At 41.4% G+C, this 144,179-nt stretch overlaps 1 protein-coding gene across 6 annotated transcripts; it reads left to right on the top strand.

Moving 5' to 3' along the window:
• The first annotated feature begins 24,249 nt into the window (after nt 1-24,249).
• Nucleotides 24,250-91,730, top strand: SOX (sulfite oxidase). 6 transcript variants are annotated; one of them, XM_087665032.1, is made up of 15 exons: nt 24,259-24,404; nt 26,788-26,864; nt 42,693-42,822; nt 57,678-57,793; nt 57,916-57,978; nt 58,062-58,098; nt 58,159-58,240; nt 58,589-58,707; nt 75,048-75,143; nt 75,276-75,386; nt 75,518-75,619; nt 75,708-75,758; nt 75,846-76,082; nt 77,006-77,149; nt 91,472-91,727. In XM_087665032.1, exons 3-14 carry the CDS (start codon nt 42,748-42,750, stop codon nt 77,132-77,134), a joined length of 1,218 nt encoding a protein of 405 aa, XP_087521158.1. In that variant the 5' UTR covers nt 24,259-24,404; nt 26,788-26,864; nt 42,693-42,747; the 3' UTR covers nt 77,135-77,149; nt 91,472-91,727. The 6 variants fall into 6 exon arrangements, with proteins under 6 accessions (XP_087521160.1, XP_087521162.1, XP_087521158.1 ...); XM_087665033.1 differs by lacking the exon at nt 91,472-91,727 and adding an exon at nt 90,238-91,006; XM_087665035.1 differs by lacking the exon at nt 91,472-91,727 and adding an exon at nt 37,488-37,525 and having other exon boundaries at nt 77,006-77,481.
• Nucleotides 91,731-144,179: the final 52,449 nt, after the last annotated feature.

The raw sequence follows: 144,179 nt of genomic DNA, 5'->3' as shown, positions 1-144,179 counted from the left end.
TTGATTTAAGATCCAAAATAAGAGAAGATGTTGAGAATTAAGCTCGTGATCAGTATCACCGACATGACCGACCTTATCTAGGTAGCTATCCTGATCATCTGGCAAATTGGTTAATCACTTTGCATGAGTTTTATTATGAGATTAAGAGTAAGCCACCGAGGTTGCACGGGATTGTGGAATGCCTTGTGGATTTTGGGGAGCCGAAAGAGACTTTGGATGAAGGAAGTGATATTGAAGAAATGTTTAAAATTGATACAGCTTCTATCCCATCTCGGTATGCTGCTATCATGCATTATCTATCAACAGGAGAGACTGGAGTTGGTTTATCAAAATCTGAAAAGAGGAAAATCAAACAACAGGCCTTGAAGTTTTCATTGATCGCAAGAACACTATATCGGCAGGGTGTTGATGATATCTATCGCCGATGTGTGATACATGACGAGGTTCCTTTCATCTTGGAAGAGTGCCATGACTCTGCATGTGGAGGGCACTTCGTTGGACGGTTGATGGCACAGAAAGCTTTAAGAGCTGGATATTTGTGGCCGTCCATCTTCCAAGACTCCTTTGAGTACGTTAAGAGATGTGATACTTGTCAAAGACATGACAGCAGAGAGAATAGGAAACGCCCACTTACGCATAGCATGGCTATCCTTCCATTTGAGAAGTGACGCATTGACTTTGTGGGTCCTATCACCTCGTCGTCTACTACTCACAAGAGGTACATTATAGTAGCAACTGATTATTTTACAAAATGGTCAGAAGCGCGGGCAACGAGACAGGATAATGCAAAAGAGACTGCAAGTTTCCTTTTAGAGCAAAAGCCTGACTGAAGCTTGGAAAATCAAGCACAACAAAACGACCCCCTATAATCCGCAAGCCAACGGGCAAGTCGAAAGTACTAATAAGCAGCTTGTGGGTATCTTGTCTAAAATAGTCTCTGAGAAGAAACGAGACTGGGACAGGAAGTTGTATGTGGCAGTATGGGCGTACAATACAACGTTCAAGCGAGCTATCGGCCATACTCCATTTAAATTAGTTTATGGGGAAGAGTGTGTGTTACCCCTCAAAATCAAGTTGCCAACCGTACGATTTGCAATTAACCACTCTTTGGGAGACGAGGATGCACTTTTTGAACGTTTCACGACCATAGCCCACCTGGATGAGCTGAAATTGCAGAGCTTATTACACCAAGAGGTAGCTAAATGTCGGATGAAGCATTTGCACGACCTTAAAGTAAAGAAGTATACCTTTAAAAAAGGGCAATTAGTTCTGTACTACGATGTGCGTAGGGAGCTGTTTCCAGAGAAGCTGGAACCTAGATGGGATGGCCCCTACAAGATTGTCAGGATAGGGAAAAATAGGTCTACGGCTCTACTAGTTGATTTGTAGGGAGTAGAATTTAAAAATAAGGTTAATCTTAATAAGATTAAACCTTATTATTTCTAAGTATGCTAACACGGAGAAATGCATTGTAGGTCCATGCTGGGGCTGATTTGAGACCTGAAAAAGAGCTTAAAGCTGGTTGATGGGACGGTTAATCCCTTATTTGGAGCACCCATATCTGGAGTAGAGATACCATCAGGGGAAGGTATCTGGTGGAGCAAAGGATACAAAGTGATTGAGCAAGAAGACGGAACCTTTGTGTGGGAGATCAAAGTCTTCTGCCATCACTCCTTTATGTATATCTGTACTATTTCGGGGAGGAATGTGTAGGTGCTATTCTGTTTGATCTCGTTAGGCCAAGAGGGCCAGTTTTGCGAGGTTTTAAATGTTTTGTTTCATTAGGCCAAGAGGGCCGATCAGTTTTTTGTAGTGAAGTGCTTTATTTCATTATGCCAAGAGGGCCAGTCGTCTGTTTAGTACAGGTGTGGTTAATGGTTTCTTGTTTTAGTCCTGTGCTAGACAAGTTTAAAGAAGAGCTTGGAAGGAGCCTATGTCGTGCGGGGACTTCTCATGGCCCTATCTAGGTGATATCTCTCCTTTACGAGTACCATGTTTTTATGCTATATGTGTCTATGTACTTGTAAGGGATTTTCTTTTCTTGTTGGGGATCGGCGTCCAAGGCATGAAGTCTCAGGTTTAGGTTAGGTATGTCTGAGGGAGGTCTGAGTAGTCGTTGCCTCCTATAAAGACATTGCCAGGCATTGAAAGACCTGTTTTAGAAGGCAGTTCTAGTGACCCTATTCTGCTAGCCTGCTAGGCAGTCGTTCTAGGAGTTCTTGTTAGTTGTGAGGCAGTTAGAGAAGTCTGCCGAAGGGAAAAATGATGATGATAGAGAGGAAAAAAAAACCATGAATATCTCAAAGAAAATAAGTATATACAAAGGTGTGTAAAAAGGGGTTCTAACCCCTATAAAAATAGAAAAGAAAAGAAAGGAAATTTTATAAGCAGTTGCTCATCGCCTTGCGAAGGCTTGGTAGGTTCCTGGGGACGAGTCAGACCCGAGGCCGATGCCTTGTCTTCCTAGGGGTGGTGTCTTGCTGGAAAAGAAGGAAGTAAGGAAGATTGGAGCAAAAATAAAAGTGAGTGTCAGAAAAGGATTAAGTGTTGCCTCGCGAGGGCTTGAAAGGTTATTGGGTACCGAGACAGGACCTGAGGCCGATGCCCTGTTCTCCTTGGGTCACTACGCTCAGCTCCCTCCTTTTTACACTCCGGAGTATGGAAAACTAAAAATCTAAAAGAAAAAATGTGCTAAAAGGAAATATTTCTTGATCAGGCTATAGGAGTCCTCGCCTAGTAGGAGCTTTTGGGGGTGTGTTCTCCTTAGTTAGGTCGCTAGTTTGGACCACCATTTAGGGCAACTTCTTTGATAATTCTTTTTAGTTTGGCCATGTTGGAGCAGTCGGTTAGTGACTAGCTTGGGATCTTCGATCAGATTATGCTAGGCCTACTCCTTGTGGATTTCATGCCTTGGTTTTGTCAGGGGTAGGGTGAGCATTGTGCTATGTTTTAATATGTGTCTATTTTGTATCAGCTTGATGCTTCCTTTGGTTGTTTTGTGCAGATCTGGTGTGGGATTTGGCGGGCTGAGTTGCTCTATCCCGTGGTCGCCAATGAGAGCGGATTTTTGAGCTGGGATGTGCCTAAAATTTGCCAAAAAATCCAGAATTTAGGGGAAAAATCTTCAACATTGAAGGCGGCAGCTGCAGCTAGGACGATTTTAAGCACCAAGTGAAAGACGGCTTTTAAAAGGCACCCAAGTGACACTTGTGGATTTTTGATAATTTTTTCGACTATTGTGCGGGATGTCAGGAGCTGCCAGTCAGTGCGGGATGCTGAGACGGACGTGCTGGATTTTTCAGAGGTCGAAACGGAGACCGGACACGGAAGAGGCCAAAAATTGGCCAAGAATGAAAAGGTGGACAAAACTTAGGCCAAAGGGGGGGTGCCCTTTGGGACCTTAACCCCCCCTCCCTCATTTTTATCAAAATGTGGCGTGGAGTATGGCAGCATCTTCACACTGTTCATGGCGCCGAAAATTTCGCTCCCCCCCTCACAAATCATAAATGGAGGCTACAAAGAACCCATGCAACAGACATTGCCCGGCAACTTCTCCCTCTTCCTTGATTCTATCGCCGGTCTTCGCGCGAGATATGGCTGTTTGGATGAAGAGATCAGAATCTATTATTTCTCTCTCCTCTCTCTCTCTCCTCTCTATGGGTTGTTCATGCGCACTATCTTAAAGGAGGAATCGGGAAGGAGATTGAAGAGAACGGTGATGGAGATTGATGGAGATGCTGAAGATTGATGTGCAGCATTGGATTGAGAGCAATGGAGGCTCCATCCACTGGTCAGGCAGTCATTTAATGCGTCTCGGGTTTCATAAAAACACGGTATAACCATTTTTATGAAGGAAAATGAAGTTTTTTGATAGTTTATGATGGTAATGATGTTCTTATTGGATGAAAATTTGTTTAAGTGCTGGTTGCATCATGATTAATTGCTAATTATCAGAAAATTTTGATTTTGCAATGATTTACATGCGCTATTTAATTTTCAAAAACCCAAAATGCGGTTTTTAAGTGGTAAAATGATAGTTTTGTCGTTTCGGGTGGGTGAAATGTGTTCCTATGGGGGGGAAAATGGAAGATAAATTGAATGTTAGTATGTGAAGTGATTGGAACAAGAAAAATCATAAAATAGCATATTTTATTACCAAATAAATCAAGAAAATAGGAAAAATAAGGGGAAAAATAGAAATATGCCTTACAAAAATAAGAAAAAATATAATGATTGTTTATGGATGTATGGTAGTGGCAAAGCATGAGGTTTAGTCTCAGTTTGCCCTATCTCCTTGTCAAAGTTTGTGATTTATCACTTTTCATACATCAAAACATGACAAAATGAACCTCTACACTTATGCAACGAAAGCAATACCTAAATGTAGGGGGTTGGGATGTTTGAATGGTGAGATTTTTGTGTTGATTATTGTTGATTTGCTGATGCATATCATGACATATAGTTTGTTGCATTTTAATTAAGAGGATAGTAGCACGAGTGTTGTCTTGGTGCTATCCTTACATCGCTGCAACGAGTTAGTGAATGAGCATTGGAAAGCCTGGTTGTGCACCACACGTTTCTGATTGAAAATTATGTTTGAGCACTTTAGGATCATCCACTTTTGCATGTGCATGTCAACCATGGTATCAGAATACAAAGAACTGGACGCATAACACTTGTTTTTGATTATGATGACCCACGCTTGAGTGTGGAAAGGCAACCTAAGCCGTAGGATAGATGTTCGTTTCTTGGGGATTATTTGGTAAGGACACATGGTATCTCCTGGAATACGTTAAAAATGAAAGAGTGGAGTTTGTTCGTTTGTTCTATATGTTGAGCAGCGCATCAAGGGGCTAATGCCTGCGATGTAGAAGAGTTGCAGTGGGGCCGCGGTGATTCCACCGAGAGGTTGCCTCCCATATATGTGATTATCGTGGCATTTATTACCAATGTGTAAGGGTTCTCCCTCTATGGAGTTTATAGAAAGGGAAACGTTGGACTACAAAACTATAAACGCATAGATTAAGCTTTAGGACAGTTCATCCTTTTAGCAGCAGATAGATGCTCCTGGCCCATGAGGCCGTGTGGGTGTGTTTGTCTGTTATGAGCATGAGGTCGAGCTACTAGTGCCATAGCCAATGCCGGCCCATTTGAGGTCCCATCAAAGACCCTCATAAAATCAATGAGATAAGGTCCGAAAATCTCATGCATATGTCTCTAAAGAGGCCAAAGCATTCTTGAGACTAAACCACATCACTGTACAAACATATACTTCCCATGCACTAATGAAGGCTGTTTTAGCTCAGTCTTTTGGAGCAAGGTGCACTTGATTGTATCCCCCTAAAACCATCAAGAAAGGAGTACATCTCGTGGCCAACTACTTCATCTAGTATGGTATCCAAGTAAGGGATAGGAAAGGGATCCGAGATTGTGGCTGCATTAAGCTTTTTGTAATCCACACATATCCGCAACTGCTTATTCTTTTTTGGAACAATAACAATTGGGGAGATCCAATCCACTTGATCTATTGGAGTAATGAAACCTTCTCAATAGTCATTTGACATCAAGACATCAAATCTGAAGAACATGTCATCAAAATATCCTAAGCCATTGTATCATCAATAGGTCCTCTCTCTCTAACATTATGATCCTATAGAACAAGTGGATCTTGGGCCACCATATTCTAGGCTACAACAAGTTTTGTAACTAGGACTGGTTGTACTATGATAGGAGGTTCCTCTTAGAAGATCACCCTGCCATCCCAACTATCTACGCCAATATTATATCTATATTTTCCTCATGGAATACAATATCATTGTTGAATGTGGATAACCTTCCAAGCAAGTAGATCCTAAACATGATAGACCATCTCACCTACATCACCATATCCAAGAAAGATGCATTTGATGACCTTTGGATCTAGCTTATTGCGTTTGTCTTTGGGAATATGATAGAAAGTCTTATATTCAAAGACATGCAAGTGTGCATACGAGGGAGGTTTACTAGACCATACCTCCTCTTGTAACTCTATCACTAAGAGCAATACATGGGGATCTATTAATCAAATGAATATTAATTTAACTACCTCATTCCAAAAGTAATGTGGTAAGCTCGCTTGACTAAGCATATTGTAGACTCTTTCCTAAATAGTCCTATTGACGTGGTTTGCAATACCATTCTATGGAGTTGGGTGTATGAGGTGATCAATTGATGCTTAATACCCCTCTCATCACAAAACTGCTCAAATGTCTTAGAGACATATTTATCCCCATTGTCAAATCATAGGCATTTCAGCCTATGTCCAAATTGGTTCTCAACCATAGCAAAAAAGCATTGAAATATAGGCAACATGTTTTATTTTGCTTAATAGGATAGGTTCAAACTTTGTGCAAATAATATCACAAAGTAGTTAGCACCACCTTATGATTGATAATGGATGGGACCAAAAAAATCTGAATGAATAAGAGCCAAAGGCTCGCTCACACACATAGAGCTAGACTCTTTATGAGAGTTACGTATATAATCTAAGCGACAATACCCGGCACTCCCATGGAATGTTATAGGGTTTTCGCCTAGGGTCTCAGTCCGCCTCGCAACGGAACGTTTGTATCAACTTTATGCAAAGATACGCAAGCCGAAGCAAATCCATGCCGCACTTGGTTTAAATAGAACGGGAAATGAGAGGGATGCACCGCTCAACCTATCTGCCCGTAGGGCATAGTCCCATTCCAGTCCCCTAAAACGACATGAATTGGGTTCTAAACTAATAATACCTAAAGATCATACGACTCTAGAACCTTGTGAGAAGCCTCCCAATCCTCTGGGACCACCCTTCCGTAGGACGGACCCGTCGAGGGTTTCGCCCACTTGCTTCCCTCAATAGGTTAAATTGCTATTTTCGTTCCACAAAGCTCCTATCTAATTAGGTCCTACCACATTTATGTGACATTTAAAATCAATTTATTTTATTAGTCCTTTTAAAGAATAGGGTTCGTTCGTGTAACTTATGGCAACGTCATTGGATTAAAGTTCTGCATGAATATGACTTTGAGATCAGGTATCGGCCTAGCAAAGAGAATGTAGTCATTGATGCCTTAAGTCGCAAATCGTTCCTCAACACTCTTATTATGGAGGAACCCTCAATGGCAGAATCATTAGCAACTATGATGTCAATGCCTAGCAACCGTATCCTTGAATTTGCTAAGGACGAAGCTAGCCATGACCCAGAATATCTAAAGATGATGAAGGAGATTTTGAAAAAGGACCAAAACCCTAGACTTAAGGTCAAGTATCAAGAATTTTCTTCAAAGAGGGACTTACCTATTTCAGAACAAGATTATACATACCCTCAAGCAAGAAAATCAAATAGATAATGCTTTGGGAAGCACATGACTCCCCCTTTTCAACCAATACATGTGACTTGTAAGACTCTACTCATCATAGAGACCACAAATCTTTTTCCATAATTCATAAATACCACCCTCAATCTCAATGGCATTGAAGTATAATTGCTTTAAGAATGAGAAAATGATGTTACACTTTCATAGCTCATCAAGCTCTTTCCATTCCTTTGCATCACCAAGCCAATACATGTGACTTGTAAGACTCTACTCATCATAGAGACCACAAATCTTTTTCCATAACTCATAATTACCACTCTCAATCTCAATGACATTGAAGTATACTTGCTTTAAGAATGAGAAAATGATGTTAGACTTTCATAACTCATCAAACTCTTTCCATACCAAGCATTAACGTAACCATGTAACATACCTGAATAGCATGTAGATATTCAATATATAGGCATTAACTGTGAATGTTTGCTATCCAAGCTAGATTTATCCTATTCTATACAAAATAGAGAACTAAAAACTATACATGATTTGTGATTAGTACTCAACTTTTTAGCTCTCATGACACTCTTTGTTTTGAGCTACATAACACCTCAATTTGATATTGCATGCAAAAGTTATGGCCAAAATACGAAAATGTTGTCAAGCTACTATAACTGTATGTGACTTCTATGCCATGCTTTGTATCCACTCAAAATCGATGATGACTATTTCTCAACTAAGTAAGTATTGAGTAAGGCCCAACTAAGACCTATGAAGCTACTCAAACATATTTGAACAAGTATTGAAGATAGGGAAGCCAATGCATATCTCAAATGGACTAAAATGGAGCTACCATGAAAACCGTAAGTCAAGCTCTCTTCCCAGGCTGAATGCAATGTTGGTGAAGCTACTCAAATGCTTGCTCTAATACTAGTTGAAAGGTGGAGCAAGATTAAAAGCACAAGTAGAAGCAAGAGCTATGGAGATTCAAGTTGTAGAAATTACACAACACAATGGACATAATCTAAGCAAGGAGTAGAGAACACACAAAAAATATGGGAAGAGTAGAGATTGCTTTAATTTCAAATGAACTAGTACAATGATGGCTTTGTCCACCTGTGTGCTTCCACTCTGAAGCTTAGATGGTGATCTGGACAGATGATAGCGGTGAAGAGCTTAAGGGTAGCTAGAATAACTATGATTGGGTGAAAGATAAATTAACGATAGCTTTAGGGGGGTCTTTCTTTTATAGCCCAGGAAGGTAGTCTGGTCGGCATAGTTGACCATATTATGAATCTTCCCTAGTTAGCCAAGGAATATTCTAGGAAATATTTCCTTTACCATCAGTGGGCCGCGGAGCACTACCCCCGAACCCCCATTATAGGGGGGCCACTGGCCCCTTTGAGACCCCCCAATTAAGGGCCACTTCCATGGCTCTCAAACCCCAAAATAGGGGCCCCGATAACTCCCACACTCTACAATTAAATGCATTGTGCTTCAAGTTACTACCTTCATACCTACTCCATCTAACCCAACGGCTAGATCCACAAAGGTCACCTTTTTGCCATCCAGTCACATAGACCTCATCTAACATATAAGTTAGGACCCATCCAATGTCCATGCTCACACATGGCTTCTCCTCATAATGGGGGCCTTACAACTTAAAGCACCATGGATCATTGATGGCACCCTAAAAGGGTGGGGCATTGAGCATATCTAACATAAGCAAGAGAGAGCAAGATGGTATGTGAAAACCCCAATAGTCACAATGTGTGATCGGAATCTCCAATAGTCACAATGTGTGACCTACCTTCCCTTATTCTATTGTCATGTAAAGAATAAAGAATAAAGTGACAATGATGGACGGCCACCACTTGTAGTGTATAAGTGTGTGTGTGTGTGTGTAGTACGTACAAGTGAATGTAGGCGGCTAGGCACATGTGACCTTTAACTGCCAACATTACTAATCTAGTTAATCATTTCCTTTAACTTAATTATTACTAGTTAGGCTACATGACTAACCTTACTAGGTTACACTACTGACTAATATGCATGAATGAGGCATGAATCCAGGCATTGGAGTATATCAAGGTGGTTGTGTGCATAAGAAGGTCATGCATAGGCATATTACAAGTTTATATGCTTAGCGTGTGCTCAAAGATGTCAACCTTGAATGTTCTTCGCTCTTCAACTACTTTATGCACATGAAGCTTGTCTCCAATTTCAAATGGCCCATGAGAGTTTATAGAGCAAAGGACCTCACCTCTCTCTCTCTCTCTCTCTCTCTCTCTCTCTCTCTCTCTCTCTCTCTCTCTCTCTCTCTCTCTCTCTCTCTCTCTCTCTCTCTCTCTCTCTCTCTCTCTCTCTCTCTCTCTCTCTCTCTCTCTCTCTCTCTCTCTCTCTCTCTCTCTCTCTCTCTCTCTCTCTCTCTCTCTCTCTCTCATAGTAGAGAGAAACCAAATAAGCTAAACAAAGTAATCAAACTATGATTTTTCCTCTCTTTCTCTCTCCCTCCCTCTCTCTTGCATACAAATTTTCATAATTAAGAAACTAAAAGTTGACTAAAGAAAGCTCTAGGGGATATATGCATTACCTAATAGTTGATTAAATGATTTTCACATGTTATTCTAAGCAACGGTAATGTTACATCCATGCACAAGTATAGATCTTTGATAGACCCCATCAAAATGACATGATGATAGGTGAGATCAAGGAGATAAATTCATTACATGATAGTTGATCGAATGAGATGGTGCCATGTAATGTTCAACAATGATGGTGAATGAGTGCCCTCATTTTCTAGGCTACTCTATCAATGCTCCAAAGTCCCGATAACTCTCATATACTAAGTTAATTGAACGTGCCCTATAAGCTTTATTGCTTGGAATACATATCATGGCCCTTAAATTAACTTAACAACACTTATAAACACATATTTATATGTATATATAAGTGAAAATATATGTACATTCTCAATTAATTTTTATGCACACCAAAGAACAAATACGCAACGACCTACTAACAAAAAATGATTATCATGAGCACAATGGGCATTTGGAATTTGGGACGAATCAAGAGAAATTGTGGAAAATACAAGAACTTATTAAAAGGATTGATCTTATTATTAGATTTATTAAGAAGCAACACGGGTGTGATAAATATGCTATGGTCCCTAGTGAGGCAAGGAAGTGATGATATGAGACAACATGTTTGTTGCAAGTGCTAATGTCACAATGGAATACAAGGGGAGTGGCACTTTTAGAGATTTAGTTGGTCACAATGTAGAATGAGATCATGTCTCCCCTCTTGCTACAACACCAACTTCAATGGCAATGTAGAATGAGTCTATGGATTGTAGCAAAAGAATGAGTCTATGGATTGTAGCAAAAGAATGGCATATAGATGAAAATATTAAAACAACATACCCTTAGTGGAAAAATGGGAAATTTTAGTTTTTTTTTGCTAGAAAATTAAGGAAAATTATGTTTTATGTCCGTGAATGTATGACGTGGCTGTAGCATTAGAGATAAGTCTTCGTTCAGTTGTGTCTTCATGTTAAAGTTTGTTTTTACTGCTTTTTACAAGAAAAACACATGAAAACCCGCTCTTTACACCTAACAACGATGCACAACCTAAACGGTAGGGGGAAAGAGGGGTTTTGATGCTAATTAGTTGTTGAGGACATTTGAAATTCTGATCTATTTGTTTGTGCATACCATATAGGACGTTTATAAATTAACATAGGAGATGAGGAGACTTCCTCTTCTCATATATTATGGACACATAGAAGAAGCAATAAAGAAGCTAGAATGAACATTGGAATGTTTTCTTTTATTTTTCTTCCACCTCAAATATAGATGGGTTTTTTTAAACATGTGGACATGGCCACTTAGTCTTGGGCATCATGGTTAAACACTCTTTTGCATATAACCTTAAGGTAATTGACATGTCAAGCATATCTAGATTTTATTTCATTGACTCGCATATGGGTGGCACCTCTACATGTGTGCAAATTTGATTTACAACTTGCATGGGAATGTTACAATGAATGGTTATGGGTTTTAGATATTGAATTTTTTCTCATCAATTATCATGGAGCACTTGACATCTTTATACTATTTTTTTAATTTTGTGTTTCAAAGTGGATTTTCACTTCTGGCTATGGTTTTCATAGCATGTATGCAATCAATGCACTTTGTATTGTTGTGATGGTAAGCTCAATATGTGTGAACATTGATGATTGACTACCTACTTAGATGGATTTACATGTCTATTGTTAGCACATCAGTAGTCACTATGACTCTAACATGGCCATTAACTCATCATTTATTATATTTGATTAGTTTATCTTTTTGTAGATAGTATAGTTATAGAACTGGTCCATTAATATAGTCAATTTTGCACTCTTTGACTTAGTGGGTCACTTTTCTTTATTTTATATATTATCTATACTTTGTGTACATTTTATAATAAGTGAAACAAGAAAGAAAACAAGAAATGTTTTGGCCTTTATGTCTCTTCTTGCCAAGCTTCTTCTTGCATCATGTATTATGTATGTTCAATGAAGCAATAGTTTGAGCAAGCCTTTCCACCACATGTTTCATAACATGGGTATAAGAGCTACATCACTAATAGAGACTAGTTTTATAGGGCTGAAGTGAAGCAAAAGGAGCAGTTGTGTGAGTGACGGCCACAGTAAAGGCTGCCCCCCTCCTAATCATCATCATCATCATCATCATCAACTTCCTCGTCGTCATCATCAACATGATCACCCTCTTCATCGTTGACATCCTCGTTATCAACATCATCATCATATTTGTTTTAAAAAAGAAAAATCTCATTCATCACAAAACAAGCATCGACAGCCTCACGAATACCCCCCCCCCCCCCTTTTCTTAATTCAGAAAACTAAAGAAAGAAAAATTAAAAATAATAAAAGAAGAGAGAAACAAGCTCCCCACTTTGAGTGGAGCTGTGTTTGCCCAAAGAGGGTAGAAAAGAGAGGGGAAGGGAGAGCAGCTTGGACTCCCTTTTGCTTATAAAAAGGAATGCCCTCTACTTAGTTTAGAGGCCAAGGGAGACCTCAAGAGGCTGCAGAAGGAAGTTAGAGAGAGAGAGAGAGAGAGAGAGAGGGAGTTACCTCGAAAGGCTACAAAGGAGAGAGTTAGCTCAACCCCCCCTCTCGCAGTCTTCAACTAAGCCATCTTCTCTCATGCTCTCCCATCTCAAATTCATTTTGCTTTCTCTACCTCTCGAACCCACTCACGGATGAGCGACAAGGTGGAAAGACCATGAGAATCACTACAACCGGTTAAAGAACGGTGCAAGCAAAGACGAAATTCCCAATATCATCGTGCCAAACTAGGTTTTTCACGTTTTAAAAATAGGCTATTATTTTCATATCGCCACATAAAATAATAAGATTTATATTAAATTTTTTACATAAAATGTTAGCTTTTGCATCAAATGGTACAAGAGCTACTTGTTAGATTCCACAGACAACATGCATATAAGAATTAAGTACATAAAATATTGGCTTTCATATTTTATACTTACACAAATTGACAACTTCATCTAGAAAGCATACTAATATATGCATAAACCATTAACCGCTATGATTTGTAGTTAGATTAATTGAGATTATAAATCGTAGAATCAGGATGAAAATAGTTACAAGAGGTTATTGCACATATGACTTTATGCATACTCAAGATTAGTAAAATAACTCGATATAATTATTGTCAAATGCAACAAGGTTAAGTGTTGATTAACGCTTAAAAAGTGAAATTCCATTTAAAGGTCTTGTGAATCATCTCATTGAGTTATTTTCGCAATATATTTCTTTAAGGAATTTTGCTTATATTGGGTAAGATAGCCCTAAATGGGAAATTCATGCCTTGCTTAACAAGTTGAAAGAAATGTACTTAACACTTCTCGTTGGGGAGGAGAATCCTCATTAGATTGTAAGGTTACCTTAGGCTAAGGTCTACCTTAGCTATGCGAATCTGTGAGCTACACGATGGTGTGATTGTCATTGCATCATTTGATATATGTTTGAAAGAATTGTTTGTGTTTCTAGAATCTAGATCTCTTATTAAAATCATTAACAAACAAGATAAAAGGAAAGATCATGCTAGGCTATACTCCAAGGGAGTCATGGTTATCGCTTCGAGAGGGTTAGACTGGCTCTATAGTAGCGAAAGGTCTGTCTGTAAGGATAGTCTCCAGCAGTAGGAAATGTGGGTGCCAGGGGGGCTCTGGCCGTAAATTTTGCATTACTCCTAGAATCTGACGAGCCCCTTCGTGACCGAAGATGGGATCTTGAAACCCTAATACTAGTTACAAGGGTGGAATCTTGGTGGGTAGAATACCCTCGTGGAATTCTTTATATCTTCCGTAGAGATTGAAGATGGAATTTGTAATAAACTTCCAATATAATAAAGGAGTTTGTTTTATTCAAGGATTGTTTGAATTGTATGCATGTCCGTAAAAATAAATTACGTGAAGGAATGTGTGATTTAATGGACTAATTAAGAAAGTTGGTTGTGTATGTTCTAATAAATGTGATGTAGTTAATTAAAAAACTAAAGATGATTCCGTCATCAAAGGAAAGTTTGTGGGCGTAACTCCCAATAGGTCCGTCCAACAATAGGGTGGTCTCGGTTAGCTGGGAATTTTTCTAAATCAGTGATAAAAGTAGGAAGACAACCCAACTATCGCTATGTAGAACTAACTTGCATTGTTTTAGGGGGAATGATTGGGTTTTTGCCTTATGGGAAGGAGGGTTGATATACTACACTCCCCTCTATCTCTTATTCTCTTTGAACCAAGTGCAATGGCAAGTCTGCTTCAATTCGAGTAATCCTATAGGAAATGGGAACTTGAAATTACTGACACTAGCTGGCTATTAGAAGACCCGTTTGATTTTAGGAACCTAAAAATTTAGGTTGATCTTAGTGGGTTCGCCCATAACTGTTCCATTGTGATGTAGACTCAATAGTAGGACCTAAGTGACAAACCCCATAATACTCTAAGGGAGCGCTAGGCGGTATCATTTTGAAAAATCTACTGATGGACTACTAAAAGGTGTGCCCTTGGATTGAGACTAGCAGACACCTAAGAGTTGGTATCAAAGCCTCTCATTAGAATAAAATACGATGTAAGCTTAAGAAAATATTTTTTTAATGGATGGTAAACCTAACCTAGGACATGTTTTCTTCTCTTTGTTAATGTATGTTTTTGAAATATGACAAAATAATGAATCTTGGAAACGATTCTTGATCTTTCGAGTAATGTTCATGTCAAATATGCATTCATCCAGTTTTGCCTAGAGAAATCAGATGATGTGCCAATTGTACAACCCCTTGCCTCTATACTGTGAAAGAAGGTGGATGATTAGTGGAGGATACAACTATATCGATGCAAGTCGTCTAGCGTATCTTCAGAATAATCTGAAAAGGGTTGCAACTACAAAAAGGACGGATTTTTTGAACTCCCTCAAAAATACTAAAATTCCTAGATATCTACTCTCAGAATCCAAGTTACTTCATAAAGGATGTATCAGAGTGTCATGCTTAGATTGTAGTAGGGAATCCTTTTTTGAAAAAAATAAGATGAGCATGTGAGCTATCTGAATAATGTATTTATTTCCATTTGATTACCTTGTACATCCGTTGTAATAAAGATTGATTGATCCTTTATCAATCAGAGAAATAATGGAGCCTTATTTTCCCTTGGAACCTTTGAAATTGCAATTTAACTTTAGCAATGGGAAAAGAGTTTTAATTGAAATCGTTTCAATAAATTAAGTGAGAAATAATTTGAGTGTCAAACTCTAATATCAACGCTATATAAATTTCGTAAAATTTAACTTGAAAATTGTTAAAAATTTCCAGAATTTCACACCCACAATAATTCCCAACAACGAAGCCCAAGAGAAAAGGAATCTTTTGAAGAAAATCAAACCTCCGAAATTTGGCGAGAGAGGTGAGAATGTGGAAGTCGATTGCAGAAATTTGGATTAAATCCATGGAAAATTATTTTACTACTTTTGCTGGAACTATCCCAGCCAACCAAGCCATGATAGCTAAGCTAAAATTAATTGGTGAAGCTCAACTTTGGTGAAAGCAGTGATGCCGAGATCAAGGTATCCCTGAAAATACCATTACTTGGAATTTGTTGAAAGAAGCTGTAAGAGGAAGATATTTACCTCCAGCTTATCATACCCACAAGATGAATGAGTTCTTTAATTTGAAGCAAATGGGACTGACTGTGGAAGCATATTACTCCAAGTTTGTTTCACTTCTTAAATATGCACCCTCAATGGATATTGCTCAATAAGTGTCTAAGTTCTACAATAGGCTAAATTCTCCTCTGAACACTTGTTTGGAATCAATGCTCCCAATAGACCTCCAAGATACTTTGATTCGAGTTGCTCCTATTATGTGGGAAGTACAATCAAAGCCTAAAAATAATAAGTTCTGGAGCTATTGTAACCAAAGCAAAGGAGGATTCAAAAGGTCAAGCAAAAAGAACCCAAGGCCAATTTCACCAAGGTTAGAAAAAAAAAGCAAAATCCAATGCAGTTGGAAATTTTATTCCTACCCAAGGAAACATGGATAGCCTTAGGTGCTTTCATTGTAATGAGCCTGAACATTTCAGGAGAGATTGTCCAAAGCTTGGTGGAAACTATCGCCAAGGCCAATTTCGAGGTCAAGGCAAAGCTGCCCAAGGCTGTGGTCAAATAGCTATGGCAAGAGGAAGAACGTCAAATATTACCCCAAAAGAGACTAATAGGGAGAAAGACTCTACTATGGAAGAAGATATTGAAAAAGCAACAGTTCATGCTGCATTCCACAAGAAGGATCCAAATCGTCATATATTCGGTAATACAAACACCAGCTAGTCACCAAGGTAAATCATTTAAAGTTTTGATTGACTATGGAAGTATACACTCATTTATTTCTCCCAAGTGTGCTAAGAAGTTAGGAATAGATACAATAAATGCATCAAAACTGCTTGTAGAATTAGCAAATGGAAAGGAAGTAATTTCTACACACAGTAAACTGCCAAGGTAGAGTTTAACCTAGGAGAAAACCTTTCAAGTATGAGATTCAGAGTAATGAACTTAGGAGCTTATGAATGTTTACTAGGAATGGATTAGCTGATTCCTAATGATGCTCATATCCATTGCAGAAAAGGTCAAGTCACATTTTAGGAATTGAATGGTGAAATAATAACTACACAAGGTGAAACAGGGAAACCTAAAGTTCAATTAGCAAAAGCTTCTCAAATTGTGAAAGGCTTGAAGAAAGGATTTAAATGTTTACTTGATCAAGCTTAATAAGGTAAATCAAGATGGCTGGACACAAGAAGAACCATCCTGGTTAAAAGAATACGCCAACGTATTTCTTGAAGAGCTAACTGAGTTACCTTTGAAAAGAGAAGTCGATCATGAGATCAAACTTGTTCCAGGAGCCACTCCAGTTGCAAAAAGACCTTACAAAATGTCTATTCCTGAAGCCATTGAACTAAAAGAGCAACTCAAACAACTACTAAAACAAGGATATATTCAGCCAAGTAGTTCACCATGGGGAGCCCCAGTATTATTCCAAAATAAGAAAGATGGAACTCTCTATCTTTGTATCAACTACCAAGGGCTAAACTAGGTAACAATGAAGAATAAGTATCCAATACCGAGGATAGACGAGCTTCTTGATCGTCTACAAGGAGCAAGGATCTTTTTTAAGGTCAATCTTTGGTCAGGATATTATTAGATTAGAATCAAGGATGAAGATATTTCAAAAACTGCCTTCAACATAAGATACGGTCATTTTGAATTCATTGTGATGTCATTTGGGTTGACAAATGCACCAGCTACCTTCAACAGGTTAATGCAAGACATTTTCAAACCTCATCTCAATGATTTTGTTATTGTATTCTTCGATGATGTCTTAACTTATTCTGAGGAAGAAGATCATGAACCACATCTTTGCGTTGTCCTAGAGATAATGAGAACACACATGTTGTATGCCAAGAAGAAGAAGTGTGCCTTCTTCAAAAGGAAGATTGAATACTTGGGATTCATAGTGTCTATGAAAGGTATATCGGTAGACCTTGCCAAGGTAAAATATGTTCAAGATTGGCTACACCCAACCATTATCAAGGAGGTGAGAAGTTTTCTAGGTCTAACAAGATGCTATAGAATATTCATTTGAAACTATGCCCAAATTATAGTACCTCTTACAGACCTACTCAAAAAGCAAGTTGCCATTATTTGGATATCAATTGAACAATCTAGCTTTAAGCAACTAAAGCATAGTTTGGTAACTACACCTATCTTAAGGCTACCTAGCTTAAGCAAGGAATTTGAAGTTGTCATAGATGCCAGCTCTCTTGCATTGGGATGCGTACTAATGTAGGAAGGTCATCCTATAGCTTACTCTTCGAGAAAGTTGAAAGCCCACATGAAAAGAGATATGCTACTCACGACCTTGCGTTTTCAGCAATGATTCACTCCCTCAAATTATGGAGACATTACTTGCTTGGAAATAAGTTTCCTTAGTCACAGATCATAAAAGTCTTAAGTGGATTTTTACTTAGCTTGATCTTAATATGAGGCAACGATGGTGGAACAAAATTTTGTAGGAGTATGACTTTGAAATTAAGTTCAGACATGGTAAAGAAAATGTAGTAGCAGATGCCCTTAGTTGTAAAGCCTTCCTTAATGCTCTTATCATTGAAGAACCATCTAGGGTAGAAACTTTGGCTACTATGATATCAATGCCAACTAATCCTATCATTGAATTGACTAAGGATGAAGCAAATAAGAACCCAGACTATCAACAATTGTTTTGGGAAGTTCAGAATAAAGAACAAGATCCCAAACTCAAGACTAAGTATCAAGAATTCTCTACAGATGAAGATGAAGGACTTGTTTATTTCAGAATGAGACTATGCATTCCTTTAAGTCAAACTCTCAAGATGAGGATACTTTAGGAAGCACATGACTCTCCTTTTTTAGGACACCTGGGGTATGCAAAAATTCTTAATGCTGTCAAGAAAAGCTATTAGTGGCAAAGAATCAAGGGTGATGTACTTAAGTATGCCACTGAATGTCTAAAATGCCAAAGGATAAAATATGAACGTGTCAAGTTATCAGGAAAACTCCAGCCACTTGACATTCCCCACAAATGAAATGGGAGTTTATTAGCATGGACTTTGTAGTTGGGTTACCTTCTGTGCAAGGAGTATATAAATCAATAATGGTAATAGTAGACATGTTAACAGAGGTCACTCATCTTATTCCGACAAAAACCAATTACAATGCTTCAGTTATTGCAAGAATTTTTGTAAAAGAAATTTTTAGGTTACATGGGTACCTAAAAGGATCATCAGTGATCGTGATTCTCTTTTCACATCACATTTCTAGAAGAGTTTATTTGAAGGCATTGGAACACAATTTTGTTTCAAAACTGCTTACTATCCACAAACTAATGGGCAAACAGAACAAGTTAATCAAGTGACTGAGGATATTCTGTGCGCATATTATAGTAAGGAACCTAAAAGGTGGATTCAGTATCTATCCTTTTAGTGGAATTTGCTTATAACGCCTCCTATCATCAAAGTATTCAGATGACTCCATTTTAGGCACTATATGGTCAAGATTGTTGTATGCCACTTAATTTTTTCGATCCTACTCTAAGGGTAGAAGCTTTGAGAAAAATGTTAGAAGAAATGGATGATCGAATCAAGATTATTAGACAATATATTCAAGTTGCCAAGGACAAAAAAAAGGCATATGTTGATCTAAAAAGGCAAGAATGAATCTTCAAAGAAGGAGACATGGTCTTCATCCGTGTCCATCCAAAGAAGAGTTCTTTGTCTTTAGGAGAATCTAAGAAGCTAAGTCCAAGACATTGTGGACCCTACAAGGTTCTCAAGTGCTTAGGGCCAAGCTCTTACAAGATACAACTCCATGAGAATATAAAAATCAACAATGTATTTCATGTTAGCCTATTGAAAGCATACGTAGCTAACCCTAACCATATCCTTGATGATCAATAAGTTGTAATACCTAGCCATGAAGTCCTTGAGCTACAACCTGACAAAGTAATTGATGTAAGTGATAGAAAATTAAGGAGTAGAACCCTTAGAGAATACCTTGTCTAGTGGAAGAATTATCCTAAAGAAGATGCTATATATATAGATGAGAATGCTCTTTATCAACAATACCTACGATTTCTCTTGAGATGAGGGCATCTCGATTTCTCTAAGGGAGGAGGATGTAATATTTCCATAAAATTAAAAGTTAGTTGGTTAGTTCAAAAGATTAGTAAGGTTAGCTAGTCAGTATGGTTAGCTAATCAATTAGTAAGTAAGTTAGATAAGTTAGCTAGTAAGTTAGTAAGCAAGTTAGATAAGTTAGTAATAATTAGTAAGTTAGTTACTAACTAAATGATTAAAACTAACCAATGTAAATAAACTAACATTAACAAAAAACTAACTACCTAACACTAATTAATAAAAAGGGGTACGGCCAATGGCCACTGTAAAGGCCATCCCCCTCCCCCCTCCTAATCATTGTTGTCATCAACATCATCATCATCATCATCATCATCCACGTCGTCATCACCAACATCATCACCCTCTTCGTCGTCGGCATCCTCATCATCAACGTAATCATCATATTCATTTTAAAAAGGAAAAATCTCCTTTATCACAAAACAGGCGTCGACAGTCTCATGAATACCCCCCACCCCTTTTCTTGGTTTAGAAAAGTCATTAAATAAAAATTAAAATAATAAAAGAAGATAAAAAGAAGCTCCCCACTTTGAGTGGAGGAGTTGTCTTTGCCCAAAGAGGGCAGAAAAGAGAGGGGAAGGGAGAGGCATCGTGCACTCCCTTTTGCCTATAAAAAGGTATATCCTCTACTCAATTTAGAGGCCAAGGGAGACCTCAAGAGGCTGCGGAAGGAAGCTAGAGAGAGAGAGAGAGAGAGAGAGAGAGAGAGAGAGAGAGAGAGAGAGAGAGAGAGAGAGAGAGAGAGAGAGAGAGAGAGAGAGAGAGTTACCTCGAAAGGCTACGAGGGAGAGAGTTAGCTCAACCCCCCTCCTCTCGTGGTTTTCTACTAAGCTATCTTCTCTCACACTCTTGAGGAGTTGATGGAGTTGCCACTACCAACAGAACATCGGTTGTGGCAAACGCAAGTGTGAGCAAAGACAAAACTCCCAATGTCATCATGCCAAACCATGTTATTCACCTTTTAAAAATATGCTATTCTTTTCATATCACCACATAAAATAATAAGATTTATGTTGAATTTTTACATAAAATGTTAGCTTTTGCATCAAATGGTACAAGAGCTACTTGTTAGATTGCATGGACAACATCCATATAAGAATTAAGTATATAAAATATTAGCTTCCATATTTTACACTTACATGAATTGACAACTTCATCTAGAAAGCATACTAATACATGCATAAACGGTTAACTACTATGATTTGTAGTTAGATTAATCAAGATTATAAATCGTAGAATCATGATGGAAATAGTTGCAAGATGTTATTGCACATATGACTTTATGCGCACTCAAGATTAGTAAAATAACTAGATATAATTATTGTCAAACGCGACAAGGCTAAGTATTGATTAACACTTAAAAAGTGAAACTCCATTTAAAGGTCTTGTAAATCATCTCGTTGTGTTATTTTTGCAATATATTTCTTTAAGAAATTTCACTTATGTTGGGTAAGATAGCCCTAAATGGGAAATTCATGCCTTGCTTAACAAGTTGAAAGAAATGTACTTAACACTTCTCGTTGGGGAGGAGAATACTCATTAGATTGTAAGGTTAACTTAGACTAAGGTCTACTTTGGCTATGCAAAGCTGTGAGCTATACGATGGTGTGATTGTCATTGCATCATTTGATATATGTTTGAAAGGATTGTTTGTGTTTCTAGAATCTAGATCTTTTATTAAAATCATTGACAAACAAGATAAAAGGAAAGATCACACTAGGCTACCCCCAAGCTAGTTGTGAGACCCTACTCCAAGGGGGTCATGGTTATCATTTCGAGAGGCTTAGACCACCGGCTCCGTAGTAGCGAAAGGTCTGTCTGTAAGGATAGTCTCCAATAGTAGGAAATGTGGGTGCTAAGGGGGCTCTGGCCGTATATTCCACATTACTCCTAGAATCTGACGAGCCCCTTCATGACCCAAGATGGGATCTTGGAACTCTAATACTAGTTACAAGGGTGGAATCTTGGTAGGCAGAATACCCTTGTGGAATTCTGTATATCTTCCACAAAGATAGAAGATGGAATTTGTAATAAACTTCCAATATAATAAAGGAGTTTATTTTATTCAAGGATTTTTTGAATTGTATGTGTGTCCGTAAAAATAACTTACGTGAAGGAACCTATGACTTAATGGACCAACTAAGGAAGTTGGTTGTGTATGTTCCAATAAATGTGTTGTAGGCAATTAAAAAACTAAAGATGATTCCGCCATCAAAGGAAAGCGGGTGGACGTAACCCCTAACGGGGGTCCCCGTCCAATGGTAGGGTGGTCCCGGTTAGTTGGGAGCTTTTCTAAATCGGTGATAGAAATAGGAAGACGACATAAATTGACCAACTATTCATTAGGTAGAATCGACTTGTATTGTTTTAGGGGGTCGGAATGGGATTTTGCCTTATGGGTAGGAGGGTTGATGTACTGCACCTCCCTCCGTCTCCCATTCAGTTTAAACCAAGTGCAATGGCAAGTCTACTTCAGTACGAGTAATCCTGTAGGAAATGGGAACTTGAAATCACTAATGCTAGCTCGCTATTAAGAGACCCATTTGATTTTAGGAACCTGGAAATTCAGGTTGATTCTAGTGGGTTCGGTCGAAACTCTTCCATTGCGATGTAGACTCAATAGGACCTAAGTGACAAACCCCGTGATACTCCAAGAAAGTGCCAGACGGCATCATTTTGGAAAACCTATTGATGGACTACTAAAAGATGTGCCTTGGATTGAGATTGACGGACACCTGACAAGAGTAATATAGAGGAAATATAAAATTTAAAAGAGAGAGAGAGAAGAAAATTTTTAAAAAGAGAATGAAGAGAGAGAGAAGAAGAAAAAAAAAGAAAAAAAGAGGAGAGGGAGAGAGAAGGAAAAGAGAGGAGAGAGGGGGGAGAATAAAAGGGAGGAGAGAGAAAAAAATGAGGGAGAGAGAGAAAGAACCAGGAGAGGAGAAAAAATAAACTAAAATAGAAGGCAGAGAGAGAGAGAGAGGAATCAGGGGGGAGAGAGAGAGAGAGAGGGAATTGGGGTGAAAAAGAAAAAAAGAAACAGAGAGGGAAAAGAGGAAAGAGGAAGATGAGAAATGGATTGTTGAGCGAAGTTGCCATGCGATAGCACAACAACTTCTTTTGCCGCTTTGGGGTAGCGAAGCTATTGCGAAGCGGCCTAGCGTTCTGCGCACATGAAACACGCGCGGAACGCTAGTATAAACTATGGGGGAAATATTTTGTGTCAACTCTTTCAAGAATTGCATTGTTAATTATAACAAAGTTTGAATGGAGCTTTGGAAGTGCCGTAGTGGTGTGATGATGTATGATTGGTTTATCACTAACAAGGCAATCCTCTAATTAAGGATCCTCATATTTGTTTTTTATAAGGGAGGGATATGAGACCTTCTAGGGTAGCTTGATGTACTTATTAAAGAGATTTCTTTTGTGTGTTCAATGGTAAATCTCATTAATGTTTTGGCATGTCTTTGTGGTTCATAGCAATGGATATTCCTCTTTAAACACAAAAGACAAAAATTCAAAACATAAAAATATATTTGATCACTTTGTTCTTTTAAATTTGTTACATTGTCAAAATACCAATATTTACACTTGTTGATAAAATAGGACAACCTATATTAAGAAAAACATACATTCCCATTATCAAAGATATGAAATTAGAGCACAAGTAAAAGCACAAACTAGCTCTCATTAATTAATCTCATCCCTATTTTGCTTATTTCTTTTGAAAATTTGGAGTCAAGATTTGAACTTACAGCATATGGATTAACAAAATCTCTCTCTCTCTCTCTCTCTCTCTCTCTATATATATATATATATATATATATATATATATATATATATGGATTGTGTTAGTTTACTTTTACTTTACATTTTTTTAAATTTTTTACTTTTTGATATTAAAAAATGGCTTATAATATAAAGTTATTAGTAAGTTTCTTAAAACCACCACATTTTATTATAAGATACTATGTTATATGTATTTTTGATTAATTCAAATTGCTACACTTCCCCTCTCAGTAACTTTCAAGATAGGCTCTTGCGCCTTTTTATATTACATTGTTCTTTCATTAATACTTTTATCTTAAAATAAGATTTTGAGATGACCCTTCTTTACTTGACCACATCAATATTGTTTCCACATTTACTTGTACATCTCTAATAGTTGTTAGTGAATCTTGAACAACAACTCAAAAGAACAGATCCCTTTAGGTCTTACTTTTAAAGGCAATCCAATTAGACAATTCAATTTATATGAAAATGTATATGCAGGGATTTATAACTAAACCATCTAATTCTAAATGTAATTTATTCGCGGTTAAGCTTAAATCAAGAAATTGATATTGAGGGAGCACTATCCTAACCTTTTGTCTTGCTAATAAGTCTAACATTGGATGAACAAGTGATAAGTCTACATACATATCATAGGGCCTACATATGACAATAAATATTGTTAATAATTTCAAACTACTAAAAATATATGAATGTACAGGGACATTCTACAAGACAGGCTAGAGAGAGAGAGAGAGAGCCTTATATGTAATATCAATTATTTAGGGGCCCTGAACGAATCCGGAAGCACGGTGGAACTTGGGCATATGCTAATTCTTTAATCATAAAAGCAAGTGGACATCCCAATGCCATTTATTATTAAGAGATTAAGAGATGAGGATTTGGAAGAGAGAGGAAAGAGGGGTGGGGTCATCCTGATACATGATTTTGTAAGGCATTGCTGAGTTCATCTCTCCTACTTCCCCAAAATTTCAGGCATGGCTCTCTCTCTCTCTCTCTCTCTCTCTCTCTCTCTCTCTCTCTCATTCTCTGTGTCTGTCTGTCTGTCTCTCTCACAGCTGTTGTCTCACAGTTCAATTCTTAGATTCTCCGAGACCAGAGATAAAATAATGGGTTTAAGTAGTCGTGGTGGTTGTTGATTTGGATGTTAGAGTCTGCCCGAGTAATCGGGTTTCTGTAAACTTTAAGTAGAAGAAGTTGTTGATTTGGATGTAAGAGTAATTGGGTTTCTCTCAAACTTTAAGTAGAAGTTGTTGTTGATTTGGATGTTAAGAGTACCTGGGTTTCTGTCAAAGTTCAAAGCAGTAGTAGTTGTTGATTTGAATGTTAAGAGGCTGCACCAGTAGATGAGTTTCTGTCAAATTGGAATATACATTAAGCTATGAAGATTAGGCTGTTGGCCTCATAATCAATGATGATCATGGCAGAGGAAGACCAATTTGTTCGTCATTGAATCTTGATCTTGCAGGTACTTTATAAGCTAATGATACTAACTGTGTTTTCAATGGTTGTGAATCTTTGAGAGGATTCATTTGATGATACACCAGGGTTTGCAAAGAAAAACAGTGTACAAACAGACTAACAACTGAACTCAGAACAGACAAATGAAGAACGAGATATGATTGAATTAATTACAGGATGAACTCAATGAACAAAACAAGTATGCGAGGTATGTGGTAGAAGAAATTCCCACGGAGTAAAGGGCTGTTCAACAGCCATTGCCTTTCATGGAAGCAGGCTGAGGGATGAGGAAGGAGTGTGTTATTCTTTGATAGATCCCAAACATAGCAAACCAAAAGCACGATGTTGGATCTGATGAAGCCAGTCTAGATGGCAGTGATGACAGCAACTGCCAAAGACAGCAATCCTAGAATGTGTGCATGTTGCCGAGGCTGAGGAAACGGAAGTGGAGCAGTAAATTGCAACAGCACTTTGACAATCGAGCAAACCAGGGCGGAAATACAAACACCACGATGCAAATGACCAGCATATCAATGCACAAACAGCAAAAAAAGATCTGGCACATAGGCCAAGCTGATCTCTCATGCAGAGAGTCTCTCTTTGACATAATGACAGTGCACCTCAATGTGCTTAGTGCGAGCAGGGAACATTGGGTTTCAACTACCATTGTGCTCTGACTGTTGATGAAAATGGTGGTGGCAAATGGCCGTCCAATACCCAAAACAACCAAATAATATCTAAGTCAAATACACTTAGTACTTGTGGAAGCCATCTTTTACTTAGCTCACAACTTAAAGTGGCTACAGTAGTGGGCTATTTCTTGATTAACCATGATATGCATAAGGTACCAAGCATGAAGCAAAAGTCACTTGTGGATACAAGAGTGTTGTAACAACTAGCTTAGTTAGAATGTAAATTTGGTAGGAATGATCCCTCCAGGATAAAAGAGCCTAAGGTATTAGTATCACTCAAATAGCGAAAGACACGCTTCAGTGTTTGGTAATGCTTGGTGCATGGCCTATGTAAAATTTTGTTCACTTGTGAGATTTCAAACTGAATATTAAGTCTCAGCATGCATATACAAATACAACATCTAATAACCTATCGGCAGAGAAAGATATTAAAGCAGTCTATGACATGTGAAGCTTAACTTCAAACTTGTCTTTATAGGGATAGCAATAGGCTTGCAAACCCAAGATGCTTGCTTTAGACCATACAATACCTTTTTAATGTGCACACTTCTTTTTCTTGCCCTTTTTGAACAAAACCACATGGGATGAAATACATATACTTATGTGAAACACCATTCAAAAAGTGCAATTTTAATGTCCTAATGATGTACGTTCTAGCCATTATGAGCTGATAATGCACACAATGCTACAGGTATTATATGGCAAGTTGGAGCAAAGGTCTCATTAAAGTGAATGCCTTTTTGCTGAGCATAACCCTTGCCATGAGTCTAGCCTTATAGTGAGGATCCATACCACCTTCTAGCTTACATTTCAACTTTAAACCCACTTAGTATTGATGGCGTGTTTGCTAGGATGCAAGCCACATAAGAACCAAGTGCCATTCTTGACAATATTATCATACTCAGATTACACTAGAAGCCTTTTTAATTTTTTGAGTTTTGTGTCTCTTCAAAAGAAACATGCTTATCCTCATCACACATATTGGAAACAACCAATGCCTAACAATTTGATGTACAAGACACTATACGAGTCAAAATAAGTACGACTAGACAAAGGTGTATTTCATTTTATTGTCATGTAATGTTTGTATGGGCCGTATTAGTGTAATTGTGGACCCTTCAATTTGTGCTCTCATAAACAAGTGTATCATTTACATCTTACATCAGAAATAGTTTGATTTGTGGACTCATTAGAGACTTGCACAGGTTGAAAATCAACTTATTTGGTGCTACATTTGACTATCCATCATTAAAAAGAGCCACAAGGGTGTCATATATGCTTTGTAAGTATACATTTATTTCCTTAGTACATGAAAGTAAAGCTTATACAACATCTTCCACTAAGACAATATCATGGCTGACCAAAATATACTTAGTTTGTGGATGATAACTTGCAATGCTTGCTTTTAAAGCTATAATCAATAAAGTGTAAGAGACGGGGAATACGAGGATAAAATAGTGGAGGAAAATGCCTTCAAAATTGGCCAAAAATGACCCACGAGCTGCTAAATTCGGTCTTCCAACCTCCAAACTTAGTCCATGCCACCATTAATGCTCCTAACCTGCAGTCCGTGTGGTGCAGAGATCCTTGGTAACTCCATTGCTGCTCCATGTCATGTTTGTACCTGTGTACTTGTGGCTTTTAGTTCTGTATGATTGAAAAAGGATAACTAAATGGAATATTGGCCAATTGGATCAAAAACCTATGGCTCTAATACCAATTGTCAAAGAGAGGACTGGGCGGAGAGAAAAAGGAGAGAAGATTGCAGAAGAGAGAAGTAGAAGAGAGAGAAAGAGAGTGACAAGGATAGAGAAAAATTAGAAGAAGAGAGAGAAAGACAGAAAAGGAAGGAAGGAAGCTATGAAAGCTGGAGAGAGGGAGAGAAGATGAAGGAGACTTGTTATTATAATCTGATGAGAAAAGATGTCAAGTCCCTTACATCTTATATACCCGCCAGTGTAGTAGGTATTTTTCTCCATTATTTTATCCCTGTATTCCCTGTCTCTTACACAAAGATACATTTTAGAGCTTTGTCATCCAATGTTTTGCAATGTTGTAAAGGTACAAATGGATAAGCTAGGCAATGAAAAATACACAAGTGAGCAACAAATGGCTTTTTGCTATGCCAAGCCTCATATGGAGTGACAGATTGCAATGCTTTTATAGGATGCTTATTTAGTACGCAAGTTGCGTATATAAAAGTCTCAAGCTTGAAACTATGTTGCAAAGCTTGGCTTTTGATCATACATTTTGCCATCTCATTGAGAGATCCATTCATTCTCTTAGTTGCATCACTTTCTTGAGGTGTATAAGGTTCTCTATATTGGTGTTTATCCCATGTTCAAGCCAAAATGCATTGTAATTCTTTAGATATGTACTTCTCCCTCTTTGATTAGAATAGAGATTGCTCACTTTAGATCTTGGCAAATTTTTAGTCATATAAAATGCATTGTAATTCTTTAGATATGTACTTCTCCCTCTTTGATTAGAAAAGATTTTGTTCACTTTAGATCTTGACAAATCTTTAGTCATATATACCAAATGCTTGAAGTATAAGAACACTTTGGACTTAGCTTTTAAAGGATACATCCATGCATGCTTGAAGTAATCATCAATAAGAGTCATGAAGTATAGGTAATTGCCAAAAGATGATGTTTGCATCAGATCACAAATATCATTGTATACAAGTTGCAGTTTGTAAACAACTTCCACTAAACTCTCTCTTGGAAAGGAGTATGTTGCATTTTCAACAAGATGTACCTCTCACAAATATATTTTATAGATGTCTCAACAGTAGGCAATGATGACATCATGTCAGACTTCTGTAGACGTAGCAAACTAGCAAAATTCAGATGACTAGAGCATGCATATCAAATTCTTGCATTTGAAATAACCGGTGAATTTGCAATAGCATATACCATATCTTCCACACATCTCCCATAATTGTTGAGCTTGTTCAATCGATAATATAGTGAACTAGATGTAGCAATTATATCACCCCATTATAGATCATGAATAGTACATTTGTCATCCACAAATTTGACAATTAAATCAAACTTGATGTAGCAATTGTGCAAGGTGATTTCTGAAATTTTCAGCAAAGATGTCTCTATTGACAAGCACTTTGCATGTAATTGGTTGATACAACCGATAGCCTTTGCTCTCAGTACTGTACCCAATAAAAATGCATCTAATCGCTTTGTTCTGCAGCTTCTCTATCTTTTGAAACAGAACATGAGTGTAGGCAAGACATCCAAAAGTATGCATATGTACAACCATTGGCATTCTGTCATTCCATGCCTCCTAAGGTGTGTGTGTGTGTCTTTGATGCTTGAGTAGGTGAACAATTCAACACATGGCAAGTTGTATGAATCATATCCACCCAAAACTTATTTGGCAAAGACTTTCCATTGAGCATACGTTTGGCCATCTCCATAAGAGATCTATTCCTGTGCTCAACAGAACCATTCTATTGCGGTGCATAAGGCATAGCGCATTGATGAATAATGCCCCTAGAAGAAAGAACTGCTGTAAATTCCTTTGACATGTACACTCCTCCTCTATCAATGCAGAGAGTAACCAATTTGCAGCCACTAGAGTTTTCAGCCATGGCAATAAGATGTTGAAGCATGAGAATACCTTTAACTTCACCTTCAAGCCAACTACCCAAGTGTGATGTGCTCAAGCATAGATAAAGAAACACAAAGTGCACGACAAGCACTCAGTGTAATGAAGAACTCAAGAGATCTTAGAAGATCAATGAAGAATGAATGTTGATATGCTGAGTATGCTGCAAAGGGGTCTCAAATCTCCATGTCTCGAGGACTAGGGATGAGGTGAGCTGACAGTGCTGTCAAAGATTCTTAAGGACAGCTCCGAGAGTGTGTTGTACTTGGACAAATTCCGAAATGCAGCACCAACCGGCTCTAATGTTGATACTGGATGATGATGGCAGTAAACATGCAGGTGTACCAGTCAAAACGCACGTATGATATTGACATCAGCAGTTCGTATGACAGCTGGAAGATAGAAGAGTGCTGAGGAGCCCGGTATCATTGGTAAACACAGGCTGAAATCTGATAAGGATTGGCTAAGATGAGTTGATAGCTCAGTTGGAGCAAAATGCAGTTGTAGAGGGTCACCAATCAGGTTGCCAGCTGTAGGGAGATGTTGCCAGCTGAAACACAGGTGCGGAGGGCAGCAACTGGTTGTGGGCAGCAGGTGATTGATGGAGAGTAGTTGTGTGCAATCCTAAATTGATGGCAATGTCCTCTAGGCGGGCAATAGCAGGCAAAAGACGGCAATGAGCTGATGAATGCTCAGCAGCTCCTTTGGATGGGGTGTGGGCTGTCACGGACATGCCATAATCAAGAGTACGGATTAATTCTTGCTCATGCCATATGAATCCATGCCCCATGCACCCTTAATAGGACATCCTTGAGCCAACCATGCAAACCCAGCCTTGCCATGTCATCATAGAACCTTCTAGAAGACAGGCCATGTCATCGCCTACATCACCGATGATGTCATCATGGAACATTCTAGAAGATCTTTAGCCATCCTCCAACACCTATAAAAGGAGGGGCTCGCCATAAAACTCCTCAGTCTTGCCAATGCTAGTCTTGGGAGCTTAAGAAGTACAGACGTCCAAGTAAGTAACTTCGAGTTCTAGTTCTAGTTCTTGTCTGGTCATGGTATCTAGTCTTGTCTTATCTTCCATTATACTCTTGTTGTCTTGTCACCTTGTAATCTTGTAGTATGAGATCTTGTATAGTACTGTCTTCTATCTTGTTCATCCTCGCCGAGGGAGATCTTGTAATTTTAATATCTTGTATCCATACCTACAATCCTGAGTTGTGGGATCCTTCATATACTATCGAAACCTATCGTCTATACCTAAGGTCGCGGGTTGTGGGATTTTCCGTACCTTGTTAAGTTATCATTGTATCTTGTGCCGCTACTACGTGGGATTATCTTGTAATCAGAGTTTTTGTAACGTATCTTGTATCTAGTCTAGTCTCTCGAACAACAAATTCAAGACTTGAATGAATGACAAGTGCAACTTCAAATAGAACACCCTATGCATCTAGGCCTTGTGCTTCAAGAGATGCAAGACCAGATCCGAGACTTGCAAAACAATAGAGGAAGTGATAAGATGATTCCGTATATTTATCAACCCCCAACAAGAGAACCCAAGATCAGCATGTTAGAGAAGCTCAAGGGTGACCATTTGAAGTTCAGGGGATTTCTGCAGCAAGTAAAGCTCTATATCCGCATGCAACCGGATAGGTATCCAGATGATACTTCCAAGGTGGGATTCATTGGGACTTTGCTTTGTAATCAAGCTTTATCATGGTTTGCTCCAATCTTGGAAAAGAATATACCAGTATTTCATAACTATGAGGCATTTCTTTGCGAGCTCACTTTCACTTTTGGAGATGCAAACACTGGTCGAGTAGTAGAAACAAAACTTTGGAAGCTACGACAAGGTAACCACCATGCCTTTGCTTATGCATCTGAATTTAGGCAATTAATCTGTGACCTCACTTGGCACGAGGAGTATTGTATTAACCAATTCAAATGGGGTCTTCAAGATGACATCAAAGTCCTCATGTTCACTATGCTTGAGGCAAAAATGTAGAACGATTATAACATGCAAGACATCCAGTGTGATAATAGATTGTTCGAGAGGAAGCAAGAAAAGCGAGAAGGATTAAGGCCTCGCCAATGGAACCTAGCCGCAATCAGAGAAGAAACCAAGCCCGAACCAATGGAAATAGATAGTACCAAATTTCAGCCCTTGATCCTGCAAGAAAAGCAAAGACAAAGAGAGAATCATCTATGCCTATATTGTGGAAACCCTAGGCATATCGCCCTAAATTACCTAAATAAGAGGACAAGAACCCCAAGAGTATTTGCAACCATCCTTGAGTAGGAAAACGAGGATGTCTAATTGTAAATGAGACCATACAACCGGACCTTGATATAAAAAAGGGTCTCTTGATCCTAGCCACACCCATGGAAACTTTTCTTGTTACAGTCTACATGAACCTGCCGAGAAAGACCATTTTTCTCAAAGCCCTGGTTGATTCCGAGGCCTCCACATGTTTCATTGATGATGGCTTTATGAATAGATATCAGATTCTAGTACTCCAAAAGATCAATCCTGCAATAGCTGAAGTTGTGGATGGAAGACCTCTAGCATTTGGAGATATTACCAAGGAAACATGACTACTCATGGTAACTCTTGGTGACCACAAATCTCGTGTATGCTTTAATGTCATATCTAGTCCTACAAATCTAATCATCCTTGGGATACCTTAGCTAAAGAAGCACAACCCAAAATTTGATTGGGTTAAGCAAAAGATTACGTGTTGTGAAATTGAGGAAAGTCAGTATATCTAGGAGTCAAAGCCTTTATGCATATATCAAGGCAAGAACTGACCTATATGATATATCATATACCAGCTCAAGAGTCTATTAAGGATGAGTTAGTCAAGCTACCAAGCCAGTATTAAGAATTCCAAGTTGTCTTTGAAAAAAAGAATGCAGATCTCTTGCTTGAACATAGACCATATGATTGTGCTATAGAACTCCATGAGGGGGCTTAACCACCTTTTGGATCCATCTACAGGCTATCCCCTGATGAACTAGCTGAACTACTCAAAAACATTGATGAAAACATAGCCAAGGGGTTCATTACGCACTCGAAGTCTCTTGTTGCTAGAGCCCCAATTTTGTTCATAAAGAAGAAAGACAGGTCACTTTGAATGTGCGTGGATTATCAAGGACTTAACAAGATAACAATTAAGAATCGATACCCTCTGCTGTTGATACCAGAGCTCTTGAAATGCCTTGGAAAAGTCAAGATCTTCACAAAGATTGATCTACGAGAGACTTACAATCTTGTATGGATCAGAGAAGGAGATGAATGTAAGATAGCCTTCCGCACAAGGTATGGTCACTTCGAGTATGTTGTTATGCCATTTGGTCTCACCAATGCTCCTGCAGTGTTTCAACATATGATGAATGATATCTTCTGAGAGTATCTAGATGATTTTGTAGTTATATACTTGGATGATATTTTGATATTCTTAAAAGATCCAAAGGAGCATGAGCACCATGTAAAATTAGTTTTGGAAAAGCTAAGAGAAAAATGATTATATGCAAAACTTGAGAAGTGTTTTTTCCATCAGACAGAAGTGGAATTCGCAAAACTTGAGAAGTGTTTTTTCCATCAGACAGAAGTGGAATTCTTGGGGTACAATGTCTCCCAAAGAGGTATCTTCATGGACCCCAAGAAGATCAAGACTATTTTTGACTGGTAGATATCCACATGTGTCCACGATGTCCAATGTTTCCTTGGCTTTGTCAACTTCTATAGGATATTTATCAAGGATTACTCAAAGATAGTCGCACCACTCACTAGACTCACAGGAAACTCAAAGTTCTTATGGACCCAAGAAGTCGAGAAGGCCTTCCAAACCGTGAAAACCGCTTTCACAACTGCCCCAATCCACCCAAATCCTATCAAGCCCTTTTTCTTGGAGATTGATGCATTAGACCATGCCTTAGGAGCCATCTGGTCCCAACATGGAGATGATGGTCATATGCATCCACTGGCATTAGGAGTTCTCCCCTCCAGAGGTAAACTATTGCTTTATCAAGAAGATCCTACCTGGCACCTAAGAAGGGAGAATAAGCTTTTGATCAACAACGAGCAATACTACTTAAGCCAAAGCACCTCGAGCTAGCAACCATCTCCGGTTGTCACCAAGATGACCCTACCTTGATCCGGTTAATCCATGAAGCCTTGCTGCATGATTAAAAATCAGGTGGGAAAAGGAAATGAAGTTTGTGAGTTTCAAGAAACTGATATTGTTATACTAAAAGAATCTTCTTTACATCCCTTCAGGAAAGCCAAGATTCCAGGTACTCCAACAACGCCATGACACCCCAGCAACATGACACTTTGGAGTTAATAAGACCTTAGAGCATATTTCAAGAGATTTTTGGTGGTCCCAAATGTGGAAAGAAGTTAAGGAATATATAAAATCATGTGATATTTGCAAGAGGGCCAAAGTACCTCATCACAAACCACATGGCCTCCCTCAACCATTGCCCATTCCAGCACGACCCTGGTCTTCTCTGTCCATGGATTTCATAAGAGATCTTTCCAAATCAGACAAATATGACTCTACTCTTGGTGTGGTAGATAGGTTCACAAAAATGGCACATTTCATCCCTACCACCAAGACCATCACATGCGCAGCTACCACTAGACTTTTCCTTAGATACATTTTCTGATTACATGGAGTTCTAGACAACATCATCAGCGATTGGGATCCCCAATTCATATCTAGTTTTTGGAAGAGCCTTTGCAACCTTCTTGGAGTCTAAGTTAAGATATCCACAGCCAATCATCCACAGACTCATGGTCAAATAGAATGGGTAAATCAAGTCTTGGAATAATATCTCCATTGCACCATCAACTACCATTAGAATGATTGGTTTGAGCTCTTACCTTTTGCAGAGTTTGCTTATAATAATAATATCCATGCATCTACCAAGCAAACTTCTTTCTTTGCAAACTATGGCCAGTATCCAAGAATGGATGTACATCTCTACAATCAAGTAAAGAACCCTGTCGCCTGAGATAAAGCTCAACACCTAGCAAATATACATGAAGAACTCAAGCACAAATCCAAACGGCTCTGAATTAGTAGAAGCACTATGCAGACCAATATCGTCTACAACATCCAACATCTAGCATACAAAGTTGGTGATAAAGTATGGTTACTCAGGCATAACCTCTAGACAACAAGGCCCTCCACCAAGCTAGACCACTAGAGATTTGGGCCCTTCACTATCATAGCCCAGATCAACGTAGTTGCTTACTAACTCCAACTTCCTAGCACTTGTAAGATTCACCTAGTTTTCCATGTTTCCTTGCTTGATCCATACCATAGTTCACCGCTGAGGGGGGAGACATCTAATTCCCCACCACTTGTCTAGATTGAAGATCATGAAGAATTTGAGGTCGAGCATGTCTTAGACTCGAGGATCTCTCGGGGTCGATTGGAATACCTTGTTCACCAGAAAGGATATGACATCAATGATTGCACTCAAGAACCTGCAGAATATCTCCAAAGAGCACCTCTCAAAGTTAAAGAATTTCACAAGAGGAATCCAATGAAACTTGGACCAAACCACCAAGCTGCTACTCGTGGAACTCATCGCTAGAGGAGGGGGGGATGTTACAGACATGCTATGATTAAGTGTAAGGATTAATTCTTGCTCATGCCATATGAATCCACGCCCCATGCAAACTCACCCTTAATAGGACATCCTCGAGCTAACCATGTGAACCCACCTTTGCCATGTCATCCTAGTGTATTCTAGAAGATATGCCATGCCATTGCTTGCATCATCAATGATGCCATCATGGAACATTCTTGAAGATCTTTAGCCGCCGTCCAACACCTATAAAAGGAGGGGCTCGCCATAGAACTCCTTAGTCTGCCAATGTCAGTCTTGGGAGCTCAAGGAGTCCAAGCCTCCAAGTAAGTAACTTCGAGTTCTAATTCTAGTTCTTATCTAGTCATGGTATCTAGTCTTGTCTTGTCTTCCATTATACTCTTGATGCCTTGTCACCTTGTAATCTTGTAGTAGGAGATTTTGTCTAGTATTGTCTTGTATCTTATTCATCCCCGTCAAGGGAGATCTTGTATCCATACCTATGGTTACGGGTTGTGGGATCCTTCATATCCTATCAAGTCCTGTCATCTATACTTATGGTCTCGGGTTGTGGGATTTTCCGTACCTTGTTAAGTTATCATTGTACCTTGTGCCCCTACGTGGGATTATCTTGTAATTAGAAATCTTGTAACAAATCTTGCATTCAGTCTAGTCTTTGGAGCATAGTCTAGTGCTCCCATAACATGGGCAGTAATGTGAGGGTAGTAGGTTGATGGCTGAAGGCTTGATGTAAGAATGATCACTGATCAAAGATGAAGGGTGCACTAAACAATTGACTCTATTTATAGAGGATTTTGGTGCATTTGTCCTAAAGTCCAAAAATTCAACCATTTGTTTTTGGCAATTCAGCATTAAATACTTTTTGGGGCTGTTTTCAGGAGAACTACTTAGCGATTAATGCACTTTAAATAATGATGGAACAAATTTGGATCTCCATGTTGAATTAGAGTTTTAACTTGCATGATTGAGGAAGCAACATAGATAGAATTAGGATCACATAACAAGGGATTGTATGAACCTACTCTTGAGCCCAACTTAGATGAAGACTTTGAACTTTTGGTTGTGCATTGAGTGGATTGGTAGTTTTTGCAGCCAGAAAGTAATCATCTATGGCTTTGATCCAAGCTTCTACATCTCACTCCACCTTGGATCCTTCTCTAAAACTTTGGTGGCAGTGTTTGCTTTAGAGGGAATTTCTTTTGTTGGAGCTCCTTACAAGTGTCATCAATCTGTGTTACTTGGTGGTGATTTTAATTGACACACAAGCCAAAATAAGGATTTAGTTTCTCAAGGATTTAAAAGTTTCCTCTCTTACACAACTTGTAACAAAGAATTATTGCAATCTTTACTATCAAAAGGATGTTAAATATAGTGGATTCTTAATCATGAACTTCATTCAATGGCAGGGTTACAAAAATAAGGGGTTTCTTTGTTATTTCCAAGACTCTATAGGCTATAGGCAAAGAAGGGTATCCTTTGATAGGATATCCATTCTGGTCAAGTCTCCCATGTATCACTATACCATTAGAACGTATAACTTGAGTGACTTGATCATACACCCAAGGATGTAAGGTGAATTGTAGCAATATCATTAGTCCTTGGTCCTTCAAACAAGAAGCAATGAACTAGCTTAAGTTCTTCCATCCACTAGATTTTCAAGGTCCCTTCGGACGTTTTCGGTTTGATCGGAATTGTTTGTGAGGAAGTTACGAGAGATGATACAGTCTTGCTAGTTGAATGCTTCAATTGAGAAGCACCTTGTGAAGAAGGTATATGAAGAGAAGAAGAGTTGGGCTTTAGATGTAAAATAAGTGAAAGATAATGATGGATCATTGTCCTTCTTATGAGACCCTTATTCCTCATAAGGGTGTTCAATGGAGTGGCCAATAAAGACACTGTAGGATCCCAAGATGAAGAAATTTGAGCCATTATGAGTTGGATTCATGTTACTTGTGCAATCCTAGCTTTTCACGATAAGAGTGGGATACTCTTCAGAAGAGTAGTAGCTTTGATACCATGTGGGATATCCTAGGATTTGCATAGAGAAAACCCTCAAACTATATGACCACGATTGAAACACAATGAATTGAGGCAAGAACACAAAAGAGCAAAAAAAAATCAATCCTAAAGGAATGAATGAATGAAGGGAATAGATACAATTGAAGGATGCTCAAGGATGTTAGTAGGATTGTCAGCTCATGTGTGAGTCTGTTCATGCCAGTTGGGTTGGGCACACTAGTCATTATTTAGGCATTATTTTAGTGTGGCATTTGTGGCATTTTATGCTGGTCGGCTAGTCTTAAATGCTGGCCAACTAGCTGGCCGACTAGCTGCCATATTTGGCATATTTTGGGCCTACTTATTTAGGGGCTTGTCCTCGTCCTCGTCCTCATTCAGTCATCGCCATTATTCAGGTGGTTTTCCTGTTTAAACAGAGGAGCCGGTGCAAGTGTCCATGCAGCCAATGACTCATTGTTGTACGCGTCATTCTCGTGTTTGGTATACAGATTCCATTTCCCAAGCACATCTCAGAGCTCTCTTCTTTTGCAGTTTTCTTTTTCTTTTGTCTTGTGTTCACATCAGTTTATTTCAGCACTTGTCTATACTTCCATTCATGCACCACTTCTGACATGGTATCGAATTGCAGGACCGAGGTTCCTGCTGCAAATTTTCTGCTGATTATAGGTATTTCTCCCCCTACTGATCATGCTTGTTTTTTAGGCCAGCACCCTGTATTTTCAGGCTACTCTTGGATTCGAGCTTGTGATTGTTAGTTTGCTGCATTAAATGCTCCATCGGCTTGCATTTTCCATTTTTTACCCCTAACCGTGGGTTGGGCGACTGTTTGTGCAGTTGTTTTTGCTATTTTTGGCAGTTTTTGACCCGTTTTTATTAATTTTGTAGCAGTCGGCCTTCATTTCTAATTAGATTTTTGGTTATATTGCATATGAACTCTCATTTTGTGAAGTCTTTGCTATTGGTTTGGTTGTATTATCTTTGTATATACCTTCTATTCTCTATCTTCTCTTCTTCTCTCTAGATGGCTCCTTCGTGTACTTCTACTGATGATAAGTTACATGGACGTGACTATCTTACATGGAGTTCTGTGATGAGAGCCTAGTTTGTGTAGAAGCGGATTCGGTACATTATATGTGGAGCTATTTCTCGGCCTCAATGTTCTTTTCCTCTTCTCGAAGATTTTGATGAGGACAACCATAAGGAAGCTGTGCTTACATGGGATTCGGATGATGCATGTGTATCCTGCACTGCTTTGGTGTATTTCTAAAGAAGTTCTCCCAGTGGTTACCTCCTACAGAACATCACCAGAAATATGGTCGAAGCTTCAGATGTTGTTCGAGGCAGTCATTTTGGCTCCGTGTTACAGAGGTACAAGACTAGCTTTGCCACATGTAGTTTACCCTTTCCGAGGTACATCTAGTAGGAATGGTACTCTACAAGCTTCCCATGGAGTTTGATGGAGTGGCGAATGCTCTGAAGGTGCAGACATCATCTACACCTGTCAGCTTTACACATGTCCTCAATGTTGCTTGAGCATGAGGCATCTTTGCGTTTACAAGGGAGGCTTTCATCTCATTATGGAGGTTCTAGTAAGGCCTTTACAGCTTTAGAGAGGGGTGATAGGTAGAAGAAGTTGAAGGCTCAGTGTTATCATTGTGTTAAGAAGGGTCAGTTGTGGAAGGATTGCAAGGAGCTAGCAACCTCATGGAAGAAGAAAGAGAAGCGGAAGAAGCGGGATGCAGACTCCTGCACAATGAGTCATCCTCTTCCTCTAACTTTGACTCTGATCTTGGCCAAGGGGGGGAGTCCAAGGCATAGTAGGGATCTACTTCTTTAGATTGAGGCAAGGGCTTGAGTGCCCCTTCCTTTGTTGCTTTCTAGTCCAGGTGATGCAGTCATCCCTCACAACTCACCTGTGCTAGAGAGGGAGTGTGAGAGGGTGGTAAGATGGGGTAGCCGCGTCTCATCTACAGGTATATTGGTGCACATGTTCTAGAGAGGGACATTCCTTGACGCATCGATTGAAGTCTGGAAGGTTCGAATCTCAGAGCTGAGATTGACATCTAGGTTCATGATAGACTGTTCTTTGACAGAGAGCAAGATTGGCTCCTAGTTCGAACTCACATGAGGGGACACTTTGGCGGGCTTGGCCGAAGACAAGGAATCCATGGCCATGTATGTTTAGAGGCATTTTTGACAGGATGGTCTTGTATGCTATTGCGAGACATTGTTAACAGACATAGAAATCTATTATGACACTTCTCTATTTTTAGGAGCTGGTAAGATCGACATCAATCTCAGGTTCTCTCTGAGGCACCTTGGTGGTGGCTTGATCACCCACTGCTTGGGTATCCATGGTTTTCTTCCAGTGGTTCTTTGTTTGTATGGAATATGATTAGCTTTTATCATTGTATCATTGTATTGTATCAGATCCTTCATGATCGGAGAGAGGGTGTTAGTAGGATAGTTAGCTCATGTGTGAGTATGTGCATGCCAGCTGGGATGGACACAATAGTCATTATTAGGCATTATTTTAGTGTGGCATTTGTGGCATTTTATGCTATTAAGGCTGGCCGACCAGCTGCCAAATTTGGCATATTTTGGGCCTATTTATTCAAGGGCTCCCCCTCTTTCTCCTCATTCGGTCATCATCATTATTCAGGTGGTCTTCATGTTGGAGAGAGGAGCCGGTGCCAGTCATAGTTGTACTCGTACGTAGTACGAACTGGTTCATACCATACTGCACCGTACGAATTCGTACAAGAAAAAAGCTATTTTTTTTTGGTTTTGGTGCGTGGTTGTTGTTATTGGTGGTGGTTTGGGTTGTTGCTGTTGTTGTTGTGGTGGTGGTGGTGATTTTGTAGCCTTGATCGATCAACCAAGAAAGGGGGTGGAAGCTTGATTAGACTCCGCATACATGTTTTGTTATGATTTATCCTAGAGCCAAAGGCCATACATAAGGTATTCAAGTAGTTCCAAATGTTTCTAATTGATGTCCCATCATTTTTCACAATATGTTAGTGCCATCAATAAATAAATTCAGTACCATTTGAGAATCATCAAGTAGCTTAATCCTATTGATTTTACCTTTGTTCACAACTCATTTTGCACCACCCAACCCAAAGCATTAGTACACATTGCTAATAAAACTAGGCCAGAGGATAGCTTGGCCTAATGTATCTTCTGAGAGTACACGAATTAGTGAATGTACCATTGGTAGCTGCTTTAGCCTTAGCAATGCCAAATAAAACCATAACAAAATTCATAAATCTTTTACCAAAACCTTTGGTGGTTTGTTTGGTAATTGTTGGTCTCACAAGTCATTTTGGCCTCTTCTAGACGTTAATAAAGCATCTCATGTCATTTCATCTCTCTCTCTCTCTCTCTCTCTCTCTCTCAACCTTCTCTCTCAAGCATACATGCCTCTTATTTGTATGATCATTCATGTACGATGTATCCACTCCTATGTATGTACTTGTAAGTTGTAGCGCATGTTGTGCATGCGGCATATGCCATGGAGGTTTTGGCGTGTTACCCTCAAGTATTCATCTTGTATACTCCAATAGCATTGCTATTTAGACTCTTAATATTTGTTCTATCATCTATAGTTCAAAATAATGAAGTTAGTTTTTTTTTTTCGTACTAATATCATACTGTACCTTATAAAATCTTAAGGTACCATTTAGTACTGTATTTTATCGTACCGTACCGTACTGTACTTTTCGTACCTGACAACTATAGTGCCAGTGTACACACAGCCAGTGACTCACTGTTGTACGCGTCATTCTCGTGTTTGGTATATGGATTCCATTTCACGAGCACACCTCTGAGTTCTCTTCTTTTGCAGTGTTCTTTTGTTTTCTTTCTCTTCTGTCTTGTGTTCAGCAGTTTATTTCAGCATTTGTCTGTGCTTCCATTGCTGCACCACTTTTGACAAAGTAGTGGAGAGTGAATAGTGGTCTCTCATGGGAATGGACTGAGGGAGAGTGTTGGAGAGTATCATCCTCCAAAGATGGGTCTTGAATGCAGCAAACCATTGATGATGAAGTGAAAATCTATGTAGACAGCCAAAGACAGCAGGTCAGCAAGCTGAATGTTGAGACACAAGTGTCTGTCCGGCTGGAGGGACTAAACACAGCAGTGTACAGCGTAACGATAGTCTCTGGTGGATGTGAAGCAGATGGCAGCCAAAACACAATGACCTGGATAGAATCTAGGAGTAGATGACTTCTGCAGATGACGAAGAAGATGCTGGACAGCAGCGAAGACTTAAAAATGCAGCAGCTTGGCTTTTTCCAACACTCAATTCTCCACAACCTCCCCAACAAGAGAGCAAAGCCAGCATTAGGGCTTTAAATTTTTAGTGTTTGCCAGCAGATATTAGAAAGTGATTTCCACAAGAAGATGTTTTCTGAGAAGTAGAGTGATGTGCAAGAAAAGTATCAACCGAGGCAGTACAATAAGAATGGGGGCTCTGCTAATCGATTTTGGCTGCTCCACATCATCAAATTTGTTCTGAATGGAAAGCTTGAGATGAAGATGACCCTGTATCTCCCAAGAGAACACAATAAGTAGCACTAAAACTTGAGCTACCTTTTCACTGTTGACCACTTGCAAAAAAGTGCAAAAAGTAGGATGTGCTGATCCAAGGCTTGCTTCTTTAGTCAGCAGGCATCATCTGATCATTTGTGCACTATTTGTCCGTTGTACCTGCGTGTTTCAGTTTTTGTCCCCAGCTGATGTGGCCATTTTTCATGTCTCCATGCCTAGGGCTCTTGTCTAACAGGAAAAGTTGCAAAGAACTAAAGATAAAGCGTCGACTTTTAATGTGTTAAGATATGCATGTGTGATGAAATATGTTTTGATACAACTCCTTATATATAGATAAAAATGTCCTAATCATGTTGTGAGCTGCTGTTTGCACATTGTCTGAATGTGGAAAATCTAGCAAAAACGCTTTTCCAATTAAGAAAGACGGATACAACTTGTCTTACAGGCAAAAATTCTCTCTTATAGTGTGTACGTGTGTAAAAGTGCAAGAGATACAAGGGAAAATATTCCATTTTCCCATTAACTATTTCTAGCTTTGATGCAATATTTTGACTCTTTTTATCTTTCATTTGAAACATGAAGGTAGCTTAAATTTATGATTGTGAACACATGATTTCTAATCCTTAAATACTTTGGCTCTAATTACATTTTTCTGATGAAAATTTACGTGTTGTTTAAAGTGTCACAAATTTCCTACATGCACAGTTTGATGCCAGTTCTTTACCGTGTGAATTTTGGTTTCCAAACTAGAAGTTGGAAACACACTGTTTGCACTGAGTTTCACAGTAGTTGGTCATGAGATTAGTGGCTATAAAGGCATTTTTGCCACCATACACATACAGCATGTGAAGGTGGTCTAGGCTTTACGTTGGACTCATTTCATGTATCATGTTTAGTCAAGTGATCTTCATTTCAATATTCAAAATGTTGATTGACTAGAAGCTCTAAGGCAAAGATTTGAACCTTGTTGTTTTGTGACAATGCTTGATATTTGTAAAGAAAATTGACTGAATTAGTGAGGATTGGAGATACATTGAAAGTTAATATTACGATTCTCAAGCATGGGCTTGTGCATCATTTTGGAATGTGTTTATAGTTTATTTGTCTCAGAAAGCCAACGAGCTATTTTGTGATAATGCTTGATATTAATGAACTAAAATAATTGAATTAGTTCGGATTGCAGATACATTGTAAGTTGATATTACGATTCTCAAGCACCAACTGTATTTAGTTTTCATTTGGAGCTCTGAGTTTGTACATCATTTTTAAAATGTGTTTATAGGTTAGTTGTACCAGAAAGCCAAGGATTATCGCTTAGAGAATAGCAAGCAGTTCTTATGGATGTTCTTCATGGACCAACTACCTATGAGAAAGAACCTTCACGGCATCCAGCACTCAAGATCAATTCCAAGGTAATATTTTGGCCAATGTTATCACCAGCATCAAGGAGAAAATGCAGGACATTAACTCACACCTGCATTGTCTTTTTCAATTGGATTGTGCAATCAGATTGACTCCAAGATAAAATTTTTCAAAATGTTGCTTGGAAATTGATGACATCTCAGAATAGTTATTAGTCAAAGAAGCAAATCCTAGAATTTATATACATGAATGATGAAACATTTGGATAAAATTTAGACTGCTTTTAATCTGGCACCTTTTTCCACATATGTTCTGGCACTACAGCCCAGAAGATTGGTTGTTCACCCAACTCTTGTATTTTATATACTTAGCAGTCCCTTACGGGACTTTTTTGTACTTTATCTCACGGATTTTATTTCAGGTGCTTTGCTAGAATTCTCTTTTCATGGAAAAACGTGTTGCAGGTTGCAAAGGTTAATAAAGCCTCGTGGATAAAGAATGTTTAAACGAAATAATATAGACTTGAAGGCATATCATGCACTTGAGGGTTGCTAGAGTTGTTAATACTGGTTATTGGGAGCTGAAGTTTGGAGAATCTTATGGCTTCTAAAGCAGATAGGGTTCTCCCCCTCCCCCTTCTTCCCCCCACTCCTGAGCCACACACTTCTACTCATGGATTAGGACTCTCCAAGCATTATGTGCTCTAAACACTTGGTTGGTCTCCTTCTTACTAGGGCTGAGGGCTGACCTTTGATGAGAAAGCACTGGTCTCCGTGTTATTAGGGCTGAGGGCTGAACTTTTTTTGGCTCCTTTTCAGTAAAAGTATTGTTCCATCAGTTGAAGCAAAAGCTGAGTACAAATGATAAGGATAGTAGAGGAATTACCATGAGGGTTGATCTTCCTTACAAAAATTCTTTCTTATGTGCTTAGGAAGTAGTCTGGGAATGAAAACGAAGAAAATTACGTCTGTAAAAATTGTGCATTAATATTTAAAGAGATTGAGAATTGTGGGTACGTAAGAGGAGCCATACTCATCTTTTGGGTTGATTAAAGGGCACAGAAACGGCTTAAACTCAATGCCCTAGATATGGATTGGGCCAACAAATATGATGATCTATTTTGTAAGAGCACTTTCTGCTTTTATTCAGTAAGATTAACCTTCTTCACGTGGCCGTGCCCTCTCCTTCCCATTGATGGAGCAAAGTCCTACCATGAGAGAATCTTATCTGAAGAGATATATAAAAGGAAAAATGAGAATTATAACTTTTATGGCACTAAGTCTCTCATACAAGTGTTCTGGTATGCTATTAGGTTGGGGTGGAGGATTCAGGTGAGTTGGATCAGTAGGATCTTTGCAGCCAGTAAGCACTGTTTTAGACACATCATCTCTTACCTTTCCCTGACAAATTTTGGGGGGAGAGTTGAGGATAGCTTCAAGCTGACAAAAGATCTCACTCTTTAGAGAACCAATAGCTTGTTTGAGATGTGGATTGGCAGAAAAGACACTGCATTTCGGATTGCCCCAAGGACTTAGGAGGTTTGGATGATAGCCCTTAAGATAGAACTCCACCGTGTGCACACTGAGATGATAGTGACTTGGGAGCAACAACATGAGTCATGGGCAAAGGACCTGCTTGTGGACATGAGGACTTCCACTGTAGTATAACCTGTTAGATTTCATACCAGCAGCTGAGCATTGTCCCCACTCTTGCAGGCAGACTAGACTGTTGATGACTGTCCTAAGTGGGAGCTCATTGGCAGCATGATAGCTTCATATATTTCGAAAGCAATATGCAATGAGGCTATAAAGCACCAACATATCTTTACTTAGGAGACCTTCATCCATATTTAGATAGAGGTCATTCACACTCTTAAGAGGTAGATGAGAGAGATTAGATTGTGGCTACATTGTCTAGCATTATAGCCTGCTAGATCGGTCATTCCTTCAGCCTTGTACTTGACATCCTGTTTGAGTAGAGAACCAAAGAGATGATGCCCCTTGTTTTTTGCACAAGGATTTGGCACTTTGTAATCTTCACGAATTTCTGCGAAGGTGTATTATAATAGAACATTCTCTTATTGGAAAAAGAGTTTCTCTTGTAAGTTCAGGGTAGTAAAACCCAAGTAGGCACTCAATAATGTCACTTGTTTTGACAGGACCGGTTGTCACAAGACACAGTGTGTTTTTTTCCCCAACAAAAGAAAATACTTTTAAAATCTTATCTTGGCCGAAGAATTGAGGTAAAAATACAAGGCAAAACCTAGATCTTATGGATCCCCCACATAATGTACTAGCGTAATTGTATTAGTGTATTGATTGAATCATACTCTATGGATTTGTATGAATATGCAATGCCATGATAATGCTATCAAATGTGAAATAGATTCACATGTAGAGCGTTTTTCAAAACAATCAAGGACAACTCTACTACCGCATGCCTCTACCAAGCATTCTTGTAATACTAATGTGGACCCATCTAGTGTTTGTCTTTGGTAATATGCCTTGCAGACATTGTAATTTCAAGGAGAAACTACCAAATAGAGTCCCTTGAGAAACTTGTCAGATTTTTTAAAATTTCTAAAATACCCAACAAAATTTGTCAATTTTGGAGCATGTCCTCTCCATTTTGTTCAATATTCTCACAACCTTCAAATTTTGTACAAAATTCCAAATATATGCCTTGTGATTTTCACAAAATCTCTCAATACATCATATTGAGCAAGGATTTATGTTGACAGTTGTGTTCCATTAATGTAGGATGATAGAATGAAGATTCTTGATGGTATGGTACATTGATGAGACGAAATAGCTTATTATTCTTGGACCTAGTATCGCTATTTGTCATGGGGACGTGAAAATTTAAGATGCTCTAATCTTGCGGATAATATTTGATTAAGATATTAATCAAATGTGCAAGGTTGTTTAGCGCATGTGATGCACATGGCAGCTATTTCATGATAATAAGCCAAGGACCTTGATGATGCAGTGTGTATCAATGGCAATAGTTGTAATAAGCTATGTCTAACAGGCACTAGGTGGTATCCGATGTCAGATTTGGGCCTAGACCAATTTATTGGCCACTAATGTCATTGGTGATATCAAAGACTAGGCATCAATTAATTACTTAATGCTAGTCTAAGAGTCAATAACTGCTCAATGATACTTGTAAGACAAATTGACCCAGCCAATTTAATTATTGGTTGGTGAAATTACTTTTTTGAGCACTAGAATAATTATTAAATTAATTTTAAGAATTGTTATTTAAAAATCAATTTGATAAGGCTTTTACTTGGCAAAACTTGCCCATGTAAGTGGAAAAAACGTTTTTAGGGGCTGATGGAAGTCTATTCTAGCCATTGTGAGAGAGGAGGCTTGTTAGAGAGCAAGGAGATGCCGTTGATGTGATTTGTAGCCACCATGGACTAGTCCTATAGCAAGTGATATGGAGTCCCCTAGGAGGAGGTAACAGTAGCCCAAGATCCTTCTAGTGTAGATGACGACAACATATAAGAGGGGACAATAGTTATTGCGGTGGTCCTAAGCTATGGGTGACAGATTTCACGGCTGTTTGAGTAGGGCAGTGGTAGTTTTTCAGCATTTCTCACGATGAAACTCATAAATTTCTCTCTCTAGAGCATTCTCTCTTATCCCCTAGCCATCTCTCAAGCTATGCTATCTCAGTATTTTCCAATAGTTATGAGCCATCAGAGAAAGAGATTTTAGTCAATCTCCGCTATAAACCCTAATTTATTGTAGAAAGTAGGGTTTTGATAGCTGCCTTAGGATGTGTGCTCGAAATTGAGAACCTAGGACTTAAATTGTAGCAACTGAAATTGAGGAATTTTAGGGAGATTCAAGAGACCAGGCCAGCCGATGTCAGATTTGGGGCCGAATTTGTCTTTCAAGGAGTAGGGTGAAGGCCAATCCCTAAGCAAACCAAGGGGCGAATTGGTTTGGAGGCTTGCTAGTCAGTTTTGACCACAAGAGGCAGTTGGACTAGTAGAAGAGATTAGAGGATCTTAGTTGTACTCCTTCCATTTGCAATATAAGATAGAGAAATACCACAAGGGGCGCCAATTTTGGGGACCAACAAGGTGTTCAATGTCCAAGATTAAAGTGATAATGTGTGCATTTCAGTTTATGTTCAGTTATTAATTGCTGTAATTAAGTGCTTGATCAAGTTTTACCACTCTATCCGAGAAGGAAGGCTGGTTTCACTATTTTTTTTTTCCCAAAGAAAATGTGGCTAGTTATATTACTCAAAAAGCTGATTACAACAAAGTGCTTAAGCTCAACAGAATAAACTGGAGTTGATGCAAAGTCACCACTACATCATGTATACAAGCCTCTCAGGGCGGTCTAGGGGAGATTGGGGCAAGGAGCCATGGGGGAGGGGTATATCGCCAAACGGGACTGCCTGCTTGCAGCACAAAGAATAGACCCTAGCCACCCCAGGTACGCATGAAGTGACCACGGAGGTCCTGATGTGCTCTGGACTCACCCTGCACCTGCTCCCATCAGCCGCGGAGGAAGTGAATGATGGAGGTCCATAGCTCTGCCAAGGTCGCAAGTGCTGAAAGTCTCTCTCCGTTGAAGGCCACCTGGCATCGCGCCTTCCAAATATGCCATCTAGTACAACTCCCTATGATCTCCCATATCTCTGAGTGGTCTGCTGTGGGCTCTAGTACCTGGCGGATGGGTAAAGCCTCCAGACCAACCACTGCACATGACCCTGCCTCGATCATGAAAATCGTGTCCTGCATCCTGGCCTCATACAAAAGGTGATAGCCCTGGCTAACTGCCTGCCAACAGAAAGCTCCCCATGAAATACACCCAAGGCTGGGGGCTATACGTCGAAGGATACGGCATGCTCCTCTCCATACAAGCTGCGCCTCCTCACAAGACCAAAGGCAATGCTTTGGGGTTTCTAGAGGCTGCTGTGTGCAGCGCTTACAACCTCCTTCCTTCTGCATTTGGGCAAGCCAGCTTCCCACCGCCAAACCTCCATGTGTCACCAGCCATAAAAAATACGACACCCTCCTCGGCCTCCAGCTATCCCATAGGCGGCGCTAGAAGGTCTGTCGGAAGGGCTCCTTGATGCTATGCTCCGCCAAGTGTCTGCTGCGTGACGGCGCCCAACCCATATCCTCCTGCATCAGTACATGTCTGCCAATCCTGGCAGTGTATTCTAGGAGCCTAGGTGGCTTTTTTGCAACCACAGAGGCCGGCCATAGCCACTCTCTTGGGTCCCACTCCAGCTCATCAAGTGGTCTACCCTCCTAGATCCAAAGGCGCCACTTCTTGAGCTCCATCCAGAAGACATAGGGGTCCAGTTGCCAGGTCTTCCCCTGAAGGCCCACCACCCGAATCCTCCTCCATGAGAGGGTGGCAATCCCCTCATCCTATTGCCCTCTGTCAAGGGCCAGACGTCCCCCCTCCTGAACGGTAAAGGTCCCTTGGGGGGCGCCGCCCACTCTACCTGCCATCTGAAGAGGGATGCCTGCTGGAGAGAACTTGGCTGCCCATACCTCCCCGGCCTCTATTGGTTCTCGTATCGGGGGGTCAAGCCACTTCGGAGGTATTGCTGCGTCTATCTCTCTTCTCCTCAATTCCACTCCTCTCAAGCACCTTGATACTCGCTGTAGCACCTCCTTGTCTGCCATCCTGTACACCTCCCGCCATGTCCTGATGGAGCGAGCCGGGCCGGCCTCCCACCCAGCCCACTGGATGTGGGGGCGCTCACCTAACTGTGCCCCTTCCTTGTCTTTGACCTGGAGGTTCCAGATCACCGGTGACGGTCTATTTCCTCTTGGCAGCCCGAGGGGCTATGCGGAGTAGGCTCCGCAGGAAAGGTGATCTGGGCTGAAGTGAAGATCCATCTCAGGGATGGCCTCCATTCCCCGCCAAGCCTCGGTTTACAATCGTGAAGGCCCTCCTTCAGTAAGACCTTCAAGGTTTGCCCACCCGGTGTTAGACCACGGACAACTAACTTGCCCAAGAGGGCCCTACTCTGATATTCTGGGTCTATGATCCCAAGCCCTCCCTTTGATCGATGTCGTATGATGGTCGCCCACGCCACCTTGGCCCTGGAGTCTCTAGAGCCATCAGACCCTGACCATAGGAAATTCCACACCAGGCAACAAAGTTGCCTTGCGTATGATGAGGAGAAACACCAACACGAGGCGATGTACCAAGCCGTCGCTAGGAGGACCTGGTTAACCACCAGGGCTCGACCGGCTAGTGAGAGGCGAGCCGTGCTCCAATAGGTCAGTTTCCTCCTAATAGACTCTAGAACAAGAAGAAACTGCTGGGCAGGAGTGATATCAAGTCCCACCTGGAACCCTAGGTATCGAACGGTCTACCCTCTGCTCACCCATCTAAATCCCAAGTGGACTCCCCACTCCGTGCTGGATTCCGGGTCTGTGAGGAAGCCAACCAACTTTCGCCAGTTGATTTTCGCACCCGCTGCAACACAGAACATCTCAAGAGCCAACCTCATTCTTTCCAGCATCACCTCATCGTCCTCTATGTAGAGTCCTGTGTCATCTGCGTACTCTGAGTCTAGCAACTCAGTCTCCTCTCTCATTAAAAGTCGGAGGCCGCGTAGTCCACTCACACGTGACCTGAGGAAGTGGGACATCGCCTCTGCGACAAATAGGAACCGGTATGGGGCCAAGGGGCAACCTTGTCGGATCAATCTCTCCATTCGGACCTCCTCCCCTCGCCTTCCTCCTATGAGAACCCTGCTGGTGGCTGATCTGTACAGGCCGGAGACCCTGCGAATCCAAGCGTGGGGAAATTCTAACTTCACCATGGTACCCTCTAGGAAATCCCAGTCCACCCTGTCGTAGGCTTTCTCGAAGTCCAATAGTAGTACTGCCAGTCTTTGCCCACTGTGCTGAGCCCACTCTGTCGCCTCAAAGAATGTAAATACATTGTCTAGGATGCTCCTATCCTGTACAAAGCCTGTCTGTGTGTCATGAAGGATGTCTGGAAGCACATGGAGTAATCGTCTACCAATCATCTTTGCCAGAGCCTTATAGGCCACTGATAATAAGGTGATCTGTCTCCACTAGGATAGCTCCAACCGGTCTCCCCCTTTGGGGAGGAGACTGATAAGGCCTGCCGATAGCCTCCCTGGCATCTGTCCTGAGGAGAATATCTCCTAGAAAGTCCTGAGTAGGGGGTCCTTCACCACCTCCGAGTGTGTAGTGAAGAAGGCCTTAGAGAGGCCATCCTCCCCCGGGCATTTTTGCCCATCCTGTGTATGGAAAGCCTCCTCTAGTTCCTTGTCAGAGAGAGAACTAGGGAGAGAGAAAGAGGAGAGAGAAGACTGCAGAAGAGAGAGAAAGACTGCAGGAAGAGAGAGAAGAAGAGTGACGAGGAGAGAGAAAGACTAGATTTAGAGAGAGAAAGACAAGAAAGAAGGGGAAGCCATAGAAGCTGTGAGCAAGAAGGGAGAGAAAGACTGTAATTGTATTAATGTGTCAAGAAGATGTGTAAAATTACATATCCTCTTCTTTTATACCAATGCCAGTGTGACATGGCATAATATCAATATTATTTACACTAATTCCTTATTCTCAGCTTCTTATAATCCATCCCCACTCAAAATGAAGTTTTTGTCCTAAAAAACAAATATCGGACTTATTGGTATAGTCAAGTAGTGGGCTGCAGAGTACTACTTTGTACAGCATTACAAGTGGTAAAAGAAAAGATTACCTAATATTCAATAGCAGTACTAATCTATACAGAGGGTCAAAATCAGCCTGTAGCCACCCGGATCAAAAGGGAAAGTGGTATCGTTGCCATGCGTTGGATCAACTTTCATAAGATCAAAGTCAAGTACAGCTGGAAGCATGATCATCATGATGGTATTCACTAACTCTTCCATAAGTTTCTCAGGCATCACCATGCTCTGTATGACTGAAGCATATGAGGCTGAAGTCACCATTGCATGATGATCATCCAAATCCACATGCTGTCCATGATTTGCTTTCTTGAACTGAGCTTCTTGTTGTGGACTCATACCAAAATGGTCTTCAACAAGATCTTCTTCATCCTTTGCTCATAATATTCAAATATCAAGAATATTTTGGCAAACTTTGCTTTGCATGTGGCTTGGTGATTACAAGATAGTGGCTTAGCACATCGATAGCATAAGCCCGCAGCATGCAGTTCTTGTATCGTATCACTAGTAAGGTGTCTAACGCGTTTAGCCTTAGATAGCAATTTACACACCTGCTCATCACCATTGGTCAGCTCTATAATAGTTTTGACATGCTGCTCATAGACATCTTGCTGCTCATGTACAATAGATGGCTGTCCATGCTCATCATGTACAACAGATGGCTATCCATGCTCATGACCATAATGCTCATGCTGTCCATACTGCATATGGTGATAATAGCCCTGCTGCGCATCAGAGGGACAGTTTGGTTGAGCATATGCATTTGCTTCCACTGATGTTTGCTGCTCACATACATAAGCATGCTGCCTTTGATCATTGATCCCACAGCATTGGTCATGCTGTCCATAATCTCTATGAGAATACATGTCACAAAAATGTTTATGCTGCTGTCCAAATACATCTATTTGCTGATGCCTACTACCAAAACTTTGGTCATATTGTTGCCCATAAACATGCTGTCCAAGATTGCATGAAGACTGTCCAACATGATTACAATGATGTCCTTGCATCCTAGGCTGTCCATAAGCATGATGATTGGCAAGTCCATGAGCATAGGTATTGGCATAATGTTGGTCATAATCACTTGCTTGCTGTTGATCAAAGCTAGAAGGGTACTGATAAGCATAACCATTTCCGTCACATCCATAAGAACTGAGCTGGTCAACCAAGAGAGCTTCACAAGTATAATCATAACTATTTTGCTGAAGAGGTGGATGCTCATAAGCATAAGCATGTTGACCATAATAGCCATTCTGCTGCCAAGGCTCAATGGAATGATACTCATCAGCATATACATATTGGCCATAAGCATAAGCATTCGATTCAAGTGTACCATCAGCATATACATGTTGGCCATAAGCAGAAGCATTCGATTTAGGTCTTGCTGTTTTTTCCATAACCGCCTTCATAAGAGCAATACACTGATCAGTTAAAACTCCAAGTTTGTCAATTTTAGCCTGTGTTTGAAGCCAACCTTGTTCACTAGAGCTGGAGCTATTGATCTCAGCTGCCATTGCAGTCAAGTTGAAGAGATATGTTGTTCCTGTCCTTGCCTTAAAATTCTGGTTTCATTCATCTGACATGCATACTCCCAAAATACACAGTCCTCAAATCAGGACCAGCAGATATATTCAACTGTACCCTGCCCTGAGATTCAACACATGCAGACCAAAAGAAAAATCACCGAGTCCATACGATCCTTGCAATCCTGTTGGCTTGCCATCTTCAGCCCTACCTTGAAAAATATAAGTCCAAATAAGGTGTATGATAGCTTGACTCGAAAGTTAGGATGTCTAGTATCAAGTAGAAATCCTGGTTTGAATTTAGGAGTAGCAATACCCCTCTCTGTTTAAGAATTTCCAGAACTGTCCACAGTGAACTGCTAGTGAACTGCCGGTACTAAATAGGCTCTAGCTTGAGAAATATGTGTCCAAATGAGACGTTTGATGGCTCCACTCGAAGCTTATGATGTCTAGTATCAATTCCAGTTGTTCCTTTGTCGTTAGAATGATGCTACTAATTTCTGTAGCAACTTTCCCAAATCTGTCCCTGTTTGGACTGCACCCTGTTTAGCACTGTAATGACCCTATTTTGCCTCGTAATCATTACCTTTCATCTAGGGAAAGTTGTAAGGCACTTAAGATCAGTAAGAACACTGATTAGACATATCCTCTCCTTTTATACCAATGTCAGTGTGACATGGCATAATATCAATATTATTTACACTAATTCCTTATTCTCAGCTTCTTACATTCCTTCTCTGTGAAGGGGACTAGGAGGGCGTGTCCTATCTCCTCTGTGACGAGGGACGGGATGTGATCCCATACTTGTTGTTTGCATCTCTTTCCTCTAATTGAAGCTGTCTCCTGCTGGAAGAGGCGTGTGTAAGTCGGTGGCAATCTCCATCACCTCATCAGGGCTAGAACGGGTCCTCCCATACTGATCCCTAAGGTTGCGTATTTGCTCCTGCGGTGCGGGGCTGGTGCACCTGGAAGAACTCTTTACACATTGTGTCTCCCTTCCGTGCCCAAAAAGCTGCTGAATTGCGGAAAGAGAACTCCAAGCGCCTGTCCTCTAGGCCAGCAATGGCTGCACGGGCACGCACCTCCTGTGCGTGGAGGATGGGGTCCCCTGGTGTCTCCTGCAACAATCTCTGTGTAGTTGCTAGGTCCCGCCGGAGTGCTTTCTCCTTCTCCCAACACTGTTGCCTGGCCTGTAGGGCTGCCTCTTGGCAAATTCTACTTGACTCGGCTAGGACCTCTATGACCTCCTCTGCTATCCTGTCCCTCCTCTCCCACTCTCTGGTCCAGATCTGCTCTATCTGTCTCGACACCTCCTCCCTCCTATAGATCGAGTTAGGGATCCGACAAGATCGTGTATCTAGGGCGGATGCTGGGGGATCAAGTGCTAGGAGAACCGGGAAGTGATTGGATAGTGTGGTACCTGCCAACTTTCTAATCTGGCCTCCGCGAGAACCTCCCCACTCTCCCACATAAAACCTGTCCAACCGCTCCAGCAAGGCTCCGCCTAGTCGCTTGTATCCCCAAGAGAAGTCCAACGACCTTTCCCTCTTGTGGAAGGCAGGGTCTTTCCAGGCATCCCGTGCTTCGACTGCAAGCAAAAAGACCTCCCATGCCTCCTGCTCCTCCCCGGCCATGCCCTAGTAGTTTCTTCCCCTGCCCTGCTGGTCCTCCAAAGCCTCCAGATTGTTGAGATCTCCTCCAACAATCCAGGAGTCCACCTCAGGGATTCCATTTACAATTTCCCCCCAAAACCTGCTGTGTGCCCTAACCTCTGTAGGGGCATAGACATTGAGGACTCCAACACACGAGTCCCCTATATCCATTCTGATCCATAGAGCCCTTCCTGCCACTATCGTCCTGTGGTCTTGTACACGTGGTGAGACTCGGACCAATAGATGTGCGTACGCCTCCGCTCCTGCCGTGGGCACCTATGGCTTGCTCCCAATAAGTATGCGAGCTGCCTGGTAGTACCTTTGCAACCCGCTGAGCCTGGGCGAGGGTGAGCTTGTGCTCCTGCAGTAGCAAGATGTCTATCCGTCCGGCGAGGGCAAGCTGCAGCTCTTGTCGGACAATCAACTTTCTCGAGCCATGCGCCCCACTGTAGTGGAGACTGTTCACATTCCAGGATGCAAGGTGTAGGCTCATGGGAAAACTTGTGACTGACCGAACATGCATCTATTTGGCATGGAAGCTACAGATGAGGAGGAGAGACTGCGAAGCGTGCATGTACGTTTTGCCGCTAGCCTGGATGGTGAGCTCCAGTCCCCCATGGTGGCCCTCGGCCCGGACCATAGGGGTGATAGATGCTCCAGGTGGTACTATCAATGCATCTATTAGCCATGCTGAAAACCGCGATTGTGTACACTGGTAGAAGTGGACTACCTGTGTCGAGGGCCACGCAATCACATCCCTCGGCGCTTCCCACTGTGGGGGGGCTCGAAAGATAATGCTCAAATGCGGGACATCGGCGCCAGCCCACCAGTTAATGTCCATCATGTAGCCTGGCCACTGTTGTGCAAACAGTGCTAGTCCTTCATCTCCCATCCACTGGGAGATGTGATCTGTCACCTGACTCTTCAATTCCTCCTCAATCTGTGTAGTCATCCACTCCTCTAAGAAGGATGATTGGAAGAAGAAAGCGTAGTTTGGTCCATCCTGTGGTGCTAGTAGGTGGACCTTGCCCCTCCCTGACTTATGAACCACGAAGATCCCCACCTCTAGAGGTAGTGGGAACTCTCCGCGTTCCGTAACTCGCAGGTAAGACCATGGGCCACTGGGAAAAAACTCTTGTGGCAGTAGGTGTGCCTGTCTCGGGAAAGTAAGGCAAGTGACAGGGGCAGATGAGCTGGTGGTTGTGTGGACGGGGGGGGGGCTGCTGGTGTGTAGAGGAGGTAGGTGTGTATGGCTCATCTCCTCCTGTGGGAGGAGGGGGAGTGGGTTTGGGGGGGCTCACCTGACCTGGGTACGGACCAGGGGGAGTGCTCGGTAGGGGGGGGATGGGGGTGGATTGGATCGCGCTATGGTGGAGTGGCTAGAGATGCATGGTGGGTGTGGGGAGGGGGTGGTAACCCTGGCAAGGGGGGGCTGTGGGCCATGGTCAGTGGAGGGAGGGGGGGATGAGATGTGGGGGGGGTGGGTGGGTGAGGGGCATGTGGGGGCTCCGGCGAGGCAGTCTGTGGCTCATGTGGGTAAAATGGGGGGGATTGGTCCTGCCGGGTGGAGCGGGCTGTGGAGTGCTCTGCCGAGAGGGGGGCGCTTGTCCGCCATCACCCTACTGACGAGGCTGGGCTTGAGGGGTTGGCTGCGCCCCCCCTTGCCGTCTCCCTCTCTGTCGCCTGTGGACCCTTGTGAAACCGTTAGCATCCACCTGCGGACCTGTAGGAGGAGCCGCCTTGGCTCCAAACCGTGTGCAAATTGCTGCATGATGCCCAAAGTCGTGGCAGCGCAAGCACTGCCCTGGTTGCCCAGTCACAATAACCTGCTGCCTAAAGGAATGCCCGCCTGCCTCAATCTCTAAGAACTGTGGGATATTCTTGACCTCCTTCACTGCCACCCGTACCTTTGGGACCCCTACCGCTGTCACTATATCCGCGAAGGATAGTGCCGAAGAGCCTCCCGAAGTCTTCCACTAACTGGCGGTACTCAATCGCCAAGCCGGGGAAGAGGAGGGTGACCGGGTGCCGAAGAAACCTGTTGTAGAGTGCAAACGCCTCCACCGTGAAGCCACTGTACCAAGGGACCATGTATATGACCCCCTTCGTGGATGCATAAGGTGAACTAGTGAGTAGCTTGCGAGGTGCATCTGCCGGACCATGAAGATCCCTTGGTCCAACAGGACCGCCTCCATGATTTGCGCCGAGCCGATGCTCATCGTGGAGTGGAGTAGTCTTGAATCTGGGCCCTAGCTGGGGAATGTCCTACTACCTGACCATAGATTGCTGTTTCCATTAGTTCCAGCTCCTTAGCTCGGACGGCTAAGAGCTGCTCCTCAGAGAGGACTACGCGCAAGGTGTTCGATTGGGGGGCACTCGGTGAGTACGCCGACGTCTGACCAAAGGTTTCCATTGCCCTTCCCTACTGGGAGAACCTACCTATTGCGCTGTTGTGTCGCTGAATGGAGAGTTGCTGTAGGGGGAGGGAGCAACTGGAGGGGAAGGAACTAAAAAAGAGGGGGGGGGGGGTTTCTGCTTTCAATGGCGGTGGTGTTGTAGACTGATCGCGGGCCAAGCCTCTTGTCCAGGCGGCACTCGGGGGGGGGGGGTTTCTGCTTTCAATGGCGGTGGTGTTGTAGACTGATCGCGGGCCAAGCCTCTTGTCCAGGCGGCACTCGGGGGGGGGGGGGGGGGGTTTAGATCAGACGGTGCGCACAAGTAATTGACAGTGGCCTGGCCCAGGGGGGGGGGCAGAGACGGTCAACCCGGGAGACAGCCAGGCAAGAGGGGGAATAGGCGGCTATTACACACCTCGGGGGCGAGGGCGTGCAAGCCGAACAGAGACGTCCATGATCATTCGGGCAGCGTGCAAGACAGTCGGACAGCAACCACGACCAGTCGGATGGCGCGACCGTCGGACAGTGGGCGAGTCAAAACGGAAGGCGCGATCGGACGGGCGACCCTAGTTGGACGCTCGTGTCGGGTGGGGGGGCAGCAGCGCGATGTGTAGGCGGAACTTTTGCACATTGGTTTCACTATTTGTGAGCTCATTTGTGGTGATTTTTGTTTAAGGCTCTCAAGGATAGATTCTTTGTACAAAAAAGAATGTCCTATGCAGATTTTTGAACAATGTAACCAAAATAGATACAAGGGTATGCGGATAATTTATATTTTATGGGGTACTTTTGGGATTTTGGTAAATATAGCTAATTTCAGATATTATGAAAAATCATTTGTTTTTGTATCTTAATAAAAGTTCTATATGCATATGGAACATTCTGTTGTATATCTTAATCTGCTTTTATGTGCTGAGAATGTACATGCAATGTAATTATGATATTCCCAAATGTAAAAACATGTAGATCTTCGAAAAATCAAAGACATCTTTACAATGTTGTGTCTTGTCCAACCAGCAAATCCATCAATGGCTACTAGTGTGGATGCATTGAATATTTGTCCCATAAAATGCTTGTAGGTGTTATGCTTACAACAGGAAATTACCAAATTTCCCCTACTTTTTGTAGAAATTCCTCAAAATACCCATCAAATCTCAAACATTTCCAAAATGACCCTTTGAATTGGTCAAATGCCTAGCATGCCCCTCCTATATTTCCAAATTTCTCAAAATCGCCTTCAAATTTAGTAAAAAATTCCCAATATATCATTTATGAGTTTCACAAAATCTCTCAATAAGTGTAAATCCTTGATATAGACTAGAATGGGCTATGCAATATATTGAACTTTTTGACCAAAAAAGATATAAGACTGTTTTTAAAAATAAAATTTAGAAATTTGAGGGGTACTTCAAGGCATTTTGGCAAGTATGCTGAATTTCAAATATGATGACAAATGAGTTGTTTTTGTATCTCTACTTCAACATGGCTTGTTGAAGAATCTGTTGGGTATGTCAATCTGGATTTATATGCTGAGAATGTGACTGCGTTTTTTCAAGTTTTGCTAGTAACAACAGTAATTCAGTATTTTATTCTAGAGATACGGTTATTGATACATGCTGACATGCTGTTAGTGGGTGTTCAGGAACCTTTCAATGCAGAGCCGCCTCCCTCTGAGTTAATTGCATCTTATGTAACTCCAGTTGATATGTTCTACAAGCGGAACCATGGTCCTGTTCCAGTACTGGAAGACTACTCGCTGTAATAAACTGGCTTTGAATGTCTAGACTCTAGCTTATTGCGAGAAAACACAGATCTTATTGTTAACTTTTGACCAATTAAGTTTAAAGTCTTATGTCTTGGTTTGTTGTGATGAAATGTAGGTATCGTCTTGAAGTTGGCGGTCTGGTTCCCAACAGCTTAGCCTTGTCTATGGAGAGAATAAGGTTAATGAGGAACACAATCGTTTTATCATCAATTTCAGCTTTGCACTAAGAATCAAGATCTAATGCAAATCTTCTAATTGCAGGAAAGCACCCAAACATACTGTGGTGGTCACACTGCAGGTGAGCTTAGCATGAGTTAGTGCATGAGACTTCATGATCTAACCAGTGAGAATTGATCAGTGTGCAGGTAATAGGAGAACAGCTATGAGCTTGACTCGGAAAGTGCGAGGTGTAGGATGGGGGATTGGAGCTCTAGGAAATGGTATGTCCTTGCATGTTTTGGCACCTTGTCAAGCAGCACCTTAGTACCGTCATCCTTGAATCTGCAGAACAGCAGGGGACTCCACCAGCTTAATCCCATTGTCATCTTAAGATTGGGCTGTATATTATAGGCCTTAGGAATGGGCCTTATTTTTGTGGGTGCATCCTCTTGTACCTGTTAAAAATTAGTTCCATAAATAAAGAACTAAAAGTTAGTACAAACTTAATTTATTTGTGTATACAGGTGTCTGATCAAATCTTGCTGCTATGAATGTTAGTGCAAGATAGAACATAAACAAACAAGATATGCCTGGTTGTAGAGGCACTGAAAATAATAGCATTGTGGTAGGTGTTTGGGGAGGGGCTCGCCTTTCGGACATCCTAAACATGGCGGGAATTCAATACCATACCAAAGCTACCTCTGCTGGAGGCAAGCATGTGGAATTTGTTAGTGTGGATGTATGCAAGGTACGTCTCTCACAAATTTCTGCATAAAACATAATCTAATTTGTACCGTGCATTGATTTGTTGCAAATGCCATACCACTTTGCTTACTTGTTAGGAGTAAGGTAATGCAAGATTATCATGGGCACATGGTGTGGTTCTGGTCTATAAACTGATGTATTTGATGTGACATGGAGTAATTTTGAAGACATGGGGAGGGAAGCAGGAGAGAGAACACTGGAGCATAGGGCTGGGAGGGCGATTAATGTGTATTGAAGGCTCAGAGCAATAAAGGTAGTTACTATATTTGGCATGTATGGATTTTGTGACCACTTCATGGGACCCAGTTGTGGTGGTAGTAGACATAGGGACTTGGTGAATATTAAACATTGTCCATGCAGTATGGTAAAGGGGCAAGGAGAATATCCCACTGCTTGCTTAGTGGGTGGAAAGTACTGCTCTTTGGAAATTGGTGTATATACTACAAGGTTGGGGACAGTACGAGTTTGACCGTTTGAGTCCCTATCATCAATGCTGCTGCTGCTGATCTCACTGCCACCACACTCCCACCCCTCTTCCTCCTTGCGTCTAGTCCTCTCATGCTTGGTACCCCTCTTCCTGCTATTGCCCCCTATAGCAACACCCCAGCAAGCTTTCTCCCTCCTGCCTGTCTCTGCCTCTCCAGCCATCACCTTGGCTTGCTCACCCCAGCTCTGCAAACAACTCTTGGCCTGTCAACCTCTGCCAGGCTGGTACCACTGCTGCCCTAACACACCATGTTGACCTCAAACATGCTTTACAGCTGATTAGCATCTTCCCTAGGCAACCTATTTCCAGCCATCACCTTGTTGTTTGGAGGTCTCCATCTTCTGTGTTATCATAGCACTTGATCAGCTTGTATTTTCAGCATCTGGTGCTAGGTGATAGGCTGTTGCCATCTCTCCCACCGAGCGATTGTTGTAGTACCTGCGTTTTTGTTGTTCAGCAGGTCCCACCTACATTGGCACACACCTCTCGTGGTGTCGCCTGTCAATTCTTTGCCTCAGGTGACCAGTTTTCAGCCTTCTCTGGTGGTACACTGCTGTGTTTACCAGATTTTAGCCTCTGACTGCTGTGTTTTGGTGATCAGCTTGCTGCCTTTCATTATTCAGCACTCTCTCATTTCCGATTGGTGGTAATAGCACTCTTGATCTGTCTCTAGTGGATGACACTCTCTGACACTCCATTGTTCTGCCCTTGGGCATTCTGTATACTCTTACATTCATTTATAGCATTCCTTCACTTCAAAGTTTCTTCTCTTTATGTTTGTCTTTGTGTTTGAGTTTTGAGTTTTGCATTTTGTGTTTAGGGTTTGAGTTTTTCTTATCTCTATTTGAGTTTTTGTGTTTTAGTCTTGGTCGTACATGTTGTGTTTCCTCAGTGCAAACCCTAATATATCTTCACATGGTATCAGAGCCGGTGCTCTTCTAAAGAGTATCTTGTGGTGACTATGGAGGCTAGTTTGCGCGAGACTCACACTTGACTCGATTCTGACTCATAATGTCTCAATCATCTTCTTTAGGGGATCCTATGACGTTTTATTAGGCTTCTTCATTATTGGAGACTGTGAGAAGGCATTATGGTCTCGAGGAGGTAGACACACCTTCACCTTTACCACCTTATTCTCGTTTTGGTCAGCTTATAGATGAAGAGTTTTTGAAGTACTTGCGCATCATGTATAGTTAGATTTCCACTCCTCCAATGAGTTTCTCAGTATGTTAACTTTAATAGAGAAGGCTCTCGAAGTAGATTCCCTTCATCAGGTATATATCTACCATCTGTTTCATTTGAGCAAGTAAACCATGCTTCTCAACTATCTCCCATCCCACCACTATCTTCTCCACATTCTGATATCCTCACATCTTCATTCCAAAACTTGGGATTACACCCCATTTTTTATCAAAGCACACTAGGGGTTGGATCTTTTATCTCTGCTCCTAGGACTTTCTCATTCCTCATTCCCCCATCCACCTAACCTACACTCGCTTCATCTCTTGGTACATCGTTAAGGCGAATGTCACCCTTTAACACAGTACCTTTCACATATCCCCACTTTACCATATCCTTATACACTATGATGGCTGTGATGGGCATCCCCCTCACTATCCTCGGACACTCAAACTTCCTCCGGGGACCTTTTAGACGTACGGATATCCATCTTGTGTTTATGGACTGTCATCACACCTTCCTTGGGTCACTCCTATGTAGGGATTTCCATCCTTTGCTTCTCGTGTCCCTATCTCTCCATCCTGGGCTCCTCATGCGGCGGTTACAATCTCCATACCCAATTCGGCCTTACCCACATTTGGATCCACTGTGCACGCTTCTCATATGCATGGTAGGCATTTTGTGATTCCTTTTCGAGTGTTCTCCACTCCACTCCCCTACCCTATCCTCCCTATCCACCCTACATCCATTATACGCCTCTATCTCCTAGCACTATTACTCTTGTTGCAACGGCCAAGAATGCCTTTATGGCTAAGACTCATTTTAATGGGTTGGATTTAACCACTTGGTCAAACTTCATGCAACAAGTGCTTAAATCTCAGGGACTTTGGGACCTCATTGTTGGTACCTAGATAGAACCTGGATTAGCTCGCCCTCGTCATTGAAACCAACGAGCTTATGAGGGACCCTCAATTAGCTCACCCTGATCACATCCGTCAATGGAGAGCGTGCAATGCCACAACCAATGTTGAGTTAATGCAGGGATTGCTTCTTGAGTTCCATTTTTAGTTACAACATTTTCCTCTTGCATCAGAGCATAGGAGTCATCTCGTTGACCCCTATGCGGCACGAGATTATACTCAATGTATCAATCTTGATATTGAGCTTTAGGAGTTTTCCATTAAGAAAGGGGATGATTTGAAAGTCAAGTTGGCCGAATATCGATGGCTACTTGGTGAGTTTGCCACTACTGGCTCCCCAAAGTTAGCAGGTCACGTTCTTCTTGAATAAGTTGCTCGAAAGGTACTTCCATTTTATCTAGCACATTATCTCACTATCTAGTTGCCGACATACGAGTCTGAGTACTAATTTTTGCGTTATGTGAGGCTGCACGATCAAGTCCATAAGTCTTCCACACACATCCATTTAGAGGGGCGTAAGTCGATTGCCTCTTCTTTGGCAGGGAAAATCAATAGTGGTAAAAACTCGCAAGATGTGAAGGCAAGCCAAAACAAGGGTGACACCTCTTTCTTCGACGGAACCAAAGAAACACGATCTCTTTGGCAGCAAATTCCTAAGAAAAATAGGTTTAGCATATATTGCCAGAGGTCAGGTGTTACATTAATGAATGTAACTTATGGAGAAACAGCACGAGAGATGATCGTCTGGGAGCCTTGGGCGCCCGTACAGGGTTCGGGGGGCTTAGGAACGAAAGTAGGAACAAGGCAATTCGAAAGAGAGTTATTAATTAGTATAACTCCTAAGAATTTGATAGCTGGCAACATGCTAGACATGTACGGTTCTTGAATTCTCCTAAGCGTGGCTGGGTGGAAGAAATAAGGACAGACCTCTCGTGCTTCAATAAGACAATATGTAGAAGACAGTGGCAATAATTTAATACTGGTATCAGAGCTACGCGATTTGAAGCGGGGCCGTGTCAACTACCACTCGGCCACCTCTCACCCAACTGTGCAATGTATGGAAAGTTTGGGTTCGCGACTCGTGATTTAAAGTCGGACTCGTAATTTGTTTGGGCCGTCACCCGTTTTCTCTTCAGGCGATCCCGTAAATGTGGCCAGTGGTGTTTTAAAACGTGGCCAGTAGTGTTTTTATTTTTTCTTCCATCTCCTTTTCAAGCGACCTTGTAAAACGTAGCCAGGGGTGTTTTTTTTTCTCTCTTGGCAGTAATTCTTCTTCCTCATCTAGCGTGATAGGGCAGCCCACACGAAAACTCCACCTCATCTTCCACGACCCGTTTACTATCACACTACCCAACAGAAATTAGATAGACGAAATATATGAAAGTGTCTCATCCTTTGTTTCCAAATTTCTTACAATTTCTTTCCAATTCCAATTCCAATGTATAGATGGAGGGGAAAGAGAGATAGAGGGGATAACGAAAGGCTCTAGTTTCGGGGACCACCCTATGGTGGAACCCCATGAATTTGAAATGCAAGAACCATGGGAATAATTTTTTGCTACACGAGAACAATTTGATGATTTAACTGTTCGTGTGCAAGCACAGGGGGTTCAAATGGAGTTGCTAACTCAAGCACTCACCGAAATAAAATCCCAATTAGTCTTATTATTAGAAAGGGATAAAGGTAATGTAGAGACCTCAAATATTCCATCTTCATTGAAAGATCTAGATGTAACTATGCGAGATCCTAGGGAACCCCATCTAAAGTTGAGGGAGATCGGGCCATGTGGACGAGGAGTGTCGTAGTACCACAACCCAGGGTTGTCTATCTAGAAAACCACAATAGATTGCTACGACTAACTCCACTCCAGTTGGCCTGTCTAGTGGGGCTACGCCTCCCACTGCTGCACCATCTACTCCATTTGTCCTAGTGGGTACTAGATATGTGGCACACGGACAGTCTCAACAGCTGTAACCAGCCTTCCTTCCGTGGATGGGTGGTAAATCCCTAATTACAGCTTAATTACAACAGCAAACAAACAATTAATGCAAATCTAAAAATACAAATTTACCCACTGATCTTGGACAATGCACACCTGATTGGCCCCAAAATTGGCGCCCCTTTCGGTATTTCTTTAGCTTTATTGAAGAAGAAGTTGATTTACAATGGGATTCTCCCAATCCCTTTCGGTATTTTTACTCCCCTTGCTGTCCAAAGTGACCAGCAAGTCTTCAATCTATTTTGCCCCTTGATTAGGGCAATTAATTGGCCTTCACCCACTTCATGGACAATGGAAATTCCCCAAATTCAATGGCTGGCTAGTTCTCCACTTGAATTTAGCTGAAATTTACCTTCAGCCCTGTTGAATCCTACCCTTGGAGCTTCCAATATTTGGCACGCTTTCCAAGGCCTCTGCTAAACCCTAATTTCTGCTGTAAATTAGGGTTTATAGCATAGAAATTTGCAGTTTCTCAGCCTCCAAGGGTCAAAATGTTGAGATCTTCGGAGTAAGGTTGTGAAATGATTGGGAGATGAGAGGGAAAGCTGTAGAGAGAGAAAATGTAGAGTTTTGTTGCGAAGAATGAGTGAAAATTAGTTAAGTGCAGCTGCTGCTCTACCACAATAGCATGTAGATGCAAAGAACTGAAGACAATCAGTCATTTACTACTGTTGCCCTACCTCAACAGTTTGTAGATGCTGTCTTCTACTGTTGATTGGTCTCTTTTGCCCTTGGCTGCCTTAAAAGGTCCTCTAATGGTTGCAAATTAGACCAGCAGCCTCCCCTCTCTTTTTCTTGCAGGCTGAATTTATAAAAATGCCTCTCCCTAGCCTCTAAAGACGTTTTTCAGTCTTGCATGGGCATTTTTAACAAGTGGCAGCCTTTCCAAATGGTTTTTCCAGCATTTTTCATAATTAAATATTAATTTTCAACCTTTAAATACTGAAAATTAATCTTACAATTATTTCGGTGCCCTGAAAAATAATATGACTGGCCAATAATTAAATTGGCTAGGCAACTTCCATTTCAGAGTGTCTCTGCGCCATCTTTGACCATCAGATTGGCGTTAGGTATCATTAAATGCCACTTCTCTAGTGTCACCAATTGACACTTATGGCCAAATGGATGACCTAGGCCAACAATTGGCACCAGATACCACCAAGTACCTGTGCGGCATAACTTATAGCAACTTTTGCCTTTGATATCTCGTGATTTTTTCGGGTCCCAGGCTCGTAAATTTACTTTAACCCCAATTGCACCTCACATGTGTATCATTTACTTAATCATGTGATGAAAAATTAATCCACATGTTAAGTGAGGTTTCAAAATTACATGTCCTCATCACAATAGCCTATATCTTTCACTATAAAGGCTTAGTTGATTGGTTTGCTAGTGGCTCACCTATTGTACTTTACGCATCCATTTCTAGGGCATCCATTGCACCTTCTAGGACCACCTTCCCACCTCGACATATGCGATTGTGGCCACACACTTAGTCTTTTCCTTTTTAGACTTCCACTTTATACTTGCATACTCATTGCATTGCACTTAGCTTTGCTTTTCTTTGCACTTAGCTTTGCTTTCCTTTATTTTCAATTTGTTTTTTGGAGCATCTCACTACTCGCGATTTTGATATCTTTTGTAGGGTTTTGTATTTTAGTGTAGGGCTAGCATGCAGGTTTGCACCAGTCCTTCCTGAGTTGGAGATTGGAGCTACACGTTGTTTTCTTTCATAGTTCCCTCTACTAGGAGTTTTACTCTTCTACGAGCACAAAGGCTCTCTCTTGTGGTGGATCATGCAGCATCTCTCTTGATGCCATTATGGCGGTGACTTCTATCCTTGCTTTTCCATTAGGGATGCTTCATCATCTTTATCCACATGATTCTTGGCACCACACGAAGACCAACATCATTAGGCTCCTCTTCTTTCTTTGGCATCGATATCTAGATTGAGAGGGGTTTTCTACTCTTCTTGGTATTCTACAAGTTTCAGCACTTGTTTTTAACATTGGCCTTTCCTCCTCTATTGTACCTTCCTCTACGCATGGCATGATTTCATGTTTGTACTAGGATGCTTGGATAAGTAAACAATTTTTCCACGAGGGACACTATCCAAGTGGCATATGCTACATGAGCATTCTTTCGCATGTAGCATCGTATGCATCCCATTGTGTAGAGCACCATTTATGGATACTAAGTTGCTTTCACCAGTGGATACACCACCATCCTTCTTTACATGATACTTTATCACCTTTCCCTTGTCATCGATATCCTCGAGTGGATGGGTAAGCTTGTACTATTTTGTGATGTGTTGGGTATACCATCCCTATTCTCGTCCTTTAGATCACTATTATTTAATTGGCCACCATCCATAAAATTAACTTTAAAAAACAAAAAGTTCAATGTGGTTCCATCTGCCTTTGTAGGGCTTGGTAGGCCATTGGGCAACCGACGAGTACCCTTTGTCCGATGCCTTGTCCTCTCTGGGGTGACTACTTTGACTAGGTAAGATAACCATTGCCTTTGTAGTCCTGGTAGGCCAGTGGGCAGCCACCATGTATCCTTTGTCCAATGCCTTGGTGGTTGCTTTGGGGTGGGACGCCTTGGGGTAAATATTGTAGGCTCTTTCTTTATGGCTTAGTTTTAGGCCTGAGAGGAGATGTTGAGCTAAAGCATTCTTTACAACCAATTAGCATCTTTAAATAGTCCCAAAACACACCTAATTAATGAAAAATGTAAAATTGATGCACGATTGGAGAGAGTTTCAGTGGTCCCCGAAAACCCTAAATTTTGGGGCACCCTTCAACATCTATAAATAGATAGGCTTCCCGCCATTTAGTCTCATTCTTTTGTGCAAGTTTCTCACTCTACCATGCATATTTCAAACATCAGCCACCTACCATCTGCTGTCCAGCCATCACCGATTGCAGCCCATCACCATCCAACCATCGCCTTGTTGTTTGGAGGTCTCCATTTGCTGGGTTATCATAGCATGTGATTAGCTTGCATTTTCAAAATGTGGTACTAGGCGATAGGCTATTGCTCTCTCTCCCATCGAGTAACTGTTTTAGTACCTGCGTTTTGGTTGTACAATAAGCTGCCTACATTGGCGCACACCTCTCTTGTTGTCGTCTAATAGTTCTCTACCTTGGGTGACTAGTTTTCAGCTTTCTTTGGTGGTACATTGCTATGTTTATGAGATTTCAGCCTCCACTTGTTGTGTCTTGGTGATCAGCTTGTTGTCTCTTATTATTTAGCACACTCTCATCTTTGACTCTGTTTACAACACTTGGGATTCGCATCTGGTGGATGACACTCTTCGACTCTTCGTTGCTTTGCCCTTGGGCATTCTGTATACTCTTACATTCATTTATAGCATTCATTTATTTCAGAATTTCTTTTCTCTGTTTGTCTCTATGTTTGAGTTTTGAATTTTGCATTTGCATTTAGGGTTTGAGTTTTGCTTGTCTCTGTTTGAGTCATTGTGTTTTAGTCTTGGTCGTATATGCTGTGTTTCCTTAGTGCAAACCCTAGCATATCTTCACAACCTAGGCCCCACACTTCTTGCTGTTGCCACTAGAGTTGTAATAGTCCACTGCACTCCTGTTTGTCACCTACCATCCCTCTTGCCTTCCGTAGTTGCATTTGTGCTGCTCTCTTTTCTTGTAGCAATCTTTCCCCCCACACTTTTGTTAGCCAGTAGCATAGAAGCACCCAAGAGAGGATGGTCTTTTGGGGTGTTCTTTTTCACATTCTTGGAGGAGTTAAAGGGTCCCTTGTTGCAGGCCTTTCAAGAGATCTTTAGCTCTAGGCAGATGCCATGTTTATTGTTTGCAAACTGCTAGTCTAGCCTATCTCCTTCCCTTTATTGGAGCTACACTTCGTGGCATCTGGTCACCTTGTTATCACTAGTCTATAAGGCTCTTGCAAAGATGATTAGCAACAAAATTTTCCCCCTCCTTCCAAACATTATTCATGACACCAAGATAGGTTTTGTCCAAGATGGGAGCATCTTGGATAACATCTTCACCTTCTTTGAGGCTACCAGGTGGGCTCAACATAGTGGGTAGAGATTTGCTGTGCTTCTCTTGGATTTTTAGAAGGCCTATGACAAGGTTGGTTGGGACTTCTTAGAGGACACCATGGCTCTTGAGCTTTCCTAGATAGTGGATTGATGGGATCTCAACACTTCATAGGTTGGTTGGTAGCAAAGTTATTATAGGTTGGAGAAAAGGTGTAGATTTCCATTTGGAATGATCGATTAGACATGGCTTCCCTCTAGCCTCTTATCTCTACATGCTCTTCGTGGAGGCCATGCCTTATTTTAATTTTTCTTTGTGCAAGTGCTAGTAGGCTGAGAGGCTTTGGACTACCGATAGTCACAGAGTTGTTGGGCTCAGAATATACACATGATATTGCCTTGTATGTTGAGGACGATAAGAGTTCACGTAGGAGGGAATGAGACCAGCAGTGGAGGTGTTTGGCATGCCTGCACACTCATAGATCTTAACTTTAATACAATTGGAGAGTTCACTTGAGTTTGAGAAGGGTGAGTAGGATAGTCAGGTACCTTGGGTTCCAGGTGGGCTTGATGTCACAACAACCCAATAGTTTGTGCTTGTGATAGATTCTATGTGGCGGAAGGTGACATATCGAAGCACCACGCGCTTCTCCCTAGTGGGGGTGCGCTAATGGGCAATTAAGTCGTGTTGGCAAATGGATTGGTATATAGCTTCTTGCGAGTGTTTCTTACCATCCTATATTGCTTAGTTATGCCGAGTAGTTTGAAACTTCTTGTAGTCTTGTTTAGATGGGTCTAGGGATTTTCGTGTTTAGGTGGCTTGATAGGCCATCATCAAGCACCACTCCAAGGGGGGCTTGGGGATTATTGATCTAGAGTACTAGAGCCAGGCACTTTTAGGCAAGTTGGCCATTTGAGGGGTCATAATAGGTGGAGAAATTGGGAAGATTCTCCTCTAGGAGGGCTTTTGAGAATGTCATCCACACTTTGGAGGAGAGTGGCGACCATTTGTAAGGTAGATCTTCACCATGGTGGAAACTATCTCCACTAGATCATCTTTTCTTTGTAGCATGCTTTTAGTTTGGTAGAATTTGCGGAAGATTCTAGCGCAGAGGTCCCCAAGTTGTCAGGAGGAGATTGACAAGCAATGCCATTCATGTGGAATCTATAGACGATAGGCTGCAATTGTGGAAGCGTGCATACACTCAGGCAATGGACAAACAGTGGGAGATTGATGCAATGATCCCATAGGGATGGCTTGCTCCTCCCTAGCATGTGCGTGTGTAGCCAGTTGGGCAACCCAATTCTCACACATCCTAGTACATGTAGCAAGTAGAATCGAAGGCGCCTCCCCATACATCTTCATTGTGTTAGAGGGTGGCCGGCTAGCATTGGACAGTTAGGGACAAAAGGGTTTACCTTTCCCCGATCTCCCTTGGACGAGGATTTGAGTTGTAGGACTCTAAGTGAAGTTGTGGCAGCTTGATCCACATATTGCATGGTCACATGTTCGGGCGGTAACTATGGATTTGGGACAGTAGGGCCTTGGATGAGGTAAAGTGGTCTCCAATGGTTGGCTCATGTGCAGTTGTGGGGCTAGAGGCCATAGGAGATAGCATACAAGAGGGGACAACCTTTTTGGTGGCCCTAAGTCGTAGGTGACAGCTTTCATGGCTCTTTGAGTAGAGGGTAGTAGCAAGTTTTTAGGCTTTCTCGTAATGAAATTCTGAAATTTCTCTCTCTACAGCATTCTCTCCCATTCTATCATCTCTCAGTAAAATCCATCCATTTGAGTCATCAAAGGTGGAGATAGTGAAAAATCTCTAGTGTAAACCTTAATTTACAGTGAAAGTAGAGTTTGACAGCCACCTTGAGACGTGTGCTCAAAATTGAGGGCCTTGGTGGACTTGAATTCCAACAATTGAAATTAAAGAATTTCAAGGAGATTCAAGAGGCTAGTCGGTCCATATCAGATTTGGGACGTAATTTATCTTTCGAGGAGCAAGGTGAAGGCCAATCCCTCAACAAACAAAGGGGCTAATTGGTTTCAAGACTTGCTAGTTATTTATGACAGCAAGAGACACTTGGATTAGTAGAGGAGATTAGTGAATCTCAATTGTACTCCATCGATTTGCAATTAAAGTTAAAGAAATATTGCAAGGGATGCTAGTTTTAGGATCAATAGGCTGTCCATTATCCGAGATCTAAGTTGTAAAGTCTGTATTTTCAATTTATATGAATTAATTACTTAATGCAATTACTGTTAAATCAGGTTATTACCACCCTCTCCGAGAAGGAAAGTTAGTTTCATGGTTCCATTGCCAGGATACCATCAACTCCCTGAATTGGTGAACCAAAGGCACTTGATTGAAGGTCAAAAGCATTAGTCTAGTGCTGAAATTGTAATCAACTGAGCAATTACAGCAAGGATGTCTACAGATAGTGAGATGGTATCAAGTAATGATGATGCATCTCATTCTGAAAATGCACATAATGAAGTGGAGACTACAATTCCTAATCTTGGAATAAGCTTACAATGTGGATAGCAAGAAGCACCGAAGAAAGAGCTAATACAGTAGCATGATGTTCCAAATGTGGGTAGTGAGCATCAACAAATGATGCCAGTGGGGCAATTGGTGCATATGCAAGCCTAACTTGGAAGTGCCAATCCAATGCTTTTTGGATAGCAAGGCATGCATGCAATGATAGGACAACCAAGGTACTTGGTGATGGCACTAGTTTCATGCTATGGTGGATTAGGGACCGCATATGGGGATATGTGGCACAACTACTTATGGTATGCAATAACCAATGTGTGGTGCATAAGGCTCAATGTATCTAGGTATGGCTGGTAATATGCATAACCCCATGTATATCAATGTTGGCATGATATTGGGGCACAAATTGACAAGTGGGTCAATAATTGCTCAAGGATCCTTGGGAGACAAAATTGGCCTAGCCAATTTAATTATTGATTGGGGCTAGAATTTTTTTAAAATTAATTTTCAAAATTAATATTCTGAAAATTAATTCAATAAGCTAGATAATATTGGAAAACGAGATTAGAAGGTTGCCGCTTGGCAAAACTTGCCCATGCAAGTGGAAAAAACGTTTTTGGGGGTTAGTGAAAGTCTATTCTAGCCACTGTTAAAGAAGAAAGTTGAGCACGAACTTTGAGTCCCTAGAGCTCATATGTAGCAAACAAACTCCACGATTGGTCCTCATGTCTTAGCATGCTCAGCAAAAGCTTTTACTCATGGGGATCAAGCAATGTTTTTCCATGCACCTTAGTACTGTAACACGCCGTGCGGACTCAATTCTTCATGGGATGACTGCTCAGGATCGACACTGTTCATCATGTTGCATTGCCTTTCATATTGCCCCAGCATATCACGGTCCCTTGAACCAAGATATCCACCCTGCGTCGCTACTTGCTTTGGCTTATGACTCCAATGAGGCTTCTCATCCCACATCTCAACTTGGCCCCTTGTGTGCCTCATCTTCCCATGTCTCATCACACCAAGCTCATCTTGCATCATGACATGGTGCTGTGTCGCCTTGGAGCATGATGCAACACCTTGACCACGTGGCCTTGCGGGCACGATGTGCCACGGAAGCATTTCGAGTCATTGACTCACCCCCATGACTTGGGAGGTTGTTGATGTTATTTGCAACCACTAGGGATCAATCCTACAGCATGTGACAGCAGTTTGGAGCCCTCTAGGTATAGGTGACAGCAACCCGATATTCTTTTGGTGTAGGGGATAGTATACAAGAGTGAGCAACAACCTTTTTGGTGGTCCTAAGCTGTAGGTGATAGCTTCCATGGTTGTTTGAGCAAGGCAGCACCAGCTTTTCAGTCTTTCTTGTGATGAAACTTTGAAATTTCTCTCTCTATAGCATTATCTCTCATCCTACAACAATCTCTCAAGTTATCTTAGCAAAATCTAGCCATTTGAGTCATTAGAGATCAAGATATTGGAAAATCTCTGTTGTAAACTTTAATTTACAATAAAAATTAGGGTTTGACAACCACATCAGGATACGTGATCAAAATTGAGGATCTAGGACTTGAATTCCAACAGTTGAAATTAAAGAATTTGAGGGACATTCAAGAGGTCAACCAGCCCACATTAGATTTGGGGCTTAATTTGTCTTTCAAGGAGCATAGTAAAGGCCAATCCTCGAACAAACCAAGGGGTAAATTGATTTGAAGGCTTGTTGGCCATTTATGACAGTAAGAGACACGTGGATTAGTAGAAGCGATTAGTGAATCTCAGTTGTACTCCATCCATTTGCAATAAAAGTTAAAGAAATACCACAAGAGGTGTTAGTTTTGGGGCCAACAAGCTATCCATTGTCCAAGATTAAAGTGGTAAATTATGCATTCTCAATTTATGTGGATTAATTACTTGCTGTAATTATTTTTAAGTTAGGTTATTATCACTCTCTTTGAGAAGGAAGACTGGTTTCATACTTTATCCATTTACAATTGAAGATAAAGAAATACTACAAGGAGTACCAATTTTGGAGTCAACACTCTATCCATTGCCCAAGATTAAAGTGGGAAAGTGTGCATTTTAGTTTATGTGATTTATTTACTTGTTGTAATTATTGTTAAATCAGATTCTTACCACCCTCTTTGAGGAGGAATATTGGTTTCAAGGTTTCATTGCCGAGATACCACCAAATCCCTCGACTTGGTGGACCCAAGGCACTTGATTGAAACTCAAGTGCCAAAATTGTGTTTAGCTAAGCATTTATAGTAAGTACGTCATCTTATGGTGAGGATTGAAATGAGATCAAGTAGTGATGATGCATCTCATTTTGAAAATGCACATAATGAAGGGGAAAATGCAATGCCTAATCTTGGAATAGGCTTATATCATGGACAACAAGGAGAATAGAAGTGGATCCTTCAGGGCCACAAGATGCCGATGACTAGCAAGGAGATGAAGAATATGATAACCAGTTCAAGGCTTGGTTGAAGGCAACAAGTTGACATCTTTGTTCGATTGGCCAAAGATCCACAGTTTGAGAGATTTTTGAATTCTCCCAAAAAGGATAGCAAGTGTAAGAAGAAGATGCCATCTTCAAAGGCCTTTGGGCAGCAAGAAGCTTCCAAAGGACAGCCGGTGCAGCCTAAAGATACACCCAAGGTTGGGGATGAGCAAAATCAAATGGTACCAGTGGGTATGGTGGGTTGGGGATGGGAATGTATGCCATAACTCCTTATGATATGCAGTAATCAATGCTTGGTGTGCAAGGCCCAATGTATCCGGGTATGATTGATAATATGCATAACCTCATGTATGGCAGCATTGGCATGATGCTTGGGCACAAAGTGGCATGTATGGCAATGCATTTGCACCCTTGGCTCTTTTGGGGCTCAAGGAATGAGTGTTGGCCATGCAAATGCTTCATATGGTGCTAATCGTATGGCACATTTATTTTTGCAGCATGTGTTTAAGCATCATGGTATGCCAGAGCCAATGATCAATGATCGAGACCCTTGAATGACCAGTTTGTTTTGGAAGGGGTTGTTTGAAAATATGGTACCACAATGAAATTTTCATCATCCTTCCATTCGCAAATAGTTTGTCGGTCAGAAGAGGTGAATTCTACAATGCTTGATCTCTTGAAATGCTATGTATCTGAGCATAAGTCACAGTGGGAGTAATATTTGCCTTTGGTAGAGTTTGCATACAATAATACAATGCATAGTTCCACTGGCAAAGCTCCATTTGAGATTTAGTGCCCCATATTTTACATATAAAGGATGGGATCTTTGAGGCTGATTGGTATGTAGAAAACATGGATGCAATCCATGCAAAGGTTAGGTATGTACTTTAGAGGTCTCAAGAGTAGCAAAAGAAGGCAGTTTATTGCTATACACGTGCTTTGCAGTTTGCATAGGGTGATTATGTGTTGCTGCATTTTTAAAAGGCAAGACTGAAAAATATGAAAGGTAGAGAGAGGTTGTCTTCCAAATTTATTATGAGATACTATGGGCCTCTACACCAAGTTTCTTTGTTGTAATCTTGTATACAGCTGCTGAAGATTGTCTCAAAGTTGGTCACACTCACATCCTTTTTTCATGTTTCATATTTTATCAACAAATCACTCAATTTCCCTGTTGTTTCAGTACAGCAGATCTTTAAGTACACTTTCAGCACTTCTATTGAAGTATTTCTACTTCTCTTCTTCCAATTTGGAATTGTGAAGGAAGCCATGCCAATGTACTGCTTGACAGTCACGAAGAAGGCTGATTTTCCTTCTCTCCTACTCTCCAATTTGTAAAAAACTAGTTGGTTTGGTGCGTATAAGGCAGTGAACATGTGTGCAATTCTATATCTTTTACTGATCTATAAGAGAGTAACACTTTGCTCACTCTCAGGTTACTGATCTATAAGAGAGTAACTACGCTCAGTCATAAGCGACTTGGGTTGAGCAGAAACACAATCCTTTACATGCATACCTTGTGGCGCACCGAAAGGGGGTGGGGTGGGGGTGTTGTTGCCCACCTTCAACCCTCAACTTATCTCCATCTCTTTTATATGTGTCTAGGGCTGTAAATGATTCTGAATACTTATTATCCTCAGCCTCAATGGTTTGTTGCTTGAATGTTGTACAGGGCACTTACAGGACTCTTCTTATCATCCAATTTTAGGAATGTGAAAGAGGTTTAGTACATGTCTAGTATTCTAGGGAGAGTACACCCATGCTTTTGCAAATCGACAGGGAGGGACTGTCTTGAAAAGTTTATAAATGTGTTCATGGGACTAGAGGGTATTAACACAAAACACAAAACAAGTCTTTTATAATACTAAAGCAAAAGAAAGAAAATGACTAATAACTATGGACCTCATCAAGTGAACAGAGGGGTGGAAGGGCCTGGGGGGTGGGTCTATGGGTTGGCAGAGCGAGAACAGGAAAAGTTCTGAAGTGATGTCATGGCATTCTGAAACCAATAAAAGATTGCAGTAGTGATCTAATCTGTGGAGCAAAATTAAAGAAAAATGGACGTAGACAATTGAAAGGAGGATGTGCCCTTATGCTAAAGTAGGAAGCATGCACAAGAAGTGCAAATGTGTGCATATATATTTTAGTCTGTTGCGGTGGTTGAGTGGACAAAGTTTCTCTTAGTGGAGCAGCTAATTGAAGAGCACAAATTATTTTATTGATACCATTCCCCATGAGAGAGAAAATCATTAATATGAGGGTAAAGTTACTTTTACTTCTTGCAATATCCGCTTGCATAGCAATACATAAGTAAGGTAATACAGCTAGTGCTCTGTCTATGAAACTCTCATGGAATTCCTGATTAGCTTCTGCTGCTATATCAGTTTGCATTGTGCTTGAACTATGATTTTCCAAAGACACCAAGAAGGGGTGCGAGTGGAGGGACTTGGGAGGGGCTGATATGTGTAACTAGAATGTTAGCTGATCCTTTTTGCTAATTTTGTGGCTTATTGTGCAATTTGTAAACAAAATGGCTCCCAATGTGGCTTTTGAATTCTCTAAGGTTAAATGTCTTAGAGATTTTAATTCCTGATCTTTTTCATACAATGATGTCATTATAGGGTTGTCATGTTATATGATGAATTGGAAGGTTTTGTAGCCTCATTAAATTTCTTCATGCTTCTAGGGAAAAAAAATTAACACCTTTGTAAAATGTTTCTTTATCATAGATATAAACAATGTGTCCATTGTACAGGAAGAAAATGGTGGTCCATATAGAGGATCCATACCCTTAATACAAGCCACTAGCCCAGAGTTTGATGTGCTTCTTGCTTATGAGATGAATGGTCAGGTGTGCATCTCTCATAACACGCTGAAAGACAAGCTTACTCTCAGTCCATTATATCTGTTGTGGATTTCTAAATCTTTTCTTCTCTAAACAATTCAATGTGTGTGTGCTTATTTATTTGCATATGCTTTTCAGGAACTTAGTCCAGATCATGGTTTTCCTCTTCGCGTTGTTGTACCTGGAGTCATTGGGGCCCGTTCTGTAAAGTGGTTGAAAGGGATTTATGTAACGTCAGAAGAATGTCAGGTTGATGCAATTTCTGTTGGCAGTCCTGATAGATGGTTATGTTTGCAGTGTCTTACAAAATTATATAGTCAGTCAGGATTCTGAGATTTTAAAATTCTTGGGCTATTGTTAACCATTCTTGAATGATTCAGGGGTTTTTCATGCAAAAAGACTATAAGATGTTCCCTCCTTCTGTGGATTGGAAGAACATCAACTGGCAATCTCGCCGACCACTCATGGATTTTCCAGTTCAGGTAGCAACTGTTATGATGTTCAAATCAGCATAGAATTAAATAGGGTAAATGCATCATTGGCTTTTTTGACAATTCATGATCTGTGCAGTGTGCAATATGTAGTCCACAAGATGGTGCATATGTAGAACAAGGAAGTAAGGTAATGCCTCTTTCATGTGTTATGCAACACTGTTTATGTATCCAAGAGGATGTGTTGAAAACAAAATAGTTGCAACATCCTACCTAGGTTTCTGTTCGAGGGTATGCATTATCTGGTGGAGCACGTGGCATAGAAAGGGTTGATGTATCTGTGGATGGTGGTATAAGCTGGAGTGAGGCCAAGCTTACGCAATGGGACAAGCAACGGTCTAAGGATGAGCATGTTTACATTCCTGATGTTGATGATCATCGGGATAAGTGGGCTTGGGTGCTTTGGGAGTTTGTTGCACAGATAAACACAACAACCGAGATAATAGCCAAAGCGGTATGCAATACATATACAAAGCTTGTTAACTCCAATTTAAAAATAATGTTGTACATTTGTACCAATTTATTTAAGGACATTGCTCTGCCAAAGCTTATATTCTGCAATTTGCTTTTGACTCTTTAATGCCCTTTCAAATAAGGGAACAAAACTTATTGGGGAAATAAAAAAGACATAACATAGTCTTCTATCTCAGAGGCCCAACTCCAGGGTCCAAGCAGATTGGAAATTAAGGTTACTAGAAAGTTGATACCCCTCAAACGCATAGAGTGGCAAGCAGCTTGGCTGTTATGGTTACCAGAGCATTGATGACCCTTGCACTCTAGACCTCTAGCATGTAGAGTGGCAAGGATGAGAGCCTCACATCATAATGGTTTTTTGTTCTTTTTGTAAATTGTCTTAGTAGAGGTCTTTCCTGAATGGGGTTTTTAAAAAAATGTCAGAATAATGCAGACACTCTATGAAACATGATGATTGAGTAGGGGTTTCGGAACTATTTGAAAAACCATAAAACTAGCTCCCATTATGAATGATTTCCCGTTTGCAGATGTATGTGGCCTGATTCAGTTAAATTTCAGAGTTTTGCACAATGCCCAAACAGTGGCAATTGATTAGCTATTAAAGTCTCTTGAGATTAAAATTATCAGCTACTAAACATAGTGCATATGGTGTCTTGTCTGCACCTGTTGTTGACAGTCTGGTGTACCCTCTAGTATCCTCGTGCTTCTATCCTTGTGTCAGAATTTACTTTTATTAAACATTAATTATTTATCATATGGATAAAGGACCGAGTGCAAGTCTTCTGTTTAGGCATCAGTCACTCTTAGCCATTGATGAGCTTCACTCTAGCAGAAAACCTTGGAGATGTATTTTCTTTCCTCATTTTTTCAAAGCCAGTGACTTCCCCTCATTTTGTGGCCCAGGTTGACAGTGCAGCTAATGTTCAACCAGAAAATGTTGAGACTATCTGGAATCTTAGGGGTGTCTTGAACACCTCTTGGCATCGTGTCCATATCAAGACAGCGCCTGCAAACTTACGCTCAAATCTGTGAAGGCCAAATATTAGTGTAAGGGTTACTCTTCAGGTCACATAAACAGGTTCACAAAGGGCTTCCTTTAAAAGTTTATGAATAAAGATGCAGTGGCCTTGAATTCAAATTCTCTAATATTGTCTTTTGTGGCCCAATTTTGAAGTCTTCCTGAGACAGACAAGTGCGAATGTTAACAAGAATAACCAAAAAAGCTCTTCCCTAGCACGGGTTATAATATAAACTTTGTTGGTCATTATGGTGCACAGAAAGGAGGATCAACATATTAAACTGCTCACAGGAATCCTGTTGGCATAGCTGGTTCTTGTTTACTCTTTTTCATAATTTCTCTGGCACGTTCCATTTTACTCATTGAACAATGCAGTGGCACATGACCATTGACTAACATTCACAACTACATCCCGCCTTAAGCTTTTGCATTCTCAGGAACTCAAGCATACATTTCCCAGAAAATTTGATTCTATCTCCTGGAAATGTCTTCCATCCTTCCATATACTTTGTTTTCGTTGCAGTGTTTTGCCATGACAACTCTGATGCAGATGCCACTATTAGCACTCTTTGCACATTAGATCTGTCTACCTACATAATCCAGGCCCATTCTTGCCACCAAATATGTGTATGCTCTTTCTGCCATTGCCTGCTACCTACACTTTCATCACGATTGTTTGCAACACAGTTACCTTGCCATTCTCTTCTCATGGGGAGGACATGGCACAGAGCAGGCAACAGACAGCCTTCAACACCCAAATTTGAAGGAAGGGAGAGTAATCTCCTGAATTACTTGAATGGCCAAGACTACCTGCTTCCATAGGTCCCCGTTCCTACTGCTATCCTCAAATTTGGAGGAAGGGAGAGTAATCTCCTGAATTACTTCAATGGCCAGTACTACTGCTTCTCAGTTCCCACTGCTACCTTGTTGGTGCAAATGGAGCCCATAGACATTACATGGTCACTGAGCAAGGGAATTTTCACAATAGTTGTTGCAGAAAACTGGCTGTTTTTCGTGACACGGGAGTTTTTGAGGTGACAGCTTTGATAGCAACTACAAAACGCCCCAACACATAATGAAAGAGGATTGTTTAGCACCTTCTAGGTCAATTCTCTAACATCTCAGCAGTTGGCCAGATTGTAAAGTACTGCACTTGGTCTCAAGGTTTTCATTGGGGAAAGCACTTGAATGGATTTAGCTAACAAGTTGAGGCACACAATGTTGGACCTTGTAGCTCACATTTATGTGTGACATTTAGAATCAACTTCTTTAATTAAGCCTTTTAGGGAACATGGTTCATTCGCGTAACTTGCTGCACCTTTCACTTGTGGGAGAATTTTTTACCACTAAATTTGTTCCAAGTGAGAAGCTATACCCTCACCAGCACCGTGTAGGCTGATGGGTGATAAGGGTGTGAGTTTCATGAGGTCTTGAGCTCAAGTTTTGGGGGAAAGTTAAAGGCTGGTCTACCCATACATGCGCTGTTGAAAGAAAATTCACTTGCCCAGCCACGCTTTCTTAAGATCAAAGAAGGGAAGGTTAGCTGCTGGATTTTGGCAGATGCTCTCTTCACTCAAGCATTATGTTTCCAAGTGTATCCATGGCTACTGTATTTTTCTGAAGGATGCCAACTGGTCTATGCTTGTAGTGGATTTAATACCCTATGGCTGTCATAGGGGTGTTGTCTTGTCCTTTCGTGTATAATGGCAGGAAGGTAACACTAAAGATGGGATCTATGTGGAAGCGTGCAAGCATCTTACTAGTCATCTTAACATTTATTGAAGGCCAAGAGGACCTTTGAAACCAAAATGGTTATTATAATTTATCCACAGTATGTTTAATCATGGATGCAATATGATGGCATGTATCCTCACATAATCTCATGGGTAGTGCCTAGCATCAAGGTGGCAAGGCCTCCTAGCTCTACGAGCCCTATGCCTATGTATTGGATCGACTAAAGTTTATAAGCCAATTTTTTTGTAAATTAATCAAGTATCTAAAATATGAGAGAGAGAGCTGCTGTCTTTGGAGAGGCGGTTGGCCCATCTTATTCAAGTGTTTCAGTTGAAATCTTATCAACAGGCCAAGCTGCACAACTTGATGGACACAATGCAAGATAGCGCCTGCCAGTCTCATAAGTTCTTTCGCGCCTTGCATGCGTCTCCGGCCCGCGAAAATATGACCAGACTCCAGGATTCGGAAGGTCGCATGGTCACGGATCTGCAGACCATTGTCACTATGTGCAGAAACTATTTTATGGAACTTCTTGGTTCCTCTTCCTCGCCTTCTAGCCAGGTTACGCATGCCCGCGCGGTCTTCTATCATCTGGTCCGCCAACAGGTTCCAGTTGATATGCAAGCCGCTTTGGAGACGGATATTTGCGAGGAAGAGGTTATGGACGTTTTGTTGCACCTGCCGAATGATAAAAGTCCTGGCTGGGATGGTCTCACTAATGAATTCTTTCAGACCTCGGCCACGCAGTTGGTGAAGCCATTGGTGGCCATGTTTCAGTAGGTGTGGGAAACGGGGGTCATGCCCTCCTCATGGAGAGAAGGCCTTATCAAACTAATTCCAAAGGTCCCTTCGCCGTCAAAGTTGCAACATTGGCGACCAATCTCTTTGATGGGCTCCATGTATAAAATCTACTCCAAAGTGTTGGCGAATCGGCTCCACAAGCACCTTCGAGCTATTGTGCATCCTCTCCAATATGGTTTCATTAAGGGCCGCAACATTCTGCATAATATCTTAAATGTGCAAATGGCTATTGACTATGCGCGGCACTCCGGTCAGGAAGTGGTATTGATCCAATTGGACTTGGAAAAGGCGTTTGATTATGTGGACTGGTCTTTCATTGCAGACCTCATGTCGGCTATGGGCTTTGGTACCCGAATGTCCCGATTGATCTACACCATTAGTGCTGAGGCTTCCTCCAGAGTTACGCTTAATGGTGGAGTTACAGAGCCATTTGTCCTTGCACGCTCGGTCAGACAGGGTTGTCCTTTGAGCCCTCTCTTCTTTGCCCTGGCGACTCACCCGGTCCTTTCAATGTTATCCTCCATGGCAGCCTTTGCCCAGCTGGCCGGGCTGTCTCTTCCGTTGGGTCAGCACTTCGTTAGCCAATCTTTGGCTGATGACACCTTTATGATTTTGCAGGCGGACAGGGACAACATTCGAAGGGCATTAGATGTTTGGACACTCTTTGGTCAGGCCTCTGGGCTTCGCATCAATGCCCTTAAGTCAGCCATTCTCAGTTGTACGGAGCCTGATTTGCAGTCCTTAGGCTGGCAAGGCCAGGTGGTTTCCCGTGGCTCCATTGTCAGGCATCTTGGATACCCATTGGGGGTGGATGTACGGCCAAAAGCCCTGCTGGAGTGGATTTCACAAAAATTGGCGGCGAAGTTTATGTATTGGAAGTCGCAAGCGTGACCATTCCATGTCCGCCTCAAAGTGGCCCAGACAATCATGCTTCCAATGCTAACGTATTTCCTGCCTTTGTTGCCATGGACTCCTACTACTTTGAAGGCCCTCACTCATCCCATCCGTTTCATGCTATGGAAGAAGGATTCACTGCAGGCCGGCATTTCCTGGATTTCATGGTCACACGCATGTACCCCTAAGCGCATGGGTGGAGGAGCTATTTTGGATGCACACACTCATATGTTAGCTCTCCGTTGGTCCCTTTTTCGTGCCATGTGTGTGGATCATCACCCTTGGACCATCATAGCCCGTTATTTTCTTGAGGACAGCGGGCTCCGCCATGGCAACACACTGCTTCGGGCCTCCTGGTGGCATGTCCTTAATGCTGACTCTCGTGTTTCTAGTCCCTCTTCCTCTTTGTTACTGCACTTGGTCGGCTCTTGGAAAGTGGTGCTCCAAAAGGCCCGTTGGCACCCAGTAGGGGACCGCTTGCAGACTAACTCCTTTCAGCTGGAATTGTTGGTAGTATCGAGACTCCTTTCATGGGAAGATAAACATCAACTCAAACCAAGATTTAATCGCATGGCCCGTTTAAGTGTGACGTCGGTTGCGGATGCTACCCTTGCCACTCGCAATGTCCTCGTATCATTTCGGACCGCTCGGCGACTCTTTAAGATCCCGCGTGGATACCGTGATTTGTGGGAGCAGCTTTCGTCGAAGCTTCAGGGTCGGCAACCCTTTCCTGCCTTGACTGTGGATCGCCCTTGGCAGGACTGGGACCTTGCAGGCCGCCTGAGTCTGGAAAAGGCCTCTACTAATCAGGTGTATCATCTTCTTGTTCAAGATCACCAATGGCTGGGAGAGAAAGCTAACACTGTTTGGGGACTACGGAAATCGCTGTCATGGTGGTACAAAACGCTGATGGAGGGCTGGCTAAATAAGACACCTTTCAAATGCAAGGTTTTTCTTTGGCGGGTAATGATTGGTGGTCTTCCTCTGGCCTCGGCCCTTGCCAAGCGTCGCATCTCGAATGGCAATTGTTTCTTCTGTACCACACCGGCGGAATCGGCCCGACATCGTTTTCTCTCTTGCCCGCTCGCCAAGAATATCTGGTCACTCTTGTCGCACATTTGGCGCGCGGTGGTGGGATCCTCGCTAACTCCTTTCGACTGGGTTTTTGTGCGCCGGAAGTATCCCGCACCGCCACAGTTGCATGAGAAGATCTTATTTCACTTTTTCAGATATTGGGGATGCTGGCACATTTGGACCACGCGCAATGCTTTTCTCTTTGATTCGGCCTCTAATGTACCCCGACATATTGCCAGGCTTAAAGGGCTCTTGCATTGGCAGCTAGATATCATCCGACACTCCGACTTGCTCCCTCGAGAGGATTTGCATCCGTGGCATATGGCAATTGCCTCTGGGTCGTTGCCATGATTGGTGTAACCTTTTCAGTGCATTACTACGGGGCTTCCCCACACGTTGGCCTAGGGCCCTCGTGTATCTTGTAATCAGAAAAAGAGAGAGAGAGAGAAAGAGAAAACCTCTTCACATGACGGCTTTGTGTCATCATGTATCTTGTAATCCAGTAATCTTGTATTTTTTTTCGTAATTAATACAATTACCTTTTACGAAAAAGAGAGAGAGAGAGAGAGAGAGAGAGAGAGAGAGAGAGAGAGAGAGAGAGAGAGAGAGAGAGAGAGAGAGAGAGAGAGAGAGAGAGAGAGAGAGAGAGAGAGAGAGAGAGAGAGAGAGAGAGAGAGAGTGTGTGTGGCGTGCTACGGGAGCTTCTCGTCGGACCTGCGCAGGGGTCGTCCGGCACCTGTCGTGAGCTGACGTTGACTCTTCACCTTCGTCGTCGTCTGCTTGCCTGTGTGTCCTGTCGCCACGACGTCTGTTCGACTGCGCGCCCCGTCGCCTGAGCGCCCCGTTGCCTGTGCGTCCCGTCGCCTGTGCGCCCCGTCGCCCACGCGCTAGGTTGCCCCGTCGCCACGTAGCCAGGTAGCCTAGCCCTGCCCCTGCCGTCGCCTGACCTGCGCACCCTGACAGTGCGCACCGTCAACGCCTGGAGCTTGCCCGCTTGTTCCACCCCTGTTCGCCTGTGCCTGTCTGATCCTGCTCGCCTGACGACCGCCCACCTGAGCCGCCTGTGGTCGTTTTCTCTGCATCAGTGTGGCTGTGGCCCCGTCGACGCCTGAAGACTGAATGCCTTTCATTTGTAGAAACAGGAGGGTGTGACGACCTGCCCTAATCCGGGAAGGGGGCTCCGCTTGCTTCGGAATAGTCTGTCCGCTTCTGTACCGGCGCCCAGTTGCGGCCTGTGTGTCTCTGCCCCCCGCGATTTTTTCACTCGGCCTCTGTCCGACATACGTGCTGATACAATATGGCTGGCTTGGATCTGGCTTTCATAGACCAAACGGTGGCAGCTCTTGGTCCGGATTCTGACAACGAGGAACCAGAGGACATGGTTCCGTGCACAGAGGAGATGCCCCCTGCTCCTGACCTCCAGCCAGTGGGCAAACGCACCAAGCATACTTCGGCAGGGATAATGGATCATCAGGATCGTTCCTATGCGCAGGTTGCTTCTGATTCTGTGGACTCCCAGGAGGTTGATTGGGAGCACCTGTTGGAGTTTGCTAACACTTTGCTGGGCGATTATGTTCAACATAATCAGGAAGTCTTTTCGGACTCTGCAACAACGGAAGATGTTCTGGAAGCCACTGTGGATCCGAAACATGTCTTGTGTTCCTTTTCAGTGTTCTATGAACGTGCTGTGATACTTTTTTTCATTGGTAGGATCCCGCTGCTTTCCCGTATTCGCCAGTGGCTGCACAGTCTGCTACAAGAGGAATGTGTTGAAGAGATTTTTGTTGGCCCCCAGGGTTTTTTTGAGGTGCTGTTGAAATCAGAGACACACCGTGCTACTCTTCTGTCTAAACTGCCACTGTTCATTGATCGCCGTCTGGTCCATGTGGTGCCATGGCGCCCCATGGCAGATTTTCAGCGTCTGTTGCAACGTGAATGCCCTGTGTGGGTTGAAGTGGAAAATTGTCCGGCGGTTTATTGGCCACTGCTAAAAGATGCCATGGCTGCTGTGGGCACTGTCCTGGTCCCCCCAAGCCTAAGGGCCATGAATCGCAACCGCCTGTGTATGTTATGGGACACTGCTCGAAAAAGGCCTGCTTGGTTACGCATTAACTGCTCTGGCATGCATCCTTTACATTTTCGTTTGAAATGGGGCAACTTTGCAGGACATTGCTTTTCATGTGGACAATTGGGGCATTTTGTGGCTGAATGCCCCGAGAAGCACCACACTTTAGATGTCGAGCATGTTGGGCAGCCCATGGAAGATATGATGTGTGATGCGCCATCGCAAGATGCCACACAGCCACCTAAAGTTTTGAATAAAGGTAAACAACAGGTCTCGGGTTTGGATTCTGGTGCCAATGATTGGGTAGATGTACACGCGAAAAAAGGCAACAAGCATGCTGTTGGCATGATGGATACTGTGCCTGCTGCCTCACCAGATTCCATGCGTACGTATATGCGCAGGAGAGAAATGATGTCTTCAGAACACTCTGCTCCTGCTATGGTTTCCTCTGCTCCCCATCAACAGACAGCTAGGAGAGTGTCTTTAGATGGTCCTAAGGGTCCACCCGCTAAGCTGGCTTTTGATACTCGAGGTAATGTCATTACCCCATGGGATCATCGCTATCCCCGCTCCATCCCCAAGTCAGCGGATATGCCATCCACTTCCAAATCTGGTCGTCAGAACTCTTTTGCCGTGTTAGCTGATTTCTTGGATGAGGGTGTACTAGACATTCTCACCGAAAAGGTCTCATCGAGGGAAGCTGTGCCTCGTACCTGATCCTTTTTTGCATCCACATGAAGATAGCTACGTGGAATGTGCGAGGAATTTGTTCTCGCCACAAGCAACATGCTATGTGGACAATATTGCATGAGAATCAGTGGGATGTCTTGTGTGCTGTTGAACACAAGAGTCATAGTGAAGCGGGTAAAGTTGTGGATTGCCATGGTTTTCGTTTGTTCTATGTAGGGATACATGCCAGGCAGTATTCTGGTGTGCTTATGATTGTACATGGAAAATATCAGCCAGTTCTTATCAAGAATGATGTACATGGCCGCTTTGTGGTGATTGAAATTTTATTTGAAGGAGAGATCTTATGGTTACTTGGCCTCTATGCTCCGAATGATCCTCTCTCTCGTCAGGAGCTTTGGCATACCTTGCAGAGTTCCTTGTCCCTTGGCAGACGGGGTTTTTTGATGGGGGATTTTAATATGTGTGTTGATTCTTTACAGTCCACATCAGAACATTCAATCATGGATGCGCCGGAAAGACGTACGTGGCAGCAGTTGGATTTTGCCGTTCTTAAGCAAGATCTCTGGTCTTGGCTGTATCCTTCTTCTACAGGGTTTACCTTCCATTCTGCCCAGTATGCCACAACATGGTTGCGGTTAGACCGCATTTACATCATGCAGGATGATGATTTCCTTCCTGAGATGCTCGAAATGAAAGTGTTACAACAATATGCATTGTCGGATCATTTCCCTCTGTAGCTTGAGCTCCTTGCACAACCAATTGCTCCTTTCAAGCAATTTCTGGATAGACTCCCGTTGCGTTTCAACTCGTCTTATTTGAAGCATGCAATCTTCCAGGGCTATATGCAGCAATTGATTGATCGGTTCTTATTGGATTTCTCATCCCAGGGCACTGCTTCCTTTCAACGATTGCTCTCCAATGTGCAGCGGGTTGCTCGCCAGTATGGGCTCCATCATGCCTCTCTTTGTCGGCGGCGCCGACAAGCAGCCGAGGAACTGCTGGCTTTGGTTCGTTCTTTGCTGGTGGACACTCCTGATGACGCATTTCTGCTATCACTGGCAACATGTCTGGCTGATCTTATTAAAGAGTTTCAATTGAAATCCTATCAGCAGGTCAAATTGCAACAGCTGACGGACACTCTGCAAGACAGTGCTTGTCAGACTCATAAGTTTTTTCGAGCTCTCCATGTCTCTCCTGCTCGAGAGAATATGACGAGGCTCCAGGATGAAGAAGGTCAAATGGTTCTTGATCCGCAGATGATTGTGAATATGTGTAGAAAGTATTTCCTAGACCTTCTTGGTTCTACTTCTCCGCCTTCAGGCCAAATTACTCATGCCCGTTCAGTTTTTTATGATCTGGTCCGCAATCAGGTTCCTCAGGACATGCAATCTACTCTGGAGGCAGATATTTGTGAGTCGGAGGTCATGGATGTTCTGCTACACTTGCCTAAGGATAAAAGTCCTGGCTGGGATGGTCTTACCAATGAGTTCTTTGAGTTTTTTGCCACCCAGCTCACGAAACCTTTGACGGCTTTGTTTCAACAGGTATGGAAAACGGGGATTATGCCTTCCTCTTGGAAAGACGGTCTTATTAAACTGCTTCCAAAAGTTCCTTCGCCATCCATGTTGAAACGGTGGCGCCCAATTTCTTTGATGGGTTCTATATATAAAATCTTTTCAAAAGTTATGGCGAATCGCCTCCATAAGCATCTTCCTGCCATTGTGCATCCTCTCCAATATGGTTTCATTAAGGGCAGAAACATTTTGCACAATGTCTTAAATGCGCAACTGACAATTGATTATGCAAGGCATTCACATTAGGAGGTCGTACTGGTTCAATTGGACCTGGAAAAAGCTTTTGATTATCTGGACTGGTCTTTCATTGCAGAACTTATGTCTGCTATGGGCTTTGGTGCCCGGATGTCTCGTTTGATCTATACTATTAGTGTTGCAGCATCTTCGCGGGTCATGTTGAATGGAGGAGTTACCAAGCCAATTGTCCTTGCCCGCTCTGTCAGACAGGGGTGCCCTTTGAGTCCTCTCTTCTTTGCCCTTGCGACTCATCCGGTTCTTTCGATGCTATCTCATATGGCAGCTTCTACTCAGTTGGCTGGATTGTTGCTTTCCTCTGGACAGCACTTCATTGGTCAATCCTTGGCTGATGACAGTTTTATGATCCTGCGTGCGGACAAAGATAATCTTCATAAAGTGTTAGATGTTTGGGCTCTTTTTGGTCAGGCTTCTGGTCTGCGCATTAATGCCTTGAAATCGGCTATTCTCAGCTGCACGGAGTCGGATTTGCAGTCACTGGAGTGGCAGGGCATGGTTGTCCCTCGTGGCTCCATTGCCAGGCATCTTGGGTACCCTTTAGGGGTTGATGTTTCCCCAAAGCAGCTATTACAGTGGATTTCACAGAAACTGGCGGCTAAGTTTCTGTATTGGAAGTCTCAAGCCTGGCCCTTCCATGTTCGCCTCAAAGTAGCCCAGACAATAATGTTGCCAATGCTTACATATTTCTTGCCATTACTACCCTGGACTACTACGACACTGAATGATCTTACGAAGTCTATTCGGTTCATGTTATGGAAGAAGGATTCCTTGCATGCGGGTATTTCCTGGATTTCTTGGTCGCATGCATGCACCCCAAAACGCATGGGTGGAGGGGCTGTTTTGGATGCCCACACTCATATGCTGGCACTCCGCTGGTCTCTTTTTCGCGCCATGTGCTCGGATTGTCATCCTTGGGTCGTCATAGCCCGTTACTTTCTTGAGGATCACGGGCTTCTGCATGGTAATACCCACATCCGCAGTTCGTGGTGGCATGTTCTTAATGCAGATTCTCGATTCTCCAGTTCTTCCTCATCTCTGCTTGCCCATTTGGTGTGACCCTGGAAACTGGTCCTCCGGAAGTCTCAGTGGCATCCAGCAGAGGATCATTCAGCCACTAATTCGTTTCAATTGGAATTGTTGGCAGTCTCGCGGTTAATTTCGTGGGACGCTAAACATGAGCTTCGACCACAATTCAACCGTATGGCACGTTTGGGCTTAACTTCGGTCGCGGATGCTACTCTTGCCAGTCACAATGTGTTCATGTCGTTTCGTACAGCCAGGAGGATTTTCAGGATCCCTCGTGGATACAGGTTTTTATGGGAACAGCTTTTGAGGGTGCTTCAGACCAGACAACCCTCTCCTGCCCTTGCTACGGATCGTCTCTGGCAGGATTGGGACTTTGCAGGTCGGCTGCATTTAGAAAAGGCTTCAGCTAACCAGGTGTATCATCTTCTGATTAAAGATCATCAATGGCTGGTTACTAAAGCTAATATTCTATGGGGATTGCATAAATCCTCGTCATGGTGGAGGGTAACTGTGATGGAGGGCTGGTTAAATAAGACACCATTCAAATATAAGGTCTTTCTTTGGAGGGTGATGATTGGTGGTCTTCCGCTTGCTTCAGCTCTTTCAAAGCGCCGAATCTCCAATGGCAACTGTTTCTTTTGCACCACCACTATGGAATCCGCCCGTCATCGTTTTATTTCTTGCCCCCTTGCTCAGAAAATCTGGTCATTCTTGTTAGCCGTCTGGCGAGCGGTGGTTGGTTTCTCGCTTCGCCCGTTTAATTGGGTTTTTGCGCGGCCCAAATATCCCACACCGACACAGCCACATATGAAGATCTTGTTTCACTTTCTTCGATATTGGGGCTGTTGGCACAACTGGACCATTCGGAATGCTTTCCTTTTTGATTCTGCTTCTAATGTTCAGCGGCATATTGCTAGGCTTAAAGCTTTCTTGTATTGGCAGACAGATCTTCTCCGGCACTCTGACATCCTCTCTCGAGAGGACTTACGCCCCTGGCACATGGCAATTTCCTCCGCGTCTTTGCCATGATTTTGTAACTATTTGACCCTATGGTTTTTGTAAACAGTCAGTTTGTACACATGATGGGGTAGAGCCATCGTGTATCTTGTAATCATGGAAACTTTTCGTAATTAATACAATTACCTTTTACGAAAAAAAAAAGAGAGAGAGAGAGTGTGTGTGTGTGAACATATGCTCTAGGCATAACTAGACACATTTTGGATTAATGAAACTTAAAGTTTATTTTTAAACTCTTTAAAGACCTTATATCCTATTGGATGCACAAGTGTATGCTTACATGATTGGTTGGCAAAAAGTCATTGTGTAAAACATTTAAAATTCATATATGCTTCAAAACTACACATACTCATATGCATAGTATGGATGTACATATCCATGTATTTCTCTCCCCATTAAGGAAAATTTGAGGTAAAAAAACAACATTGTAAGGGAGTTTGATCAAAATATTTCCTTAAAAAATATGGGTATAGTAAAATTTTGGCAAATGAATTCCAAACTTGTTGAGGATTGCTTTTTTAGTACCTACCTTTCATGAGCTTTCTATTGATATATGTGTTAGGGTTTGAAAGTGGGATAGTGATTTCTTTTTTTTGCCTACGAAATATTATCATTATGATTTGAGTACAAACCTAAGATGAGGTTAGAATGCCTAGTGGCATACAAAATCGTTAATTGTGTTGTTGTGTGGTATCATATCCAATGAATGAAATAGTGAAAGAGTCCCCCTTTACAGAGAGTTCACTTATAGGTCTATTGACACTTGTGGGGTTGTTTGCATGAGGAGTTGAGCTAGTTCAAATTGGACACAAAGTTTTAACAGGTGGCTTACATGCTTAGTGAAACTTTAGTCTTCTTTATGTTACTTATCAAGTTCATGTGGTTCACGCTTAAGTTTAGATGTTTGTAGGACACTTTACACAGGAAGAGTTTTACGTAGTCTTAATGTAGACTTTTGGGGCCTTTAGGAAGGGCTTTTGAGGTTGAAATGGGATGTGATAAGGACAATGAATTCAGTGCAACTTCAACGAGAACAGGGGCTCCATCTATTGGGAATTTATTGATGAAAAACAAGAAGGAAAAGAGCGACATCTCATGTTTTTTGATCATGAAGAGAAGCAACTTATAGTAGGGTAACAACAAGGGAGAATAAAGCTCAAGGAGAGAGAGTTCTTGGAGGTCTTTTATTGATTTGATCTACAATTGCAATATAGGGTATACGAGTTGAATATTGTTAGCCATAGCTTTGGCAATTAGAGCTCTTTAAACTCAATGTGAAAGTTTGTCTAAAGAGTTACATGATAGGTAATGCTATGGCATCTTCTGCACGTTCTTTTGATGAAATACAAATTATTATAGATCTTTAATATGTATTTGCGATAGTAGCAGTAGTAATAGTGGTTTGCTAACATCTACAAAGTTTTGATTTGTTGTCACAAAAGCTTTGTAGACTATTAAAAGCTAGTTGAAATTATTTGATGGTTAGAATGTTTTGGTCTATCTAAAGATAGTGTGTTGCATATGAAAGATGCAGATTGGGGTCAATTCAAGACAACATTAAGAGAGGAAAATTTTCATTGAGGATACATGCTTAGTTACTCTCGCAAGACTTTCATGGAGTGGGTTATCAAGCCTAACAAAGGTCTTGCAACCAACATTATTGTGCGAGTTTAAGTGCATGTATGATCATTAGGAACATTGTTGAGTAGCAAGATCTAAAGGCTTAAAAGATAGATATTTTTTCAAGTTATAGATCGTGCCTTGTAAGTAAGCTTGGAAGAGCTCTTGGAAGATGAAATGACAGAACTTAATTTGAAAATACATTGACAGAATGTAAAAGATATTGTCTTTGTATTATGCCTACAACCTTTAGTAAGCTAACATAGCTTGCAGTGAAATAACTTGTGTCTACAATTGCACGTTTTGTTAAAGATGATGTTATGAACAAGTTGGTTAAAGGGATGTGTGACTTGCACGCCCCTTGTAGGAACGAAGAGGCCAACAACAAACAACTGATACAAAATCGTGCCAAGGGCCAAAGGTACCCTGTTTGGAAGTGTCAACTACTTCAGTGCCTTCATCCATGTGCAATAGTGAAGATTACGATGAGTTGGTAAAAGAAATTTAGAGCCAACTCAACAAGATGATTAAGGAGTAAAGGTCGTACCTGCAAAGCTAGAAGGGTTACAAAGCTTGATGAAAAGGGGCGGTTTGCAGCCTTTAAGGCTTCAACTCGAGTGGGATTTGTTCGTCACTGGATTTGGTATGAAAGTCCTCTACATGAGTGGAGAGATTGTGATATGTATTGGAATGCTTTAGAAAGATATCGGATTTTTTGGAAAGAGAAATTCATTTGCGAAAATAGGTTTTCCATTCGACCCAAATTTTGAGAAAGGTGGTTGGAGAACTTGCTTTAGGATATGGTTGCTAGGAATGTAAATGCAATAGTTGGACTTGTCACTTTTAGGTTATAGATTGAAAAAGCTCTTAGATGTGGTATAGTTAGTAATAAATCAGATATATGGACTCATGCAATGCACACAACTAAAAAGGGTAAGATATTTAGGGTTGAATTAACAGGTGCACGTAAGAGCATTTGCGAGATGACCATAGTTGCCAAGAAACTCATTTCATAAGGTTAGAAAACTCGTTTGATACCTACTTATTTCATAAATGTATAAAACACATACTTTAAACTTTCATGAATATTGTATCTTAAATATCTTGGGACTTTTGTAATCACCACGTATCACAAATCTTATTAGCCATGGTCATGGTCTCACACTTTATGGATCATGTATTATACCCTTAGCATGGTTGGACCTTAATTATGTTAGTCTTATGTATGAGGCAGCCTTTATTTGTCTTATGAAGTTTAGTGCCTCATAAAGTGCAGTTTTGAGGCAGTTAAAAAATGTGACTTGAAGAGGCATTTCTGTGTGTCATTCTCGTGAATTTGATCGTCCTAGATGTCTATACTTGATGTATGACGAATTTATTTGGATATATGGAGGATCTGATAGTTGGCGCCATCATCTATTGTGTCTTTCTCTTATTCGCAGCATGTTCTCTATGATTTACTTCTTATTCTCTGATTTATATTGTTGAAGTTAGTGTTCTATATCTCTATGTGGTTAGTTCTTAGTTTCTGTGAGTTTTGGTTATGAGATTTGGGATTTATCCCATGAAGCATTCTCTGTCTTGTTATGTATTTTGCATAGATAAGGCAACAATACTTTGGCGATCCTGCCATGCTTTTCTGAATCTCTGGTGTGGAAGTTTAACAGCAAAATGACTTCAGTTGATGCAAGAAATTGGAAGCTATGTAAAAAATGACACTGTTTTGGGGAAGACAACCTAATTTCCTGTATGTAGTTTGAAAGGTTTTTTGGGTGCAGAATTTGTGCACAGACTTGAAGCAATACCTAAGATTTGTGAAAAATGACTTTGTTTTATGGATGAAAAATGTATTTGTTGTATAGAGTTTGAAGGGTTTTATGTTGGTATATGCTGCCATTGATTCTCTGTCTCTGTGTGTTCAAACATCATTAAAAATGGCAAAGGTTGAGGTCAGAAATTCGAATTTGCTGTATGGAGCAAGATCCCTGTATAGAGTGCAATTTCTACATGAAGTGAATTTTCTGTTTGAAGTAGAATTCATGCATAAAGTAGTAGTTCCTGCATGAAGCAGTTTTCTGTATGAAGCATAATCGTTGCAGGAAGCAACTATGCAGTATCATAGCCAGGGGGGATCAGTCTTATTCTATTGTTCTCTATTTTGGATGTTAAAGCATGATCAAAATAATCTTCTTTGATGATATAAATTTGAGAATTTGGTTGATTCTTGAAGTAGTGGTAGATTGCTTGAAGCCACATGATACATATTAAAGGTTTAACTTTGCATTTTTTCATATATGTCAGAGGATTACCCGTACCCATCAAATGTTATTTTAACCCGTAGCAAATCTAGCGAATTCAGAGAGTTATTGGCAAGACAACAGTAGGGGTTATTAAAAAATGATGATGGGGAAGCATGAGGAAATCCCATCTTGGATGAAGAAGTGCTTTCCTTATTTAGAGAGGAGGTCCACGATATTGGTACCTCTGCTAGTACCATTACAACATAACATTCTCCTACCACATCCAATGAATCTCCTCTAAGTCCCATTGAAAATGAAAATGGAATACCTAAATTGGATTATTTTTTAACTCCTGATAGAGCATAAGAAAGATTGCAGCATTTGGTGTTAGGGAGTACCGTCTTATTGAGGAGTAGAGTTATTATAGCAAAGAAGTCTCTTACTTTTGATCCCTTGTCTCCCATAAAGAAGAAGAAGCCAAGAGCTATGAATCTGTAAGAAGTTGAGAATAAGGAATTAGTGTAAATAACATTGATATTATGCCATGTCACACTGACATTGGTATAAAAGGAGAGGACATGTAATTTTACATCATCTTTTTGACACATTAATACAATTACAGACTTTCTCTCCCTTCTTGCTCACAGCTTCTATGGCTTCCCCTTCTTTCTTGTCTTTCTCTCTCTAAATCTAGTCTTTCTCTCTCCTCGTCACTCTTATTCTCTCTCTTCCTGCAGTCTTTCTCTCTCCTCTGCAGTCTTCTCTCTCCTCTTTCTCTCTCCCTGGTTCTCTATCTGACAAGTGGTATCAGAGCCTAGGTTCTTGGTCCCAGTTAGTCCCTCATTTTTTACCTAGTTACAACTTTCTAGTTACATGGAATTTTGAGTCACAGGTACACAAGTACGGGGAGCAGTAGGGGAGTTTCCAAAGCATCTCTGGACCACAAGGACTGCATGCAGAAGCATTAATGGCAGCTTTCATGAAGACCACACAGACCATGGCAGCCTTTCTTGGAGTCTTAAATGAAACTTGGACCAAGTTTAGAGGCTGACATACCGGATTTGACAACTTGTTGGTCATTTTAGGCCATTTTTCGAAGACTAGAAGAAGGATCAAATCAAGGAGCTCAAGGCATCCATGTAAGGTGTAGCAAAAAGTGTTGAACTGCGGGCTTTATCTAGGCATCATCGACATTTCTTCTTCTATGGTGCAGAAATATTCGCCTTTGGCTTCATATCCTTCGCCTTCGGCCTCTGCTTCACAGCCTTTGTGGTTGTTGTAGCCGCCTTCTTCGGCTTCTTCACCCCGGCATTTGCTACAGTTTTAGGCTTCTTCTGCACCTTCACCTTCGGCAACTTGGCCGCCGCAAACTTCTTCAGCTTCTTTGCCTTCTTCGTCGTTGTGCCTGCCTTTGGCTTCTTCCCTGGAAAAGTCTTCATCATCTTCTTCGCGACTTCTGACAACTTATTGTTGCTCGCCAGGGCCGTATCGAGCGATTTGACAATGGATGCCATGGATTTGGTGATGGTGTTCATCTTGGCCTGTGTATCGAAGCGCGAGACCACGGCATCAAGGCGCGATGCAAGGCGCAGGTAGTTGAGCTTCTATGTGCGCTTGCGGATGGCATTCTCTGCATAGATGCGAGCACCGTCCACGTTGCCCTTCTCAATGGCCTTCTTCACCTTGAGCTTCTCGCTTTTCTCGTCTTTTTCGCCTTGCGGGCCTGTCTCTGCAGGGTTCTGGATGTGAATTTGAAGAATGCTGATCTCGAGGAGGAAGGCATCGCCATCCCAAATCACAGGCCCCTCCATCTTCCTGGTTTTCACCTTGATCTGATAAGAGATGCTATCTGATAGGTTTTCAGGCAGCTGGATCTTCCTCAGGTTCAGCTCACAGACAAGGGAAAGTTACGATAGCTGTTTCTGGTGGCTCACAAAAAAATTATGTTCTGTGGCCTGTCGATTCCTGGCTTTAAAAGGACAGCAGTTGATGGAGATGTTAGCTGGGTGAGCCAACTAAAACAGAATCTGGAGCAGTTGTGCTATCTATTAAGTGCCCTAGAACTCGAGCTCTTTCATAGCCAAGTTGGAGTAGATGCGTTCGCATGCTGCGTTCCTCTACCTCTAATGCTGAAGTAAGTGAAAGCAGATCTGCACACTCTTCCATCAAAACTCTTTCCTGAGCCACCACATGTGCCAGTTCAGAAACAAGAGAGTTGGTCTTTTCAGCCTTTGGCAGTATAAAATTTACTGAGTTCTCTACAGAATTCATCACATCAAATACAGAGCCTATCGCCTTTTTGACTGCAATGGTATCAGCCTTCACACCTCCAATAACAGCCGTATCCTCTTCAGGGTCACTGAAGTTCGCATGTCAAATATCCTCGAGCAAACATTGTACAGTGAATTCTCTGCTGAGAAAGCCTGCGCATTCATTGCTGCATCAGCTCTTGCATTCACAAACCGCCATTGCAGGAGACGATTCTGAAGTATTCGGTGTAGATGAGCCTCTTCGATTTGAGAAAGACCCTTCTTCCCTTTCCTTGTATCTGCTCCAAAATTAAGCATTACTGCAGCACTGCTCAATCTGTGACTCTGTGAAGGTAAAGGAGGAGGTGTTCCCCGTGACCTTGCTGGACTGGGTATGTTTCTGTAAGGAGAAGTCTTTATTGGAGACAGAGGCTGTAGAGGTGGCAAAAATGCTGATACTGAACGATTGGGCACAATTGACCAAGGAGATGGTGGAGCTCCCCCAATCGTTACTGGAATCAATCCTGTAACATTTTCAGATGAAATGGTTGTTTTGTGTCTAATGTTTGATCTTCCCATTGAAGTTGCAGAGAAGTCAGACTCGGGCATTGATGCTCGCAATTTCACAGGCCCCTCCATCTTCCTGGTTTTCACCTTGATTTTCTTTTCCTTGAGGAAATCTTCACCCACTTTCTGTGAATGCAAGATGATGGCACTGAGAGCTGCAGATCGTCGCTGCTCTCCTTGTTGAGGCCTCTCCCACCTGCAATTTTCCTTTCCATTATCATCTTCACTGCTGCACAATTCAGACTCCCATTGAGGTGATTTCACGGTCTCAAACAATCCCTCCACAAGGCCATTCCTGTAGCATACCCAGCACAATCTGCATTCTGCTTTATGCAATAGCAGAGGGTGAGCTGATTTCAAAAGACGTATTGCAACTGCTACAGCAGTTGATGTCCCAGGCTCTTGAAAAGCTGGAGGAGGAACTTGAGCAGTGGGGAGTTTGAAGAAGAAGCAGGAATGAGCAATTGCTGGAATCTTGAGACCTGCCAGACTCACATTCGTCCTTTATTGAAGGGGAGTTTGAAGAAGAAGCACCATGGTGCTTGACACAATTTCTGGCACCACATTGCGAAGAAGAGGTATTCGAGCTGACTCCACTAGGCATTCGGCAGCAACAGTTGTATAAGCACAACAAAAGCTGAGTGGAACCATCTGCTGTTGTGCAACTTGCTGCGGAGTAAAAGCCGTTGTACTCTCCTCATGATTACCAACCCTTGAAGTTGGAACCTGTGAACCAGTTGTCGAACCATTGGCCCAAGCTATGAGATCTTGAATCTCCACTGAAGGATCAGCAAACATAGACCTCTGTTGAACAGTTGACAGCCCAGGCTTTTGTTTCTCTCTAGTACTTGAAAGTCTCCATGACAAGTTCGAATTCCAGAGCTCCCTGAGCCTGCTCTAGGTATTAACTTTGCAAGAGATAGCTTGGAGGATCAGGATTGGCCTCTCTCGTGGCTGTTCACAGCGATTCATGGCTATACGCAGTAGCCTTTTACTATTGTGCTCGTTTCAACCAACAAGAGAGAAAGCGGTTGTTTAAGGAAGCATAAGGCGGAACTGTACTGCTGGCATCATCTTCATTCAACGGAGACTCTGACCCATCAGATTCAGCAGTCTCTCTATTTTGTCTGCATCATCTTCATTCAACGGAGACTCTGACCCATCAGATTTAGCAGTCTTTCTATTGTCTGCATCATCTTCATTCAACGGAGGCTCTGACCCATCAGATTTAGCAGTCTCTCTATTGTCTTTTGAAGACTCATCTTCAAGAAGACACAGACTCTTTTGCAGCCCTGTTTCATCCTTTGACCACAAGCTGCCTTAGCAGTGAAGTCTTTTCAGAAGGCCCCAACATTTTGAAGTTGGAGGTGATTTCATTACAGCATCTGTAGATTGGTCGTATAACAGAAATATTGAACAATGCAGTAGATCATATCCACATGAAACAGCATGCCCTTGAGGGAGTTTAGAAATTTAGTCAAGAAGGGGATAGTGGCATGCTCCCATTGTGAGCTTCCTTCTCAAGTGAAGGCAATAGCAATTTAAGAAACGCTTCTGTATTTCCAGTTCTGGATTTGATTTTTGAAACTGCTTCTTCTTTGATGGCCACCGGACCTTACCTCATGCAAAGACAACTTTTTGCAAAGAATGTCATTACCAGCATGCTCTGAATAATTGCATAAATATTCTGTAAATGCAGGCTGCTTTCCTAGCTGTGATGACAAGATTGACAGGCACTCTGGCATGTGATGGATTACTATTTGACTGGAAGGCATAGTAGTTAAAAGGATGACCATGCTGACAATGTTGCAGCTCTCACTTTTATAGAAGGCTTGTTTACCCGAAAGTCTGATCTGAGTGGTGGTTTCTCCTATGTTTACATACACTCCAAAGCACATCCATGACTTGCTCTGTTGCTATGAAGTTGACCGAGCTTACAAAGCATGTAACAACAAGAGCTCCCAAGAATTCAAATTGAGCTAGATCATGTGTTTCAAGGGACCTTGAGATTTCAGAGAGTGAGCTTGATTTCTCAGTCACAAGCGTCATGTGCTGTTGTTGAGCAACTTTCAGCTCAACCTCCCATACCACATGCTTTTCTTCTGCACTTGGAGAATTTCTTTGCTTTAGCTTATTGGCATTTGAGTTGCTCTGTTTCAGCCAGGGTGTTGTAATAACAGGGCGGATTTGGTAATTTTGCTACTGAAAATTGTCAACTCGTTCTAACGAGAAAAGAACACTTGGAGTGGATACTAGGCATCACAAGCTTCGAGCGGAGCTATCAAATGCTTCATTTGGACACATATTTCTCAAATTAGAGCCAATTTTGTGTAGGCAGTTCACTAGCAGTTCACTGTGGACAGTTCTGGAAATTCTTAAACAGAGAGGGGTATTGCTACTCCTAAATTCAAACCTGGATTTCTACTTGATACTAGACATCCTAACCTTCGAGTCAAGCTATCATACACCTTATTTGGACTTATATTTTTCAAGGAACAACATATTTCTTCAACTTGACTGCAATGGCAGCTAAGAACAATAGCTCCAGCTCTAGTGAACAAGGTTGGCTTCAAACACAGGCTAATATTGACAAACTTGGACAAGCTTGGCTTCAAACACAAGCTAGAATTAACAAACTTGGAGTTTTGGCTGATCAGTGTATTGCTCTTATAAAGGCGGTTATGGAAAAAACAGCAAGACCTGAATCAAATGCTTATGCTTATGGCCAGCATCTATATGCTGATGGTACACTTGAATCAAATGCTTATGCTTATGGCCAACATCTATATGCTGATGGTACACTTGAATCAAATGCTTATGCTTATGGACAACATGTATATGCTGATGGTACACACTATGATCTACATGCATCTTATGAATATGAACAACAACAACATGCAAGTGAATATGAGCAGTATGCAAGTACATCTGGACAGCATGTTAATGCTTATAAATATGATGTACCATATTATAATGCAGAGTATCATTCCATTGAACCTTGGCAGTAGAATGGCTATTATGGTCAACATGCTTATGCTTATGAGCATCCACCTCTTTAACAACAAGATTTGGATAATGAACAACATGATCAACAAGAGGATCAGCAAGAAGACCAAGAAGATGTATGAGTCTAAGAAGATGTACAAGAAGGGAACAATGAAGAGCAAGATGTACAAGCTGATGGTATCTTCGTTGATGAATTACATGAGGCACTTGCAGATGAGCAAGATGTACAAGCTGATGGCATCTTCGTTGATGAATCACATGAAACACTTGCAGATGTAGATGGTCATGTTGAAGGTTTTAGACTCTTAGAGAAACCTCATGATGATATTTTTGGGCATCAGTTTACACTTGATCAAGGTCTACAACAGCCATTGAACGCATTTGATAATGAGTACCTTGATCATGGTTATGATGACTGGCACATGTTTGATGATGATATAATACATGATTTGGGCATACATGAATATGAAGATGGTATTGTGCTTCCCTATGATCCAGGGGATTATGGATGTGATCATGGATTTGATTATGGGGATACTTCATCATATCCATTTGATCCGGGTGGATTGGAGTATGTGGTTGAGAAGCATTCTATTCTCTTGGACAATCATTATGACGAAATACCTTTTGATCCAGGAGGTTTTGAGCAGGATTTTGCACCTTCATTAGGCCAACATCCATATTGGGGTTCAGAATTTTCATCTTTGAGAGGCTTATTTGGCTGAAAATTAGTCCATTTATCTCTGGTTCTACTGCAGACAGTTTTTGGATAGCTTACTGTTTTGGTTCAGCTTCAATTCTGGTTTGATTACAAAAGAAGGATATCTATATGGGTTGCAAGTATGTCTAATGAGTTTCTTTTGACTCATAGCACACTTGATTTGGATATGCCCATCACAAGATATCTCCATTTTACTACAGCAGGTTTTGTAGTAGACAGCAAGTTGTCTATTTCTTGCAGGTGTCCTTTTTGGGAGTTATGATGGTTCAGTTTTCAGTTTTATCATTTCAAAATGGATGTTTATATGGCCTATTCACTTTTCCCACTTATAATCCTCTCTACTACTTAGTACAAACTAGTGTTTTACCTATTTTGGAAGCCCTTGTATCAGAGTAGTACTTTGTTTCATCTATCCTTTTCTAGTCTTTCAGGTTTGTTTTTTAGGACAAAAACTTTTGGGAAGGGATGGATTGTAAGAAGCTGAGAATAAGGAATTAGTGTAAATAACATTGATATTATGCCATGTCACACTGACATTGGTATAAAAGGAGAGGACATGTAATTTTACATCATCTTTTTGACACATTAATACAATTACAGACTTTCTCTCCCTTCTTGCTCACAGCTTCTATGGCTTCCTCTTCTTTCTTGTCTTTCTCTCTCTAAATCTAGTCTTTCTCTCTCCTCGTCACTCTTATTCTCTCTTCCTGCAGTCTCTCTCTCCTCTGCAGTCTTCTCTCTCCTCTTTCTCTCTCCCTGGTTCTCTCTCTTAAAGAATCCTAATCTACCACTTAATTCTAAGGTTAGGGCATCTAAGTTGTCTAGCAAAAAGAAAGATATTGACTGCCATGTTGCAAAGTTTCAAACAAGATGGGTGGCCAATGGTTTTAATAATATGTCGGAAATCAGGTCAAATTACAATAGTTTGCAGCAACCTTCAAGGGTAAAGCCATGGATTGGTATAATACTTATGATGCTGGACATTTCACAACATATGATAATCTTAAGAATACTTTTCTAAGCAGATTTAGAAAATATAAGATTGCTCAAGATGTTTTAAAAAAGTTAAAGCAAATCAAGCAAAATAATATGTTAGTTTAGAATTATGACAAAAAATTCAAGAACCTAGTGAATAGGGTGAATCAACAGGATAGGCCTTCATTTGATTTACAATACTCATGTTTTGTTAAGGGGTTGGATAAGGGTATTGCAAGAGCCATTGCTAATGCAAAGGTGGGAAATAATAATACCATTGATGCATGTGGCTGAAGCAGCACAAAGAGTGGAAAAAAGGCTTGGTATGAGTAAGTCTAAATAGAAGAGTAATCAAGATTCTTTAGATTCTGATTCTGATAATTCTGATTCAGATGATAGTGTTGATGATGAAGACACCTCATCAGGTTCTAAGACAAATTTTGAATCAAGTGATTCGGATGATAAAAAAAGCAAAAGGAGGCAAACACGGCATAAAAAGAAATCTAAGAAGGATAAGAGTTCTTCTAAGGAGAAGTAGAAGAGAAAAGAGAAAGGAGAAAAGAAAATTTTGGAAAAGAGGTTGAAAAAGAAGATAAAGAAGCAACTCTTGGATATGGGAGTTATGACTTCTTCAAGAAAGGGGAAGTCATGTAGTTTATGTAAGAAAGTTGGCCATGAAGCGAGAGAATGCTGGTACAACCCAGTAGTGCGGAATACAAGACAACATACAACATCCCCACAATGGCACTAGTAAATCAAATTGTACCAGAAATGGTACAACATAGAGGATTTAGAGGTTTTGGCAAGAAGGGTCAGCCACCTAAACAATGGGGCAATGACCAACAAAGGCAGTGAAATAATGCTTAGCAAAGGCAACAAGGGCTTTGCTATTACTGTGGCAAGTAGGGACATATGTCAAGACCTAACTGTGAGTTATGGGTACGTCATAGGGCTGAAAGAGGAATGCAGACCGGAGAGCAATAAGAAATGCCACCGGTAGGACTACCTCGTGGATAGCAACTATCGGCACCCACATCAGTGGTCTTGGTTGAGATACCCTATGAAGTCACGGATGACCAAGCACTAAGTCAATCGGTAGAGAAAAAAACTAAAGCAATAAGTCACAAAGAGGTGATGAATAAGGATGTTTTAGATGTACCCAATCATGGGTTTGAAGTGCAGTTGGGTTGTGATTGTTCAAATTGCATAGTTGTGGAAGATTGTCCAGATGAGACAACAGTTTTGGCCATTACTAGGGAAAAAGCTAAGCAAAAGATTAATTGGGAGGATTAGAAAAAGGCTAGAGAAGTGGTGTAACGTGCCTGCCTATTGGTTGTCCAAGCACATTTTTAGCGGTCCATCAAGAAATGAATCTAAGCGTCGCTGCCCAACACTCCCATGGAATGTTACGGGGTTTGTCGCCTAGGGTTTCTCGAGTCCGCCTCGCAATGGAATGTTCGTTGTCCAACCCACTGGGATTGACTTGAAATCTAGCTTCTTAGGGGTCAAGGTCTCCTAACAACATTCTAGTGTTGGTAGGTCCTGGATATCTTACTTTACGTAGAGATACCCAATCTAAAGCAGATCCATGCTACACTTGGTTCAAAGAGAATGGAAAACGAGAGAAATGCGTCGCTCAACCTCTCTACCTGTAGGGCATAGTCCCTTTTCTGTCCCCTAAAATGGCATGAATTGGGGTTCTAACCTAACAATTACTAAGGGCCAGACGTCACTAAAAACCTTGTGAGAAGCCTCCCAATTCTTTGGGACCACCCTATTGTAGGACAATGATCTTATCGAGGGTTCCGCCCATCTGCTTCCCTCAATAGGCGTTCTTTAGTTATTTAATTAGGACCTATCACATTTATGTGTGATATTTAAAATCAACTTCCTTAAATAAGCTTTTAGGGAACAGGGTTCGTTCGTGTAATTTATAGTATAGACACGAATACATAGCAAGCAATCCTTTGACAAACAAGTTCAAACAAGTTAATTAACTTATCTTCAGGTTAATCTTTGTCTCCTTCCCATACAGGAGAAATTATATATCCCTTCTGCCTTGTAGAAGTACCTGGTCCAAATCACATGGCACCACAATTTTCATCATTTATCTAGAATAGGATCTTCCAATGCCACACAGGCATTGGGGCCACGGAGGTCCTCAAATCTGTTCCGGACTTGTCAAGGGGTGTCCAGAGCTCCACCCGATCCACAAGCTTCCTAGGAGTGAAACACCATTTCCGTGGTTGGCTTTTCACCACTCGACCTTCAGCCCTTGAATCAAACATTGTCCTTCTCGGGTTTATCCACGGTGCGATCTTGGAGATGATCCACCCGTGCAAATATTCTTTCCTTAATTAAAGCATTTAAGAATCAAGCACAAGCACTTCGAATAATCATCCAAACGACAATCCAACAATTAATTGAATGTAAAAGCATTTAGGATATTTGATCAACCAACAAAACCAATTGTATTTTTCCAAACAAAGCAAGAATAGATGTGATAATATTTCCATCGCATATTCGCTCTCCCCCTTGGGATGTAAGAGCGATACCATGCAAAATTTTACTTAACAGTTCGGCAAAGGCATATGATGAGGTCTCCTACAATTGTACAATATATAAGTCCTATCATTTCAATGCGAGATAGTCAATCTGGCAAGAGCATTTATGCCTCCTCTCTAAGTGAAATTTATCTTTTAGCCTTCCCCTAGCACAATACTATGCATAATTTTAACTTGACTTTATCTTTCTTTCTCCTAAGGCAAAGGATGCGAGATAAATTTGTAACAATTATGATGCAAGACTATCTTTCAATGTAAAATAATTCCCGAATTATTGTGCAAGTTGTAATCAATTCATGGTTTGGTAGCACAAGGTTAACTCTTCAACTATTATTTAATGCAAAACCTTCATAGGATGGATGCAAGACTTTTAATGCAAGATCACTTCATGTACTATTGACGTATGCTTTATATACTCTTTCCCATGCATGTACCGTCTATGTACATAACCCTCAAGGTAACCTTATATGCTTTTCATGCTACATATGATTTTGTCATGTAGCACTAGGATGCAATGATTGTATTTGGTGCAAGGATTTGTGCAAACCTCAATGTACCATATGCATAAATCTATGCAAGGTCGTTTATGGTCATGGAGAACCTAATATGGAAAGAATTATCCTACGATCCCCTATGAGTTCATTAACTATTGAAAAGTAAATTCAAGCTACTTGATAAAATGAATTCATGCACATGTCAAAGCGGTATAATCTATGTCTCACGGAGATGGCAAATAGTACATGGGTATTTGGAGATGAATTATCCATACCCAACTTGTATTCGTATTAACGGTAATGCCATGGATGTTGGTTCCATTATTGGATACGGAATTTCCATTGGTACGTATCTCCCTCCGTTTGGGGGCCATACTTTCAGCTTACAAATCACACACACACACACACACACACACACACACACACACACACACACACACACACACGTGCTCTCTCTCTCTCTCTCTCTCTCTCTCTCTCTCATTGGAGTGATAGCGTGCCGGGATGACTCTCTTCTATTGCGAGGGGAGTTAAGTTCGCAAATAAGAGGGGAAGGGTAAACGTGTGTGGCCACCCTCTAAGGAGGGGAAGAGAGGGAGGAAACTTCTAAAAGGCTCTCTCTCTCTCTCTCTCTCTCTCTCTCTCTCTCTCTCTCTCTCTCATAGCGTGCCCACTGGTGTCCCGTTCCTCCTTTCCTTACGATTGGGGGGGGGGGGGGGTTTAATAATGATGGGAGGGAGGAAGTGGAGTGGCGCATGGTGACTCGCCACTCATGGATGCATGGTGGCGGCGGTAGCCTTTGGATTGGCGAGGTGACTTGGGGGTTGTAGGCCATGCGGCCTCCCCTTCATTGGCACCATTATCATCGTCTTCTTCGTCCTCGATGTCATTGTCTTCCTCCACTTCACGTCTTTTTCCTTCCTTATCATCATTGACTGCTTCCTTCCCCTTCCTTCCCCTTGCCACCTATTCGGCGACGACAAGGGGGAGGGTAATTAAAAACAATTTCAATTTTCTTTAATTAAAATGGGGGGGTTCCTATGCAGTGATATTACATCCTCTCCTACTTAGAGAACTCGAGATGTCCTCATCTCGGAAGAATTGGGGATTTCATTTTGGAGGGAAGGGCAAAAAGCGAGCTTTTCGAGCAAGCATTTAAGCAAGATTTTTTGAGCAACCTTCATTTCTTGTTCCACATATTCCACTTATTTCTTCTATTCTCTTGTGCACATATCAAGCACCACTACCGCCCCTACCACCACCACCACCACCACTATCACCACCACCACCACCACCATTGCCGCCGCCGCCACCTCCACTGCCGTTGTCATTACCACCTCCACCACCTTCACCATTATCGTCCCCTCCCATGTTTCTCCCCCCATGTTAATTAAGGTCTCTCTCTCTCTCTCTCTCTCTCTCTCTCTCTATCTCCTATCTTCCACCAATCATTCTCTCTCTATTTTTTCTCCTCCTCATCTCACACACACACACACACACACACACACACACTCTCTCTCTCTCTCTCTCTCTCTCTCTCTCTCTCTTTCTCTCTCTCTTGCTTCTCCCTCTCTTACACACATTCTCTCTCGCCTGCTCTTTCTCTCCTTGTGTCACTCACAAATATGTCAAGATTGTGGGAGAAAAGGAAGGAGTCTCACTTGTAGCTTTCTTGCTTGCACAATGGGGGAATACATACACAGATGGAGGCTGAAAAACAGTTTTCCTCTTCTTAGTTGTGTAAGCCAAAAAGAACTCTAGTATATAGAAATAGAAGAACCCTATATATGGGTCTCAAACCAAACTCAACTAACTAAGGTGGCATACTAACTGAGCCACGAACTAGAGTAGATAAGGATAGCTGTCATCTAGCTATTATTCATAGGCGGTGTACCAACCGCATTTGCAACTAACAAGTCGGTGACATAAATGCACAACAGTCACCCTGGCGTATCACGAGTGGAGCTCGATATCTCAACACTCCCCCTCGAGCTCAATCCCAATTCCTTTACACCAAGCAGGTCTCTGAACTTGTGCAGCTTCTCTGCGCCCAATGCCTTCGTGAATATGTCAGCTACCTGATCCTCTGTGGTGACATAAACTAGATCAATAAGACCTAGTAAAACTCTCTCCCGCACATAGTGATAATGTACCTCAATGTGCTTTGTTCTAGCATGATAGACTGGGTTATTTGCCAAGTGTATACTACTCATGTTGTCATAATAAATGACAACTGGCCCATCTGTAGGCTGATGCATATCATAAAGTAGCTTATGCAACCAAGCTACCTCACATGCAGCCATTGCTGTGCCCCTGTACTCAGCCTGTGTGCTCGACAAGGCAACTGTAGGCTATTTCTTGCTGCTCCAAGTGACTGTAACACTCCCAAAAGAGAACATATATCCACTGGTAGATCGTCTATCAAAAATACTACTAGCCCAATCAACATCAGTGTATCCATACAACTGTATCTGAACCCCAGTCTCATAAAGTAGTCCATACTGCAATGTGGACTTCACATACCCGAGTATGCGTCTAGCCGCATCCAAATGCGGTTTCCTTGGAGCCTGCATAAACCGACTTACCAATCCAACAGCATAGCTCAAATCTGGCCTGCTAATAGTCATATAAATCAAACTTCCTACTATGCGTCTGTACATAGTAGGGTCTTCGAGAAGCTCACCTACATCTGTGCTCAACTTCACATTCTGCTCTAAAGGAACTGAAATAGGCTTATATTTTGTCATTCCATATTTGGACAGCATGTTCAATCCATACTACCTTTGCAAGAGCCATATCCCACTTGGTGATCTAATCACCTCAATGCCCAAGAAATAACGCAGCTCTCCCAAATTCTTCATCTCAAACTTCTGCTTTAATAGCATTTTTACATGAAGGATATCTTTACTATCACTTGTCATAATCAAATCATCAACATAAATGACAAGTAGCATAATATATTTCTATGTTTTTCTCACATAAAGTGAGAAATCTACCTTGGAAATCTGAAAGTCAATAGTGACAAGATATTCTCCTATCTTATCAGACCATGCTCTAGGTGCTTGCTTCAAGCCATACAAGGCTTTCTTCAACCTGCAAACAAACTTAGGATGAACAGCATGCACATAACCTAGTGGCTGCTCCATATAGACCTATTCTTGCAAATCACCATACAAGAAGGCATTCTTTACATCCATCTGATGTAAAGATCATCCCTTTGATGTAGCCATAGCAATGACTTCTCTTACGGTTGCTATCCTTGCAACTGGACTAAATGTTTCTTCATAATCAATGCCATATGTTTGTGCATACCCCTTGACTACTAATCTTGTCTTATATCTGTTCACAGAACCATCTGCATTGTGCTTCACCTTATAAACCCACTTACAACCAATTGCATTCTTATCTTTAGGTAAAGGTACCAATTTTCATGTAGCATTTGCTTTCAAAGCATCAATTTCTTCATCCATGGATTTCTTCCATTTTTCTTTTCCCATGGCTTGCTAAAAAAAAGTGGGTTCCGGTTCCTGTATCACTTTGACTATATAGGCATAGTGAATGGCTGTAAATCCATCATATTTCAGCCTATCCACAGGATACCTAGCTCTGGTAGACCTGCGCAAAGTAGGCTCACTTTCAGATGCTCTCAAAACATCCATGGTCTTTCTTACTCCAGGTGTAACAATCAGAAGGAATACCCAACTCATCATCAATGCTCTGTTCTAAGCCACTAGATTCACCATCCACATAAGAGTGACCTGCATTCACATCAAACATGGGCTGATCTACCTTATCTTTTCCTTTTTGTGATACTTGCATACCACTATCTACATTGCTTTGAGAAGATTCTCCTGATCTCAATCTGCCTGTCCATGGTGAGAAATGTGAACCACTGCTAGAGGACGCTCCAGGTCCACTAATATCTTGTGACTGCTGCTGTGAATTCTGTGCAGCATTACCATTTTGTGCATCTACATAATCAATCACATTTACTGGTTTATACCAACTCATCAAAAATATCTCTGCTCACTGTAAACTTACGAGTAGAAGGGTTATAACATCTATACCCTTTTCTTCTGTGCAAAGAGTAACCAATAAAGATGCACTTCTCAGCTTTTGGATCCAACTTGGATCTCAACTCATCTGGCACATGAACATAGGCAATGCAATAAAAAATCTTCAAATGAGAAATATCTGGTTTTCTACCAGTATACCTCTCCTCTGGAGTCATCCCATGTATTGCTGCAGTGGGAGTTCTATTCATTATATAGACTGCTGTAGCAACTGCTTCAGCCCAGTAAAAGTCGGCAAGTCTTTTTCATTGAGCATGACACGAGATACCTCTCCAATATGCCTAGTTTTCCTTTTTGCAATTCCATTTTGTTGTGGGATATGACTGCATGAATATTGTTGCTTTATGCCATGCTCCTGCAGGAACCTTGCAAACTCATTTGAGAGGTACTTTCCCCTTCATCTAACCTTAGGCATTTTATTTGCAGGCCTGTTTCTTTTTCAACCATAGCTTTAAGAGTTTTGAAATGCCCAAAAACTTTACTTTTCTTTTTTATAAAATACACCCAAACTTTTTCGCTATAGTTATCAATAAAAGTGAAAAAATAATGATAGCCTCCAAGAGATGCAGCTTTAGTAGTCCACACATCAGAGTGGATTAATTCCAATGGCTTCTTACTCTCTTGAACATGTCTAGGAAATGGTTTCTTTGCCCGTTTTCCAAACTGACAGGCTTCACATACCTTATGCATTTTTGCAACCTTGAATTTAGGCAATCTTGCAACAATATTTTGGGTCTGCATTGATTTAAGTCGCTGTACATTAACGTGACCAATGCGTTTATGCCATATATCAATATCTACAACTACACCGGTCCCATGTGCAAACATTGTTGCACTCAATTCAAGCATGTCTACATCCATGTATTGGTATGATGAAAAAGAACACGACATTACAATTAGATATTGTATAAGTTTATGTAAAAATGTTACCTTTGCTCTTATATAGCTTTCATCTTCAATGAAGCGATACAGACATGTAGTCAATCTATTGAAATTTAGCGCTATCGATGCAAAGTCACCACATCCTGCATTGCAATCTAAAATGGTGTCTCCTTCTTTTGTGTGCATTTGCAAGAACGAGCTTCAAAAAGCTCTACCATGTTGCATGCCACCTACAGTATTTGGTAGTCATATAACATATTAGAAATCCACTAAATGTTTACAAAACATATCAACAATAGTTTAACAACATTGGATCTCATATTGACATCTCATTGGGGATCTTGATGTATCTCTCACCCACTCATTCGCAGTAATGTCATCTTTTGTGAACTCCCGAGGGATGATTCCATTGTAAGCGATATCTAAATGCAAGTACGCTAAAATATATAGCACATGTACCTACATTTAAATTGAAATACCAATTTGAATAATTATACTCACTAAATGGAGCCAAGAAGTGTGATACATAAACAGTATCTAGCATGAGTATATCATGACTTTAAAACTCTCACCTCTCTACCTCTAATGACACATACAAGTGTCTTGCAATGAATAACCTGTGCCATGCATAAGGCCCAACACTTCTACCCTGACTCCATCCATCGGTGTCCATCCTCCACAACCTTCTTGATAAGATCTACCATGGAGTGCGTTGTGGCAAGGAATAGTAACATCCCTACATCCTTGAGAACACGATCATCCAGATACATGGCATCGATTGACTCTGCCTTAGTATGGGAGTTCCATGACAGAATTCCATCCCCTAACCTATGCACGGCATTATCTTTAGGGAGACGAGAACCACCATGATATTGCATGATGTGTTTATAGTTTCTTTGTCAACCTCGACCATCTTGTTTTGGTTGACCTCCTCCAATGCCTCTACCCCAATTGAGAGAATGCCTCACTTGGCTAATCATTTTGCAATGCATATTTGGGTTGCAGAGAATAGTATGCCACTCCGCCTTCACCATCATAGCGGCATGGGAGACAACAACTTGCAAGGGGTCTTCCATAGGGCTTTCAATGTTGTGGACCTTTGCACATTGACTCCTCGATTAGTAACATATTCTTCTTACTGAATGTTAACGATAGATAATATTCTTCTTACATGTTTGTTTACCTACATGTGTGGTTGGAACATCTTGCACCATTGTAACTTCCACGTGACTTTCAGTATGGCCCTCTGCATGATAAATTCATAATTAACAACATATTTTTCGTTCAAAATGTTATTGCAGATAGTATTATTGAGACACGTTAGTTCACTAGTGTTTGTGGCTGGCACATCCTCCAGCATTATAGGTTGAACATAAAAAATTGTATCATCCTCTGCAAAAATACAGACGATTCTTATTGGCATTGTATTGTGGGGAAAAAAAAACCACGAGTCACACTTGTTTACCGGTAGTTTCCACGTCCCTAGCACGGCTAGTCCATGTTCTTACATTCTTTCCTTCCCTACACAAGGACACATAACTATTAACATCATATAATGATAGAATATTTTAAAGCTATGACATCATCCAATCATGATATGTATGGAATTTACGAGCATCATTTCTTTAACTCTTTGCGCACGTGCCATGTCCGATGTGACCTCAAATCCAAGACACTCAATTCTTCTACCCTCTACATGTTAAAAAATATTGTTGATGTTACTTTGGTGATGAACAAGAATTACGTGCCTTCACATCATGAGTTTTGTACAAAAGCAAGCTTACCATCTTGGTGCTTTATAATACGTGTGCTAATTCCATGTGATGCCTCATTGCTTCTCGTCATTGTCGTGTATCTCTCTATAGCGGTGTGTAAGATAACACTCTCCACCGCAAGATCTGGAAGAACTTGTTGTATCCCTCTATCCATGCCAATGTCATGGACCTCCTCAGTGATGTTTTCCATTGCGATGTGCTTTTCAATGGTATCAATGAAGGGGCCTACATGGTTTGTTGGTTACAATTCATATTCAAGGAATTATTTTTATTGGAGGGACACAAGAGATGTCTTGGCTATAGTACTTCAAAACATCAAACCTTTTAGGTGTGGAGAAACCAAATTAATTGGTGATGAGGGCCAATCTTTGCTTGGCTTCTCTTCAATGATATTGGATGTGCACTTGCTGTTGTGTTTTCTTTTTATAGTAACCGCATTACTAGTATCAGTCTCCTGTGAACCCATCATAGTCTCTTCATTAGGAGACAACAAAGTGCAATTTACTCCTAAGAATGAAACTCATTCATCATCATATTCGTCTTCCTCCCCATCCTCAGCACGACGCCCCCCCTCTCCTTATCAGAAGCCAATAAGGAAAAAAAAAGCTTCCAAGTAGCTTCTAGAAGCCTCCTCAAAAGTGCCTTCTTAAGGGTGCTTCACCCGCAGATCGAGTAAAGGAGCACCGTTTGTCTGTGAAGGGAGTTCCTTGCGGGAAGGGAAAACTGCCAGCTTGCAGGAAAATTCCTCACACCCTCCATCTGTCCTAGCCCTGATTGCGATGGCCCCAAAGCGCCACACGAGAGTAGCACACACAGGAGTAAGAGGGGCACATGTAGGAGTCCCCACCCGAAGCACGAAAGCCGATAATACCCCTCCTACGGAAGTTCAGGTTTCATCAAATTCACCTTCTTCATTTCTGCATGATATGGGTACAATAAGTATAAACTCGCATTACTATGATTGAACTCTTTGTTTTAAAAAGATCATAGGAATGTTCGGGAAAGTTTTAATCACATCACATGGTACTTATAATTCCCGCACCCTCTATGTGAAAGGTTGTGTATTTAGAAATAGTTGATGTCACAAGTATTGATGGTTGTAGGGAAGGGTTTGAAAATGATAAACCCCTCCCTATTTGGCTAAATCACACAGAGTACATCTACATTGGTTGCTCTCATTAAAAACAAATAAATAATATTTTTAAAAATTGAAAGGGACTTTATACCTCCCCCTTCTATGTGGATAGATATGAAATCAATCCGCCCATATAAACCTGATTACTAGGCTTGAGATAAGCCTTTGATTTTATGAATGTAAAGGATGTTTGTTGTCTTGGGAAGAGGAGTGCAATCCCGAGTTAAATATGAGAGAGAAGTTTGGAACCACAAAGTGAGGGATAAAGACTTGAATTGGTAGATAAAAGAAGGAATTTTTGATGATGATGATTCTTATGCATGTATGGAACCCATGCATGTATTAAACCTCTACTCTAATATCAATGTTGTTGAATAGATCCTTAAACCACAAATTGATGACCCAATTGCACAAATTAAAATTGTACACAAGAGGAGAATAGAGAGGAAAGAGAGAAGAGTGAAGTAGTAGGCTAGTTGTTGTTCACACTGAAGGAGAAAAATAAGACCTAAGAGGAGTCAATAACTAATTGAAGGGAGTTCATCTCTTTTGGGTACACAACCAACATCTCTATTCTTCCTTACCCATATTTGTTTGGGACTATCTTGAAGGCATAGTTTTTTGTGGTTCTTCTCACCATGTAGGCCTCTCGACTTGAAAGAGACTCCTTAATCAAGTAGGACACTATGGATTGTTTGCCCTTAGCTTAGACTACTTGAGATCTTGAACTACCTACAACCCCTAATCCAAAGAAAAAGAGAAAACAAGAAACCTAGCTTGCCAAGCCCTTGGAATCTCGCCAAGTCGTGAACGATCTAGGATCGAATGCTGGGAGCATTCGGGAAGAAGGAATCACACCTTAGCAGTTGATTGTATGAATAACCACAGAAATGATTGTGATTGTACACTTAGGTACATTGTTTGAACTTCTTTTCTCAAAGAACTAATTCAAGGCCAAACACTTAATGCTTCAGGTTAATAGCTTAGAGGGAGAGACAGGTTCAGTTATCTCCAATTTTCTGTCTGGCCCTATCCAAGGGGGTTGTTAGCTACGCCGGGTCCATGGACCGAACCCGCTGCAAGAGGTCTCTCTGTGGATGCTGCTTGGAGTGGGAGGATGCTTGGGTGCGAGGGGAGGCTCTGCCCGTAATTTCCTTACCTCCGGATCTCGCACAAGAGGCCGACGTGACTCGAGATGGGATCTCGAGACCCGTGTACTAGTCTATGGGTGAAACTTGGAGTAGCAATCCTGATGATTGCTGGGATAGCCTTTGGGCAAGATACTTGATGTATTCCAGGACTATGATAAATAAAGATCAGACATTTGAAAAAGGAACTTTCTTGACTTTGTTTTTGTGTCAGTGGCTAAGTTACGTAAAGGAACCCGTGTTTAAATTGATTAATTAAGGAAGTTGCCTTTGCATGTCAAACATAATGTGGTAGGTAATTAGATAACTAAGCAAATCGCAGAAAGTGTGGTGGACGCGACTTGGGTCTGTCCTATGAAAGGGTGGTCTCGGTTAGCTGGGAACTTTTCTCAAAAGACGTGATAACAAAACTGTGAAGACCTAGAGTCAGTAGAGTTAGAATCCTGATTCATGATGTTTTAGGGGAGTGGAATGGGACTATGCCTTATGGGAAGAGAGGTTGAGCTTCACATCCCTCTCGTTTTTCATTCTCCATGAACCAAGTGCAGTATAAATACGCTTCGACTTTGTTGTTCCCACTCAAAGCAGGTCATCTAGAGCTCGACGCTAACTACTTCCTAGAGACTTAGCTGACAGGAAAGAAACCATGACTTCAGGTCGGTCCTAAGTGGGAACGGCTGGATACTTACGCTTTGGGGCAGACTTGGGAAAACCTAGATCGCAAAACCTGTGACATTCCTTGCGAGTGCCAGGTGGTGCTTTCTAGACTCCCCTCCCAATGGGCTGCTAAGACGTGTTCCACAATGGTCAAGTGGACATGTTACAGTTGGTATCAGAGTGAGCCAACGAGATCTAAAGGTGGTAAGAGAACTTAATGGAGGAAAATAAAGGGAATAAGGGGATAAACAAGGGAGGGTGAGTGCAACAGAGCAGTGTTTTCTATTGAAAATATTTCTTTACCCACTTATGGATGCTAGGTTGCAGAGTCACGAAGCATGGAGCAAGTTCTTGGTGTTCCAGGTCATGTTCATGATTGCAATGCATGCTTCGAATTTGGCATGGTCGATCTATAATCCTTTGCCCTTGTATGCGGAGTGGAGATGGACTAGAGACTCAGGAATATACTACATAGCAACCCACTGACTCGCGTACCTTTAAACCAACTTGAAGAGAATTAAGTGGATGGAGGAATTAAAGATCGTAAAGTTGTTTATCTTTGTCCAAGCTCGCGCAAACACAACTTTGCACGTTAGCGATCGGAATGTCAAGTAGAACAAGTATGTCTATGAAGAAGTAACCCAAGTGATCTCTGCTGACAGAATCAAAGTGATAGGGCGCTATGAGAAGAACGGGTATCAAAGGAAGGGATACCCCAAGCTTCCTATGACTTACCATTTCCTGAAAATCCATGAATCCACTCCATATTATTATTCCGTCCTTGTAGCCGATTGTAACACAATCCTATTTTCCCCAAACTGATGTATCAATCAGCCTATCCTACTTATCCAAAATAAATGTACTCAAGGGGTTATGCCCTCATGAATAAATAAGACTTTTTACAATGATCTATCTTGATCATAAATGTTAACTAAGGTGTTAAGTGATTAAATCACTTAGCTAAAAAGCTGTGCTAGTCATATTAACATAATATGGGAACGTATGATAGGATGTTAACATAAAGAATCTTATTGTTCAGACGCAATCCCAAGCGCAGGTTCCAAATCCGACTCTTGTACTAAGTCCAGTTGTGGCTCAAGAGAAGAAATTCCTTCTCAAACAAATTAAGCCACCCGAGTTTGATGGCAAGGGAAGGACTGTTCAAGCCGACACCAAGATCTGGATTAAGTCAATGGAGGACTATTTTGAGGCAGCAGGAACTGCACCTGCTAACCAAGCCATGCTCGCCAAACTTAAGCTTATAGGCAAAGTGAGACTTTGGTGGAAATAATGGTGTAGAGAAAAAATGATCTCGGAGGGGACAGTCACTTGGGATAAGCTTAAGGAAGCTGTGCAAGGGAGGTATCTGCCACCTGCCTACCGCACAAAAAAGATGAATGAATTCTATGACTTGAAGCAGCTAGGATTATCCCTTGAAGCATATTATTCGAAGTTCGTTTCACTCCTAAAGTATGCGCCTCCAATGGATATGACACAACAGGTGTCAAAATTTTGTGTTGGGTTGAATTCACCCATAAAAACTCGACTGGAATCAATGCGCTTAACGGACCTATAAAATGCACTCATTCGAGCTACTCCAATAATACAGGAGGTGCAGACCAAACCAAGGAACAACAGGATTTGGCCTTACAAAGATTAGAATAAGGGCATGTCTAAGGCTCAGACGAAGAGAGCAGGGACGAATCATGGCCAAAGAAAGAAAGCTAGGGCCAATGCTATCAATAACTTTGTTCCAACACAAAGCAATGATCGCAACCCACATTGCTTCCATTGCAACGAGCCCGGACACTTCAAGAGGGACTGTCCCAAGCTTGGCAGAGGGCATCGCCAAGGGCAATTCCAAGGTCAAAACAAAGCCGCTCATGGCCAAGAAACCACTGCTATGGCTAGAGGGAGAACCTCCAGTGTTTCCAACAAGGAGCTAGACAATGAAGAAGATCCATCCATGGATGCTGACATTGAGAGGGCAATGGTTCACTCCACTCTTCACAAGAAGGGTCCAAATCACCAATTCTCGATAATTCAAACTCCATCAGAATATCAAGGTAAAATCTTCAAAACCTTGATCGACTATGGTAGTACACATTTCTTCATCTCACCAATCTGTGCAAAAAGATTAAGGATAGCCATAATAGATGCACCTACTTTACTTATGGAATTAGCAAATGGTCGTGAGGTCACTTGTATTAGGCAAACTACTAAGGTGAAATTCCTACTGGGTGGGAAGCCAACTTCTATGAGATTCAGGGTAATGAACCTAGGTGTCCATGAATGTTTACTCAGAATGGATTGGCTAATACCCAATGATGCCCACATCCATTGTGGGAAGGGCCAAGTCTCCTTTCAAAATTCTGAATGGGAACTAGTTACGATTCAAAATGAGGCTAGTAAGCCAAAAATACAGTTGACAAAAGCAACACGGATAATAAAAGGTGTTCAAAAGGGTCTACCTATCTATCTGATTAAACTGAATAAGTAGATCACAATCATGAATCCGGAGAAGAACCTTCATGGTTAAAGGAGTACACAGATGTATTACCTGAAGATCTGGCAGAACTTCCTCCCCAAAGGGAAGCTGACCACAAAATCAAACTTGTGCCAAGAGCTGCACCAGCCGCAAAGAGGCCGTATAAGATGTCCATTCCGGAACTGAAAGAGAAAATCAAGCAATTGTTAGATCAAGGCTACATCCGTCCTAGCAGTTTACCATGGGGAGCTCCAGTGCTGTTCCGAAAGAAGAAAGATGGAACGCTTCGCCTATGCATTGACTACAAAGGATTAAATCAAGCAACCATAAAAAATAAATACCCCATTCCAAGAATAGATGAATTACTTGACCTTCTTCAAGGGGCAAAGATCTTCTCAAAGATAGATCTCAGATTTGGATATAAGGATCAAAGAAGAAGATATTCCAAAGACTGCATTCAATACAAGGTATGGATACTTTGAATTCCTAGTGATGTCATTCGGGCTGACAAATGCTCCTGCTACCTTCAACAGGTTAATACAGGATATCTTTAGACCCTATCTTGATGACTTCATACTCGTCTTTTTTTATGATAACCTAGTCTACTCAAAACAGGGAAAGGACCATGAACCCCAGCTTTGCATTGTTCTTGAAACGATGAGAGCACACAAGCTTTATGCCAAGAAGAAGAAGTGTGCATTTTTCAAACGACAGATTGAATATCTGGGATTCATTGTATCAACAGAAGGAATTTCAATAGATCCAGCTAAGGTTAGAGACGTTCTGGAATGGCTAACACCAACTTCTGTCAAAGAAATACATAGTTTTCTTGGGTTGACAAGGTGGTACAAAATTTTCATAAAAGATTATGCTTTGATTGCAGCACCTCTGACTAATCTACTAAAGAAGCGAGTAGCAATTGTATGGTCACCTGCTGAACAGACCAGCTTTGACAAACTAAAGCAAAGCTTAGTATCAACACCCATCCTGAAACTTCCTGATCTTAGTAAGGAGTTTGAAGTGGTAACTGATGCTAGCACACTTGCTTTAGGATGTGTACTTATGCAAGAAGGTCATCTCGTAGCATATTCTTCAAGAAAATTGAAGAGCCATGAAAGGAATTATACTACCCACGACTTGGAGCTGTTGGCTGTCATCCATGCTCTCAAACTTTGGAGACATTACTTGCTAGGGAACAAATTTTCCTTAGTAACGAACCACAAGAGTCTTAAATGGATTTTCAATTAGAATGAGCTCAATATGAGACAACGTCGATGGATCGAAGTGTTGGAAGAATATGATTTCGAAATCAAATATAGGCTTGGAAAAGAGAATGTAGTTGCCGATGCACTCAGTGTCGCAAGGCATTTCTAAATTCTCTCATTTTGCAAGATTCATCAACAGCAAGGTCTCTAGCCACAAAGGTATCAATGCCAAACAACCCAATTCTTGAGCTAGCAAAAGAGGAGGCATATCATGACCCAGTCTATCAGAAAATGTTAAGGGAGATCCCCATCAAGGATCGAGAGCCGAAGCTAAAGACGAAGTATCAAGAATTCTCCATCAGTAGTGGGCTTGTCTAATTTAGGACAAGATTATGTATCCCTGAAAGCCAAACTCTCAAGTAGAAGATACTTTGGGAAGCCCATGACTCTCCTTTCTCAGGGCATCTTGGTTATGCCAAGACCCTTAATACGGTCAGAAAGAGCTATTATTGGGAAAGGCTCAAGGGAGACGTACTCAAATATGTCACGGAATGTTTGTCTTGTCAACACATTAAGGCAGAGAATGTTAAAATGCCTGGGAAATTGCAACCACTTGACATTCCACAAATGAAATGGGAGTTCATTAGTATGGACTTCATTGTTAGCTTACCCCAAGTTCAGGGAGGATATAACTCTATTATGGTTGTAGTGGATATGCTCACCAACGTTGCACATCTCATCCCTGTCAAGACGAACTATAAAGCATCAGACATCGCAATATTATTCATCAAAGAAATATTCAAAATTCATGGTTTATCCAGAAGAATCATTAGTGATCGTGATTCTCTTTTCACATCACACTTCTGGAGGGCTATCTTTAAGGCTATTGGAACTCAACTCTATTTCAATAGAGCTTACCACCCCCAAACTGATGGTCAAACAGAATGAGTCAATCAAGTCATTGAAGATATGCTTAGGGTATACTATTTTTGTGAACCCAAAAAGTGGATTCAATACTTACCACTGGTTGAGTTTGCCTACAATGCTTCTTACCAATAGAGTATTCAGATGACCCCTTTTCAAGCATTGTATGGGCATGATTGTCGTACCCCCTTGAACTTCTCGAATCCAACTTTGAGGGTAGAAGCTTCAAGACAGATGCTAGAAGACATGGATGATCAAATCAAATCAATAAGACAAGACATTCAAGTTACAGAGGATAGATAGAAGGCCTACGCTAACTTGAAACGGCAAGACACATCCTTTGTCAAAGGTGATATGGTCTTCATCCGTGTATACCCCAAAAAGAGTTCACTGTCCTTGGGAGAGTACAAGAAGCTAAGTCCGAGGTATTGTGGACCTTATAAGATCATCAAAGTGCCTAGGGCCTAATGCTTACAAATTACAGCTGCCTGCAACTCTAAAGATTCATAATGTATTCCACATTAGCCTATTGAAAAAGTATCTACCTAATCTGAATCATATACTTGATGATCAGCAAATTGTAATGCCTAGCCAAGGGATCCTTGAGCTACGACTTGATAGAATCCTAGATGTTAGGGAGAGGCATTTGAGATCAAGGACCTTGAGAGAATACCTCATCTAGTGGAAAGATTATCCCGAAGAGGATGCCACCTGGATGGATGAAAATACTCTCAACCAACTATACCCCCAGATCTTCTTGAGATGAGGACATCTCGATTTCTCTAAGAGGGAGAGGATGTAACATCCCTTGTGCATATGAACCCCCCCTTTTAAAATTTTTTAAATTTAATTCAATTTTTTTTTCCTCCCACTCTCTCTCCCTATCGATAGCATGTCGGGGAGAGAGAGAGAGAGAGAGAGAGAGAGAGAGAGAGAGAGAGAGAGAGAGAGAGAGAGAGAGAGAGAGAGAGAGAGAGAGAGAGAGAGAGGGAGTTAAGAGAGGGAAAGGGGGGGCATGCATCGCAGCAGGTGGAGGGTTGGCAGCCGTTAAACGGCTGCCTCCCCCCCCTAATATACCCCCATCCCTGTCAAAAGCCAATAAGGAAAAAAAAAGCTTCCAAGAAGCTTCTAGAAGCCTCCTCAAAAGTGCCTTCTTAAGGGTGCTTCACCCTTGGATTGAGTAAAGGGGCAAAGTTTGTCTGTGAAGGGAGTTTCTTGTGGAAAGGAAAAACTGCCAGCTTACATCAAAATTCCGCCTTCTATGTGGATAGATATGAAATCTATCCGCCCATATAAACCTGATTACTAGGCTTGAGATAAGCCTTTGATTTTATGAATGTAAAGGATGTTTATTGTCTTGGAAAGAGGAGTGCCATCCCGAGTTAAAAATGAGAGAGAAGTTTGGAACCACAAAGTGAGGGATAAAGACTTGAATTGGTAGATAAAAGAATGAATTTTTGATGATGATGATTCTTATGCATGTATGGAACCCATGGATTAATAATGATGACTCCGCTAATTAAACCTCTACTCTAATATCAATGTTGTTGAATAGATCATTAAACCACAAATTGACGACCCAGTTGCACAAATTAAAATTGCACACAAGAGGAGAATAGAGAGGAAAGAGAGAAGAGGAGAAGAGTGAAGTAGTAGGCTAGTTGTTGTTCACACTGAAGGAGGAAAAGAAGACCTAAGAGGAGTCAATAACTAATTGAAGGGAGTTCATCTCTTTTGGGTACACAACCAACATCTCTATTCTTCCTTACCCATATTTATTTGGGACTATCTTGAAGGCACACTTTTTTGTGATTCTTCTCACCATGTAGGCCTCTCGACTTGAAAGAGACTCCTCAAACCAAGTAGGACACTATGGATCATTTGCCCTTAGCTTAGACTACTTGAGATCTTGAACTACCTACAAACCCTAACCCAAAGAAAAAGGGGAGACAAGAAATTTAGCTTGCGAAGCCCTTGGAATCTCGCCAAGTCACGAACGATCGAGGATCAAATGCTGGGAGCATTCGGGAAGAAGGAATCACACCTTAGCAGTTGGTCGTACGAATGACCACAGAAATGATCGTGATTGTACACTTAGGTACATTGTTTGAACTTCTTTGCTCAAAGAACTAATTCAAGGCCAAACACTTAATGCTTCAGGGTAATAGCCTAGAGGGAGAGGTAGGTTCACCCATGAATACTGTCACGCAAGAGAAGAAATACCTTCTCAAGTAGATCAAGGCACTCGAGTTTGGTGAAAAAGGAAAAGATTTCGTAGCAGCAAAGGCGGAGATATGGATTGAGTCAATGGATGATTATTTTTCTACTTCGAGAACCACTTTTTCCAATCAAGAAATGATAGGCAAACTTAAGTTAGTTGGCCAAGCTCATATATGTGGAAGCAATGGTGCAAAGATCAAGGTATTTCTTAAGCCACTGTCACTTGGGCTTGGTTGAAAGATGTTGTACGTGGACGATCTTAGGTTATTCCATTTAGGATATGTGTACGAACCATACATGAAGAAATCACACCTCATTACAAAGTTTTGCTCTGATAACAACTGTAAGGTGCTTGCCTATTAGCTGTGCACGCTTTTAGCGATCTATTGAGAGACGAATCTAAGTGACACTGCTTGGTATTCCCATGGAATGTTACAGGCTTTGTCGCCTAGTGTTTGTCGAGTCCACCTCACAACGAAATGTTCATGGCCACGAACCCACTAGGATTAACCTGAATCTTGGGTAGCTAGGGGTCAAGGTCTTCTGACAGGATTCTAGCATTGGATTCTGGACATCCTAGTTTACGTAGAGATACCCAATTCAAAGCAAACCCATGCCGCACTTGGTTCAAAGAGAATGGGAAATGAGAGGGATGCGCCACTCAACCTCTCTACCCATAGGGCATAGTCCCATTCTGGTCCCCTAAAACGGAATGGATTCGGGTTCTATTAGAACACTTACTAAGGGTTGGTTGTCATTAAAATCTTGTGAGAAGCCTCCTAGTTCTCTGGGACCACCCTACCATAAGATAGATCCATCGGGGTTTCCGCCCACTCGCTTCCCCTCAATAGGCGTTCTTTAGTTATTTAATTAGGTCCTATCACATTTATGTGTGACATTTAGAATCAGCTTCATTAATTAAGCTCACCATGTATTCGTTTGGACACTCTAACCATTGATAAGAGTGAGGTATTTAAAATAACAACTTATTGTATTTGATATATCCGAGTGTGGATCATAAGAGAAAAGTTTATTGTAGTTACATCTAATTAATATCTTCTAGGTTGTTTTCTAAGTATTTGATAATTTCTTGGTAGGTTCTGGATCACTATCAATCTAGATGTGAAGCTTCTTGTAAGTTCAAGTTCCTTTTGAGTCTCGTTGGGACAATTGACATGGATATGTCCAATGTTATGGCACTAGGGGCATCGGTGTTTAGGGTACTTTGGACATTCGCTTTTGAAATGGCCTAACTGCTTGTAATAGAAATAGCGTGGAACTTTATCACTTATGGTCACAAGATTCTTGGTTGTGCTTGGTAGGATTTTCTTCTTTAGACCAAATTGTCCTAGGATCCTTTTAGTGGATTGGAGTAGTCCTTTATCTTGGAAACTATGTTCCCAGATTGTCCTCTTCTTAGTTCAAGACTGAGCTCCATGGACAATCGGCTTTGCTTGTAATACTAAAGAATAATTCCAAGCTTCGACATTCTGGTAAGACCCAATCTATATTAGTCGAGAAGGAAGAACTTAAGAGAATTCATTTGCAAGTTATAACTGTCATTCCTTGCTAAAGTATCTCTAAGCATTTGTAAGTTCTAGATTGAAAATTTATGCAACTTGTTTTACTCGTGTTAACTGTAGTTACATGAATAAGGTTTATTCCAATACAAGTTGTATTATATGTCGATAAAATTTCTAGGATTTCTAATAATCCTGAAGTGTTGAGTAGGTTCTAAGTCTTCGTCTTTATTTGATTGCTCTATATATTCGAAGACTGCACTGGTGTAGCTTCGTTTTCTTGGAGGCTCCATATCAGGGCAGTCTACTTGGTTGTGCCCTAGCTCATTCTAGTGAAAAGATTAACAGATAGGATATCTCCTACAGATGTGCCCTATCTCTCCGCACATGTGGCATTTCTTATCCTGATCTCAGGAATCATCTTTGTTACAATTGCTCGATTTAAGTTCTTGGATGATTGGCTTTACTCGAAGTAATGCATCTTGCAAGCTTGTTGGACACATTGCTTCAAGACGGTGGTTTAGAGGAGTATTCAGGCCATGGAAAGACTTGGATACTTGCTATGCAATATCCATAGGTGGTGCAAATTTTAGTAGGGTTACAAACTTTGAGTAGTAGGCTTCCAAGGTCAATCCCAGTTGCTTTGACTTAAAGAATTCATTCATCCTCAAAGTCTGGTAGGTTGGTTGAAGGTATCATCCACGTACAATATTTTTCAGATGAGCCCAAGTGACAGTGGCTTCAAAAATACCTTGATCTTAGCACCATTGCTTCCACAATATCCGAGCTTGGCCAATTAACTTAAGTTTTACCTATCATTGCTTGATTGGAAAAAGCAGTTCCCTGAAGCAGAAAAGTAATCATCCATCGACTCAATCCATATCTCCACCTCTAATGTTGGGACATCTATCCCTTTTCCACCAAACTTGGGTGCCTTAATCAGCTTGAGAAGGTATTTCTTCTATTGCATGCCAATATTCGTAGGTGCATAAGAGGTGCTTGAAAATCAAGCCATACCACTTAGGTTATTCAGTTTAGGATATGTCTACGAACCATACATTAAGCAATCACACCTCATTACCAAGTTTCACTCTGATACCAAGTGTAAGGTGTCGCACTATCTAGGTACACTTTTAGCGGTCTATCGAGAGATGAATCTAAGCAACATTGCCCGTCATTCACATGGAATGTTACGGGCTTTGTTGCCTAGGGTTTCTCGAGTCCACTTTGCAAATGAACATTTGTGGGCCGAACACACTAGGAATGACTTGAAATATGGGATCCTAGGGGTCAATGCCTCCTGACAGTATTCTAGCATTAGATTTTGGACATCCTATTTTACATAGAGATACCCAATCCAAAGCAGACCCATGGTGCACTTGGTTCAAAGAGAATGGAAAATGAGAGGGATGCATTGCTCAACCTCTCTACCCATAGATCATAGTCCCATTTTGGTCTCCTAAAACGCCATGAATCGGGGTTCTAACCAAACACTTACTAAGGGTTGGTTGTCGGTAAAATCTTGTGAGAAGTCTCACAGTTCTCCAGGACCACCCTACCATAGGATAGACCCGTCGGGGGTTCCGCCCACCCGCTTCCCTCAATAGGCCTTCTTTAGTTATTTAATTAGGTCCTATCACATTTATGTTTGACATTTAGAATCAGCTTCCTTTATTAAGCCTTTTAGGGAACATGGTTCGTTCGCATAAGTTATAGCACTAACACGAAAATAGAGCAAGCAGTCCTTTTGAAAAAAAAATTAAACAAGCTCCTTAACTTATCTTCAAGTTAATATTTGTCTCCCGCCCATACAATAGAAATTATATATCCCTTTTTCCTCATAAAAAAAATTGGTCCAAATCACACGGCGCTACAAATTTCATCCTTTATCTAAATAGGATCTCCAATGCCACCGATGTTGGGGCCACGAAGGTGTTCAACTTCATTCGGGGGTGTCCAGAGCTCCACCTAACCCGCAAGATGTCTAGGAGTGAAACATCATTCCCGTGGCTTGGCCTTTTCACCACTCGACCTTCAGCCCATGAATCGAGTAGTGCCCTTTTCGGGTCTATCCCTAGTGCGATCATGGAGGTGATCCACTCGTGCAAAATATCATTCCTTAATTAATCTAGTTAAGAATCAAGCACAATCAAGGCAATCAAATCCAATATCATCTTCCAAGAAAACATTCCTTTATCCTCATGGCAATTTGTCATCATAGACGCCCGCCATGAATTTACCATAAATCATAAGCATTTGGAATAATAATCCAAACTACAATGCAACAAATAGTTGAATGAAAAAGTATTCAGGGTGTTGTTCAATCGACTAATAAAAAACATTAGTATTCTTTTCTAAACATTGCAAGAATAGTCGCGATAACCTTTCCATTGCATATTCGCTCTCCCCCTTGGGATCTAAGAGCGATACCATGCAAAATTTCACTTAACGCTTCAGTTGAGACATATGTTAAGGTCTCATACAAGTATGCAAGATATACATTCTCTTGATCACTTACATTGATTAGTAATCGGATCTTCTTCCAACAAGTATAAAGGTATTTTACTTTGACTTTGTTTGTATCTAGCCCATCCCCGAATTGGATTGATAAACGTAGTGGTTATCAGATGTGGATCTCAAGGCATCCCAGTTTTAATCCTTATGACCATTGTGTACTAACTATGCACATCATCAAGATCCAATCTATTAAATATGAGTTATCAGTTTGTGCTATTAACAAGAGCTTGGGCAAAGATCTAGAGTTTTTAGGATGAATTTCCTTTAGGCTAGATTACTTCCATGCAATTCGTAAAACGTGCAAACTACAACATACCTTCAGTGTGGCAAAAAACATATCTATTTTTATATAAAGAGGGAATCGACAATACATTGGAATTTTATATGCTATTTATGCTACGTACGAATTTGTCACATGGCATCTAGATGCAATTTACTTATCTTGATACCTGCACTTTGCAAACTCCATCTTTTGAATATGTGAGATGAAACCTACCATTTTTTATATCTTATTCTGTTGCGGCATAGTACAAGGCCCCACGATGCTTGGGGGCCATTGTCTGCAAGTAGATTCGAGAAATAAAGAAGGCAGAATAGATTCGAGATAGGAGAGCATAAGAGAAAATGGCTTAGTCGAAGATAGAGATAGGGAAAAATTGAACTAACTCTCTCCCTAATAGCCTCTCGGGATAACTCCTCACACACACTCTCTCTCTTTCTCTCTCAAGTTCCTTGTCGCAATATCTTGGAGGGGTATCCCTCTATCTCTCTCTCTCGCAGCTTCTCGAGCTCTTCTTTTCTTCCTTCGGCCTCCCATGCCTCATTTATAGCTCACCAAGAGAAGAAGGGTTGTGGCTGAGAGGAAGAGCTCTTTGTCGAGGGGATCTTCAAAAAATAAGGAATCTAATACTCAAATCATAAATATGATGGTTCCATTGGCTCCGAAAGGGGTGTGAAGATTAGAAATATTTCAGATCACTCCTTTCTCTCTCTATTTGAAGTGTTGTCTATTGCCAAAAAACTGCGATCATGGTGCACACGATTTTGCCAGTCTCTCTTTTCTTTTTCTTTTTCTTTTTATAAAATCTCCAAAACTAACTAAAACATCACTTGTTTTTTTCATATATGACATCAAGTTCCAGAAATATCCATATCTTTTTAGGATAATATTTAAAATATGCTAGTTTTTTCCAATATCTAATATTTTTGGACTATCCATATTATCCACATCAACACTAGTGATTAATATGACTCATAACTCTCGTTCACATTGTAACTTCTGTGAAGGGTGGCTACGGTCCTTGTCAATCCAAAAAATATTGGATTACAAGTCTCTATTTAATATATATATATATATATATATATATATATATTTAATTAAATAAAGATGGTTAGCTATTAATGTTAGTTAGTTTTTACTTTAGCTAGTCTTTAGTTAGTAACCTTGCTAACTTATTAATTGACTAATTAACTTCAAACTAACTATCTAGCTTTTAATTGCATGGAAATATTACATCCTCCTGCCCTTAGAGAAATTGAGATGTCCTCATGTCAAGAGAACTAGGGGTTTCATTCTAGAACCTGTGGGGTAAGACCCATTACGAATTCATTGCGACACTCTGACCATTCATAAGCATGCGGTGTTTAAAATAACAACTTATTATATTTGATATATCCGAGTCTGGATCACAAGAGAAAAGTTTATTGTAGTTACATCTCATTAATATCTTCTAGGTTTTTTTCTAAGTATTTGATAATTTCTTGGTAGGTTTTGGATCACTATCAATTTAGATGCGAAGCGTCTTGTAAGTTCAAGTTCTCTTTGAATCTTTTTGCGACAATTGACGTGGATATGTCCAATGTTATGGCACTAGGAGCATCGATGTTTAGGGTACTTTGGACGTTCACTTTTGAAATGACCTAACTCCTTGCAATAGAAACATTGCAGAACTTTATCACTTGTGGTCACAAGATTCTTGGTTGTACTTGGCAGGATTTTCTTCTTTAGACTAAATTGCACTAGGGTCCTTTTAGTGGATTGGAGTGGTCCTTTATCTCGGAAACTATGTTGCCAAATTGTCATCTTCTTAGTTTGGGACTGAGCTCCATGGACAATCGGCTTTGCTTGTAATACTAAAGAATACTTCCAAGCTTTGACATTCTGGTAAGATCCAATCTATATTAGTCGAGAAGAAAGAACTTAAGAGAATTCATTTGCAAGTTATAACTGTCATTCCTTGGCAAAGTATCTCTAATCACTTGTAAGTTCTAGGCTCAAAATTTACGCAACTTGTCTTACGCAGGTTAACTCCGGTTAACTGTAGTTACAAGAGTAAGGTTTATTCCAATACAAGTTGTATTATATATCGATAACATTTCTAGGGTTTCTAATAATCCTGAAGTGGTGTAATAGGTTCAAAGTCTTCGTCTTCATCTGATTCCTCTATATATCTGAAGACTGCACTGGTGCAGCTTCATTTCCTTGGAGGCTCCATATCAGGGTAGTTTACTTGGATGTGCCCTAGCTCATTGCAACGAAAACATCAACGCTTGGGACATATCCTACTATAAATGTGCCCTATCTCTCCACACATGTGGCATTTCTTATCCGGATCTTGAGAATAATCATTGTCACAGTTGTCCAATTTAAGCTCTTGGATGATTGGCTTTGCTCAAAGTAATGCATCTTGCAAGTTTGTTGGATTTACCTATCATTGCTTGATTGGAGAAAGCAGTTCCTGAAGCAGAAAAATAATCATCCATTAACTCAATCCATATCTCGGCCTCTGATGTGACATCTATCCCTTTTCCACCAAACTCAAGTGCCTTAATCTGCTTGAGAATGTATTTTTTCCCTTGCATGTCAGTATTCGTAGGTGCAGAAGGTGCCTGACAATCAAGCTATACCACTTAGGTTATTTTGTTTAGGATATATCTAGTTCATGGCGGAGCCCACTAAGATCAACCTAAAATCCACCCGTGCAAAATATCATTCCTTAATTAATCCAGTTAAGAATAAAACGCAATCAAGGCAGTCAACTCCAATATCATCTTCTAAGAAAACATTCCTTTATCCTCATGGCAATTTCTCATCATAGACCCCCACCATGAATTTACCATCAATCACAAGCATTTGGAATAATCATTCAAACTACAATGCAACAAACAATTGAATGTAGAAGTATTTAGGGTGTTGTTTGATCAACCAACAAAAAACATTAGTATTCTTTTCCAAACATTGCAAGAATAGTCGTGATAAGATTTCCATCACATATTCGATCTCCCCCTTGGGATCTAAGAGCGATACCATGCAAAATTTCACTTAACGCTTCTTGTAAGATATATGTTAAGGTCTCATACAACTATGCAAGATGTAAATTCTATTGATCACTTACATTGATTTGTAAGCCAACCTTCTTCCAACAAGTATAAAGGTATTTTACTTTGACTTTGTTTGTATCTAGCCCATCCCCAAATTGGATTGGTAAATGTAGTGGTTATGAGATGGATCTCAAGGCATCCTAGTTTTAATCCTTATGACTATTGTGTACGAACTATGCACATTATCAAGATCCAATCTGGTAAATATGAGCTATCAGTTCGTGCTATTAACAAGAGTATGGGCAAAGATCTAGAGTTTCTAGGATGAATTTCCTTTAGGCTAGATTACTTCCATACAATACGTTAAGTGTGCAAACTACAAAATACCTTCAATGTGGCGAAAAAAATATCTATTTTTATAAGAAGAGGGAGTCAACAATACATTGGAATTTTGTATGCTATTTATGCTACGTAGGAATTTGTCACATGGCATCTAGATACAATTTACTTCTCTTGATACCTGCACTTTGCAAACTCCATCTTTCTGTTGAGATGATAAGCTCAACATGTGCTGACATTGATGATGGACCATTTGGCTAGATGAGTCTGCACATCTACAGTTAGCACATTGGTAGTCATTATGATACTCACATGGCCACTGACTTAGCACTTATTATATTTAGTTTGTTACACCTAGCTACAGCTGGCAAAGATATAGCACGAGTTGATTGGTACACTGTGATTTTGACTGTATTGACCAAAAGTGGATGCATAGGTTACAGATTTTGAATATGTAATTTTTGAGGTATTTTCTAGGAAGTAAACATAAGGTTCATCTGCAAAAACAGGTTGCAGATTACATGTACTATGGAGAAATCAGTAAAAAAGGTTGCTTGGTGTGTTGTTGTGCACTTGTTGTGAAAGGCTGTAGAAGACTAGCTTGCTGTGTTGTATCCTTTTATGTGATAATGGCAGAGAATATTGAAAATCCCATTATTGAGAAGATCGACAAGAAAAACTACCCTTCATGGAAGTTCTGTGTGACGAACTTCCTCATTGGAAAGGACCTTCATGAGTTTGTTTTAGGTGAAGAAAAGGAGCCAGAGCTGAGTATCCCTCCGGCTGTAGATGAGTTAACGGCATGGAAAGAGTGGAATGCAAAAAACAAAAAGGTGATGTACTGGCTATCTGCAGTCCTTGATAATACTATGCTGGGACATATAAGGAATGCAGAAACTTCACATGCAGCTTGGACAATTTTTGAGAATATGTTTTTAGTAAATACAAAGGCACGAAAGATTCAATTCAAGCAAGAGTTGAATGTATTGAAGAAAGGGAAAATGTCTGTCAATGAGTATGTGTTGAAGGTGAGGAGCATTGCAGATGCTTTAGTAGTGATTGGTGCAATGCCTGATGATGATGATTTGGTTTCATCCACTTTGAGTGGACTCAATAATGAGAAGGTATGGAAATCATTTGTTACTTCAGTATACGGTAGGGTGACTCGTCTGAAAGAAATGGTGAACATGTCAAAGCATTTTACTCAAGTTTGTGGTAGATCCCCTTCGAGAGGCTTTGGTATGGGATGTGCTGGCGATAACTAGCAAAATAGGTTCAATCACCAATTTAGTGAAATGCAGGTTTTAGGAGGCCAAGGAAACTCTAGATGCAGGGGGAGCTCTAGAGGAAGAGGTTTATGGCAGAATAGAGGTTTTGGAAATTATGCTATTGTTTGCCATTATTGTGGCAAGTCAGGTCATATTGTAGCCCATTGTTATGCTAAGAAGGATGATATTTGCAGTGGTAAATTGCAACAAGGAAACTATGCATCGTCTTCATGATAGAATGAAGACAGAAATGAGAGCTTGCTTGTTATGCAGCATATGATGAATGCAGTTACAGGAAAGGGGACATATGATGATGTCTGGTATGTTGACTTAGGTGCATATAAATCATATGACCAGTCATGTTGAATGGTTTGGAGAGATGCAAGACTTACAAAATCCAGGTTATGTGTAAACACGTGATGATTCATGCCACCCAATTTTCCACATTGGAAAGGTTCCCTTGTCCTTGCATGATGGCCAGACAAAGAGTCTGACAGATGTATTACATGTGCCATCAATCAAAAAGAATCTAGTGTCTGTTGGCCAAATGGTAGAGCAAGGGTTGTGTGTAGGTTCGATTCAATGCAAAAGGTTGTTTTGTAGAAGACTTTAATGATATGTATAGGTTGGTTGCAAAAGGAAGTAGAGTTCGTCGCATGTTCACTTTAGATGTTGGAATTCCTGCAATGGATGTTGCTATGTATACTAAAGGAAAAGGAGTAATTGCAGATATTGAAATATGGCATAAACCTATTGGACATGTAAATGTGCAAAGGCTGAAATTAATGCAGTCTAGAGGATTGGTTACAGGGTTGCCTTCTTTTAGAATTGCAGAATTGCATAAAGTCAGTGAGCATGCCAGTTTGGTAAGCAGGAAAGACAACCCTTCTCGCATGACAGAGAAGTAAGCAGAAATATACTTGATATAGTGTATACAGATGTTTGGGAGCCTGCAAGAATGTATCTCTTGATGGCAACAAATACTTTGTCACATTTATTGATGATTGTTCAAGGAAGCTATGGGTATATTTCATGAAGAAAAAGAGTGATGTATTTGAGCACTCAAATCTTTCAAGGCATCTATTGAAATAGAAAAATGCTTGAAAGTGAAGTGCTTGAGATCATATGGAGAGGGAGAGTACCTCTCTAATGAGTTTAGTGGCTTCTTGAGGACTCATGGGATAAAAAGGTAATTTACTTGCAGGTATACCCCACAGCTAAATGGGGTTGCAGAAAGAAAAAATAGGCATATTGAAGAAGTTGCACAGGCAATAATGGTTGAAAAGAATATGCCAAAACATTTTTGGTCTGAAGCTATTCATACTACTGTCTATATTATGAATAGAACCCCCATAGCTGTAGTTCATGGGATGACTCCTGAAGAATGCTTTACTGGCAAGAAGCCTGACGTATCACACTTGAAGGTATTTGGATGTGTTGCATAGGTTCATGTGCTAGATGAGCTACGAAAGAAGCTTGATCCAAAGGCTGAAAAATGTATTTTTATTGGATACTCTTTAGAGCAGAAAAGGTATTGTTGTTATAACCCTTTCACAGGTAAGTTTAGAGTGAGCAAGGATGTTATTTTTTATGAGATGAATAGTTGATATGCATTTGCTAGTGATGTATTAGATGATAATAATGATCATGATAGCTATGTGCAGAAAGAAAAGAAAGAATCACAGACTCTTAGTGGACCAAAAACATCATATGATACTACACCTACAGCAAACCCTTGGTCTGGGAGACTAAGGAGCATCCCCATATCTTCAGGTGTATCTATAAGTGTTGCAGGCAAAGACAAAGGAAAGAAAAAAGTGCTACATGGTAATGATACATCTACTAGTCATTTGGGATTTGATGGAGATTCTAGTGGTTTAGAGAGTTTGGATGATGAGCTTGGTATTCCTTTAGTTAAGACACCAAGTGTACAAAGAGTTCATAGTAATATAAAGGCTCCATTGAGTGATCCAGTGGTACACAAGTCTAGTAGGGTCAGATACCCTGTTAAAATATTTGGCTTTTAAGGTTATGCAGCTCACCATTATGCTTATATGGTGAATCTAGTTAAGGATGTTGATCCCACTTGTTTTGAAGATGCTATTGGTCATGCTCATTGGAATGCAGCAATGGATGAGGAGATGGCTACATTAGAAGCCAGTAAGACTTGGGCTTTGGTACCCTTGCCTAAGGGTAAGAAAGCTATTGGTTGTAAAGTGGGTTTACAAAGTCAAGTACAATGCAGATGGTTCAGTTAGCAGGTATAAGGCTAGGTTGGTTGCAAAAGACTATGCTCAAACATATGGCATAGATTATGAAGAGGCATTTAGTCCAGTTACTAGGATGGCAATTGTTAGGTATGTGATTGCCTTGGTAGCAGCCAAATGTTGGAGTTTGCAAAAAATGGATGTTAAGAATGACATCTTGCATAGTGAATTGCAAGAAGAAGTGTATATGGAGTAGCCAACAGGTTATGAGGATTTAGAGCATCCCACATATGTGTGCATGTTAAAGGAGGTGCTCTATGGGCTGAAGCAAGCACCTAGAGCATGGTTTGACAAAATTGGAGAGTATCTTGTCAATATTGGATTTTGTTTTTCTTATGCTGGTCACTCACTTTATGTGAGAAAGGGAGATGCAGGTTTGGTCATCATAGTCATCTATGTGGATGACTTGATTATTACAAGTGACAATGACAATTGGATTGCTGAAGTTAAGGACTTCTTGAAGAAGAAGTTTAAGATGAAGGATTTGGGTGAGCTGAGATACTTTCTTGGTATTGAGGTGATCAGATGTGATGATGGTATATGGCTATCCCAAAGGTAGTATGGCTTGGATATGTTATCCAAGTATGGTATGATAGCATGTAAGCCTCTTTCAGTACCATTGGATCAAAATGTCAAGTTGAGTGCCGACGTTGGGGATGAGATAGAAGATCCTACTATGTTCAGGAGGATAGTAGGGAGTCTTATTTACATGACTATCACAAGGTCAGACTTAAGCTATGCTATTGGCCTTGTCAGTCAGTTTATGCACATACCTAGAAAGCCTCATTTGGATGCAGTTAGATGTATATTGAAGTATGTGAAGTCCACTTTACATTATGGATTTTTTTATGAGGTAGGTAAGGATATACATGTCTTTGGATACACAGATGTAGATTGGGATGGTAGCATGTCAGACAGAAGATCTACTAGTGGATTTATGTTTTCCCTTGGTAGTGCAGCAGTTACATGGAGTAGTAAAAAGCAACCTACAGTTGCTTTATCGAGTACAAAGGCTAAGTATAGAGGTGCTGCTATGGCAGCATGTGAAGTGATATGGCTGCAAAAGTTATTAGGTGATTTGGATGTGCAAGGATATGATCTAGTTGTCATTCATTGTGATAACATGAGCAACATACAATTAGCTAGGAATCTAGTGTTCCATGCTAGGACAAAACACACTGAGGTGCACTACCATTTTGTGAGAGAGAAGGTACTTGTAGGAGAGATTGACTTGGTATATGTCAGCACACAGGATTAGATAGCTGACATTTTCACAAAGGCATTGGGTGCAGAGAAGCTTCAAAAGTTTTGAAGCTTACTTGGAGTTGCAGAGATAGAGTTGAGCTTGAGGGGGGTTGTTGAGATTGCAAGCTCAACACGTGCGGACATTGATGATGGACCGCCCAGCTAAATGAGTCTGCACATCTACACCTAACACATTGGTGGTCATTATGATACTCACATGGCCATTGACTTATCAATTATTAGATTTAGTTTGTTACACCTACCTACAGTTGGCAAAGATATAGCGCCAGTTGATTGGTGTAGTCTATTATGAACTGTTTGACTTGGTAGGCCACTTTCCTTTGTGTTGTATCTTATCTATACTTCGTGTACATTGTATAGTGGGTGGAAGAAGAAGGAGAAATAAACAAGAAAATTTTTTGGCCTCCATCTCTCTTTTTGTGTTCTTGAGTGAGCTTCCTCTTTTGTATACAGTGTGTGTTTGGCGTAGCAGCTCAAGCAAGTCCCCCCACCACATGATTCTTGACACTTTCGAATATGTGAGATGAAACTCAGCTACTATAAGCATTTCACTGTTGTGGACATTCCATTACTACATCAAAATAGAGTTTGAATTGATATATCAATGGATAATCATGATGAATTTCATGGGAAACTAAGTTGGTGACATAGATGTTGCTGAATTCACTTGTTTCTTCACAGAGCACAAAAATTGCCTAATGGAGCATTACACAAAACAGTTCATAACTTTCTAACAAGAACTTGGATCTCCAAGCTTCAAAAAGGAAAGTTGTAGCTCTCTTTCCAATCTATAAGTATTTAGAAAACTCAGAGTCAAATTCCTTGATCTGCTACCCTAAAAAAACTCTACACAATCTGCAGTCCTAAGTTCCTGCATACTCTATACAACAAATACAACTTCTCTATTCCAAAAGCACAATCTTGCAAATGGAAAGACACTTTCTTTTACTTCAGATTGTCATTTCAACATAGTAGTAGATACATCTCAGCATATCTTGCATTGATTAAGAGTTGCGGGAGCTTCAAACTTTATGAACTCTGACTCATCATTTCTAGATTTCCACTAACTTGAACTCGTGTATTCAACACTTGCTCATAATACATATTCCGTGCCTCGTACCTAGTTTCAGATGTAGAGGCCCTTTACTTCTATTCTTCTCTGCTGATGGGAAGCCTCACGCAACAACTAACAAACATTACTCTCATCATGAAGAAGAATAGCCCTCTACTGTCTTTCACTCATATCCATAGACCAAAACTAATATGCAAACTCTCTGCCCCACAAATCAGTTAGAAGAAAACAAGAAAAAAGAAAGACTCTTATTACCATCATTTGAAAATTGAGAACTTGCATTAGCCCTTAACTTTAGCAACCCTTCCATCTTGCTCCACGAGTCCAATTACTTCAGCTTCATAGTCTCTTCTCCTGACGATTTGTTCTTTTTCTTATGAGCTTTATATTTCTCCCTTCTTTAGCGTACAAGATTCTTGTTCTTCCTCCCCCCCCCCCCCCCCCCTCTCTCTCTCATTGATTCTCTTGTGTCGAACACTTCTCTTCTCTTTTTTCCAAAAAAACTACTCACATTTTTGCTTTTTTCCTTATTTTTCCAAGTTGCCCATTGCTTCTCGTTAATTGCTAGATGGCAAACATGCCCCTTGCCATATAAAAATCTACTCGAGGACTCAAAATTAGAAGTGAGAATACATTTCCTTCTCTTCTTGCATGAGGCGCGTGTCTCAAAATTGAAATATCTCAACCACGTGTTGAACAAGCATGGTACCACTTAGGATTTCCAGTTATCAACCCGACTCTCGCTACTATAAGTAAGTGTTAGAAAGACAAAGAAATGATATTTGCATGTGTTACCCCATTTGACTTCATGCTTCATCATGTTCTCAGTCCCTGTTTTCACTCACCATGATTAGCCCCCCCCCCCCCCCCCCCAGTTTGGAACACAAATTGTGAACAAACATTTATTAAAAGCTTTGAAAACATTTGACAAAGACAAATTCATTTTCCTCAAAATCTACTTCATAGAGCACTACAAAGAATAGCTCATAACTTTCTAACTAGACCTTGGATTTCCAATCTTCAAAAAGGAAAGTTCTAGCTCTCTTTCCAATCTATAACTGTTTAGAACAACTTAGAGGTAAATTCCTTGATCTGCTGCCCTAAAATAGCTCTACACAGTTTGCATGCCTAAATTCCTGCATGTAGTCTACTTTAGACATCAACCTTCCAAAGACCATAACTCTTGCATTCTTGCTCTGATAAACACCAAACTTGACAAATACATTTATAGGTGTCAAAGCACACTTTGAATATGCTGCCCATCATTTACAACCATTTGATCAACACTAGATTTTAGAAATCTGAATTTGTCCCAAATAGTAAATTGAAAGCAACCTACTTTATGTATAGTATGTACATTACCTATATCCTCTTTATTTACAAGATTCTATAGATATATTTCTTTAGACGGAAACCATTGATTCTATTGTTGTGAATAGTCCCATCTAAATCTTGTAGCAAGTAAGTGTCAATTTCAAACTTCTGCTTGATGAGGAAAGGTCCTTCCCATCTAACTCGAAACTTGGTTTGAAAAGTAGTGTCCAAGCTACTGTCATATCTCATAACCAACATTCCCTCTGCAAAATTCTTCTTCTTCAATTGTGTATTAAACCAATCCCTTCTCTTCACAATCTGTTTTTCATAACAATTCATTGCTTGTTGCCTATCCAATTGTAGGGTATGCAAGTTCAATCCTTTGTTAATTCCCAATTCTGTTTGATCTAGCTGATGCTCTCTTACAAACTCCATCGCAGGGAACATGAAATTCATAGGTAATAAAGCATATTGACCATATAATAACTGAAAAGGGGTAAATCTTATACTTGTTTTCTACATTGTTCTACAAGCCCACAAAGCTTGATGTAGATAATTGTCCCAATCTTTAGGATGATCTTCTACTAGCTTAAAGACAATCTTCTGTAATGTTCCATTGAATGCTTCCACTGGTCCATTACACTGAGGGTAATAAGGAGTACAAAATCTATGTTCCAAGTCTTGTTTCCTTGTTAATTCTCTCAATAGCTTATTTCTAAAGCCAGGACCTTGAACTATAACTATTTCTAGTGGTTTTCCAAATCTATTGCATATGTCCTCCATGAGGAATTGAGTTACATCCTCTTTCTTGCAATTCCTTGTAGCCTTAGCTTCAGGCCATTTGGTCATGTAATCAATTGCAGTAATGATGTAAGACTTTTCTATTTTTGTTCCAGGAAAGGTCCAATAAAATACAAACCCCACTTCTCAAACATTTGATAGGCAACAATGGCTTTAGCAAGTTCTGGAATTAGTACCCTTTTTGCATATGATTGACGAGCATGGCAACTTTCACTCCAATGAGCAACATTAGCACTCAGACTAAGTCTCGCTAATAGAATTTTCCTTTTAGTAAGCTCAAAACCATAATGACTAGCTCTTACAGTATCCTCCTTCAAACATGTAAATTCAAATTCCTGCAAAGCCAATAGCCACTTAGTAACTTTTGGAGCATTTTTAGTAGATCGCAAAACATGTGGAAGAAACTGGAAACCAGTAAGTACTACAACTGGTTTTTGAATCAAATATGATTTCCATCTTTTAACTGCATATACCAACCTCCATACCAACAAATCTTCTTTCATCCAAAGCTTTTTCAGTCGCTCCAATGGATTTGCTTATATAGAACACATGCCTCTTATAAGACATCCCTTTTTGCTTTTGCATTAAAATGGCTCCCATTGCATTTTTCCCAACACTGATACTAATGAAGAAAGGTTCATCCTAGTTTGGAGACATAAGAACTGGCAAAGTGCTTAACTTTTCTTTAATTTGCAAGAGTGCATCCTCTTCAAATTGCCTCCAAACTAAAGAATCCCTTTGAGTTGCTTTCTATAAAGGATATAATATTCAGCCAGCATATAGAATGACCTTGATAGATACCTCAAATTTTGAACAAAGCTCATCAGTTCTTTTACAGTTTTTGGAGAATCCATAAGAATTAAAGCCTCAACTTGACTAGGTTCAGGTGAAATACCATTAGCAGACACTTCATGACCCAAGAGTATCACTCTAGTTCTTGCTATTTTACATTTATCAGGGTTTAGCTAACTGCCATCCTCATCAAGTGTGTAGAAAACTTCTTCAAGTTTTTGAGAGTGTAATGCCCTTGATTTGTACACACAAACGTCATCCATAAATACCCGCAAAGATTTCCCAATGAAAGGGGCAAATACCCAACTAACCCATCTTGAAAAGCTAGCGTATGCATTCATCAGAACAAAAGGAATCACTCTATAACAAAAGCATTCCCATGGGGTAATGAGAGTTGTTTTCTTATGATCTTCTTCTGCTATTTTGATTTGGAAATATCCAGAGTATCCATCGCACACACGGTAAAATTCATGACTGGCCACTTGATCCAATATCTCATCCGGAAATGGAAGAGGATAGTAGTCCCTCTTAGTAGTTGCATTAAGATGCTTGAAATCAACACATACTCTCCACTTTACATTCTTCTTTGGTCTGATTACAACAGGAGACACCCACTCTACATCATCAACAGGATAGATAAATCCTGCATCAAGTAACTTTTGAATTTCATCTTTAAGTACATTTTCTTGAATTGTACCAAGTCTCCTAAGTTTTTGAGCCACTAGTTTATACCCTTCTTTCAATTTGATATGGTGCATAATCCTGTTAGTACCCGTCAGTTAGTGATATTCTGTAGCAAACAATTTTGGGTATTTTTGAAAAATGGTTGAATATTCATCTCTTTCATTATTAGTCAAGTCATTTCCCAGCATATTTATAAGATTAGGTAGTCGAACATTCATTTCAGGTTGCTGATCACATGTTTCCTACATGAAGTCTGTACTTTCTGAAGTAATATTTACCACTTTTTCCTCTCTTTTTGATCCTTGGATTGACAACCCAAAGAGGTCAACATCCCTAGAGAGTAGGCTAGCTTCCCATTCTCTATCTTCCTCATCAAGGTTGGAAATTTCTGAATCACTAATTTCATCACCTCCAACATCACTTTCATGTCCATTTTGAATGACAGACCTTGTTTTCATGTCAAAGATCATGCTCTTATGAACTGGCTTCTCTAGATAAAGTTCCAATTGACCTCTATACCAATCTTGTCTAGATCTCATACCAATCAACCATGGTCATCCCAAAATGAGAGAATATTCCCCAAGTTTTGCAGGCATAACATGGAAATCCAAACAAGCTTTTTGGCCTCCAATGTTGATTTCCAAGTTCTCAACGAATCCCAGGCATTTCACTTTTGAGCTATTTGCCATTTTAACCTTAAACAGTGACTTCCCTGTCATTTTAAGATGCATTTGCAGCATTTCTTATTCAATGATTACACAAACTTGCACACCACCATCAACATAAACTTGATCAATTTTCCTTCCATGTACCATGCATCCATGCTATGTATAATGTCTTTCACATCTTATAGGTATACCACTCCAACATGCCCAGTTTGGGTTTTTCCTTTCCTGATGCTAACCAAACCATGCCATTGCCTCCTAAGAGATGAGTTCATCTATAGTAGCTGACCATATGTAACATCAGCCTTTTTACCTTTTAAGTCTTCAATTAGGTTGTAAGGAACTTGATTGACTCCCAGAGCAAAGTCCCCCATTTGAATCTTCCTTCGTGGTCTAGCTTTCCTACTAGTTATTGAATCGTATGCAACCTATTTTCCCTTTTTAATCCTTGCTGCCCTTTGAGTTTTAGTTTCAGTATCCCTCTCTCTGACTCTCTTATTAGCTAGAACATCTACATTTTTTCCATTATTAGACATGCTAGTTTTGATCAAATTCATACCCGATGTGCCTTCATTAGGTCTTCTTTCCCAACTATTGCCTAGTTGGTTCAAGTGGCCTTTGTTCCTGTTGAGGTCTAGCATCTTGCCTAGCATTCCCTTGTGGCAAAAAACATGGAGCCCCAAGAGGAACACCAAAGAAAAGGGAATTCTCTTGCAAGAAAATCTATCTTGTAACATCAACAACCTTTTATTATTAGGGTTTATATGATCACAATGAAGAAAAGAACACCAGGCACAACAAATCTTCATGCAGCATCATGTAGATCTCCCACGGATTTGATAGAATCAACCATATTCTTCAACATCTTCACAAAATCCATCAATAGAACAAAAAAAGCAAAGGAATACACCATCTTTGAATGGAAATACATCACATAGTATTCATCTTCAATGTCTTCAATGTCTTCTCTCTCAATCTCTCACATACAATCACACTGTTTTGATAGATTTGTCTATCTCTGACTCTCTCTCTCTCTCTCTCCATCAATAGTACATCATATCCTCACTACAATCACTCAATAATAACCTCAATAATCCTTCTTAGGTCGTGGATGCACCTCCCAAGAGGTATGTCTAATATGAAGAGGCACCAGAGCCACTACAGTGTCTTTTCATAGCTCACCACTATCACTTCACTCCAGTCTTTACTTGAGTCTTCAACAGCTACTTCTTTGACTTCTTTTAACTCTTTTGCACTTGTATTCACCTCTTTCCAAGGCTAGAAAAATTTCCCAAGCTACACTCTCATCCAACAGAACACATACAGAAGCATACAGAAGGTCTACAGAGGCTCACCAGAAGCTCATCAGAGAGTTACAGAAGGTCAACAGAAAGCATCAGAACCACATAACTCATACCAAAACCATTCCAAACCATAAAAAATCACTCAATAAGCTTTCAAACAATATCAAACTGTATCAATCAATACTCCATCCCTCCTTACAGAGAGAAAACAGAACAAAACAGAAACTATCAGAACCAATCAGAACATCATCACACTTCACATCTCTACTAATAAACATCATGAGCTTAATAAAACCATTCCAACCTATCCAAACACTCTTAAACACTTCCAAACCAATCAATCATCTCATAAAATCAACCATTTAGCTCTCAAAAACAACAAAAATCAGCCAAAAAAACAGGTCATTTCAACACTCAACATATCCCCACACTTAATAAGAAAGCGTCCTCGCGACCCAGGAAAAAGGAAATACAAGTTCATTCAAAAGCTCAACTTTGATCTTCAATAAATCTTCAAAAACAGTCCATCCAACCACGACCCCAACTTATAACTTGTATCTGGAAGTGGGTGGAGGTGTATGCAATGAATGTGCACTTCTCAATCCCAAAATGTAGGTCAGCAATCCAAAAAGAACCAAGGTATCTGGATTTTTCTAGTGCGGGCAACCACGACAGGGCGGCGGCAGGGGCGCGCCAGGGCCGCAGGCGGGAGGAGAGGAGGGAGGGAGGAGAAGAGGAGGAGGAGGGAGAAGATGAGGAGGAGGAGGGAAAGACGAGGAGGAGGAGGGAAAGGAGAGGGAGGTGGAGATGGAGAAGAGGAGGGAGATGGCACGCAGGGGGGAGAGGGAGATGGAGGTGGTTGGGGGAAGGGGTCGGGGAGAGAGAAAGGTGGGGGTGGGGGGGATAGGGGAGGGTGCCAAGGGAAGTTGGGGGGGGGGGGGGGGGGGGGGGGAGAATATACCCAGGAATGGACTGCGTGTTAGCTGCGTGTGAACAGCTGCTAACAAACTCCCGCACCCGAACACCATGCGCACAACCACGTGCGCACACACACCCGTTCGTGTGTCAGGGGACTAGGGGCTGAAAAAGGGATTTGCAAGGTCTGCGGTTTTCTGTTGGTTGTTGCTGGTTTCGGTGGGTGGTCATTGGGGAGGTCACGACGGGGGGTACGGGAAAGAGGGTGAGAAAGGGGGCTTAAGAGGGGGTTTCTGCAGGTGGGACTAGGGGCTTATGGGAGGGTGGGAGGTGAGTTGGTGGGATTGGGGGGGAAACAGGGGCTTATGGGGGGGGGGGGGGGGGGGGGCGGGGGGGGGGGGGGGTTTGGTGGGGTTGTGTGCGTGGGGGGGGGAATGGGGGCTTGGAGGGGGGTGGGAGGGGGTTGGGCATGTGGTGGGGAGGAGGTGGTGGACAGGGCGCCGAAGGCGGGCGTCAGAGGCGGGACAGGGTACGTGGCACGTCTGCAGGCCGGGGAAGGAGGCTGCGGCAGGACGAAACCCACCGGGCGGCATCTAGGAGGGGGCGGGCAGGGCACTCGGCAGCCACAGGCAACAGGGCGCGGGTGTCCATGACAGGGCGGGTGACCACGATAGGGCGGCGGCAGGGGCATGCCAGGGCCGCAGGCGGGAGGAGAGGAGGGAGGGAGGAGAAGAGGAGGAGGGAGAAGATGAGGAGGAGGAGGGAAAGGAGAGGGAGGTGGAGATGGAGAAGAGGAGGGAGATGGCACGCAGGGGGGAGAGGGAGATGGAGGTGGTTGGGGGAAGGGGGAAGGGGAGAGAGAAAGGTGGGGGTGGGGGGGATAAGGGAGGGTGCCAAGGGAAAGTGGGGGGGGAGGGGTGCCTGGGGGGTGGGTGGGGTTGCGGGGGGAAAAGGGTGCCCAAGGGGTGGGTGGGGTTGGGGGGGGGGGGGGGGGGGGGGGAAGGGTGCCCAGGGGGTGCCCATGGGGGAAGATGGGTTTGGGGAGGGTGCTTGGGGGGTGGGGGTAGATGGGTGCCCATGGGAGGGGTGCCCAGGGGGGGTGCCCATGGGAGGGATGCCCATGGGGGGAAGGGTACCCGCCAGAAATGAAAGGCGTGCCCCCGTCCCGCGCGCGTGCGCGGGGCGGGGTAAAAAAAAATTGTTGTGATCGGATCAAAATAGCGCCAGGATGTCGGTACGGGGCATGTGGATGCGACCGGGGCGTGTTGAGATGCGTGAAATAAAAAACAGGCGCTTTCACGCGCAGGATGAGTCCGCGAAACATGTAAAAATAAAGAAAAATTAATATCTCCCAAGTCGGGCATTGAAATGAAATGGCGTAAAAACAAAAATTGGGCAGGACGATAGGGGGAAGACAGGAAAAAAGTTCAACGGGGGTTCTGGGGGGGGTAAAGGGCGTTCACATGCAAAAAACGTAAAAAACAGGTCCAAAAACGCAAACGAAAATTAATATCGAAAGATCCGTGCATCGGAATGAGGTGCATGAAGAAGGAAAAATGTGCAAAAAGTAGTTCCCAACAATCCTATCACATCAAAACATGGTTCCGACTGAGATAAGACGCGTTCACATGGGAAAAACCCAAAAAATAGACCCAAAAATAGAATCAGAAATTAATATTGGACGAATTGCTGGCCAGAATGACATGCAGTAAAAAGTAAAAATGTCCGCAGGAAGGGGTGGCATAGGGTTGTCATGTTAGAACGCAGTTCCGGTGGAAGTAGAAGGGGTTCACATGCAAAAAACACAAAAAATACACCCGAAAACACATTTAAAAATTAATAATTAAAAATCCAAAAGGCGAAATAGGATGGAGGAAAAAGGAAAAATGTGGGGAAAGGCGCTGCAGACACGGTTGTCAAATCAAATTGGAATTCCGATGCAAACAGGGCAGGTTCACATGGAAAAATGTCAAAAAGACGGACGAAAAATGCGCGAGAAACCGAAAAAATTAATATTGGACAAACCGTGCATCGAAATGACAGGGAGGAAAAAGGAAAAATATCAGGGGAAAAGTTATTGTTAGGACTATGACATGAGATCACGGTTCTGAAGCAACACAAACAGGTTCACATGGAAAATCGACTAATGTGCACCAAATGCTTCAAAAATTAATAACTTGAAAACCGTGCACCGGAACAGGGGTGACTAAAAAGGAAAAATGGTCAATTCAAAGGGATGAACATGGCTATAAGGTTGGATGTGGATTTCGGTGAACGTAGGGTGCGTGCACTAGGCAGGACAGCAAAATCAGAGAATGAAGGAAAACTGCAAGGGAACAGTCCCGAGGGTGGGGGAAAAATGAACGGGTGGGTGGGAAGGGACCCCATCAAGGTAAAAGCAAGTCATGCATACATGCATGAGCAAGTTGAGGCATATGCAGAGGAGTATGCAATGTAGACGCGCAGGGACGCGTCCCCACACTTAAGACCTTAACATATAGGGTGAACCGAGCAACAGGGACCTAATACAACACAACAGACCAACCGCTAACGTCCCCACACTTAAAACATGAACGCCACTGAGAAACAGAAGGTGTAGGGTTAGTAAAACTTGGCCCATGTTGTCGAGAATCAAGGTTGATTGTCGATGGCACGTCCACTGTCGTTGTCGGCTGTAGGAGGTACCAAGGTTCTTCACAGCACACGTCCTTCGTGGTAGGGACCACGCGACAGCACCAGGGAGGTAGTTGGAATCGCAGGAAATTTGTCGAGGACGAGGAATGTTGCACTCAACCCACAATCACTCAAATGGAATGAAAGAGCAGTCACTCGCCCCATGTCTAATATCACTCGAGGAATAATGATTGAAACCCATATCTCATACCCAGTTTAGAAATCGACAAGGGGGATGGTATAGAGGGAGTATGTCAGGGTGCACAGTTGATGGTGCATTAGTGTGTCCAACCCGTCTGGCATAAGTACAAGGAGGAAGGCCAGGGAGCCTTACAGTGCAGTGTACAGAACATGGTGACGTGTCCTGTGATGACGGTAGAGACCCACCCCGTGGGTGCATAGGGAAACGGGAACGTACCTGACTCCAAGTGTCGTAACGTCCCTCAAATCTTGCCTCTCAATAAGTGATTGAGAAAACACCAGTCACACTCAGCCCACCCTCTGTCTCATGCTCTGTTGATAGATACAGGAGGGCAACCATGTCCTGAAACCCATTGATGTAATCCTCACGGTCACTTGTGCAAAGGTTGTATGCATTGTGCGCATTTGATGGTGCCACTGTACATCCCGCCCTGTGTTGGCATATGGTGCGAGAAGGAAGGCCAGGGAGCCTTATGGTGTAGTGCACAGAATAGATTGTGCTTTGTGCATTGAGAGGCCCATCCCGTGCGTGCAACACTTCATTCACACTTCTCACCTCGCATTTGATTTGAAGGGAAAAACTGGTCACTCGCCCCACCCTCTGTCTCACGCTCTGTTGATAATTACAGAGGGCAACCCATACTCACTTCCCTATCCGGCTAGGATGAAAGCTTGTGTCACTCGATTGTTTGTCGATGAAGATCGCGTCGTCAGTTGTTGAAGAGGCGTACCCAGAGAGGTAGCCATCAAATTGAACGTTGTGTTACATAGGACATGTCGTCTGCTAGAGGACAGTTAGATGCTTTGTAGAGAGACCTAGGACACAGCATATCAAGGGAGGCAGCTTCAGAACTGGATCGTGGGGATATTAATTGATGAATCCACTTTCTGGACTGCTGGATGTTGCCACCTTTTCCACAGCCAGCTTTTTGCCCAAGGGTATTTGCCACCTTTTCTTGGAATGAGGCCTGCTATGACAGGGAATTTCTTCCTTTTCTCCCATAATAGATTTGTTTTTCTTGTTTTTTTTTTTTGGTTTTTCTTGTGTTGTTGTTGTTGTTGTTTTTTTTCTCCTATTCCCAAGGGTATCTCCACCTTTTCTCGAAGAACAGATCGGCATGACAGGGACCTAAGTCCTTTTCTCCCATGACCGATATGTATATTTTGTTTTCCTTTTTTTTTTCTTCGAATTAAGCAAGGGAATGGTAGAAATACCATTTGTCAGAACCCACCTCGCCACTGCTACTGGTGGAAAATAGAGGATAAGAGATCAAGGCTGAAAGGTGGGGCTGAGGGGACAGAGGATTGTGTCCACCTCATCAGGAGTGGTTGAAGAACGGCTATCAGAAGTAGCATCATAAGAGGTACAGTGCCATGCCAACGAGGGAAAGGATCAGGTGACCGTGATTGTCAAGATCCCCAGGGAGGGAATTACTTCTTCAGGCGATATCCATTGATCAGGAAGGGATCATCAGAGGCATCAAGGGTCTGCACTTAAGCCATTAGGGTTGACAGCAAGTACCTTATATGGGCCCATCCACCGATGTTGAAGCTTGCCAGGAAACTTGCCAAATCATGAATCATAGGCTAGGACCAAATCACCTTCCTTGAATTCCTTGTGCTTGATGAAGCTATCATGGTAAGCCTTACGTCGAGCTTGCATGGCTTCCATGCACTGTAGAGCCATCCTGCGAGTTTCATCCAAACATTCCAGGTGCAGGAGACGGTGTTGCAGTGAATCATCGTCCCCCAAACGCTCTTTGATAGCCACTCGCAAAGAGGGAAATTCTAGTTCAACAGGGAAAACAGCTTCTGTACCATACACCAGCTGGAAGGGTGTCTGTCCTGTTGCTGCTTTATGGGAGGTTTTGTACGCCCAGAGGGCCTCTATAAGTCGATCGTCCCAATCACGACGATGTGCGGCAATTATTCTTGTCAGAATCGAGTAGAGGATTCGATTCGTGACTTCGACTTGGCCATTGGCTCTGGGGTAATAAGGAGTGGACTTGCGATGGAGGATCTTATACAGCTCTGTCAATTCTTCCATGACTTTATTAATGAAATGAG

Source organism: Lygodium microphyllum, chromosome 24 (genome assembly GCF_053477565.2).
Source record: "Lygodium microphyllum isolate KBCC chromosome 24, Lygodium_microphyllum_v1.1.10, whole genome shotgun sequence".
NCBI classification, from domain to species: Eukaryota; Viridiplantae; Streptophyta; class Polypodiopsida; order Schizaeales; family Lygodiaceae; genus Lygodium; species Lygodium microphyllum.
The sequence above is the reverse complement of the archived record's forward strand: the minus strand, read 5'-3'. Positions and strand labels throughout refer to the sequence as shown.

Bases quoted from the DNA above. Each gene is read 5' to 3' on its own strand.
- SOX (XM_087665032.1), top strand. From the start codon at position 42,748: ATGGATGTTCTTCATGGACCAACTACCTATGAGAAAGAACCTTCACGG. The intron at 42,823-57,677 runs GTAATATTTTGG...GTGGGTGTTCAG, and splicing joins CACTCAAGATCAATTCCAAG to GAACCTTTCAATGCAGAGCC. The intron at 57,794-57,915 runs GTAATAAACTGG...GATGAAATGTAG, and splicing joins GTACTGGAAGACTACTCGCT to GTATCGTCTTGAAGTTGGCG.